The following is a 144,179-nucleotide window of genomic DNA, read 5'->3' on the forward strand; positions in this document are numbered from 1 at the left end:
AAGCCAAATAAACAAACAAACAAACCAACAAATAAATAAATAGTGAATGGATCTGAGTCCCGGATCTCTTCCCAACATAACTTTAAATTTTCCGTACAAATATTTGGATCTGTGCATAGCAAGTCAGATTTCATGAAGCAACTTGCTCTCTCAGTGACCCCTGAGCCCAAGAGTGGGCTGGAAACAAAAATGACTGGCCAAAGCCTGGATGGATTCAGCTGGGCTCAGTCCCTGAAGGCTTTGTTCTTCAATCTGTTTATACAGTTTCCCGTAGGAGTCTGTAATTTTAATCAGTAAATATCTCCCTTGATTTATCACCTTCTATTGACATAGTGGTAATTCAAGCAGTAGTACTAAAGCTGGGCCTGCTGTGTGTTTTTTCCCCTCATTGTGACTGGCCTCTGTTTGATTTTTCTCAGTCCTCTTAGGTAATTGGTCCTCCTCTGACACTCTGTCTATGATCAGCTGTGGTCAGGGGTCAGTGGGTTCCCCCTTCCGAAGAGCAGAACGTTCTAACCAATCACAATGCAACCCCATCTAGAGTTTGCTAAAACCAGAGCAGACAAACCACAGACTGATAGGACCCAGTGGATTTCATTTTAAAAGTAGAAATTCAAGATGCTTATAAAGAACATTGTTATTCTCTGTAGCCCCAGAGGCAGCTTGGAGACTTAATCTGCTGATTTAGTATCTCCGAGTTGAGTAGGGAGATCCTCCTTCCCTAACCTTCTGGAGCTGCCAATTTCCACATTAGCAGATTGATCCTTCTGTAAACACGGGGTTGGGTAAGACCTGATACTCAGTTGTATTTTTTATTAATGCATTTATTTATTTAGTATTTATACTGGTAAATTGGTAAAATGGTAAAATTCTTTGGGTACACAATATCCTGATGTCAGTATCACATTTGACTAAAAATGATCCCCTTGATGGTGAAGATAAAGAAATGAGGACTTGTGAGTACAAAGCTAAGTGGATGCAAAACCGGCTTGCTAGGCCCCTAGGTTCTGTGCTAAGCTACTTGTGGCTTGCAGATGGGAACTAAAAGGAAAGGCGTGATGTGGAGGAATGGGGTCTAGATTTCCAAAAGATCTCATTGAACTGAACTGATGGGCTGAAAATTAAAAGGATAAAGTCAATGTAAAGTTCTGAACTTTGATTCCAAAAATCAATAACCAGGCACCAAACAAGGGCAATCTGTTTAAACATGTTTTGTGAGGCTATGGTAGAAGTTCAGGGGTCCACAAGCTCGGTAGATGCTGTGTGACTCATGGCTGCCGCCTGTGTGACTCATGGCTGCCGAAAGGACTGATGAAATCTTAGGTTGTGTTGGTATGAGTATGGTTCCCTCCAATCAGCTCCCTAAACTTGACTTTCACTGAAGTTTTTAATCTTTTTATCCCCTACAGTAACTAAAACAGTGTCTCATTATCACAGCAGTTTATTTAAGTATCATTTGGAGGGAAGAAAAGAGGGAGGGAAGGAGGGAAAGATGAATGTGAATGATTGGATAAGAAGGGAAGAAACTGACACACTGGTCACTATTCAGTTTCCAATATCATGTCCAGGTTTAAGTACAGAATAAAGCAGAATGTGTCAAGAGAAGAATACCCAGATAGTGAAGGATTTGGGAATCACGCTATAGGGGAAAGAGTCTAAAGTAGGAGAATAGAAAGGAGTCACTGGGGGAAGGGGAACTGGGAAAGGGAAAAGAAATGTCATCCAGATTTAGAATTGTGAAGAGAGGTATATACAAAAGAGATTAAAATAATTTACGTTGCTTCAGAGGATGAAGCTAGAAGCCCTGGTGGAATCTACAAATAGATTTCACTCACAGCAAGGATGAAATCTCTACCAGTTAGAAGGTTCCCTGGTACCTTCAGGGAAGTGACCTGATTCTATCGATGGGTCTTTCTCTTTCTTGCTGGATAAGCAGCCCCTATCCAGAGCAGCTCCTCCCCTAGGATACCTCTGCAACTAATTGTCAATGTTCGTTTCTTAATGCTCTATTTAATGGTACTCACATTAAATTTAGTTTATATGTTTATAGTTATTTATTCCTTGAGTACAAGGCCTGTGCCTTCCGTGTTCTTTATACAGAGCAGGCAATCAACTTGGCTGCCTCTTTGATTCAAGACTCATACCAAGAAAATTCATTTGGTCTAGTCTGAGATTTGGGGAAACACAGAACCTCTGGAATGGCAATATAATGGTGTTGCCTTTCTAAGTTTCTATATTAGGGGGAAGATCTCATCTGCAAATCCACTCTACCCATCTTTAAAGTGAGGGTACCTGTATTCTTGAGGTTTGCAATACTGCATACATAATGTGTCACATTCTTTCACATAAAGGTAATACCTAAATTTAAGGTACCATTAAGATGATATCTATTGTATTAAAGAAATATTTCTCTCTGGCCTTTATTCTCAGCATTCTTTTTTGTGCTCAAAGTTGCCACTGTGAAATTTTACAAAATTCATTTTGATAGAACCCATTTATCTGCTATCCATCCAAACATGTATAAACCAGTGGAGTCTCTTTTGCATATAATGGAAGAGATCTTTATTTTCTTCTTAAAGGAATTAATAACTATTTGGGCTTTTCCTAATAAATCACTCAATAGTTTAGTCCAAGAGATATACAGATTTCACCTTCAGATCACATTAATAGAAGAAGGTGCCTCAAATGGGTTGAAAGACTTGCTTCTATGACTTGGTGACATTAATGGTGCCATCCAGGTGGGGCCAAGAATGAAATGATGAAGGCAGTTATCCTTGTGCTTATTCTGTTGGAAGAAAAGAATCGTCATGACGCAAGTCTCGTGAATACATCATTGCCTTCATGTTGCATGAGATTGTAGGGGGGGGGCTGGACCTGCTTCAATAAGAAGGACTTTCTGGAAGCCTGGGTCTTATCAAGCCTACATTCTCATACCACTGCATCCTTTCCCAAAGGTGGCAGCATTCTGGTGAAAGGTAAAGTAAAATGATTTCCAGAGAAGTAATTAGCAAAGTACACAGAGGCTTAAGGAATAAAAAAAAAGACTATCAGTCAATAAATGATAAAAAATTCAGTGAGGCAGTGTCCATCTTGGTGTTCTTGGCTATGAGGGAGAGAGAGAGAGACTCGTGAGGACAGGTCATGTTACCCTCCTGAGCTCATGTCACAGAGTTCCTGTATAATGCACTATACACACATAATGAATGGTGATAAGGACCAAAACGGGAACCATGTTTTCACCTCCACCTGGTTTCCTACTGTCACTTCAGGCTTTCAAGGGAAGCAGTGAGATACCTGACCTTGGATATTCATGAAGTAATTGCAGAGACATTGATCTCTTAAGGGTAGATGATGAGTTAATTCATTCCGAAACCCTCCTAACTTGGCAGATGTGAAGTTATTAGTCATCGGACTCACTCTGGGCATTATATGTTCTATTATTTATCATTTACACATAAAGGAAAGTGTGAGCCTCTCACAGGAGAAACTGGCCCACCAGCAAGAGAAGAGTGCAGTGGTGGGAGAGGGATGGGACAGTCTTTACATGATTCAGAGACTTTCCATGGCCAAGAGGAAGAAAGAAAAATAAACAAATCAACAAATAAACACATGATTTGGCCAGAATTCATGGTGGATTGGGGACGCTCTGGTATTAGAAGAGGAAAGGTAAGGAGTTAGATTCATTCATTTACACATTCATTCCACAGAGTTTCTTGTGCTAGATGAGGCTATACAAACCTAACCCTGCCCTCAGGTAAACAAATGACATGTAATTACAAGTTGGAAAAAGTTCTGTGAAGGAAAAAAATTGGGTGTTACACAAGAAAATAATGGATTGAGGGCTTAAAGGGATGGGGATCCATTTGAATAGACTGGTCAGAGAAGATCTCTAAGGGGTCAACAGTAAACTCAAACTTGTAGGGAAAAAAGAACCAGCCGCACAAAGAGAAAAAGGTGAGTGGCAGAGGCTTTTGTGAAGGCCTTGAAGGAGGGAAGGCGTTGACAAATTCAAAAAAGTAAACTGTGAATGGCTATTCCGTTTACTGAGCACCTATCATGGTCAGACCCTGGTCTCAGTGCTTTATGTGTGTTAAAGCCCTTACTCCTCCCCACCCTATGATTAGGTATTGCTGTTATCCCCACTCAAATGATGAGGAAAATGAGGCTACTGTGTCTGGAACATGAAGGACCAAGGAGCGACAGCTCAATGTCAAGTTGGAGAAGTAGGTAGGGACCAGAAGGGTTTCAGCAGGAAAATGAGATTAATCTGATCTGAGTTTTTAAATGATCCCTTAACCGCTCATTGGTGAGTGGACTGAAACAAGGCAAGAAAGGAAGTGGAGGGACCATTTAGCAGGCCTTTCAGGTTCCAGGCAAGAGGCGATGTGGCTGGGCCAGAAAGGTGGTAGAGGGGACGGCAGGAAATGGTGGAGTCAAGGCACATGTTGCCTGCATTGAGATTTGAAAGGCAGCCAGACAGTGAGGACACAGAAGGAAAACACAGGCACTAAACCTGTACCAGCTGCCTTCTGTGAAAGAGAGGGAAGGAGCGGGAACTGAGAAGCAGACATCTTGAAATCGGAAGATTTTCAGGCACCTCACCGGAATCCTGCCTTGCCGTCACTGTAAGGGTTAAATACCCATTGTCTGCATGTTGTGGGCGGGCTGCCCTAACTCATCTCCTGGTTTTTGTGTTTGTTTTTGTTGTTATTGTTATTGTTAAATGGACACATACACACACACACACCCCTATCCACCGAGCACTTAGAAACAGTCAACAAGTAGAGGCTTCCTTCTGGGAGAGGAGAAGTCACCACGCAAAGAAGAGAGACAGACCTGCTACCAGAAAGTGCAGTCACACAAAAAAGGAAGGAGACAAGTAAAATGTGAAGACGGCTCACCTGAGGGAGACATGTCCAGCTGACCTGAAGCCAATCATTAACTCTGCCCAAGGCCTTCAGGACTCACACACTCGGGAATTTTAGGAGCCCGGAAACTCAGAGCAAAGTTTATTTTCAGAACAAGGCCTGAAAAAGGAAGCAAAGGATAAACAGGGACCAAATGTTTTAATTATTTGAAATGGTTTCCACCCCGACACCATTCCCCACATCTTAAAAGAACGAAGGTCAGGGAGGACTTATGGGAAAACAGTTTCCTTCAGCTCTCTGCTGTCCAGGCTCGCCTCAGCCCGGCGCTCCCACTTCCACAACATTTCCTTAACGGGAGCAGCTGGGTCTCTCCGTGGCTGCTCTGTGACTTTGGCCAGGGCCAGGCGTCGGGCCTGGTGCATGTTCCGGGCGGCCGTCTGGAACTGTCCTCGGCTTCAGAACAGTAGCCACGGTTGGTTCTCCAGGGACTGCCTCTGAGTTTCATGTGATACAGCTCTTCATCTGGGTTTTATAGAGAACAGAGGGCTTGACCCTGGAATGGAAGAGAGCGCAGCCTTGTTAGCAAACTGTCCGGGGAAAACTTTAAGGAAAACGAATGTGGTGGAGGAGAGGGAAACTGGGAAGGGCTGAAGGAATACAGGCCCTTCATGGAGCGCGAGGCCCCAGCAGGCTCCCTGGGTGTGGCCTTCAGACAAGAAAATCAACTCCAGATATCTCAGGGAGATCGAGAGGAGGGGACAAATGTGTCAGGGAAAAAATAACTGCTAATATGATAAAATGTGAGTGGATACGACAAGCCGTGGCCCATCGAAGATCTCAGGAAACACAGCTCAGAGAAAGTACAAAAGTCCTTCAGTGTGAGGTAATGAGGCGCATCTAATTATATTCCAGAAAGAAACAGCAAGAAATGCGTTCACAGCCTTCCCCTCTTTCTACCCTCACAAACGAGTCCAAATCCCAAGCGGAGAGACGCCGTTATTTCAGAGAAAGTGAGGAATTTCCAAGAGCATCACGGGAAACCAGGTTGTGATTTTCCCAGAAATGATAAAAACTACCACACAAACCCTTCCCTGCCTGCTCTCTTCCCCTCCCCAAAAAACTCCCATCAGGAAACAGCAGGGGGAGGAATTTTTAAAAAAGCAAAAAACACACAGGCAGCCCCAGCATGAGAAATCAAGGCAGTAGAAATGACATTTGACACCGCCAGGTCACAGCTGAAGAACAAGGGAAAAGTTTTAGGGTGACTGTCACTGACCCATAGTCTCTCACTCCTAACCTTGCTCTCCAACATATGTTTCTCATTTCCTTGCTTATAGCTGGTCCAAGCTAATGATATGTGTTTTGGCCGGGATCCCGTGCTTGGCATACAGCCGGTCTTGTTCTCATTGTCCGGGCTACTTACAGAAACCTCTTTCTCTGTCTCTTTCTCTCTCTCAAAAAACCAGCTTTAAAGAACAGTAAATATGCAAAACAGCCCCCGTGCTCCATACAGCTACCATCTTGAACACGGCCCCCTCCACCCTAACACACCCCATCAATAAAGGCCTGAAGAGACTGCCCACGGGTGAGGGGTACGTTCGACACAAAAGCAGTGGAAATTCAAACAAATTGGCCCATTAGAGTCTCACACGGCTATAAATACAGCTCAGCTCAGGCTATTTTGAGGGACGGTGGCATGGGAAAGTTCGGCCTGGAATCTTGACTTTGTCAGAAGAGACAGATCTCTCCCAAGTCATGGGAAGAAGATGAAGCACTCGGCAGGCAGGAGGAAAGAGGGCACGGGTTCTGGTTAGTTCCCGGCGAGGTTAAAAGTGGATGGAGGGGACGCAGCCAGGCCTTGCCCCTGTTCTCCAGGCCCGCCGGCATGGATGTTAGAGGCACGGGCTCTGGTGTCACTCAGTGTGTCCATAACCTCTAAGAAAGCTGAACATGCCCTTTTGCTCCTCAGGGGTCAATGGACCGTTTCACCCGCTTCTTCCTGAAGGAGCAGACAGGCCAGTGGAGGAAGGGTGGGAACAAGAGTGCTTTAGCCAGTCTGGGCAGGTCCCCGGCTGCAACCAGCACCTCTGGCTGACCCAGAAGGGAATCCTGGGAGGCCATTTTTACCGGTCAGACCCCAAAATGTGACATTCAGTACATGCACATTATGAAATGAGGGTACAGTCACATGGATTTTAGGAAATCGGGGCGCATAGATGTGTTAGCAAACTCCGTCACGGAGAATGCGCATGTAGTGTTGGGAGCTGCTTCACGGTGCCCCTTGGGGTGTGTCCGCAGATAGCAATGAACTGCTAACAGTTGGGAAGGAGTGAACAGAATACACGTACCCTTCTGCTGTGGGCCCCTGCCCACTCAGGGGCTGTGTCACTCCTGGGTCTCTTCGGCCTCCCCTATCTTCATGGGCCCCACATCAATTTCTGTTCAGAAAGCACATCCAGGACAACTTTGGATTCACTCATTCACTTAGTAAGTTTGAGCGCCTACTGCATACCAAGCGCTGTGGGAGGCATGGGGTAACACACCACAGCCCGGACCTCCAAGTCCTCCTGCCCGGGAACGCATTTGGTGTGTCCCCGGACCCTACGGTTGTCCTGGCTGCGTATCCCAGTTTGCCTGGGACAGCCCCGTTTATATCTATTGTACTTGGGTAATTATTAATAGTGCTTCTTTTCACTCTCCAGAGTGTCCCAGTTTGGATGATAAATTATATGGTTACTCTATCCAGAGTCCCTTTTTAAAAAATGCTTTTTTGGGTATGAAATCTAATACACAGAGAAAAGGACAAAAATACAGCATCCTCTATTTTTGAGACTCTTTGGAACTTGCAAAAGTCAAGACAGGGTTCCCAAATTATCAAGAAAATGGCTTTTGCAGATTAAATTTTAATTAGTTCAAGAACAGGCTCCGCTGTACTCTGGGCTTGACTCCTTGCCACATGCTGTAGTCAGGTGTTGTCGCAGACATTGTCGGCTCCGGGTTCCCATGATGCATCTGAAACCTCACTGGGACGGCCCTCTTCCACCATGCATGGGGACAGCTGGGGCACATGAGGGCACTTGTCCCTGTGAGGGGAAGAGCCAATTCAAGTTACCATGACAACACTCTTTCCTGAAAATCTCTGACTGACACTTCCTGGGGAGACAGGAAGTAAGGACAGGAAGACACCGAGGTCACTCTCTTCCCATGTCGAGCTTTCCCCGCCTCCCAGACTTGTCTGCTATTTGAACTTTTCTAGCTCAGCCTTTTTTCCCCCTCCCATTTCCACCAGCAAAGCTGCCCTGCGGGTGAAAGCAACCAACTGCTTCTGTCCCCTTCTTTATAGCCAGCCAACGGAATCCCCAAAATCATTCAATAATGAGCTGTATAAAAGTAACTGGTGAGGTCAGGATGCTTCAAAAGTCATGCAGTTGATTCCAAAGTAAAAAATAAACAACTTACGACTGTCTATACTTTTATCATCAATATTATGACATTAACAATCATTCAACAAATGTTCATGAGCACCTACTATGTTCCAGGCACTGTGCTAGAGATTGGAGGAGGTAGAGTATGGAACAAAATGGACGTGGTCCCTGCCGTCATGGGGTTTACAGTGTCCTGAGGGACACAGACCGTAAAGCGATAATCCCGCAATAAATGCAGAAGTGCAGATTGTAGTAAGTGCTACAAAGAAAAGGAACAGAGTATAAGAGCAAATACAACAAGAGACCTAATGTGCATTTGGATAAGTCAGGGAAAGCCCCCTGATAAAGCAACTTAATCTAGGACCTGAATGATGAATAGGAAGTGGGCAAAGAAGTCCATTTATATCAAGAGTCCAAGAGTCCATAGAAATATGGTATGACTTTCAAACCTGCAAATTTATAACCAGCATCAAAAATAATGCAAGGGAGGACTAATACATCACTTCTAGGTTGTTAATTGTGCGTGAAGCAACCTAGTGCGATACACTGAATGCAGTAAGTGCTCAGAACATGGCATTCATCTCTCTGGAACTATTTTAATAAATGTAGGGTCTTTCATATCTAAATCCCCAGCACCTAACATGATTCAAAGCATTGCTACCATGTAGTAATTTTATGTATTAAGTGTTCAGTGCACGCTGAATGAATGAAGGAACCTATGGACAAATGAATTAACTGTTATAGGATATTTCCTATGGACCAGGCACTGTGCCAGGTACTTTCACAAATATCCTCTCATTTCATCACCAAAACATTATCGCACCTTTCTCAAGGCTGGGATTCTAATGGGCTGAGCTAAACAATAGCTCTGAAAATAATTTTAAAATAGAACCCTAGTGAAGTTTGGAGAAGCAGATAAGGGGAAAAAATGCATGTTCAGGAACATTTTGAAATAGCAAGGGAAGAGGCAAGCCTGTGAAAGGAAAAGATGCAAACGCTCCCAAGTAGAAATAGGATGAGAAAGAGGTGTAAGAGTGAGGTGAGGGGGATGGGCAGCATGGCTAAAACCTGGAGACAGTCAGAGCTCCTGAAGTAGTCCACAGAACGATGTGTCATCTCTGGGACAAGTGTTGGATCCACCCCCATAATTCTTGGGAGGGGTTCGGGTTTGGAGAGTATGGAGAGGAGAGAATTTGGACTCAGAGGAGCATTGAAGTGCAGGGAACCTTCAGAAGTGGTCATGTTATGAAGCTGGCACTTATGGGGCAGGTGGTAATAAGGCCACTTACAAAGGTAATGAAAAAAAGAGTGAACTCAGAAGTAGCTCTGAACCTCACTGTTTTAAGAAAGGACATTGGATAAGGAAGGAAACAGAGCAGAAGATTTTAAATTTGAAGAGGTCCCTCTAGTCTAAAAGATACAAATCTTATTGTGAACAACTTAGACAAGAGAAAATTCACACAGAGGTAGGAGTTTATTTCATCGAAGAAGCCTAGACTTGTGTTAGGGTCAGAAATCTCTACGTTTTAAAACTATATTAAACTGGGAATGAACGGTTCAAGGGGTAGGGAAACCCAAAGGCAAACTAATTGTCCCTTGTAGGGAGCTCTAACGTGCCACAGAATTTTCTGCGGGACCGGACGTGGGTTGGAACATGGTGCTCTTCAGTTGAATTCTAACAGTTCCTGGAGATGATGACAGCCCATCGTTGTCCTAGCTGTATTGTTTTTCCTCCACAAACCTATTTGTGAAAGTGCCATAAAATTGTCTTACCCAGGGCTCTCGGTTTCAGGAAATATGAGCCACAGCCAATGAGGAGACATTTTTTTCCCCTATTCTGCAGCACCTTGGCACACGTTCAGCACTGAAATGGTTAAAATATCAGCACATTTCACTGGTCTTGGGTTACTCATAAACATTCAGCAAAGCAATTTCACTCAATCGCACATATTAACTGCTTAAGTTCTTTTCTCTGAGGATGTGGACTGTTATTTTATGCCAAAAGTCCTGTAATTAAGTTTGACATAAGCGCATGGATTAAATATGTGGTTGGGGGTGGGGGGGACAAGGAATGGAAGGTTTTCTCCCCTTGCCTTCTTGCCATATGGAGACTGTAACCAAATAATGTGCAAAAATTTTTAAGGGAATTTCCAATCTTATTACTCAGTTTTGTTTATCAGGTAAGTCGTAAGGCCGGTACAGTTACAAAACCAGTTTTTCTTTGCCCCGATTTTGCACTAAGATCAACAACAGAACGTTACCCATACCACAGCCCTGGGCCCTCATAGTCTAGTCTTTATAAGGCGGAGAACACAGCAGCTACTAGAAACTCTTCCGATGGGCAAGTGACTGTGGCTACGCTTGGCAGTTGTGTCTCCCGCTGATCTAATTCAGGGACGTACTTACTGTAGCTGCGGAAGCCGCGATGTGGGTCCTGCGCATCGCACTGCTGCACAGTTACATTAATCAGGGGACGCAACAGTTGGAGGTACCTCGTTCTCCGGGGGCTCTTACTGTGTCCACATTTCCCCTAACTGAAGGGTCCTCAGGTGACTCTGAAAAGGCCTGAATCATTTAAACAGAGTAATAACAACTTTACTTTCAATTTCTGGCCATATTCATGAAGGTTTCTTGTGGTTTGGGAGAGGAATGCTCTTGTTCCTCCCTTCCTAAAAACAGCCGAAAATAGCTTTTTCAAATGTTTGAAAGGGAAAACATCCTCCTTGAGTTTCCCCCAAATTCCAAATTGGAGGGAGCACACAGGAGATTAACCCTAAGAAGAAAGGTAGGCAGCAAGCCACCTCCCGCCTTCTCTCCTGGTCAGTTTGCTCCCATGCTCCTCCCCAGTCCCAGACCTTTGTTGGTCTTCTCTTCATTGGTGTGACTGAGTTGACTGCCTTCTTGGTGGCTTTGTCCGGCCATACCTTCCTTAAAGCAACAAGAAACGTTATCCAAATCACTGCCAGACTTATGCTCTTTATACTTTACCATGATTCTGCGAAGTTTTATTGCAGTCAAGCCTGGCTCTTTTCTGATCAGTCCCTATTTCTCTGAACTTGACTCTGAAACTTTTCCTTTTGGAGAGCCACAGTCCAGGCTGTTCTTAGCATTAACATTGGAAGCCCCAAGTTGCACTGACTTCTACAGTTGGTGTCTGGCTGGTTTAGCATACTCATTTTTATGTTATCATAGGTGGCTTAAACTGAGCACAGTATTGAGATATGTCCTTGAAATTTGCTACACAGCAGTGAGAATAATTTATTTAGGCTCAGTACAAGCCTCTGTAGTCTCCGTAATTTGGAGGACTATCTGCCACATCTTTCAAAAGCCCATCCCAAGCCTGCCAGGAATAATCTTTTTTCTTAGTTTATCTTTCTAGTTGTGTAACTTATATTTCTGCTCATTAAATTATACAAGCCTGTTACTAGGCCCACAGCCTTAATGTATTCCAGGCATTCTGAACTGTACTGTACTCTTCTGTATTATCCCCAATTTGGTACAAAACATAATTACCTTCGACTCTGCTATCCATGTCATTGTTGGGAATTGCCTGGTCCTCTTAAATGTCTTTTGTTTTTTCTTGAATATCTTAGGTAGTTCTTTCTTACGCCCAAACCTTACTCCCTAGAGGGGCCAGTTTATAAGATTTGTCCAAAACAAGTAATGAAATGCATACCCCCTGCCCCAGAGCTGGACTCCTGATTTGGTCATGAGGGTGGGAAGAAAAGACTCTAATGGATTGTTACTCTTTGAGTCTAGTCCAGTGACTTGAAATTAATGGGGATAACTCAGTCCACTCTGAGAGAGGTTGGGTACATTCCTCTTTCCAACCGCACCTGGTTGCATTTTCCATGGACCCAAGTCTGCCATTTTATTCTGCCAATGTCTAAGTCCTCCATAACAACTCCAGAAAAGAGCAAAAATTCAGGCCAGGACAGATGTTGCCATAGAAAATGCACCATGTGGAGTGGAGCTGGGTTGCATGTAGCTGACGGAAGTGGGACCAAGTGTGGTATGTTAAGAACCCAGGGGCTCAGACATAGTTGTGCAGCCCTTCTTGGAGGCCTGTTGAAATCTTTCTGCACTTGAGCCTGTCCCACCTTTGGCCCCAGATGAGAACTTATCTCCGTTTTTCCTCTCAGATACTGTCATGTTTTGTCTCCAGACTGGGGTAATCCCAACAGGGACCATCATTCCCTAGTACTTCCTGTTTCCCTCTGAGATACCCGTAGGACTGAAAACCTGTTAGAAACTTTGGAAGTCTGTGCTCACCGCTTTCCAAATCTGACTATAGCCACATTGACGAGAATTGCCTTTTTCCATGCAGTTAATGCATAGCATTCTTTGGTTCCAATCTTCTTGAGCATGATTCAAGATTACACCCTCCCATGCTTATCAACGAGTGGCAATATGTCATAGTGCAGCGAATAAGAAAGCAACCTCTGAAGCCTGACCACCTGGGTTCAAATCCTGGCTCTGACATTTATTAGCCATCTGACATCAAGCCTGTTAACCCTCATGACCCATTTGCTTTACCTGTAAAATAAGGACTAATAGCACCTCCCTCTTGGGGTCATTGTGAGTATTAAACACATAAAGGGTTAATGAGAGCTCTTGGCCCGTGGCAAGCCTTCAATAAGGTTGGCTATATTCCAGGTTTCTTAAGGAGTCTCAGCTACATCGTTTTTGGTTTCAGATGAACTAGCCCTTCAAAGACCTAAGATGCTCAAGCTCTCAAGAGGTTGAGTGATGAGCACATCCATGTGTCCAGGTTGCACTTTAATTGGCAGCATTTAAATGCAGCCTTACATCAAAACTGTCATCCCATGACTCAGCCTCTCCCAGCCTAGTATTATTTAACAACATGGAGACTCAGGAAATGGAAACGTTGGCATAAAAATTAATAAAAGGATTTCACTTCAAAATTCTTACTGTTTCCTCTGCTGCACACATATATATATAAATTACAAAGTTATCAACTGAGCTCCCTGTAAAAGCCAGACTCCTGCTAGAGTTTCAGGCTGGGCTACCAGCTCTGAAACCTCCGGCAAGACTCTCACCAACCTCTTGACCCTCAGCCGGCAAACTGGGATGATTCACTGCATGCCTACCTCACGAGACTGTTGCAAGCAAGAAAGAGTAAACATGTTTTGAAATATGACCATTGTTATTATGAAACACATAGCTTCTATTAATTAATCTATCTTGAAATCAATAATAACACTTTTAAAATTCTATATATTTGCATTTATACAGAATATTGCTAAATACCTTTGGAGTGCTTCATTTCTCCCATCTCGTTGTCAAAGTTCAACCCTTTTCTAATGCCCAAATTAAGCCTCGCTTCCTCTAAAAAGCCATCCCCATACATACACACACAAACACAACATTAAACTTTCACTTTTTTGAGCTATTGTCCTCTTCACTTGCTTTGTTATTTAATCATCTATCCTAGGAGTTGGAAGACTTTTTCTATAAAGCTCCAGAGAGTAAATACTTTAGGCTTTGTGGGCCACACTGTCTCTGTCACAACTACTCCCTTCTGCTATGGTAGCACAGCAGTGCCATAGATAGTATGGAAATGCATGGGCATGGCTATGTTCCAATAAAACTTTATTTACAAAACAAGGAAGGCCCACAGACTATAGTTTGCAACTACTAATCAGTAGCCTGGCTTTGTTGTTGAGCACCTGCATCTGTGCCTTTTTTGTCTACCCTATTAGACTGACAGCCTCACGGACAAAAGTCTCTATTAGGTGTTTGCAACACCCGATTCCCCACTTCTCCTAAGCCAAGAACTTGGTTCAGTGCATACTTGTCAGATTAAACTAGCTCATGATAAAATTGTATGTTTGTTGTGAATAGATGAATTTAAGCAACCAATCCATGATGAATACCCTGAAGAGTTAAACTGGAGAAAAGAGGCAGGTTGTCTCCGTGGAATGAGAGATGGCCATCTGCATGTCAAATATATGAGTGTAGGAGAAACGTTGCCCACCAATCACTGTCAAGTCCTGGGGGAAAGCTATGGAAAACACCTGAAGACCACATGTTTCTGGAATCTGAGCTCTGTGTATGAATAATACCATACAAGACCAGGAACATGGGTAGCCTGACTCTTTTCTAAGGACATAGGTATAACTCTAAATTCACAGACAATTATCCTTCTTTAGAGGCAACTCTTTTATCATTATACTTAAATTTAGAATAATTTCACTACTGTTTAACATTTAGATTCACTTGCAAATAAATAATTTTTATTTGAGGAAATATAGTACTTAAGGGGCAGGAAGAATAGTGGTTAAGAGCAGGGGGTCTGGAGTTATACCTAATTCAAATCTATGAGCCTTTGAGTAAGTCGAACCTCTCTAAGCTTCAGTGTATCCTTCTGTGAAATGGGAAGTTTGTGAGGGTTAAATAAGACCGTGTACATGAAAAACTTAGTATAGGGCTCAGGACAGAGTAAATGCTCAATAAGCATCCAGTAAGAGCAGTAAGTTGCAGAAGTAAAATATATTTCTTTAAACATAGAACTACCATATGACTGACCAGAAATTCCACTCTTAGGTATATACCTAAGAGTAATGAAAACCTATATCCACACAGAAACTTGCACACAAATGTTCATTGCAGCATTATTCATTAGCCAAAGTGGGAAAAAAAAAACCCACAAATACCCATTAACCGTTAAATGGATAAACAAAATGTGTTTTTTCCGTACACTGGAGTATTATTTGGCCATAAGAAGCAACAAAGTACTGATGCATGCTACTACATGGATGAACCTTGAAAACATGCTAAATGAAAGAACTGAGTCACAAATGACCATATATTGTATGTGCCCATTTATATGAAGTGTCTAAAATAGGCAAATACGCAGAGACAGAAAATAGATCAGTGGTTGCCAGGAGCTGAGGGTGGGGTGCAGAGTAAGGAAGAATGAGGAGTGACAGTTAATAAGAATGGAGTTTTTTTGTGGGGGCGAGTGGTGAAAATGTTCCAAAAAGAGATAATAGTTATTATTGCACAACTCTGTGAAATACTAAAAGCACTTTTAAAGGGTAAGTTTTATGGTATGTAAATTGTACCTCAATAAAGTTGCTTATTAAGGCATTTCCTTTTTTAAAAGTAAATTAACTTAGCTATCCTCATCAAAATATAATCTGTAATATATGCCTTATTCCCTTGATATAAGCTAGAAGATCATAGTTTAAGAATTCTACACAAAAGAAATGAGTTATGTGCAGATATATTTTTAAAGCAGATAGTTACTAGTTAAGTTTATGCACCTATGGTGTTTAAATGTACTTACTAAGAGTATGTATAGTGTGTGTTGAGGGCCTACTATATGCTGCAAACTACCTTGGATGTGAGGGCACAGGAGAGAATAGGATCCTAAGGTCATGAGCTTATGGTTCATCTGTTCTTTGCACATCACACCAACCAACACAATTTGGTCATGCTCCACTTTTCTGTGGTTTATATTATAAGAACAATTGCATTTTTCCTAAATAATAATCATATTCTCATCTTAAATCTTCTTTTTCAAACGTTTCTTCCCAGGGGCACACAATTCCCATTCCCAGTTAAAAATCCAAGTTCTAGACTCTAGAAGTTTCAATAAGTTCAGGGTTCTTAAGTTTTACATAAAGAAGTAAGGGGTCCACCAAGCGATGTATGGATCACATATTTTCACTTGAGGACCTGCAGGAAAAAGGGGATTCTCAAATTTTTATGAATAGAAGAATCCTCTGGGAAGAGTGTTTGTCATGCAGGTTCCTGGGTCTTAGTAGCAGAAAGGCAGATTCAGCTGGTGGGAGAAGGAGCCCAGGGGACATAGTATTTAACAAGCACACGAGCGACTCTGATGCAAGAATGCATGAACCACACTTTAAGAAACCCTAACTCCCAAATGTTGGAAACCAATGCATTGCTAGGTGTTTATTGAGTGCCAATCTGAAACCGACCTTTCTAGGCACTTTGGGTGATCTAGGGCACATAGCCTCTCCTGCAAGGAGCACATAATCAAGCTGGAAGATGTGAAAGATGTCGCATAACTGACTACACGTGCTAGACATGATTAATAACAAACGAGTGATGAGACCCACAGGGCTGTGCGAATTTAGAAAAGCAAAACCTTTCCTTGGGCCCAGGTGGTTGGAGAACTTTATGGAGAAGATGCGTCATTTAGGCTTAACCTTAAAATGTAACTGTGATCGTAAAGATCATGAAAGAATCTGGAGCAGACAATGAGGGAGATTCTTCTCCAGGCAATTAGCTATAGTGTGTTTACATGAGGAATAAAAAGAGTGAGGCCAAATTTTATAAGGTCCTAAATGCCTAGCCAAGGGACTGGAGCTTTACCCACAGAGTGTGGAGACCCCCAGAGAGCTTTGGAACTGGAGAGTGGCAAGCTGAGGTCATTGTTCTAAAGGATTGATCCAATAAGAAGTCACTATGAGCATTTTTGGGAGGAAATGATGCATAGATAATGGAGCAATAGCATGATAGAAGTAGAATCCAGAATGGAGTGGAACAAGAGGAGTCTGGAGATAAGAAAACCATTTGGAGGATCTAGGAATAGTCCCCTACAACAGGCTTCCCCCTAGAAGAATAAGCATGCTGGCAGAATTCCTATTTTACTTGAAAGAGGAAAGTAATACTAATATCCTTTTTCTTTCTTATACTCTTGAAGAGTGAGATGCCAACTTGAAGGAGGCAATTAGGAGTGAGATTATGAGAGTGGTAATAAGGGACATGAAGATAGAAAAAAGGATTTAACCAGCTTCAGAAATTAGAAAAAAAATGGCTGTGGAGTGAAAAAAAGAAGAGGGTGGGAAATTACACCTGCCAAGCCCTGTTTGGAGTTCTCATCCTTAGGGCCTTGCTTGTGGCAGCTTGAATGAGAACCATTGATCACTTCTCCTGAAACTGGCCCACAAACACATGAGACACAAACCTTTGCAAATGACCACAATGATTATTATGGAAACCTTGATAAGACTTTTTCTTCTTAACCAGAAAGAGAGTTGTCTTTGTGTAATAGTTAATAATCATATACACAAACAATGCCTTCTATTTAAGGAACAATGTCCCTAGTAATAGAGCTTAAAAGAGAAAAATAACAAGTTCCATTACTGTTTGTTACACAGCTTTTATAACAAACCACCCCAAAACAAAAGAGCTTGAAACACTAAATCATTTCACACAATTCTGTGGGTAGGCCGGACAATGCACCTGGTCGGAGTTGGCTTGACTGAAGTGCATGAGCAAGAACGGCCTCACTCTGTTGGCTGGCTGCAGGCTCGATATCAGCTGAAGTGATTTTCTTACCCTTAATAGGTTAGCCTGGCCTTCTTCACATGGTGGCCTCAGGCTTTCCAAGGACAGCAAGAGGATCAGACTCAATGTATAAGCATTTTTTCAAGCCTCTGCTCATGTCACATTTGCTATAGTCCTGTTAGCCAAGGAAGTCACATGGCCAGACCACAGTCTTTGAAGGCATTGCTCAAGAGCATAGGTAAAAGGGGGAGGGTGTATGTGCAACCATTTTTACGACCACAGCAATGTATGTCTAATATATCATGCACTCTAAAGGAAGTGACAATTATCTACTTAATTCTGCTTAAAGACTCTGGAAGAATAAGGGTCAATGTTGGGCTGTACTTGTCTAAATGCAAATATTTGAACTATTGTGAAAGAAATTAATAAATATATATTACTGATAATGAAGTTGTTTAAAGGAGGAAAGGGGGGTAGGGAGAGAGAGGAAAAGGAAGGAAGGGAGGGAAGGAAGGAGGGAGGAAGGAAGGAAGGAAGAGGGGGAGGGAGAAGAAAGGAAAATATATCTTTCTTGGCATATCCAATTTCATTACTTCGTTTTGACAGAACACTACTAATCTTATAAAGATCCTCAACTTTTTGGTTGTCATTAGTTGTCTTATAAAACAGCCCTCTATTCCCTGAGCTCTTACATGGTCAGATTTCAGCCTGTGCAAACGGGCTTGGTGGTGTATATCCAGGACCCTTTCAGAGAACAGAAGCCCAAGTTTCTAGTCCACAAAGTGATCAATGCTTGGATTGCTGGCCCAGCCTTGGAAAGACCAAAGATGCAGACCAGCAACGCCCCATTCTTAGGACATAATTAATGTGCTGTTAATTTTTTTCATCGACAAAGGATTACCAAAAGGCCGCATGATTTCCTTCAAAAATGTGACCCTCCCTTTCCTGTCTCATTTTTCTTTTCCTGGATCTGAATGTGATTTCCATTGGCCTCATGAAAAATAGTTATTTCTGTTCACTTTCCTCAACTTGTCTCAGTTCCGTGATTTCAAGGAGTCCAGAAATGCTAAAGCAAACTATTAGTAGAAATGTAAGGGGCTGCTTCTCTCACTCAGAGCCATTTTCTAACATACTTCTCCCTGTGAGGCCAGTGGCTTCCTCTGTGTCCCACAGCAAACCTCATGGTGTTATAAAAAGCCAACTAACTAAATAATGCCATAGGAATCTTAATGACTAGGGTCATTTAGCCAACAACATTACACAGTTTTTTCCTCCCAGAATAAGCATTTAAAATTACAAATATTCCATCCAATTCACATTTAATTACCACTGTTCAAACTTAAAGAACTTGCTCAGTTTCAATTGTGTAAAATTGGAAATAATGAACTACTGCTAAGGGAAAACCAATTGACTCCTTTTTTTAAAGGGAGAGCAGGAAAGTAACATAATTGTTGTCTCTTCCTGATAAATTTGTATTATTGACCGGCCATTTCTTTACTAAACATCCCTAAATCGCCCAGGTCAGTTTCTCCACATTAACCATCAACCAAGAATAAAGTTAAGCTGTGATGGGCCCTGGTGTGTGATTTGACCATAGAGATTATAGTTTCCAGCACAAAAGCCCATGTCAAAAATTAAACTGGTGTAAGCTTTGATAATGGCAGAGGGCATTTGAAGTAAGAACTGTCTCGGAAAACCCAGGATTTAAGAGTCATCGTAGACTCAAACAGGCTGGGAACTACTCTGCCCCACCTGTTGGGTGAGGAAAGGGAGTTGAGGTTGTAGAGAAGGGGCAGCAATTTGGGGGGCTTCTAAATAATCCCAGTCATGACTTATCCCTCTTCCCATGAAAGGCTAGACTTTAGAATCAAACACATCTGACCATGCGTTAAAACGTGGCTGCTGAGAAGGCAGGGCTAGGAGCAAAGGCTTCCTTCGAGAGAAACCCTTGCCCTGGCCCACTGGTGTGGCTCACCTCATTGAGCATCGTTTCACAAACCAAAAGGTCACCAATTCAATTCCTGGTCAGGACACATGCCTGAGTTTTGGGTTTGGTCCCTTGGTCAGGACAAGTACCAAAGGCAACCGATCAATGTTTCTCTCTCTCTTTCTCCCTCCCTTCCCCTCTCTCTAAATAAAATTAAATAAAGTTTAAAAAAGAGAGAGAGAGCCTTACCTGTTTATGAGATATCTCCTTGAAATAATGGTGGATTTATGGTAGTGGTTGTCTGAAAATTCATTTCAGTTTGCTTTGCAATCTAGTCCATTGTCTCTAATGATCATCTTTTCAAAAGACCAAAAACCACACTTTTCTTTTAGTACCTAAAATCACATCTTGAAATGGGAACTACTCACCTACCTGTCAAGTAGTTCTTAAAACGAGCCTGACTTGTGCATTACAAAAAAAAAAGTTGTATAAATATGTACGTGTGGTGTGGTCTATACAGGGGTAGGCAAAGTAGCTTAATAATAATAAATAATACAATAATTTATAAATGATAATACAAGAATAAACTATTTCACATACAACTGTAAACCTCCTTTTGCCCCCATGTATACATGGTGCACATGTATATGCATACATATATATTATGTAATGACATGGATCTACAATATGTGTGTATATATACCATTGTATCATCAGCATCCATTTGAAACAGGCTGCATTTTATCACTGCCAGCAGTTCTATCATATTTACAAGGAAGGTTGAGGGATTGGGGTAAGGACTTTATTCTTATTCAGCTTTCTTTTGGGAAGTAAGTCCTTGTGTCTAGGCAATGCGCCCAGTTTCATGTAGGAACAGCATCCTTTCTATTGACAACTAAAACCTAAAGCCCTAAGGAATACTTACCCTTTACTGCATGCTGCGTTAGAGCAAGTGGAGCTGTTTGTAAGGGTGTATATGCCAACTGAAAAAATATTCTTCTTTATCCTTATGGTAGACCTCTAGTCATGCTTTCTCATCTCCACAGTCTGACCTTTTAGTTTTTTTAAGTAGCCTTCACTACACACAGCCCTGCCCCCACCCCTGTCTTCACCCATCTTTAGTATGACTAAGTTTTCTGAAGGTTGAGCATTTTGTACCTGACTTATGCTTTTTCCCAAAAACATATTTGTAGTTACCAGAATTTCAAGTTACCATGGTAACTATCAACAGTCCCTAAAATATTGCTTTTTCTGTACTTAACCTACGCAGAGTCACCAAAAATGGCCACAGAGGTTACATAAGAATTACATCCAAGGCTGAGAAAAGAACCACTGTCATTAATTTCTTTCCATTTTAGTCCATCTTGGGGGAGACTGAAAGCCAAACCTACAAGGCTAACAAAATTGTCAGGACAGACTGCTCTTGTGATCTCAGACGGGGAGAGCCTGTCCAGGGCCGCGTGCGTGTGCCCAGTCCGTGGTGGTGGGTAGAGAAGAGGAAGTGCTGAAAAACCGAACAGGAAACAGATGGGATATGTGATCTCTCAAAACTCCCCAAATTTTGAAAAACCTCAAAGCAGCCCAGTTGCTTGAAGATTAGGACAAAAGTGAGATCTGTGCCCTTCCCAAAGAGAGGCCAGCTAAAGCGGGTACAGCACGGAGCCATGTCACGCGGACACCCAGTCCCCCTGGCCACAGCTCCGAGGAACCAAGGGGAAGTGAGAAAAAGCTAGACCATTACCGAGTTAATCCGGGCCAGGAGCTGGGGAGAAGGCATCCGCTCTTGCAATGACAGCCTCAACTCTAGTTTCACATTGACAGCTAAAAATCTGTGCGATCATGTGATTTTTTTTTGCTTAAAAATACTTCTTTCTCTGCTAAGATTAAGTCTAGAAGAGTAGCCAGAGGGAAGGGACTCAGTTTTCCACATCTGCAGCCTCAGGGCTCACGTGAGGGGAAGGGAGCAGAGTCTGGAATAAATGAGTTGGGGTCATTTTCCATGACCCCAGTGCAGAAACATCAAAGAATCTAAATGGCTTCATTAAAATTCATCCCAAGGTGCAATTATTTGTCTAAAAATGATTCCTACACTTGTGCTCCAAGCTCTGGGAAAAATTGTCATGGTGCTTGTTATTCAGGGTTGGACCGAATATCTGGTTTTGAATTTTCTTTGCAGGTTTGGCAAGTGTCAGGGTGGGGGTCGGGGGCATGATTTCTCCCTAACAACCAGAAAGCTGATCTGGCTTCCCGAAGAGAAGCTAAAATCTGACAATCCAGCTGACCTCGTCCTAACAAAGCCCGAGAGCAGAGCCATCCAAAACTCCCGGACACCCCTCCCCCTCCCAGACAACTGCATTTCACTTGTGACCTTGCACAGCCTGTGGTCAGGAAAGCGCCTTTGAACACGTCTCCAGTGCTGCAGCGATTAGAAGGTCTTTGATTACTCAGCTCAGCTGGTCCTCCCTTCTCTGTATTTCTCTTCTCCCCTCCTCCCCACAGTCCCCTTCGCCTCACCCAGTAGCCCAGACACTTTTTTTTTTTTTAAAGCAACCACTTTTTTTTTTCCTCTCTCTTTTCATTTTCCTATAGCATCCTAAACCTCAAGATGCGGTTAACACTAATCCTGATTTATTTAGGGTTTATCTGCATTATTAATTCCAATCATTTAAAAAAAATTAAAAAAAAAAAGTGTTCCAGGCCTTAGTTTGTATACGAAGTTTGGGTGTTTGTGAAAGGGGCCAGCAATCACCGAGAGACATATTTTCTTTAGATAGCTTTTAAATCCAAACTACTTTCTTTTCTAGTCTGAAAATATTCCCAGAGATGGGTCCCGTCCTTAACAATTTCATTTATTATTATTTTTCCCCCAGTCGATATCCTTTGAAGCTGCTTCTTGCATTAATCTGGACTTAATATGGATTTAAACATTTACAATGGAAAATAATTTGGGTTAAAAAAAATAATCTCCCTGATAAAGCTAGAAAACCCCCACAACTGTCACCATCTCTGACAGCCAGGAATGGGATGAGATTCTTGAATATGCATATTGAAGAAAAGAAAAAGCAAGACTAACAGGGTGTGTGTTATATTTTATATTTGTCAGCTGTTATGACTGACTGGAGTTGAGTGATCTCCAGGGTCTTGACTTGTTGTTTGAATGAATTCATCATCACTCGGAACACATGAACAGTTATTTGGTGCCCAGGATATACTAAAAATATATCCCATTGGCGAGAGAGGCTTTGCCTCAGAGGTAGTAGCCTGCATCCGTCACTCCCAAAGGGGCTTCTCAGCAACCAACAGGTTCCAGCCCCCTTCCCACCCATCCTTTCCATCTTTACTTTCTTCAGTCTGTTAATTTGTATGGTGCTGAGAATAGAAAGTTTGCATTTCTTTGGCTAGGCCCCTGGCAAGGTCAGTGTTATCGAGGGAATTCTTCCTGGATTTGACTCAAGGAGCTCAAGGGGACTGGAATATTTTCATGGGAATTTAAAGGAATCTAAATTAGACCTCCAAGTCTACTTTGTCGGACCGCGACACTTGAGGCAGGCCTATACGCATTTTGATTTCTTGAGGACTTGTAGAATGAGGCTAGGCTGAATCCAAGAAGCTCCCCTTTTCCAGGGTCGGAAAATAACATGGCACCATCACTCCTGATGCCTCTGCCCGTGGCAGACATCACTCACCCACCACCACATCCTTCCACCCTGAGCCGGGAGGTAGCTTTTGTATCATTCTCAGCACAGTACCCTGTGAGCCACCTGCCATGGATTCGACTGGGGACATGCATGGAAAACTGTTTGCCAGTCCTGCTGGGCCCTGCACTGCTCCGGGAGACTTCACTGAGCTGGTTTTTACCACTTCCCTTCAGCCTGTCTGGTACGCTGCTGCTGGGTCCTTTTCTTGTTCTTGATAGTATGGGGTCATGGTGTTGAGAACAATTCCAGAAAGTCTACAAAGACCAAGGATACAGTCCCTTTGACTGCTGTGGCTTCCAAAATGAGCAGTACTAACCAAGCACATTGGACATCTTTGCTCAGAAAGAGCCACCCCATTCCTTTTCCTGAGCGCCAGAAAGTCTGTCTCCTGCAGATTTCCGTCCATCCTCCCTCAGTCACTTGGCCCAGGATGTAGTGGGGCAAGGATAATCTTCTAATGACTTTACCTCTCAGAACCAATTAAATCATACTCAGAGCCTTCTCACAGTTCTCCAAGGCCATCCTCTAACATGCCTCTGGCCATTTCACCAACTTCTTCCTCTTCACTCTCTTGTTACGTCTGCCAGTTGCCATGTGATATTTTTTTTCCCTTCCAGGAAGCCTGTCCAATAGCCACACACCCGCCTTTCCCCTCTAAGATGTCTGTCCGCCCCAATTAACTCACTCTCGCCTTCACTCTGTGTCCCTCACCACTTTTGGTCTCTGTTGTACATTTTATTTTAATAACACATAACTCCTTCCTAAGTAATATAAGTTAATTGTGGAAATTCTAGAAACTACAGATGTACAAAAGAGTAAAAAAGTAAAATGAATTGTAATCCCACTAGGATATTCATATTCATGTCTATGCTTCTAACTATTCTTATGAAATATTTCTGGGTTTTGATTTTTTAATTTTATTTATTTCTAGAGTGAGGGGAATGGAGGGAGAAAGAAAGGGACCTCCATGTGAGAGAGAAACATCGATCAGTTGCTTCTCTGATGCACCCTGACTGGACCGAACCCGCAACCCAGGCATGTGCCCTGACTGGGGATCGAACTAATGAACTTTGCTTTGTGGGATAACACCCAACTAACTGAGCCACACTGGTCAGGGCTCTGGGTTTTAATTTTTTAAAATATGCATACACTTGAAGTGAGTGAATTTGATAACTTCTTGTATATAAATTATACCTAAAGAGCTGATCACATATGTATATATTATCCATAGAAAACAGCATATATAGTGTGCATCTGAACTTTATATGCATTTCAAACAGAAATGTGGGTTTCATATTTTATGTCTGTAAACTTTGTTGTCTGTAAACTTTTAGACCTTAGAACATATAGTCAAACAATCTTAGAGCATTTACCTACGTTTCCTCTATTTCAAAGATATCTCAATATGCTTTCCAATTCTTTTTAAAAATTTCTTAACAGCTTTATTTAGATATAATTTACATACCAAACAATTCACCCAAAGTGTACACCTTAAGGATTTGGGGTATACTCACAAGCTCGTGCAGCCATCACCACATTCAATTTGAAAAATATTTTCATTGCCCCCAAAAGAAACCCATATGCACTGGCACTGCTCCCACTCCTGTTTCCTTCCAAACCCCTTCAGCCCTGCACAGCCGCAAATCCACTAATCCTTCCTGTCTCTATGGACTTTCACGTTGTGGACATGTCATACAAACGGAACCATCCCTGTGTTTTTGCATTCTTTCATTCCTTTTTATTGCTGAATAATATCCCATTCTATTGTATTTGTCTGTTCTTTCGAAGAGTTTCTGTTTTGTTTTTGTTCTGTGATATTAATGTCAATATTTTTGTGATGTTGATGTCTGTACTTTACTGAATTGAGGGGCTCTCACATCCCCCATCTGTGCACTCTTGAAATATTCCAGTGCTTACTTTTCATAGGATTCTACTGAATTTACAGAGAAATTTGGTTCAGTTCAGTTCAGAAGACACACTGAGTGTTGAAATGTGCAAGAGTCATTGCTAGGAAATGCTGGGGTTACAACATGTCATCCAGGAGTTTACAGCCTATGTACATTAAATTGGGAGAGCAAGTCATGTCCATGAGCCACGCTGATACCTTTAGTTTTTAAGGAATCTTTATTTCACATTATTTGGATGTAGATGTGTACATGTTTTTCAAGTTTATTTCACATGTTTATATCACGCTACTCTGTAAGCTACCCCAAAATAGAAACTATGGGTTCTGTTTCTTTTCTTTTTTTTTAAGTATATTTTATTGATTATATTGTTACAATAGTTCCAATTTTTTCCCCTTTGCTCCCCTTGTTTCTTTTCTAGTATAATGATATTAATGGTAATTATAGCAGTTACCATATACTGTATATTTATTTTACTTGATCTGTACAACAGTCCTGTGAGGCAGCTGTTGTTTTCTACCTTGGTTGTTGGGGACACTGAGGCTCAGGATAATAAGGCAAAACTTGCTGAAGGTCTCACGAGTCTGGTAAGGGTTGATCACTGAACCACACTAGCCCCCACCCATATGGAGGGCATTCTTAGCAGCAGGTGGTAGCATGGCCCACCTGCCGCTCTGGTGGACAGCGCCGCGTCTTGTTCTGGGCAACCTGAACGAGTTTCTGGGGGTGAAGGATAAAGTCACAAAGTCTCCAGTCTCGTTCGATGGCATTTGTGGTTGCGTCCACTCCACTGTTCTCTTGACAGTGATGGGAAACATAACTCCCCAGAGAGCTCCCTCTGCTTGCTACAAGAACTCACTGGACATCATTTTTGGAATTTGCCATTTGGGAATCAAACTTTAGAAGATGCATTAGAGATAACAAATTAGGAGCCTTCCAACCCCCCAAAGGAGCCATGTGGTAGAACAGCAAGACAAAGGGCGGGATCTGAGGACTCAGGCCTCCGTGTGGGGCTTCTAGAGCTGTTCGACTAATTCCCTAAGGCACACGTGACGGTACTGTGCTGTCATCTTCAACAATGAGGCAGGCAGGTTACCTCCGTGAGTCTACACATCACACTGAAGACACTCAGTAAATATTAAATAATAATTATTGTTTCTTTCCCATTCACTGACAGGGGAAACTCCCTATAAAGAGGCTTTAAGGTCTAATTACTTTGCAGGCATCTCAACCAAACTGCCAGCTGAAAAATTGCTTGTGGAGCCATCAGAGATGGAAGGGTAGGGAGGCGTCTGGAGCAGCTGTGTCACTCTGCGGCTCTGCATGAGCTGTAGAGCAGGGAACACCAGCAGGGGCTGCCGCAAGTGACCGAGGCAGAGGCAGCCAGCCAGCTGCGGGGCTGCCGTCCGGTGGGCTCGCGTTCACCTGCTGTTGCTCTGGCACACAGAACGCGGGTTGAGTGAGTGACTGACTGAATTAACTAACAAACAGAAAATGTCATTATGCAGATGATCACTGTAATGGGAATGAAGGTCCCAAATATTAATAATAACAATTATGACAGTAATTAACATTTACCAAGCACTGACTGTGAGCCAGGTCCTATTTCAAGTGCTTTAAATACTATTTTATTTAATCTTTTCAACCAATTGCAAGGCAAATATTAGCCTCATTTTTAAAATGAGAAAACGGAGGTGCAGAGAAGTTAAGTAACCATCTCAACAGCACAATTAGTAGTGGGGGAAAAAAAGTCCAGGATTTGCCAGGCATAGACATATTCACTATGCCATTTTCTAATTTCTTAAGAGATCACTGAAAGTTGCTTCAGACGTTCTACCAACAATAAAGTATTTGTGCTAAACAGGGGTAACTTCAGCTCCCTGGGAAAATATCTGCTGCTTTGCATATTGGATTTCCACACAATATTTTGGTTTTAAACAAAAGAAAGAGTGTTCCATTGGAGTGGGTTAGGCACCAACGAACATTTTCTCTTAAGAACCAGGTAGTAAATATTTTAGGCTTTGTGGGCTACACAATCTCTGTGACAACTCAACTCTGCTGTTGTAATGCAAAAACAGCCATGAAGAATATGTAAATGAGTGAGCATGGCTGGGTTCCAATAAAACTTTATTTATAAAAGTAGGTGGTGGGCTATATTTGCTAACCTCTAGTCTAGGTCATCCCTCTGTGGTCAAGTGGGTTTTGCCTAAACTTTGTATGTATGGTTTTCTTATTCGCTCACAAAGAGGAGGTGTATTGTCCAAGACCCCCATGCTTATTAACGTCCATTGTCAGAGAGCTCATGCCAAAGTTTAAGGGAAAGGAAACTAATGTGTATCGCATGTGGACTTTGTGTCAAGTATTCTACTAATAGTTCTACATTTGAATTAATCCTCATTGTGACTCTGTAAGGTGTATGGCGTGATCCTCTTTAACAAAGAAGGAGACTGAGGCTTAAAAAGGTGACACTAATAACGGGAATCAAGCCAAAATCTCACTTAAATGCCATCACACCATATTGACATGACTTAGAGACACATCACTTTCCTGTCATCTAATAAACTGGAAGGTCATTGATAAGTCACCCCCAGTTGATTCTTCCCTAGGAAAACCATTCAAGTTCACTTCAGAATCTCTCTCCAGGTGCTTCACCATGTCTATCAAGTTAGAGATGGAAAGGCTAGTAGAACCATTTATATATGAGTTTTCCCAAGGCATAACTCAGGAGGAGAATAACCTTGCTATTTCAATAAGCTGTTCTCCCATTTATGCCTTCCAGTTGTTTATTGTCTATCTTAGCAGGCTATTAGGGGTTTAGTTAGCTGGTGATCCACCATGATCCATATGGTCTTTTTTAAGATTTTATTTATTTCTTTTTAGCGAGAGGGGAAGGGAGGAAGAAAGGGAAAGAGACATCACTGTGTGGTTGCCTCTTGCACGCCCCCTACTGGGTACCTGGCCCACAACCCAGGCATGTGCCCTGACCAGGAATCGAATCAGCAACCCTTTGGTTTGCAGGCCGGCCCTCAACCCACTGGGCCACATCAGCCAGGGCCATATGTTTCTATAAAGATCATTTTTTATCTATGTACTTTGTCCTCTACCTCCTTTATTTGTCTCTCTTGGATTCATACTATACTGGGATATTTTGGAATTCTAAGTCTTCAGTGACCTCCTTTACTTCAAATGTTTAATGGCACTGCTAGTTTGGTTATATGCTACCAATAAATAAAGAAATCTAATTTCCTCCTCCTGCCTGGGATAGCTTGAAAATTTAAGGCTGAGCTAATGATGGGTAGAACACTAATCTCTCCTGGAATACACACTCATATTGCTTTCTTTCGTTTGCCAAAATGCCCTGGAACTGAAGGATCTCTTACATCTATTTTTGATTCATTTTGGATTGGTTTCCCTTCAAGATCCAGTCAGTCCCAGTAAACTGACAATAGGAAGTTGGTGTCATCCAAGAAGTCAGTGACAGCATTGCCTCTAGTGTCTCTTGGTTCCAGAAAAGCCCATGTCCGTGAGCCACCACAGCCCGCTTCCACAACTGAACAGTAACCCAGCTGTGTGTGAAACAGGAGAGAAATCCATCACATGTGGAAAACTCAGCCATCAATAAGCAGCCTTTGCAGGTCTTTCATTTGGGGACCGACCACAGAACTGGCTCTCCATCAGCAATCAAACAGTCTTTAGCTGTGATCAGCCACTTCCATCACCTCTGAGACTGGCAGGTTTCCAATAAAGCCAATAGCCCCCTCCCTCAGGGTAAGGTCATCAGCATGAGGCAGGCATTGTCGTTTAGCCCAGCAATTTGACAACAGTGTTAGCTTACACTCTATTAGCCAGCAGCTACACCCTGACCCATGACCCTGACATTGACCTCAGGCAGCCCTCTCCTGAGGTAGACTCTGATCATCTGAGGTGGCTCGCCCTGCTGGTTAGCATGAGAGAAGGCCCATCAAGACCAAGCAGGGCTCCCCGGTCACCCCTGCTCCCAACAGGGGGCTTAAGGCTTGAAGTACAGAAACAAGCCAGTGTTGAGCCCACGATGGCAAAGGTGAAAGTTCAGAGGCATATCTATCAGCAGCCTGTCACCAAAGGACATGTAAGAACTATGGAAGCTTTCAGCACAGGGATAGCCATTGTCTCCAGACAGTTCTGCTCCTTAATGGAAAAGACATATCAAAATATGGCTTACAAAATACAAAATAATGGACTGAGATGTACATTATATGAGGGTGTTAGATTGCAATGTACTTTACAGTGGGGGAATTAGATTGAAGTGTTATGCCAGGGTAGTTAGTTTGAAATATGGATTATCCTAGGAATGTTAGCTTGAGATGTGCTTTATAACACAGTTGTTAAATTAAGATGTGCTCTTCAGAGCCGGCATTAGCCTGAGATGTGCATTACAGCAAAATTGTCAGAGAAAAAGGTGGGTTCCACTTTGGGAGGAGGACAAGAGCGAGGAAAATACCTTGTGTTGAATACCATTCAAGGGTACAGACTGTCTTCTGCATTACGTGGATTTCAGGGGTTGGAATGAGAGGGGAATGAGAGCATGAAGTGTAGATAATGATCCGTCCCTCCTCCTCTCTCCCCAGCCAAACAATCTGCCACTTTCCCCACTTCTCCTGTTAGGGACTTACAGGCCTCCCCCGTCAATAAAAACATTAGCTCACTAAACAGCCTGATGGCTTTTCCTTCCCTAGCTTAACCCTTCGGGAGCTGGGGTTTCCTTTGGATTTGTAAAGATATTGATCCCAGATAATGTTTGCCTTTCTAACTCTCTCTCCCCTGGACTTGATGGATAGGTTCAGGGCTGCATCTCGGCAGCCAACTCACCACAGCTACCCAGGGAAAGGGGGATGGAGCAAGGCAAGCGCTCAGTAGTTAACACCATTGGCATGCTTTCCCTGGGATGGACAGGCAGACACGCTGTGGCTGGGGAGAAATGTGGGGGCTGCAGTCACTTTCAATCAGCACAGGATTTCACTTTCAATTTTCCTCACTCTTGTCCTGATCCCTCTACCAATATTTCTATAGTTCAACTTAGAATGTTGGATAATTTCTAATTAGTATCAGATGCTATCTTGAGGTTGGCTGCCCTGAGTTGGGTTTTTAAAGACTGCGTCTGCAGTTAAAGTGATTTTTTGTGGCATTATCAACAGGGATGGATACAGGTAGCTGTGCCATTTGCTTGTGATACTGGCCTAGGTGGGATCGACTTTAATGAACCCTAACCCTAGATACAAATCTCACCCAGGAGAAATTAGTGAAGAGAAATGGGAGCATCATCTCGCTCATTAACCAGTTGGCCTACAAAGGTTCACTGACCATCTTCCCAACCATGTTTTTGTTCTTTCTTCTCTTCCTTAGCTCGGATGATATAATTTACAGCCTCCAGAAGTCTAGCCGAGTGTAATTGGATGGTGTCCAGCTTTGCCGGAATCAGGGAGGTGAGTTCAGCCTTCTTGTTTCTCAATGAAAGAAAATGTTATACCGGTGAGTTGAGGCAGTCAAAGAGACTAACCTGCCAGACAAGGGCACCAAACAAAACCAAACAGTTCAAAGGAAATTGCAGTGTCACTAGACACCTGTGCATTGTGCCTTGAGGTGCCGGGACAGAGGCGAGCGGGCACTGCTGTGTGTGTTTTGTCAGGCTCCATTTCTCTAACTGGAAAAGTAGGTTGTCTTCAAGACAATGGCACTTACCTCCCCTTGGCTGAGCTTGCTGTGGGCAAAACACACGGAATGCGGTAGAAATATGCTCTCAAGGTTTGGAGGAAAAAAACAGCTCCACCCACCCTGGTATGTCTTTGCCAACGTCAGTCTCTCTGTTGGCGTTCCCCCTCTCCCCTCGCTGGGTGTTTCCTGGTTCAGCACTCTAGAAACGCCTTATTCTCCAGCCTGGCGTCCTTTTCTCTTCTTGGTGTCCATCCCTGCCTCATTTTCTGACATCACATTTTCCTTAAAAATAGGCTCCAAGAGCTATTTCTGTCCACTGTCAAGGGATCTGTCCAGCCAGACTCCCACGGGATGGAAGAATGAGTTTAAAACCAATCCTGAAGAAGTAAGAAAAAAACAGGGTTGGCTTAGTCCCAGATTCTACTTTTAAACAAATCTTCTCTTGGGTCGAGTGAGATATTTTGGGCCCCACCCTACAAGAGGAATTATAATATGGTTCTCTTGAAATACCACCTAAAATCCCGTTCCCAAAGAAGAGACCAAATAGTATCATAGCAGAAGCGTGGCGGCCTTGTGGTTTACAAGCGGCTTTGGAATCGGTCCCAGCCCCATCACTTAATTGCTTTGTGAATTTGGGCAAATCACTACACTTTTACAAACCTCAGTTTACCCACCCAGAAGATGGGTTTAATGGTAGTATTGACCTCAAGGGGTATCATGAAGATCAAACGGGCTAATGCATATAAAACGGTTAGTCTTATGCCTACCATAGGGTAATCACTCAACAAACAGTGACCATCAACTTTATCATTTTATTACCATACCAACAGCCAACAGGAGCCACATGCCAGTTACCATGGGCTCCCTTGGCACTGACTTATCCCAAACTACACCAACCCTCGTGGGCTCATTAACACATCTGGTCTTAGAAACACACTGTCTCTTAGCCCCATTCCCTTCCAAGACGACTGTTTGTGAGGATTTTCTCTGTACGGAAAGAAGGGCAGCCCTGCCAGTGAGGGGAGAGACAGATTAGAAGGGCCTCGGTGATGGAATACAATCCCTCCTCTGTACTCACTGGTAACTAGCTATGATTGTATTTCAAAGGTAACAGTTCACCTCCACTGCGGGGATTGGTGCACAGTCTACAAACAGGGCCTAATGTGATCCGACAGGCCTGATTTCTCTAGATATATATTAAAACAACATGCCCAGTACTGATGGCTCCAAGGTCCTGACCTTTAACAAGGACTTATGACGTAAGGCAACCCGCCCAGGAGAGCAAGCGGGGCAGAAGGCCAGGGGGACAAGGTCATTGGCTAATGAAGTGGTCAGCATTGAGTTTCTGTCACTCAGCTGGTTAAGAGGAAACTGAGAGGGAAGTAAAAGAAAATGAGAACATTTGAGAAACAAAGAGAAGGAGCACATTTGAGCTAACACTCCGAAGGTGAACTGATGTTGTCAGCAGGCTGGGTAATGAAACGCAGTCCGTCTGAGACTTCACTGTGGCCTTTGGTTTTACCTGCTGAACACGGGGCTGGTTGAGAGAGCATTTGGGAGAGTCTGGTGCTCTGTAAATCCCAAGTCAGAGTGAAAATCAGCAGGTCCGAAACCAGTCTGCTCTTTGGTTCAGACCCACTCCCGGCATACGGTAAGTAAAAGGGGCCAAGAGCACAGGCACAGAAGTGACTTCCAGACCAACGCTCTCTGGCTTCTGGGCAAACTACCTTCTGGGCTTCAGGGTCATTATCTGGAAAACTAATAACCATACCCACATCCAAGGGAGGCTGGTAGAATGTAGATGAGAAAGTTCGTGAGAGGGCTTAGCATGGTGCTTGGCACCAAGTAATCACTCAGATGTGAGCACTCACTCTTGTTATTCCACGTGCTCCAACAGCCTTAAAGAGGTGTAGGGGCTGGAAACTGGATAGTACGCTGTGTGTTGTAGGGTAAGAAGATGGTGTGTGTACAGTTCGTGATAGGCCAAAGACTTATTCAGTCTCCAGTCCTCCAAGGGGAAACCTTCTCAGCGACACCACAGTGACCCATGACCGGTGATGGCCAGCAAGGTCTAGAAACATTTCTCCCAGCCATTAGTATCCTCATGGCCAGATTATAGCCCAGCTCCTGAACATCGATGCACAAAGATGCAGAAGGTTTTAGTTCCGTTTCCTGAATTATTAAGAATATCTTTTCGACTTTTTTCCTCTCATGTTTAAAAGGGAAGCGCTATTATACATCAACTGTGATTGAAAAGAATTATTTTAAAATAATTAAAATAAAAAGGAAGTACTGAGGTTTAGGAGAGGACACACTGGTCTCAGCAGCTCATGGTGTCCCTCAAGTCCCACGGCCACTGATGTCTGAGGTCCCTGGATTAGTACACTGCACTTGTGTGCTGCCCATCTCTGCCTTACATAGATGAAGTGAGGATCCACTGGAAGCATTGACCTGAGGATGCACTTGGAGTATTTAGAGGGAAGCGTAAAGTTCTGATGGAAATGATTATCAAATTAGACTGTAGCAGCCTGGGAATAGAGTCGGAGCATCACCAGGACAACCAGCCCCTACTCCCAACATGACCCAGCCAAACCTGCTTCTTAAGATTCAGTTCCTTGTGGTTTTTCTGGGTTTGGAGACTCCAGCAGAGCAGCACAAATAATCATATGCCAACGGAGGCTGCTGTCTCTTTTTCTTTCAAAGATAGATGTAGCTTTAAGCTGTTTTTCTGCAGCACACTCATCCCCAATGCTCTGATGATCAGCCAGAAGATTCCATTTTCTCTTGAGTGGGTTTTTGTCCTGGTTGCTTTTCTCCATATGGGGCCCCAAGATCGATTAACCCCTTTGGGTAAGAGTTGGCACTAAGACCAGCCAAGCAGTGAGTTGAGTTGGGTGATTACATTGCAATGTTTTAATTTGCCTTTGGATAAATTCTCATAATCTTTCCCAAGAAAATCTCCCATCAGATGTAGTCATTTAATTTAGGAACAGTTGGGAGAGGAAGATGAGCTCAGATGACAGATGGAAGAATGCAGACGTGTATGTCGTAGGGGGACTCCACGCACTCTGAGGACTTGGCCTCCAGTGAGTCACAATGTCAGCTCCCACTGCCTGTGGCCCTGGGCTTGAGAAATTTTCACAAAATCATTAAAATACAGGGATTTTTCTCAGGTGATGAGCAGGTTTCATTTCATTTCTCTTGCCTGTAAAATCATAATAAGGTCAGCTAAAGAACTGGATAACCCTCATGCACATCCCACGTCCAGCAAGCACACACACACACAGACAAAAACAAACAAAAATTTAAGTAGCCCTGTAGGAAGGCAAAACAAAGCAAAAAATAATAACAAGGCTGCTCATAGAGAGAAGTTTCCTTTGGTCATGTTGTCACAAAGATAACTTTTTTAATTCCATGCTTACTCTGCTTTCCTTCAGATGGATTTGCTGAACATCCTAATTTGGTGTTTGTATAATTCAACGTCCATTATTGTTTTAGGACCACAGTTATTATTTTAATTATAATTTAAAGCTGCCTAATATGCCCAGAGGTCAGTGGGCACCTAAAAAAAATAAATAAAAACAACTTGCCATTTTTAAAAGCAGCATGTTTATTTGAAAGTCCCATGAGCTACTCAACTAAGACATCATAAAACCTTCAAATAAACTAAAACGGAAACAAAATAAAATGTCCGGACTTAATCTCCTTAGAAGGCAAGCAAGAGAAGGTCGCAGCTGGCTGAATGCTGGCGTGAGAACTCGCAGGATGATTTTATTACTAAGTTCGGGAGCCCCTGTGTGTGCCTTGATACCCATGCTCCAGACTGCAGTCTGCATAGTCCTGGTCCTGGGCTTGTACTCCTTGAGACTTTAGTGGAATTTTAGCTGAATGAGGGCTCAGTCTAGGAACAAATTTTTTACTAAAAAAACAAAAGAGGGCATGCTAGAGACTTGGAAATGCCTACCAATGGACTACTTCATCCAGGTGGCTTTGGGTGGCCTTCTCTAGTGTAGGTGTCAATAAAGCAGATTCCAGTCTCACTGGCTCTGATATTTTAAATGTAGAATTGCTGAAATATCGAAGTCTAGTGAACAGACATTTGGAAGGCTAAAGAAATTTTAAAACAGGTCTACAATGTTCCTACATGTGAGTTTCCATAACAGAAAACAGTAAAATCATTTTCAAACCATTTACTGCTAGTATTCTCCATGTAATCAGAGCTGTGATGGTTTGTTAAGCCACAGAATTATCTAGTGGGCAGGAGGTTTGTGCTGCTCCAAGACCTTTTGGCTATACCAGTATGCAAATCAGTAACTATTATAGAACCCATTGAACAAGCATGGTCAGGATTTGCAGAAGAAAGCATTTGCTCCCTCTACACCCCAGAATGGTTTTGGTTAGTTTAGGGTGACTCTTTCTGAGAACCAGGGAGCCAGACTACTAAATTTGGGTTGCTTGGAGTTCTGAGAAAAAAAAGCAGAGAGTGGCAAAGAACAGGCTCCTAGAAAGCTCCTGCTTTAATGTGAAAGAAATAAAAATAAAAATAAAAATAAAAGAAGTTGAACCCTAGAGTGACAAGCTCAAATGGCTGCATAGACTAAGCAAAGTCCATAAATAAGTGAAGTGGGCATAGTGTGTGCCAATAGGGAAAGGTAGGGACTGTGGAAAACATGCCCAGCTGCTGTTCAACTCCAGCTCATACTTTCCAGACCCACTATACCCACAGTTTCCAATTTTTCAAGAGAAGCTGGAAATAGAGATTTTTTATTTGAAATATCTCACATTTTCATTGTTGACAAGCAATTTAATACAAAAACCCACACAACCAAATAAAAGATTCTACATGCCACATTCAGCTCATTGGCAATAAGTTTGTAAATTGTATAAAACAGAAGTGAGCAGTTGGGGACTAACAATAGCAACAGGCTCTGAAGCATGGAGTGGACCATTTATGTTAAAGAGTTCTTTTATCCTTTCCCAGAGAAGGGAGAAGCTGGTCAAGTTTTGGTACTAATTCCTATCTATAAAGGAAAATATGTATACTTTTTCTGTCCCATTCTACCCAATGCCTTCAAATCTAAAATGACTTTTAATCTGCTTCATCCTTTCTTTCTGATTCTCTTTGTAAGCACTGGGCTGGTGAATAATGGACCCAGGTAACATTGAGCAGGCAAATGCTTACGTTCTCTTAGCTGTCTGAGGTGGGAATGGATCACTGCATAGAAATTATTTGTAGAAGGTGGAAAGCTGTTTTGAGCTTATTTCCAAGATTTCCTGGATAAATTATAGTATAGTTGTGTGTGTGTGTGTGTGTGTGTGTGTGTGTGTGTGTGTGTGTTTAGAGAGAAAAGGGAGAAGGGAGGGAAAAAGAGGAGAAAACATTGATCAGTTGCCTCTCATACCTGCTCTGACTGGGGACCAAACCTGCAACCTAGATGTGTGCCCTGATCAGGGAATCAAACTGGCAATCTTTCACTTTACAGGATGGCACCCAACCAACTGAGCCATACCAGTCAGGGCTATAATACAGTTTATTAGTTAGTTAAAAATATTTTCTTAATAGCCTTCCTTGCATTTCAGTTTTAAAATATTGATATTCAGAGGGCATATCAGTCGGTTTTTACTAAATAATGCTGCAGTAACAAACAAACCGCAAGTTTCGGTGACTTACAACCAAGATACATTTTTCGTGCACAAAATTGCAAGGTTGTATCTTTGCTCCATTTCTTCTTTATTCTGAGCCCTAGGCTGAAGGAGCAGTTCCTCCCTGGCCTCAAAACAATATCATGCCAGAAGGAAGAAGAGAAACCACATGATGGCTTGTATAGCTCCTACTCAGATGTAGCACAGATCACTTCCTCTCACATTTTTTTGATGCCCAAAATAAGGCACATGGCCAAGCCTGGTGTTGAAGAGGCAGGAGAAGTATTACCCTCCCACTGGGAAGGGCAATGTTTAGGAACAATACAATCATCACCCACAAAGGACACTGCCTCAGGGTCTTTGAGAAGGAAAATAATGGGGAAGCTCCCCAAAAGCTCTTATTGGAAAAACAAAACTAGCTCACAGGCTTCCTTCTGATCTTGGTAACAACCTTTGAGGTAATGTGAGTGATGAACATTTGAAAGCATGGTGTCTAGAGTCAGACTTCATGGGTTCAAATCCTGACTCTACCATTTTGTTTTGTAAGACTCAGTTTCTTCATGTAAGCATAACTATGTCATAGAGCTGTTGGGAGGATTTAGTGAACAAAGATATATACAGGGTGGAGCAAAAGTAGGTTTACAGTTGTGAGTATGCAAAACAGAATTTATTGTTGTGTTATTATTTCTAATTATTGTATTATTTTCCATACAAACTCCTGTAAGCCTACTTTTTCCCCACCTTGCATTTATACAGAGAGAGAAAGCAAGAAAACCTAATACAGTGTTTGACGTAGAATATGTATTGACTGTTACTACAGTGACAATGAATGGAAAGCCATCAGCTCAAAATGCATCTCAGTCACCTTCTCAGTAGGGCCAAAGCCCCTCTGTTCCAGCTAGATTACTCCAGGTCTTTTGGACTTTAAGAATCCCATATGAAAATGCATGTACTTCTGGGAGGGCTAAAACCTTAAGTCTTTACCAACTAATACCTTGTTGGGAATTACTTTGAGAGCAGGTTCCAACGGGATGGGATAAATAGAAGAGGATCCTAGAGACAGTGAGATAGAGAAAAGAGAGCTAGAGAACTAAGACCCCCTGAACTAAAGTTGCCACATGGTTTTACTAAGATCTTCTGGCTGGTTTGGCTCAGTGAATTGAGCGTTGGCCTGCGAGCTAAGTGTCGCTGGTTCGATCTTCCAGTCAGGGCACATCAGAGAAGGAAAACTCTGACTCCAAAAAACCTCCGCTGCCTTGCAGCATACCTCTTCAGGGGAAAGGCTAAGGGAGTAAACCCCGACAGAAAATCCGGAGCCGGAGTCCCTAAGGCGGTTTGACGTTGTAGTCAACACCGGCAACTCCTGCGGCGCACCTGAAGCCAAGCTGTATTGACTCCGTCTTTCCCTTGGACCCTTCAGCTGCGAAGAGAGGGGGGGTCTGCTGCATGGGCAACAGCAGACCCTCCATATCACCCTGCCCAGGCTCTGTAGCTTCAGCTTCACTGGAGAGGACACTCCAGCGTCATCGCAAGATGTCGATTCAACACGGGAGGAGACAGATACCGTGTCACTCCCGAGTCGGACTGCACAACCATTCTCGGCGGTGCAGATAGACTCTTAAGAAGCTACACCATCGTCTCTCGAGACGGACGGCTGCCGATGACGATGATGATGATTCTAACCAGATCAGTGATTCTCTTCCTTGGCTACACATTAGAGTCTCCTGGGGATGTCCAGATCGTGGCCTAGACTGATGGCATCAGAATCTCTGTGGGTGCGATGCAGGACTCTGAATATCTCAAAGCTCCCAAATGTTTGCTATGCAAAACTTTGCAGGCTGATCAGCATTGGAGGAGTCTGTCTTCACTGAGAGCACCTAAGGGTCTCCTTTTTAGTCCAAATTTTGCTCCGCCATGAATCTGCATTAATCCACGTTTCTCCAGCCCAGTCCAGATGAACTGACCAGGAGAAGAACTCTTGCTGACAAAGAAGAGCAAGAGATATGGCCAAAATCAAGCATTTGTCTTCCCTCTTTGCCTGATTGATCACTTTATACAATAATGAAACTTTTAAAAGGTTGAACCTGAACTGAGGCTGTGACTGTGACACAATTAATCAAACTCCTGAAGAATCATGTTACATTATGTGCTTCGAGCATTGATCCACTTTGCTAAAAGTTGGCCTGAAATACAACCTAAACACAAGATATTGGATCCATAAGAGATGGCCAGGATGCTGTCGATTGTTTTGCTTCTCCATGTAATATATGGACCTGCAGCTAACTGGACCCTAAATTGGGACAGACTCTAACACATCAAAGAGCACGTCACCAGTCCCCACCTTGCCCCAAAGAGCTGGGAATGGAAGTTCAAGAACAGAGTGCTGACTATAGTATGTTCCTCAGACCTGCTATCACTGTACCTAGATAATAACAGTAGCGTTCATCTACAAGGTTCCCAGGCTTCCTCCCTGTTCTTGAACTGATCATAGATAACATTCTCAACCCTGGCAACATCAAGTCTTCCTCATGGAGGTGTGTTTTGCAGGTCCTCTCTAAATCTAAGTTCCATAGCACCAAATGCATCCCCCTTTTAAACTCATAGGTACAGATCAAATTAATAACAGTATCAAGCAACTCTGTGCAGTGCTTACCAGTTAGTCAAACACTTAAAAGACCCAAGATTAATTTGAGCCTCACAACTGTCCCATTAAGGTAAGTAGGTGAGCCAGGATTTGTGATCCCCATTTTACAGAAGAGGCAACTTATTGTGGAAGTGATGCCAGCTGCCATGGTCATGGATCTCACGGAGGAACCAGAACAACTGGTTTTAGGGCTTGAATCCTGTGGTTTCCAGCAACTTCCAGATAGCATGGGAGACCACAAGGGAAATCAGATCTAGTGTTGGCCCCAGGCAAAATCACATCACAGGCAAAGCTCCTGGGATACCTTTCCTTGGTCCCTTTGACAGCCTTCCCGACTCTTCCAGGCATCCCTCCCACCCTGTGCCCTCACACGGCATCCGCCCACACTTCTACTAGCACCTCCAGGTCCAGAAGCCTCTCTCTGTGCTCCTCACCTCGAAACTGCCCTGCTCTTAGCAGGTCCAGTGGAAAGACAAATGTGCTCTCAAAAGACTCAGCTTGCCCTTGAGACCTAGCTGCATGACCTTGGATATTATATTATGCTTTCGAGATTCCTCCTCTGTAAAATGAATTACTACTAGAACCTACTTCTTGGGGCTCTAAGGGAGATTGTATGAGTCATGTACATAAAGCACTCCAGAGTATATCTGTCATTTATTAAGCACTCAAAAAGGGCAGTTGTTTTAAAAATCATTTATATTTAGTTATTAATTATAATAGGTGTGATAACTAGCATTTTTCAAGACCTACTCTGTAATGCTATGTATTGCATTGTTCTTGATGGATGTATTCTTCCATTGATTTCTCACGACAACCCTATGAAGCAGGAACTATTATTACCCCACCATATAGGTGACAAAACCGAGGTACAGGGAGGTTAAATATAGCCAACAGCGGTAGAACCTGAATCTGATCCATGTGGTAAAACTTTAGAACCAACACTCTTAGTTCAAGTACAAGCTCTAGTTGGAGGGGTTTGGGGTGGGTAACAAACATTTAACGTTGCTTCTTGTCATTTGCATTCTTAAATAAGAATACCTGTGAATGAGAGAAATAGGTTAAGCATGTGGTACATGTATGGAAAGAAGCAAATCTGTGATGGTGAAATATCAGCCATTACAGCAAAGAGGGCAGACAATGAGTAGGAATAAGGGCTGCTGAAATCATGCCATGAATATACTTTTTAAATGAAGAGAAGGCATCACAAGAAAATGTTAACAATGGTAATTTTTGTGGAGCAAGGACTAAGATCAAGTGAGGATAGCAGGGTTTTTAATTCTTTCATTTTTACTTTTCTGTGTTATTTGAATTTTCAAACATGGTTCCACAAGTTGGCTTTGTTTTATACCAACAGGATTTATCTAAACAAGAAAAGTATTGTCTTATTTTCTTCCTTAAGTACTTCATATTTTAAAACTAATGAATGTAATGTTTAAAAATTATAAAAACAACCACATGCTCAACTCTGATATCCCGCCCTCAAGCTGCTTATCATCTCAACACAGAGATAAGACAGAACAGATGGAAGAATCGGAGCGCCCAGAAAGACAGGTTATAATTAAGTGCCGAGAACACAGAGCCATCTCCTGAGACTGTAGGAGTACGGCTCTCTTCCCAAACATGGTATTTTCCCTAATGTTTTTTTCTCCACCAAAAATTTTCCACTTTAATTATGTGGGTTAGGTTAGAGGAGTTCACCTTCAGGACTTTAAATGCGCCAACAGCTAATCCCTTCCATAAGACACATTTCTGGGAAAGCCCAAAGATAAACGTTTACAGCCTGTGCTGGGAGAACAGGACCCAGTGAAATTCAAAATGATTTCAGCATTATATGCCCATGGCCGAAGGAACGATTCAGAGGGAGCTCCAGCCTCTCCAGGCTGAGATTCTGGCCTCCCTTCCCACTGAGGGGAGTGGAGTCACTGGCAAGGCTCACAGGTTACATTCTTTCCCCCCTGTTCTTGGTTTTGTCTTCAGCATGAGGAGGATGATAATTAAAACCATGCTTAAACTATTAAGTTCATACCTAAAGGAATGAAGTTTATTAAAGTTGCTAAGCATTAAGTACAGAAACTCAAAATAGCCTGAGCACATTCCCCTCAGCATGCAACTCCAAAATATTGGTTGAGAGGAGCCCAGGCGGAGGAATAGGGAGAGATACACACACACACACACTCACACATCAATATATTGATATATCAATAAATGGAATGCATTTCTCAAGTAACTAGCGTTTTTGACAAGCAGAGAGCAAAGATGACCCCCTAATTAAGGTACTTAGAAGAGCCAGTTACTCAGCAGAATTATGACATGATCTCATAAGGATGTGGAGAAAATAGGGACCGATACTAGATGCCACTTAACATCTCTGAGGCTTTTCCTCATCCATCACAGGGGTCACTGAGAGCCCCTGTGTGGGGAGGCAGGGAAGGTGTGAGGAGATGCCTAGCATGGAGTGTGGCACAAGTAAGGAGATGCTCGGTGTAAGGCCTCATTCCTAGTGGGCCCCATGGTGGTTGCACTGATGAGGGGTGGGCCCCCTCCTGCCTCCCTGTGGGGCTGGAATCTATCCATCCATCCAGGTAAATTCCAACTCCAGTCAAAGAGGATTCAGCCACCACCCTTTACTAACACACCTAAGGTTCTGTGGAAAGGGCAGCATGATCTCGTGGCTGAAAGCTCCGTCCCAGGTTCAAATACCAGCTTTGGACACAGGACAACTCACGTCACCATCCTGAGGGTTGACGTGAAGCAAACATGACCCAGAACGACAGGTGCTGAGCATGCATCAGGTCCCCTACTCCTCTGCACTTCTCTGCTCTCCGGGGGCTCCTCTCACACACATACAGCTGCCTGGATCCAATGCAGGCTAGATGTGAGGCGGAAGTCGCCCCTCCGCAGGACTAGACCCACCAAGAAAGCCCCCCAGCTCCATGAGAGCTGCTGCTGCTGCTCCCTCCATCCTACCCACTGGCTTGGCTCGGGGTCCCTTCTGCTCAGTGCTTCCAGGGATTCGACATTGTAGGCAGTTCAGGGGTATTTTGAAAAACAATGTGGACAAGATGTGATTCCCCTGTATGTTTGTTGTCGGAGTTCCTTGAATAATTCCTTTAGGCATACCCTACCTAGAACATGGTAGTTGCTCAGTAAGTGTTTATGAGTGAATCATAAGTGCTACCAGTTATCGAGTTACTGCTGGGTGCCAGGCTCTGTACTCCAAGAAAATCCTAACGGTGTTATTCCGTTTTCACTCCACAAATGGGAGAGCGGCACTAGAGTTTAATAGAAAATAAAACTGGCTTTGGAGTTGTGATTTGAACTAGCCCTCATCCTTCATTCTAGCTGGATGCCGTCTGAACAATTCTCTGAGCCGGACTCTTTACTCTGTCTTGCACTCTTCGGCCTGTCTCTGTAACAGACTGGCCATTGTTCAGCTTTTCCTTGCTGCAACCATTAGTTTCAACCCTCCTTCCTTAAGTTCGGAGGAAAGCATCAGTGCTTTGACTGAGCTAACTAATTAGCGACTGTTTCATAAATCCCCATCTAGCTCTTGTCCCTTTCTTGCCCGTCAGCAGCACTCCATGGTCAGTGGTCATCCTCCAGTGTCCCCAGTCAGCCCACCTGAGACCAAGGCCACCCATCCCTCCACCTGAGGGGCTCTCCTCTTCCCGCATCCATCAGTAGGGCTCACGATCTCGCCTGACAGCGCCAGCTCTCACTTGATGTCTCAGTTCCGGAGCAGAGATGCTGCAGCTGCTACCTGGGAAGGCTCTGGCCCCCAAAATATTTAGTTAGCAGCCATTCAGTTAAGTGGAATTGACTTTTTATCGGCTTTCCTCTATAAGGCTGCCACCAGCAAAGGCCGTTTCCTCCTTCCCTCTTCTCTGCCTGTCAGTTCACTCCACATTCCTATCGGCAGCCTTTAGCTCTGATCAATACTAACCGCTGTGTAACAGCTCACGCACGGCTGCTCGGGTTTGCATCGATCAGACCCTTCTTCCAACAGGTAGTCAGCTACTTCAGGCAATGACTTGAGATAAACACCTACTTTTTCTTCAGGCTAATTCATTTCAGGTGGGTTTCAAGGAGGCTCTGCACCCCCATCTCTGTTAGACAAGCTGAAATCATAGTCAAGATCAACTCCTTGTGCGCTCAAGATCCTGGGAGACCTTTCTTCCTCTCCGCTTTTCCCCCTTTCCCTTGTATGTTGTAAGTGCTACTTATAAACAAGATACCAAGACTTGGGCATTGGAAAGGCTGCTTCAGAAAACGTGTCAGCCAGCCGTCCCTCTTCCCTTTTCACGAGATGCATCCAGGACTGCAGGAAACCCAGCACTGCTGTGCAGGCAGCGTTGTCACGGGGCAACGAAGCATCCGTCCAGCTTCCCCAGAGCTAGTCTCACAATAACCCACAACATCCCACAACCCTAGTCCCCTAACCACCTCAGGGGGAAGCCCTTCAATCCACCCCCATCCTCCTCCCTGACGCACAGGTAAATTTGCCAGGAGCTGATATTACAAAACCAGTTGCTCTTTTGCAATTGATTGGGGGTTGGTACAACTTCATGGCATTTGTGTTATAACCAGAAACCACACAAGACCGGATGACAGGTACTTCTCTTTTCAACATGTACACTAAGTGTGACCGAATGGTACATCTGGTACCACATCGCCTGGCTCCCAAAACCCATGTCCTATTTCTTTCTTGCACCCACTGTGGCACACCTACCTCATCAGTCCCCAAACCCTGTTGATCCTTCCCTTGTTGCGTACGCCCTGGTCCCTGCCCTCCAGCTCAGTGGTTATCATCCTCACTCAAGCCTTCATCTCCTGGTGCTTGGACTACTGCAGTATCCTCCAGCTGCTTGCCTGGCTTTCAGGTATTCCCTTCTTTGTTAATTTCACCCTGCACACAGCTTCGTGTTCCTAGTGTTCTGCCGTGGTTGCCTTGCTCTTCGTGAAAACCCTCGGTGGCTTCCCATCACCTACCAGGATGGAAGCCAGATTTCTCAGTCTATTCCTTTGGCTTTCAGAAATCTGATCCTTAGCTGTCTCTCTCCATCCTATCTCTCCCTGTCCTCCCGCAGAAACCATACACTCTAGTCCATCTGAATGGCTCCCTACTTGCTCTACAAAAGCTTTCTAGCTCTGTGCCTAAAGAAAGAATGTCGTGCCACACACCAGCTTTGAAATTGGTTCAAATCCTGGCTTTCCTGCTTATGAGCTGTGGGATCTCAGTGGAGTTATCCAACCTCTCCACCTCGATTTCTCATTTGGGAAACAGGGGTAATAATACCTGCTCCATAAGATGGTTAAGGTGATTAGATAAATTAATGTATGTACAGCATCTGAATGACACCTACATATAGTAAATTCCATGTCAGTGTTTTTTCTTATGATTATCATTATTTTCTCCTCTCTTCCAAGCCACAGCCCAAAGCATACCTTCTCCATGAATATTCTCCAGGTCACCCTAGCAAAAAACACTCATTTCTTTTTCTTCCATCCATAGTTTTGGTTTATACAAGGTGGGACCCAGGTGACCGGGCCATGTAGTATCAGATGTACTATTCAGCCACACTCAATGTACATATTTATTATAAAATTGTGTTTTCATTCTTACATGTTTAAACTTTAGTCACCTTCAAAATACTCTCCATTTGATGCAATACACCTCTCGAAACATTTTTTCCACTGCTCAAAACAGTTTTTGAACTTGTCGATTTTGATGCATTTTAGTGCTTCTGCCATTTTATGTTTCACCTCTTCCACATCGGCAAAATGTTTTTGTTTGCTTGTTTGTTTTGTTTTGTTTTGATGACTGGCTTCATCTAGGGAAACAAACTAACAAAAAAAACCATTGCACAGAGCAAGATTGGGTGAATAGGTAGGGTAGGGCATGGAAGTCATGCTGCTTTTGGTCAAAAGCTGCTGTACACACAAGCACCACGTGGGCAGGTACACTCATAAACCACCCATCATGAAATGGGCAAACACATTGGAAGAGTCTTCAAAAAAAATTTTACTTAATCCAAATGCAGCCTCTCACAACAACGCCCGCTGGTACACTGATACAGATGGGTTCCTAGAACACTCACCTAGTAGGGGAAGCTTGTACTACAAGGGGCCCACCCTCCAGAAAATAATTCCGATTTCTTTGGGTCCACCCTCATGATGATAATATAATACTAATCAGTGGCTATTAGGTACAAACCCAGTGCATTTGGTGCATTATTGCTTTTAAATATTTGGGATGGATACCTTGCATTTTTCCAGATTCTTTCTCCTTCTCCACTTTGCTTTTTGGCAGAGGAGGCTGATCTGTACATGTATATCCAGTGGTTTCTAGCTGAATTTGGCCAACAAGGAACACTGGCAAGAAATAGGAAAGAGGAAGAAGAGTAGGTCAGAGTTTTTATTCACCCCGCTTCTTGCCAGCTGAGTCACTACAGAACAGCTTCATCCCTCAGCAGGAGATCATGGCTCCTGTCCGCTTGACCCAGTCTGCTCTATCTCCAGCCTCTTCTCCATGCCCTCTCCTTGCCTCTTCATACTAGGGGTGGAAACATGGCCCCAGGACATTGTACTGACCCTTGTGGTTCCCAGGACCTTGGCCATACCTTTCTGATACAATTATTCCTACAGGAACTCTACTCAAATTATCCTAATTCCCATGTGCCACTCTGGCTGACACAGTTCTCATTACAACCCTGCCAAGTAGATCCTGCCATTGTTAGCAAGGATGCCTGAGATCTCATTAGGCAAGTGATGGAGCCACATCTGCCTGGCTCCAAAGCCCATACTCTGAATCTCTCCTATTATAGTAAGATGTAAGGTGGCTATTTCTCTATGGATTTCTACACCTCTTAGTCAGAATATGTTAGTGTGCTTTTGCCACATACAAAAACACCTCAAACCTTATAGGCTTAAAACAGCGGTCACTCATTAGCTCACCATCCTGGGGGTCGGCAATTTGGGCTGGGCTCAGCTGGGAAGTTCTTCCGCTGAATGCACCCGATTTGCTTCTGTGGCTACAGTAAGATGAAGGGTTATTTTCTGAGGCCCAGTGGCTCAGCTGGTGTCACATTCATGTCTGTCAGCTGGTGGGGAGCCACAGGGGTCACACCAGGCCATGTGTCTCCAGTATCTAGCCAGCTAAGCTGGACTTCTTCAGGTGGTGGCTGGATTCCAAAAAGTACAAACGAAAACAAACCCCAGTGTACAAACTCTCTTCCTGCCTCAGCTTGCATTGGGTTGTCTAATGTCCCATGAGTATAACCCAGAGTCAAAGGCTAGCAAAATCCACTCCAACTCTTGGGGAGAGGAACTACAAAACACTGCAGCCAGTCTACTACGTGGGACACTCCTTTCTGGAAAGATCTATGCCCTGACAACTTTATATCCTGTATCCTTATAAGCCAAGTCAGAAAAGCAATGTGGGCAGGTCCCATGTTTAGGGGGTGGGGAGTACCCACTTTAATTGCTTGGTGAACATCTGACACCCTTCCTGCATGTTACCACCAGGCTGAAAATAATTCTGAAAGTGAAGTCTCTTAAAACTTAGCATGAGGGAGTGGAATTTTTTTTAATTAGGCTTCAGCAGAATTTTTAAAAGAATCATTCTTTTCTTCAGTGGCCTCTCCCTTGTTATAAATTTTAACTCCACCCAGTGGCATACCACAGCCAGCCTGGCTTCTCTGCCCCAGTCTTCCGCCACTGCTGGCTTGGCAGCTGTGTTCAGCTAACAGTGCCGCAGAGGCAGAGGGAGACGTCTTGCTTCCTGCTCTCCTCACTTCCTCATTTCTTTTCTCTACTCCTCCTGGAGCTCATCCTTGTCTGCTCACTGCTGTCCTGCACCCAGCTGGGGCCCTCCTCGGAGCAGAGCTGTAGAAAGAACTGCAAGGTTTACCTATCAGATTGCCCTGTACAGTCCCCCAGGGTGGGCCCTGCACAGGTGGCAGTGGCTTAGCCGTGGCCCAGAGACTTAGCTAGAAGACTGGACCTCTGCGAAGCCCTAAAACAGAATATTAATCCAAAAAAGTAGTTGTACATGAAATTATACTTAAAAATACCTGTGAGATTATGAACTTGATGGATCTAGCCATTCATTAGTTTACTTCACATGGAGTTATTGAGTACCTACTATGTGCCAGGCACTGTGCAGTCCCTGGAAATATAAAACATGGTTCCTGCCCTTGAGACACTTGTAGTCCGGGGCCAGGAGGGAGACAGACACATGAAGAGATAATGTGAATTAATGAGGTAAGCGCTATGTAAGAGGGTATCATAAGAAGACAGGAGGCCATTGTGCCTAGCCTGGGTGACTGAGGAAGGCTTTCTCAAAGAGGTGATATCTGATGAGGTCTTGTCCATTGCTGTCCAGTAGAAATATACTATGAGCCACATGTGTAACTTTAAATTTTCCAGTAGTCACATTAAAAAAAACAAACAGGATAAAATAATCCTAATGTATTTCATTCAGCCCAATATATCCAAGATACTACCATTTTACTACATAAAAAATATAAAAATTATTAGTAAGATTTTTATATTTTTTATTATACTAAGTCTTTGAAATCCAGTGTGTATTTTATACTTATAGAGCATCACAATTTGAACATCAAATTTTCAAGTTAAAGTAAAATGTAGTCCTATCAAAGCAATAAAGTTGTGTTTAATGGAAACACATTTTATATTGCTTCAGTTAAATTTTTAAAATTTAAATTAACTTAACTGAAATAAACCTAAAACTTCAATTCCTCACTTCCCCTCGCCACATGCCAAGTGCTCCATAACTATGTGTGACTAGTAGCTACCATATCAGAGTATGCAGGTCAAAGAGGATAAATAGATGTGAAGGGGGAAAAAAAGTAGAGAAATAGGTCATTCTTGTTTAAAAAAAAAAAAAGCAACTGTGAGCAAAGGCACATAAAATAGTATGGGGTTTGGAACTCAGTGCAGTTTAATATTACTGTGACATAATGGGCAAGACTAGTGGTGGGAAACGAGCCAACCGTGGAGGGATAGGCAAGAGACGGCCAGAATGAGCCTTGCATGATCCGAAAGAATTGAAAATCATATATTTCCTAAGCTCGTACTTAATATGGGGGAAATTGAGCACAGAGGGAAGTCTCTGGCTGGGGCCACTAAACCTTAATATGAAAAGCATCCACTCTCCTGGCGTCCTGGGACTGAGGCTCGGCAAGTCCACATCTGAGATGAAGATTGGCAAAGCGAAGTATAGAGCGGATGTAGTATGCATTTCCTGTGACATAACTAACAAATCAACTTGCATAGATATCATCAGTAAGTGGGCTTACTGGCTCATGGGAGCAGTGCAGAGGTAAGGCAGGCCATGTGTCTGGTTGGTTCAAGTGCTCAAGAATACAATGAAGGGCCCAGAGCAACTCCTTGCTCTCCATTTGTCATCCACACTGCTGACCTCATCCTAAGGCCTGCTCCTCTTCGGGTCATCGGGTAGCTGCCAACTGAGTTTAGAGTCCACGTTTCCTCATTTCTGTTCAGTGGTAGGGAGTGCTTCTGTACCATCATTCCAAGTAAGATACTGAAATTTACCTGATGGGACCATCTCAGGACAATGTGTCTGACCCTGAAAGGATGACTGTAATCAGGGAATAAAGTATGTTGACTGACTCAAGTTATTCCGGGCTCACAGCTGGAATAGCCCACCAAGTCCCCCAGCTGCATGGGAGTGGGGTTACCTGCAGGAGAGTGTGCATACTGCTGAGATGGTGGACAGGGGCGTGAATGCTGGTAGCAACCAACAATTGTCATTGACAGTCTACCCCTTTGGCCACTCAACACCCATTCATGCCCACCTTCCACAGAAACTTCCACAAATATGTAACCACGTAAACATGTGTGCAATTCAAATGGAAAGAACCCAAAGGCTAGTGTACAGTAATTATTATATTCTATGAAGTCCTTCTCCTTGAATGCAGAGGTAACTCCTTGTGGTCCAGTGACCTGTGGTGATATGATGAGTTATTTACCCCCAGTACAGTAGGTAAAGAACAGGACAGCGTGTATACAATTAAAACTGATAAAATGAAAAAAAGAACATATTGTACCCTGCAGAACAAAAATAGTTAAGACCCATGACAGTAGAAAGAACTCTTGGTATCTGGTATACACCAAGGAAGGTCATCTTGTCCCGTTGTCCATTGAGCACATCTGAGGAAGGCATTTTTTTTCTACCAAATTAAGCTTTGATAAGTACTCAATCTGCATCCCCAGGTACAAACACTGACAGTTTCACCCTCTGCATAACGAAGACCTCCAATTTCCCAGCCTGGGAACTGGCACCCTCATTGCCACTCCTGTCCTCCTTTACTTGCGATTCCATGAGTTTGGAAGTATTTCTTGCAATATTTTGTGATCCAAACTGTCATTACTCCTCTCGAAAGTTAAGCTCACGTCTCCAAACCCTCCTTGTCCTAAGGAAACAGCCTTAAAGTAACTTTCAGTAACTGTTAATGTGTTAGAATTTTCAGAGGAGCCTTCCCCCAACTCTGCTCCTCCCCCCACCGCCTCTGGAGTGTCTGGTTTTACATGGAAAGACTCTTGAACAGAGAAACAGTTTTCAACATCCAAAGAGCTACATCTAATGGTAGAATTTCGGGCATAGGGCTGAAGGCAGGAGGATGGAGTGGAGAGAGCAAGTCTTTAAGAGCCACATAACCCTGGATTTGCACATCAACTTCAACATAAACTATGTGAATGTGAACTAGTTACCTCTCTAAGGTTCTCTAAGCCTCATCTGTGAAATAACGAACAACAATTCCTCCTCTAGTTATGAAGGCGAAACAGAAGACATAAAGCACTAGCACTGTGATGGCTGGAGAACAGCTGCCAAAAGAATGTTGGTATCTCATTCTGGAAGTGCGGACATGTAGTGGGAGGCTCTGTAGGAAACCAAGTGTGGAGAACAGGCCCCAGGACCCTGTGACCTCAAGGTCAGGGTGGCCCTTGGATCCCTAGCATCAGACTCAATGGTGCCCTTCATGACACCAACTCCACAGTGTCTGCTAACGCTTGAAAATGAGAGTCCTGACCCTCCAGGTGTTAACTCCCACAAAGGAAAACCATGCTCAGAGCTGGTGGCCAATGAAGAGGCCCGGAGAGGAAAGCTGGAGACGGCTACATCTGTGACTCTTCTAGAACAGTTCAGCAGAGCCTGAATCCCAGGGTGACATCAAGGCCACCTTTTGCCTGTGAGCTGCCCCTGGAATCAAAGAGAGGCCACTTTGGGAGATGGTGAAGCTTAGATCCTTGAAGAAAGTGACCAAATGAGTCTGCCCAGTTTTTTATAACTGAAGGAGAATTAATAAAGAATATTAAAAATACAAATTCAGTTAACAAAATTCCACCTTACCTTCAACTAGTGTTAGACTATTCTCCAAACAGCCTCAGAAAAGGAGTGACATAGGCAAAATCCACCCCCTTAAAGTTTCTTTTTAAAAATGTCCCGGTTGGGGAGACAGCCACTCGACTGAAACCTTCTACCCTAGAACACAGAAGCTGACACCATTCTACCGTACCTGCTGGGATCAAGACCTCTCATCTGTGTTTGGTTGCACTTCCTGTTATCTCTTCTAGAACATTCCTTCTTGTGTATTTGTGGCACTCACCCCCTTGCCTCGCCCCAGCAGTTGACAGTGGGTGTATGTGATGATAGCCTGTGAGGGTTCTTGCTTAATTACAATTACTCACATTAAAACAATGCCTTGGATGAGGCTGCGTTCTCCAGACTAGTGTGGACATGGGTGTGGGCAGACAGGGGCCGTATGTCTCATGGCCTGGGATTTTTAATTTCTAGGAGGCAGCTTTATGGAAGTTTTTGTACTTCCTCGGGGCTTTTTCTAACCCTCAGCTCAAACTTGTTCTTTATTTCCCAGGCAGGTTTATTGACCTCCAGAATATGGTGAAAGGTCTAATACTGCTCCTTGCTAGGAATATAAAATGCCTGCCTTCTCCCCTTCTCTTTCCTCCTCTCCTTGTTTCTTACCTTCTCTCTGTTTTCTGTCATCTTTCCTCCTCCCTCCTGTTGTCCTTCCTTCTGTCCGTCTCTCTCCCCAGCTCTTGCTTTCTGTCTCTCTTCTCTCACTCTTCTCACACCCTTTTGTTTCTCTCCTGTCATCTCTCTCTCCTTCCCTTGCCCTCACTCTGGTGACCAATTTCGCTGGCTTGCTACTGCACTGTTGAATTTGTTTTATCATTTTCAACGTGGGCCTGGAGACCTCCAAGCAACGGGCAAACTGAAAATCCCTAAGAGAGTCGTATCCAAGGTGCAGGGCTCTGTGGGTGTCTGGGCCTGAAATGTGTAGAATGGTTTCAAGGCATGGACAGCTCGCGTGCCTGCAGATCCCTCTACCTGGTCAGCCAGGTCCCCGGGGCAGTGGCTGGGCCCTCTCCTGGCTTCCGTTGATGCAGAAGAAAAGCGATAGTGTCTGGGGTGCTTCTGTCCTCCCCCTCTGCGCCAGCCTCTCCTTCCCACCCTAATAGGAAAAGCATTTATTTTGTTAAATGTTCCTGTATGGCTTTGTTGGCATCCTTATAATTTATGAGTCCAAGACTCCCATAGTTCATTGTATCATAGGTCTCTCTGCTTCTCTCCTGCCCATTTTCTCTGTGTTTCTTCTTATCGACTTGTCTGCGCTGTCCTGCCTTTCTCTGGTCACCTCACCCTTCTCCGTGGACACTGTTTCTTATTTCACTTTCTCCCCTCTTTTTAGCTGGAGTACTGTGGGCAGACAGAAGCTGAGAGAAGTAGGGCACTGTGGAGGAAAGCTTAACAAATGTGCCCAGAGTGATATCCAAAGTTTTTCCTAGAGCATCCCTAAAAATGGGGAGGAAGGACAAGGAGGCACCCAGGCCCAGGAGTCCCAGATTGCACAGTGGCAAACCCACTCTCCAACGTCTCCTACGTGGTTCCTGAGGCAGGAGATCAGTGGCTTTGGGGTCAGAAAGGACCGAGTCTGAATCCAGCCCCAGCACCTGCTGCTTGCTGTGTGCGAGACTTTGCAGGAATGTGTTAAACCTTCCGAGCTTTGGTTTTCCCATCTGTCAAATGGAGTGATAGCAATACTTCTTGGAATTTCAAGCCCAGAATGAAATAGCAAATATGACGAGCATTTGGAATGTGTTAAGCACACAGTGAATATTAATTTTCTTCTTTCGTCCCAGAGACTATTGAGTCAATAAAATCAGAATAAATAATAAAGCTTGGCAGTTGAAGCTGGTAAGAGCACAGCATTTTGTGTATTGGGGTCGGTGTTGTTTTCTGGAGATGGTAAGAGGCTACAGGTCCATTTTTACTTTGGGTATGTTGTTGCAAAGGCATTCGATTCTTTAATGTTTAAAAAGTGCCTGCTTTCCCTTAGCTGGCACGATGGTTAGACCTCCCATTAGTGTGTTTGTTTATTTATTTTTAATTTCACTAGCAATGCATGAAAGCATTCTCATGGGCAAAAAGCAAAATCAAACTAGATTGGGTAAAATGCAAATGCCCTTGGCCATCCCCAGAAATCCTGACCCCATCCCAGAGGTAATAGCAGCTTGGCTTGTGTCTGTCCAGACCAAAAGGAAACACTCATTCACATGTGTTGTGTACATACAGAAATGCACAGATTTATTTTGCAATTTTAAACACAAAATGCATGCTCACTCTTATTATTTTTCAACTTGGCTGTTTATTTCTTTATGAGTTTAAAATGCTCTGAAGATCTTTCCTTGTCATTATGTTGAGCACCATCTCATTTTTATACCTGCTGCAGTTCATTCCGTGATCCTCCCACTAGAATGTAAGCGCAATAAAAAGATGTTGTTTTTTTCATTTCCTCATCCCATAAACCTCTAACATTACCCGTCACATAATAGGTGTTTTACTGCTGTGGTAACATTTACAAACATTCCTTAAATGATTCAGTGAATTAATATGGCTATACCATATTCCTTTTTAACCATGCCCCGGCTGATGGACACTCAAGTTATTTCTTTTTTCAAAATTCCTGTTACAAACAACGCTGCAGCAAACCTCCTTATGCTTGCCTTACTGTGTGCGTGTGCACATGTCCTAGGAAGTAGAATTGCTGGGGCAAAGAAGAGTTTGGTTTCCAAATGCTGATCAGTGCTGCCGAAACGTCTTCCAAAGACTGCAGCGTTAGTCTATAATCCTACTAATACTACCTTTTCTTATGTGTATGTTTCCAAAATAATGTTCCAAAATAATCATAGGTAGCCCTTTTCTGTTTTGATTTCAAGGAAGGAGAAGAAAAGATGATCATAGGAAAGAAATAAGGGGACGTAGAAATTCATGCATTCATTCTTTTTCCCAATCGTTGATTCCATTCTAGGTCTTGCACTAAGTGCTGAGCACCTAAAGATAAATGAGACCTGCTACAAACCCTGGACAATTTCATACTTAAATGCTTAATTCTTAAAATGCAATGGCAAAATGGTACAGGGTAACTAAATGAAATGTCTGATCCTGGATTTGAACATGGACCAGACAAAAAAACAGCCATAAAGAAAAATATGGAGACATCTGATGAAATTCAAATGTGGTCAGTGGGTTAGATAATTTCCTATTGATATTAAAATTCATGATTTAGATCATTGAACTGTGGTTGTGTAAGAGAAGGTTCTTGGTCTTAGGAAGTACACATTGAAGTGTTTAAGGGTAAATACACATGATTTCTCCAATTGACTCCTAAATGGTTCAAAAACTATGTATTCCTATAACTCAGAGCTTCCCAGTGGAACTTTCTGCAATAATGGAAATGTTCTATATCTGCTCTGGCAATATGGGAGCCAAAAGCTACATGTGATTTACCAAGCACTTGAAATATAGCTAATGCAACTGAGGAATTGAATTATTAATTGTATTTAATGCAAATTGAAATAGCCACATGCAGATAGTGGCTACCATATTGGACAGCACAAATATAAATATATAGAGAGGGAAAGAATAATAAAACAAACGAGACAAAATGTAAAGAATTGGTGAATCTGTACAAGGGTATACAGAAATCCTTTAGATTAGTCTTCTTTTTCTTTGGGTTTGAATTATATATTTTTAAATTACTTAATAAATGCAGTGTCATGACAGAGAAATTCAAATTAAAATATTACTGAGATATATTTTATTACAATTGAATTGTCACAAATAAATAAAATTATACTACCCAGGAGCCATAGAAAGGACAGGCTCAGACATTACCACTGGGCGCGCAAATAGGCACAAATTTTTGAATGTATTCTACAGAAATACTTGCCAAAGTACATGAGAAAATTTATAAGGATGTTTATTGCAGCTTTATTTGTAATAATAAGAAATTGGAGATGATCAAAAATGTTCAACAACAGGAGAATGGTTAAATACATTTTGCTTTGTTCTTATTCTGAATTACTATAATGCTCTTCACAGGATTAAAGTGAATCTTTATGCACTGACATAGGAAGTTGTCTAAGATAAATTGTTGGGTGTAAAAAAAGCAATTTGCTAAACAAAATGTTTAGTATGATTGCATTTTTGTAATAAAAATACTAACACTACACACATACACACATGCATACATGTGCGCACGCAATTCACTCACACCACACATAAGAAAAGTTTGGAGAAATACACATGAAACAGTTATCAGACTCTCCAGAAATTCCCCAAGTCCTGTGGAAAGACCACCCAGCTCCATCTCTCTATCCCTGGGCTGGCTGTGGAGGGTCTTCTCTGAGGTTCCTTGATCTGTAACAACAGAGGTTCCTCCTGGCCAAAAATCTCAAGCTGGTGCCCATCAGCTTGTTAGCTGCACCTCCAAATCTCCTGGAAATGCTGCCTCACATGGCCTGCAATTCCCAGGTCCACACAATGCCTCTCCCTACAGCCTGGGAGGCAGGCAGGGTCATTACTGAGTTCCAATGAAGAGAGTGTTTATTATTGTTGTCGGTTTGATGCTGATCCCAAAAGGACCTAATCAACAGGTAATAAGACCTCATGGGAGCGATTAGAAACCTCAACTTTAACCCTGTTATAACCACAGTAGAGAAAGCCAGAGTACTGCAGCACTGAGCCTCCCACTGTCCAAGGATGATGGAGAGGAAATGGAGGGGAAAGTAGGGGGAGAGGTACTGGTGCATATACTCAGGGATGAACTGAGAAGGGAATGGGGGGGGGGCAGACATCCAAAATTGAATCATTAACATCAGCATCAGCATCAGCAGCAACATCATCATCATCATGCTTAATTGAAGAGCTGTACAAGGTTTAGAAGTACAAAAATAAGCCAGTTCAAGCTCCCAAGCTGCTCACAGATGTGAGAATTAAGACTTGCAATACAATAGGAACTACACTACAGAATAGGTTTTGTTCAGGGCACAGGAGTGGAACAGAGAAGTGAATTATCAACTTGTTGGGTGAATCAGGGAAGACAAATGTACCAGTAAAGTGGTATCTTGCAGTATGTAGATGTGACAGCATCTCTTGCTTGGGCATAAAGGGCTTACATTTAGATACCAATTTCTTTTTTTTAAGTATATGTTATTGATTATGCTATTACCGTTGTCCCAACTTTTTTCCCCTTTGCCCCTCTCCACCTGGTACCTCCCTTCCCTCCAGCAACTCCCCCAACTTGGTTTATGTTCATAAGTCATGCATATATGTTCTTTGGCTTCTCCATTTACTTTACTATTCTTAACGCCCCCCTATCTATTTTGTACCTATCACTTGTGCTTCTTGATCCTTGTACCTTTTCCCCCATTCTCCCTCTCCTCCCTCCCTGCTGATAACCCTCCATATGATTTCCATATCTATTTTTCTGTTCCTGTTGTTTGCTTAGCTTGTTTTTGTTTTTTAGATGCAGTTGTTGATAGCTGTGAGTTTGTTGTCATTTTACTGTTCACAGTTTTGATCTTCTTTTTCTTAAATATGTCCCTTTAACATTAATGGCTTGGTGATGATGAACTCTAGCTTTACTTTATTTGGGAAACACTTTCTCTGCCCTTCCATTCTAAATGATAGCTTTCCTGGATAGAGTAATCTTGCCTGTAGGTCCTTGCTTTTCATCACTTCTAATACTTCTTGCCTGTTCCTTCTAGCCTGCAAAGTTTCTTTTGAGAAATCAGCTGACAGTCTTATGGGAACTCCTTTGTAGGTAACTCACTTCTTTTCTCTTGCTGCTTTTAAGATCTTCTCTTTATCTTTCACCTTTGGTATTTTAATTATGATGTGTCTTGGTGTGTCCTCTTTGAGTCCAACTTGTTTGAGACTCTCTGTACTTCCTGGACTTGTATGTCTATTTTCTTTGCCAAATTAGGGAAGTTTTCCTTCATTACTTTTTCAAATAAGTTTTCAATTTCTTGCTCTTCCTCTTCTTTTTCAGGCACTCCTATGATTTGGATGTTGGTACATTTAAAGTTGTTCCACAGGTTCCTAAGCCACTCCTCATTTTTTTTCAGTTCTTGTTTCTTCATTCTGTACTGGTTGACTGTTTATTTCTTCCTTATATTCTAATACATTGATTTGAACCCCAGCTTCCTTCCCTTCACTATTGGTTTTGTGTGGATTTTTCTTCACTTTACTTAGTATAGGCTTCACTTCTTTCCTTGTGTGTTCGCTGTACTCAGTCATTTCTCTGAGCATTGTTATCACCAGTGTTTTGAACTCTGCATCTACTAGATTGGCTATCTCCTCATTGCTTTTAGTTCTCCCTCTTGAGCCTTGAACTGTTCCTTCTCTTGGGTCATACTTCCCTGCCTCTTCAACTTGACAATGTCCTGTGTTTACTTCTGTATTAGGTAGACCTGTCTCATCTGTTACGTTGTAAGGGATGGATTTGTCAGTGCTGGGTGACCAGTTTCACCACCTTGTGGCATACATGGGGGAGGGGTCGGTCAGAGAGGTAACAATGCTGCTTGATTGGCACTTGTCTCTTTTCCAGTCACTTCACCTGCTTCCTGTATGGGACTGGTGCCCCTCTAGCTATTGTCCTGGTGATGGTTCCCAGAATGGGTGGGTTTGCAGATGTTCTATGACCATGGGTGCCCTCTTAAAAAACTCTCCTGAGAGACCAGCAGTTTCTTCCACCTCCCCAACCCCACTGGTTTTCACAGCCAGAAGCTATGAGGTTTTATTTTCCTGGCACTGGAACCATGAACTGCGTGGTATGGCCTGAGGCTGGGATCGCTCCACAGGTGTCCCTCCTGGCTTTTATAATGTGTGACTGTGTGTTCTGCCAGCTGGTGCCTTGTTGCTGCTGCCACCGCCGCTACCACTGCCTCTGCCACACCACATCCTCTCTGTCCCTGGCTCCCCATCTCTGCCCCTCTACCCATCTGGATGAGTATTACACTTTAAATCTTTGTTTGTTGGACTTCCATACAGTTCAATTTTCTGGTAGTTCTGGTTGTTTTGCTTTGAGGTAGATGCAATCCTTCTAATGGTTGTGCAAGGAGGCAAAGTGTGTCTAGCTATGCCTCCATTTTGGCCAGAATACTAGACAGCAATTTTTAACATGGTTCTCCTTTTGTCTTTGAAGCTGCCTTAAATCTTTTTTCTTTCTTAATAAGGTTGTATATAAAGAAATAAAACTAAATGGTAATTAATTTTAAATATATAGTTAAGCCCTGATTGGTGTGGCTCAGTTGGTTGTGCATTGTTCCGCAAAGCGAAAGGTTGCTGGTTCCATTCCTGGTCATGGCACATGCCTGTGTTGCAAGTCCAGTTCTTGGTCAGGGTGCATACAAGAGGCAACCAATCAATGTTTCTCTCCTGTTCTTTCTCTCCCCCGTCCCTCTCTCCAAAAATAAATAAAATTATATATGTGTGTGTGTGTGTGTGTGTGTGTGTATACACATATATTTAAATACTTGCATCTTGATGTTGCAAATTACTCACTGGCCAACCAGTCTGATGGAAAGTTAGTCCCATTCATTAGCAAAGCTTAATAATGCCTGATAAGATAACAGTGTCATGAACCATTTCTCATTACCCACATAGCAACCAAGTGCATTGTTACATAATTATCACGTGAAAACATCCTTGGAACTGGACCGACTAACTGCTCATGGGCACATTGTCATCATTGCCCATGGATAGTTGATAAATGTTTTGATTACTTAATATTTCCAAAACAGAGCCTCTGTGATGAATGAAGAAAAGAAAGTCACATATGCAAAGGCCAAAGTGCCCTCAGTTTTTTCCAACTTGCACAGAATTGCAACAGCTTCTCTTGTTGCACAAGATTTTGCATTTTGTGCAAAACTAACTGCAAACATCATATCAGCTTGGTGGATGGATTTGACCAGGCCCAAGAGCACAATAAAGATAGTGGCAGCAGCATGACAGTCATCTCACTGCTCAGTCTTTTATAACCTTTGAGGAGCGTCACCCTTAGAAGAGAGTTTGTACATCCGCAACTCAATCCTGGGTTCTCATTCTGCTCAAACAAAAGTCCCGCAAACCAAAAACTGACACCCTACTCAAAGAAGTGCATTTAATGTCTTCTCAGAGGTGTTACAGTACTTGAGCTTCATTATATAAAAAAGAAATATCAAATTACACAGATTCTTTATAAACATTCATTCAGCCACCTAGCACCTGGTACCAGATGTGGAAAAAAGAACAAGAGGAAATCCTTGCCTTTAGAGAGCTTGCACTCTACTTAAAGGAAACAGAAAAAAACAGCAGATCAGGGAACTAAGAGGAGAAACCCCTAATGTGGCTTGGAGGAAAGGGGTCTGGGAAGGCTTTAGAGGGAATTTGAACTGGGTTTTGGGTGGTGGAGAGGATTGCTCAGGTTCTGGGCCTGGCAGGGAGGGCTGTGTGTGCAAAAGCACAGAGGTAGAAGGTGGTCGGTGCACACACAGGAGAGTGGGAGAGATGCAGAGGCACAGGGAAGACTGGATCCAAAGAAGTCCCAATCATAAAGGTCTTGAAGGCCATGAGAAAAATATCTGACCTAGAAGACCATGGAAATGTTCTCTCTCTTTTTTTTATTTCTTAGCATTAACAAATAGAAATTGACTTAAAATAAAGTGTCCAAGGCCCTGGATGCTGTGGCTCAGTGGGTTGAACACTGGCCTGTGAACTGAAAGGTCACCAGTTCCATTCCCAGTCTGGGCACATGCCTGGGTGGTGGGCTGAGCCCCAAGTTGGGGGTGTGCAAGAGGCAACCAATCAATATTTCTCTCACTCATCAGTATTTCTTGCCCTCTCTTCCTCCCTTGCCCTCTCTCTAATAAATAAATAAAATCTTTTATTTAAAAAAAGTAGCCGAGAATATATTTATGTAAGCATTCATGTTATAAAAAAAACAATGAGTGGTCACTGGGTATAAGGACCTGATATCTTGTAGTCCCAGTCCGTCTGCAGGACACTTGCATCATCTCTTTGCTCTCAGAATGGTCCAGTGACAGACATATTCAACAGGGCCCTGCCTTCAGGGAGCTCATGGTCAGGTGAGGGACAGCCTCGGGTTTGACCACACAACAGCGTGAGGATGGAAGCACACATAAAATTATGTAGGATTGTGTGGAGGGGCAGACCGTGGGGTCAAGGGCTGCTGAGGAAGGTTTCCTGAAGTGACGCCTGAGCTTTGTGTTGAAATTTAACTAGGAGTTAGTCAAGTGAAGAGGATTCAGAATCATGTCTACACCTGAAGTCAACTGTGGCCCAGAGGTATTGTTCTCTAGAGAGCTTTGCTCCACTTATTTTTGCATAGGTTGGCCTGTGAATTATCAGCCAGCCTGCATTAATCGGTGAGACTCTTTCCAGCATCTCTCCAAAAGAAAACATCCTCCTCCCTTCACTGAGAGATTTGTCCAAATGGTCATATTTAAATCTGTGGGTAGCACCAAATTCCAGAGTACAGAGACTAAATATGTCATTTTACCCATTTATTGTGGCAATGGTCTCAGTGAATGTCCTTCTAGAGACCTCATAATGCTTTAGGTAGAGACAGGTCATTTCATGGCCTAGCCTATCAGTTACTTTGTCCCAAAGAGACTTGGCCAGTTCTTCTTCTGAGGCCAGCATCACCAAATGTTCTATGAGAAGCCATGTGCCATGAACAAGGGTTTGACAAAGGACAACAGGATATCCCCAATTATCTTGGGATTCAGGCCAGATTACCAAACTCCATGTCTTGGTTTCTACATCTTTCTCACAGTATCTTCCCGAACAACCCTAGTTTGATCTGAAGATCCAGGAAGATAATCCTATGTAAAATATCTCTGTAAAGAGGTCTACAGATAAAAGGCAGTTTTGTTTCATTAAACCCAGAAAACAGTCATTGAACTCTTAGAATATTCCAGGCACTGTGATCAGAACAGAAAGAGGCATGAAACATAATTCCCACCGAGGAGTCCATAGACTCATAGAAGAGTCCAGATACAAAAATAAATTAGCTGTAATTCAATACGAAAAGTGCTATAATAGAGGGAGGTTCAAAGACCGTAGAAACATGGATGAGGAACTAATTAATTCTCGGAAGTATCTGCGAATGGGTGTCCAAGGGGAGGAGAGACAAAGTGGAGGTAGCTGCTCTACAACAGGCCTGGAGGAATGAGGATGCACATCTTGCTGAAGGAAGAGGGGAGTCCAGTGTGAAGTGTTTGAGTGTGACCTACATGGGACAACGTCTGGATGTGGGAATAGAGATGCTCGTGGCCCAGGATTTTAAACTCTATCCAGTAGAACTTGGAGCAGTAGAGGCCTTTTCAGAGATGTAAATGGAGGAACACTGGGATCATGTATTGAGCACCTAATATGTGCTAGGAACCATGTTAAGGACTTATATGTGTTCTCTCTTTCAGCCTTTTTACAGAAGATGAAACTGAGGTTTAGAGAGGTTAGGAACTTGCTCAAGGTCCCCTAATAAGTGACAGAGCTAAGGTTCTGACTTCAAGCCTAGGTTATTATTTTTTATAATTTTCTTAACAAGTACAGATAAATCAAAAGACACAAATGCCAAGGTGAGAAAGGCTAGCTGTGATTGTGATTTTGAGAGTGCTTTGAAAGGATGAAAAATCTATACAAATATCACCACATGTCAGAGGTGGAGCTGTGATTAAGAAATTTACATGTTCAGTTCAATTCAACAAATATTTTTCAAATCGCCAGCATCACATGAGGTCCGGTGCTGTACAAAAGCTAAGATGACTTAAAGCAAAGAAGTTCACATCTGGCAGCTTCAGGGCCACTGGGGAAAGCAGATAAGCATGCAGAAATATATCCACCACCACCCCCAAAAATGGACAGAAAATAAATGCCAGAAGAGATGGGGAACATGTATCCTGGATTTAGTGGCTGGAAAAGGCAGCATTTGAGATGCATCTTGTGGCTAACTCACATACATAGTCCCAGTTCTTAATGCAGAGGCACAGACATGAGGATGGGAGAAACAATACTGAAGAGGTATACCTAATTCGTGAGGGGCATGTGGCTTGAGGTTTAAAGCTTGTAGCCTGCAGAGCAGTGGTGTCATTAACAAAAATAAAAAAATTCAGAAGAAACCAATCTCAAAATGAAATTGGATTTGGAAGAAATGCTAAACTTCTTTGTGGCACTGAGTTGGATTTCTCTTAGAGCATCGGCCCTCAACCAATGCGACTTTGCCCCTCTCTGGTGCCCCTCTCCGGGGACATTTGGGAGTGTCTGGAGACCTTTTTGGCTGTCACGGCTCAAGGAGGCATCTAGTGGGTTGGGCCCAGGGATGGCCGACAATGCACAGGAAGGCCCCAACAACAAATATTTTTCTGAATACCTATTATGGGTCAGGGATGTTCTAGAATATGAGCAGTATGGTAGGGTCATCCATTGGCTATGCACATTTTCATTCTTTCTCTGCTCATTAGCCCAAATCTCAGAAATTAGGGAAAGGAGAGAATATGAAACTCAACCAGTTTGTCTCCTTGCTAATGGTCTTAATGAATAGTTTGATGGTGGAGTCCTGGAAACTGTCCACAGAAAAACCTAAGGCTTATCTCCAGGAGCTCTTCCAAGAGGGGCTCTTCATCTGGATTCTCCTTGCCCCCCACCCTCATGTGTAAGGGGCTGAGGACTACGGTGAGATGGTGAACATGCAAGGAGCATCTCAAGTCCTCAAGATGATGTTCCCAGGAAGGGGACTTGCACTGAGAGGGCCTGAGAGAGCCACAGGCAGAAGTTCCACAGGGATAAGACCAAGCGTGGCAGGTGCTAATGGCAGATGAAGGGACCTAGATCAAGAAGAGCTTGGGATCTGTTCCTGCTCCCTCCCCAGCCCCTCTCCACATCTGTTTCTGCTCAGAACAGGACACACAATGCTTATCTCTTCATATTTCCAAATAATGCTATTTTTAAGAACCTGGCTGTCCAATGTATGACAAAAATTTTTAAATCCTGACACCAAAAATTACTATTCAAAGTAAACTATTATTTTAGGGTGACATTATTTTTTTAAACTCACATTTTTCATTTGTTACAACATGTAGCAGTTCTGTGAACACATAGATAAGAGGATACAATAGATATTTGACAGTGGAGTCCTCAGAATATTTGCATATCCAAGAGATTATTTCAGCAAATATACTTGGACTGACCCTATTAACCATTCACAATATTTTGTCTTGAATCCAATTCACACTCTATAGACATGTCCAATTCACATTTCAGCTCTTATGCTGTTTTCCCTCTAGACTTTGTATTAGGAAATAAATCCATAACATCAAATTTTATGGCATCTGCTGTGGCTGACATGATTGAAAGGGAATTTCACTCGTGCCAGGTTATTCTGTTTCCTAATTTGTTCTTTATCATACCTGAGAAGCAGCCTGTTTTATCAGGCCCGATACAGAGAATGGAAGCTGCCTGTGCAGAGTTCACAGCATGTGCCAGCCTTGACGATGTCAGAAGGTGACTGCAAGAAGTCCTGTGAGCTGGCAGTATTGACAGGATGGCCAGAAAGTAATTCCCAGGCGTGAACGGCTTTGCCCCTTGTGCCCAGGCCAGCACTGCCAAACTAGCAAGCAGAGAATCCAAGATAAAGTTAGATCAGTGTATAGAATGCGCAATGACCTTTTATGAAAAAAAATGGTGATCAAAAAATATTAGTCCCTTATATATCAGGAACTCAGATTCTCATACACCACTGTTCACAGCAGCATTATTCCCAACAGCCAGAAGGTATAAACAACCCAACTGTCCACCAAGAGATGAGTGGGTAAACAAATATGGTAAATCCACACAGCAGAATGTCATTCAGCTCTGGAAAGGAACGGGGTTCTGAGACCTGCCACGACATGTGTGAGCCTTGGAAGCATCGTGCTCCATGAAATAAGGCAGACACAAAAAGACAAATATTGTATGATTCTACTTACATAAAATATCCAGAATAGTCAAATCCATAGAGACTGAAATTAGATTAGAGATTTCCAGGGGCTGGGAGCAGAGGGAAGGTAATGCTTAATTGGTATAGAGTTTCTTTTTGGGGGGATGAAAAATTTTGGAAATGGGGTGAGAGTTCTGTAACATTGTAAATGTGATTAATGTCACTGCATTGTATAAGGAAAAATATTTTAATTTTATATATAATCATAATAACTTTATACACACATATGTGTGTGTATATGCATACCTACACTCATATATAATATATATCTTTGTGTGTATCCAAGTCAATCCTAAAACCAGACCATCAAGATAAAGAAAAGCATGAAAGCTATAAATGGGAACTTAAAAACTGAAGGTAGGAAAGACAGCAAATGACCTCTCAGAGAGCTATTTGGTTCAAACTGACCCCGGAATGTCATACGTCTATTATCGTCCCCTTGCCTGCCTGGGCTTCCCCTATGGATGTGGCTGCATACATACTTGCAGCTGCACTGGGAGACCTCATCGCCAAGTTTGGGGTGATGGCACCTGTCTTCTCTGGCTGAGTCCCCCCCCTGTCCCAGCACACCTGAAGTGAAAACAGGCTCCAGGAGCAAACTTGCTCCCCAGGACGCTGTTGCCTTGAAGAGGAGTTTTAGCACAATGTCACATTTCGTCACATATCGTCACATTTCCTCCCTTCTCCCAGCCGTGCGTCCTTGCTCCGTCAGAGTGCCAAACTAGGAGTGCCATGTTTTTACTGGACTGAGAAACGGGAAGGGGACTGTGAGAAGCTGTGGAGCATAGGGCAGTCTCCTGAGCTCACGGGCCATGAAAGACCTGCCCTCCTCCTGGCTTCCAGCTTCTGCTCACTGTCATAAGGAGAAAAAGCTACTTTCTGGAACCGTTATGGGAGCCCAAACCCGGCGCCGGCAGCAGGAGCAGGCAGGCTGGCAGTAAAGTTTCCAGAACCCCAGGGGATATAATCACATTCTCCAACCAGGTGCTGGATGTGAGACTTGTGGCTTCCAACCTTCTTGGCCCAAGGCCAGAGTTTCCAGGCCTCCCTCCACCCTTCGGCTCCTTCCCATCATCTTTCCAACCAGAAGCTTGTTAACTGTTTTCCTGTGCTTTTATTCAGATTTCAAGGCACCCTCTGTGTGTTAAACTTCAAAGAAAGTTTGCTGCACTGAGTGCAAAGCTGTAACAAGTGGAAGCTCCAAACAGCTCTGTTGAAAATGGTTTTGTTAAAATGAATGGGGTTGGGACTCCCTCCACCCCCCCGCCCTGCACCCCTTTCTTTCAAATGAAATTGCATTTGTGTCTGGATCAAGTTGCCCGGTATCAATCCTGAAATTTTTAAAGATGAAAAGCAGAACAGCCACACCATATTTAAAACATGAAATGATTACAAAATGGCACCAGGCCAGTGTTTATGAATCATTGAATATGATCATAAAATCATAAAAAATAATCACCAAAAGGTAAATAAATTACCCAGCTTACTGCTTATTTTCACGGAGGGTCTGACACAAAAGCTGCAGCCATGAATGATTTATACCTGTTTTAACAATAATACTCATTTTACTGAAAGATGGTCAGCACTTGGGCTGCTGTGGGCAACATGCCAGTTGTCGAAAGGTTAATGTTTCAGCAGCAATACATTAAATTATGAATAATACTGGTCCCAAAATGGAAGGTTATTAGCTCAGTATGCTTAATTAGCCCAGCTAGAACTTTGCCATCAAGTAGCAGCGCCCATTACTGCAGCCCTAGCGATGATGGGGGATGGCAGCCCAGGGATTCTGAAGCCAGAGCGGGGGCAGGTAGAGGCGGGAGGGGTGTGGGGTGTGTCCTTTCTTTTCTTTTCATACCATGTAACATCACCAGAGCATCTCAAAAGCTGGTTTTCTGCATTTTGAACTCTCCCATGGTTTATCCACGAGGACTTCCCAGAAGGACATAGCAGAACTTATTTGGGAGGGGCACGATACTAAGTGTTGTTGACCCACACTGATCTGCTTCCACATTTGCTTGTTGCTTCTTGGCTTGGGACCTACCAAAGCAACATCAGGTGCCATTCACATCCAGGCCAGGCCTTCAGCACTCATCCCACACAGCCATTTATTGAGCAGCTATTATGTACCAGGTACCTACAAAGCACAGTAGTGGACAAACACATTTTTAGATCTAAGGAAGGGGCCAGCCCTTGAACCACCAATGAGTGAATTCATTGCAGCCACATGGTTGCTGTGAAGAGATGGTTTAGAACCCCAGCACCAGGACTGGAGTCAGATCGGGGCTCTTGGAGACGGCTTCCTGAAGGATGTGTCATTTCTTCTGATCTCTGAAGGGTGAGGAGGAATTATCGAGGTGAAGCTCCAAGAAAAACTCTTCCAGGCAGGGAATATAGAAACCATGCCTGAGTCTCTAGAAAGAATGGTGTTAGAGAAAGTTGTCTCATGAGGTCATTGCCCACTGACAGGCTTCCTTTCATTGCTTCAAGTGAGGATTGGGAGACCATGTGCCTGCTGGGCCATGAGAGTGCCATGGAGCCCCTAGCTTGTGTGGGTATGTGTGCTTGTGCGTGTGTGCACACCTGGCCCCACAACCACCTCCTCCCTCCCCCATCCTGGGTGCTCCAGTTTAAAACTTGAATTTTATAGCCCGGAGCAGAGCGGGACTCACCCCGGCCATGCCGGCTGCATCCCGCTGTCTGCACCACAGCCCGGCTCTACTTAGTACTATTAGTAGCTTGTTTTTCTAAGCCCTAAAATTCATTTTCTTTTCCCGCCTTGCTTCCAGAAAAATAAATAAAAGTGAACACATCACTCATTTAAGACGAGGAATGGAATTTAGGTTGCGTTTTTCTTTCTATTTTTATGATTAGTTAGAATTTTCCTGGGAACGCCGCCAGGAGGGCATTATGGTGAGATAATGTCCTGTATTTAATCAGTGCTGCAATGGCGAACTGCGTTCTGTGGGGAGAAGCTGAGTTAACGCATCCTTGTCTGTCTTGTCTGTTTTCAGGGAGTGACCGCTTCGCCCAAGATGAAGACAAGGCTGAGAGGGGGCGGGGCTCCAGGCTTGAGTGATGGCTCGCAGGTGGACAGGATGCAGCCCTGACTCACTCTCTTCATGCAGGACCCATCAGCTTTGGGAGCCCTGCCACCCCCAAAGGAGCTGAGGGAAGAGGGCCCTAAAACTGACCAAAGCCACTGGCCCTCGTCCTGCATCCAGTGGACGACACTTCTAGCGTCTTCCTGTGCAGCTTTCAGACGTCTGTTGGCCTGGACGCACTTCCTGCTTTCAAATGTGCATCTCTCCCCTTTGCAACCCAAACACAATGTGTATGGGGGAAGCACAAGGCTTCTAAGTGAACCTGGAAGTCAGCAACAGGTAGGACCCGGATCAGCTCCTTACCCCTGCGTGTGCATGGTTGTCCAGAGACTCCCCGGAACCTCTGCTGGAGGTCACAGCTGGGGCTTTGCAGGTTTCAGAGTTGTTCTTGTTTTCTGAGATGGTTGATCCATCACTGAAGAATGAAAGAATCCCTGGCAGTGGTAAAATAGGGAAGGCTATCTGAGAGAGATGTCTGAGAGAGATGTCTGAAAGGAAGAAAATGAGGAGCTGGGGGAAAGGAGAATGGGTTTAACCTCACGGGAGGGAGCAGAGAATAGGTGCATGGATGCAGATTGACCTTTCTCTGCAATTAGCGCTGGTGGCCAGGAAAACAGGCACACGTGGGGCACATGCAGCCTTTCCCATTTACTGTTGTCCCTATTAAACGCAGGGTCTGTGGGAGCCGTCTGTTCAGGTGAGGGCAGTGGAGAGAACAGGATGCCCCAAGCAACCCATAAATAGCAGGGTGAAGACAAAGTGTTTATTACTTAGCCTCATGAAGCCCATATAAGTGCTCTCCCAGGGTGCAAGAGGGCAAGACCGTGTGCGAGCTGGCCCGCGTGCGTCCCCGGAGCAGGCATCCCAGACCCGCTGTTCGCGCTTGGCTTGATTCTATGAAGGCGGCTATTTGACGGAACGTACTGGAACAGTTCATAGCCAGCCCAGCAAACCTTGTGTGGAGACAGAGCTTTCTTTTTCTCTTTCCTTTTCCTGTTTGCACTGAGAATGAGGCCTTTCTCTTGTTGGCTCTTTGCTCTCCCCAAAGTTGTCTCACGAGGTCATTGCCAGCTGACAGGCTTCCCTTTCAGTGCAAGGTTTGGATGGAAACAATGTTCTGTGTTCTGGGGGGCTGGTAAGGCTCTGGGCCTGCTCCTGCCCTAGATTTAAATGGGTTATTGTTTTAGTAGGGCTGTCAGCTTCTGCAGACAATTCAGGCTGTGTGATGGAAGACTTTATCCTTTACGTGTGTATATGTGTGTGTCTCTGTATTACCATATATTTATACAGACCATCAATACTATGCAGCATGAAGGTGGTTTAAGGCCATCACATTTGGTGGCAGCCACATTCCACCACTCACTAGCTGTGTGTCCCTGGGCAAGTTACTCACCCTCTCCAGCTGGGCTCTTCAGTATCCTCAGACCAGTGAGTCTTTAAGATGCCTTCTAGTTCAAACATTCTTTAACTCTGTGATTACAAGATATTATGTTACCATGTTCAACAACGAGCTTAAAAGCCCTTTCTTTGAATAGCTTCTACATCTATAGAACTGATTCCTAACAGCAGTCGGGGATATGTGCTGAATGCTCTGTTGAATCTCCTGAATACTGAATTATTGGTTTGCGAAGTTATGTGGAAAGTAGACAAGATCTGTGTTGTCAAGTTCCATGGGCCTGAAAAATCCTGATGGATATACTCAGGGTTGTCAGCTACAATAATCTTTGTCAACAGCAGGTAATATTTTGAGAATTAAGAAGCACTTTCAAAAGCTATATATTGGGAATTTCTGAACGAGGAGGATCCAGCTCTGCACACTCTCTCATCTGATGAGGACAGCAAATAGATAAAAGCAATTCACCCAAAATGAGGTGGATGATTTTTGATCATTATTAATAATGACCAAATTTAATAATGCCACATTTCAGAGGCCTCAGAGGAAAGTGGTAGGATGGTGACAGGACGTAGCAAGGTCCAGCCTCTGGGATGCTCGGAGCCCTCTGGCAGAGCTGCTGGCCGGCTCTGCAGGAGTGTCGCCAGCACAGAGCTGTGTGCTGGCCTTCCAGGAAGGTAAGTCACCAGCGAGGCCAAGAAAGAGGGATTCCCTGGGGTTCTGCCAGTAAGTGCCGTGGGAATCACATCCCTGCAGCCACTGAAATGCTTTTGCTGGCTGCAGGGATGTGATTCCCCGAGGTGGTCTCTCCCAGGCTGTCTGCCTGGTTAGTGGTTCTTACTGCTTCTTTAACGTCCCTACCTACCTTCTTTCCTTTTTCTCCTCTACAAAACATTTATTTAACATATACTTTGTGGCAGGGCACACAGTACTCTTAAACTCAAGCAAATGGTTCCTGAGCCCAAAGTACCTTCTTCCCCATAGGAGAGATAATTAAATAGAAAAGTAATTACCAATATAATTAAAAAAGAATTATGTGCACTACACTTGGCAGGTAGAGAGTAAGGAGCAGGGGTCTCAAGGAGACATTTCAGGTAGCTATTGACGGAGAAGAGCAAGATATTCTCAGGATGGGAAACATGGCCTGTTTGCAAATCATGTGCAGAAATTTTGTGGATTGTGTGTAGGATTTGGGGAGGAATGGAGGCTGGAGAAGACGTTGGGTACCACCAGCCTCAAAACAACCATGGCTTAGGTTCAGGAGTATTTCTTTACCCTTAAATTTGGAGGGGATCTCCAAATCTTGCCAGTCATTAATAAAAGACTTGATTATCATTATTAAATTATCAGGTTCTTGCGGGTTAGTCTCTTGGGACCTGCTGTTGCTTCTCTCTGGCTATACCCCACCCCTGCACCTCCACTATGGAGATTACATGTTAAGACCTCCCTTTCAGAACCTATGGAGGTCCAAGACTCTCCACTGATTGGCCAGCACTGTAGAGATTAGACTATAGAGATTAGAAGATCAGTTTCCTTGTGATAAGACAAGCTCCCATTAGTAGTTCTGTCTTCTGAAACTGGTGTCTCAGTATTCTGATCTCCCGAGCCTATACATTTGACTGCCTTGACCTTGAAGACCTACTTGATAATTTTTTAAAATATATTTATTGATTATGCTATAACAGTTGTCCCAATTTTTCCCCTTTGCTCCTGTCCACCCAGAAACCCCATTCCTTCCAGCAATCCCTTGCCTTAGTTCATGTCTATGGGTCATGCATGTAAGTTCTTTGGCTACTCCATTACCTATACTGTTCTTAATATCCTCCTGTCTATTTTGTTCCTACCAATTATGCTTCTTAATCCCTGCACCTTTTCCCCCATTCTTCCCCATATTCCTCCCAGCTGATAGCTCTCCAAATGATCTCCATATTTATGATTCTGTTCCTGTTCCACTTGTTTGCTTAGTTTGTTATTTGAATTCAATTATTAATAGTTGTGAATTTATTGCCATTTTAATGTGCATCATTTTGATCTTCTTTTTCTTGTATAATTCCCTTCAGCATTTTATATAATAATGGCTTGGTAATGATGAAATCCTTTAGTTTTACCTTGTCTGGGAAGCAGTTTATCTGCCCTTCCATTCTAAATGTTAGCTTTGTTGGATAGAGTAATCTTGGTTGTAGGTCCTTGCTTTTCATCACCTAGAATACTTCTTGCCAGTCCCTTCTTGCCTGCAAAGTTTCTTTTGAGAAATCAGCTGATAGTCTTATGGAAACCTCTTTGTAAGTAACTCTCTTCTTTTCACTTGCTGTCTTTAAGATTATCTCTTTATCTTTAACCTTTAGCATTTTAATTATGATGTGTTTTGGTGCGGTCTTCTTTGGGTCCATTTTAGCGCTTCCTGGACTTGTATGTCTATTTTCTTCACCAAATTAGGGAAATTTTCTTTCATTACTTTTTCAAACCACCCCTGGCTGATTTGGCTCAGTGGATTGAGCGTCGGCCTGCGAGCTAAGTGTCGCTGGTTCGATCTTCCAGTCAGGGCACATCAGAGAAGGAAAACTCTGACTCCAAAAAACCTCCGCTGCCTTGCGGCATACCTCTTCAGGGGAAAGGCTAAGGGAGTAAACCCCGACAGAAAATCCGGAGCCGGAGTCCCTAAGGCGGTTTGACGTTGTAGTCAACACCGGCAACTCCTGTGGCACACCTGAAGCCAAGCTGTATTGACTCCGTCTTTCCCTTGGACCCTTCAGCTGCGAAGAGAGGGGGGGTCTGCTGCATGGGCAACAGCAGACCCTCCATATCACCCTGCCCAGGCTCTGTAGCTTCAGCTTCACTGGAGAGGACACTCCAGCGTCATCGCAAGATGTCGATTTAACACGGGAGGAGACAGATACCGTGTCACTCCCGAGTCGAACTGCACAGCCATTCTCGGCGGTGCAGATAGACTCTTAAGAAGCTACATCATCGTCTCTCGAGACGGACGGCTGCCGACGACGACGACGACTTTTTCAAATAAGTTTTCCATTTCTTGCCCTTCCTCTTTTCCTTCTAGCACCCCTATGATTTGGGTGTTGGTACATTTAAAGATGTCCCAGAGGTTTCTAAGCCTCTCCTGATTTTTTAAAATTATTTTTTCTTCCTGCTATTCTGACTGAATGCTTTTTTCCTTCCTTGTGTTCCAAATTGTTGAGTTGAATCTCTGCTTTATCCCCTTCATTGTTGGTTCCCTGTATATTCTTCTTTATTTCACTTAATGCAACCTTCATTTCTGCCTGGGTCTTTTTTATGGCATTGAAGTACTTGATGAGTTCCTGGAGCATCCTGATAGCCAGTGTTTTGCTTATTTGCTTTTCATTCAATTCTTTTTCTGGAGTTTTGTTCTTTTCTTTTATTTGGGCCATATTTCTTTGTCTCCTCATTTTGACAGCCTCCCTGTGTTTGTTTCTGTGTATTAGGTAGAGCTGCGTTGACTCTCTGCCTTAGCACACTTGTTAAGTTGTATGGGGCAGAGCCTTAGGTAACTGCCAGGGCAGGGCCACCCATGTCACCACTCTGTTACTCCTTGTGGGGGAAGGCTTGCAGAGGGAACAATGCCACTGCCTGGTCTCTGGAGTTTTGCCCAGGAGGAAAGAATTGTCTCCCCACTTGCACTTCACTTTTTCCCCGTATGCCACTGGTGCCCTTACAGCTGTTGGCCTGGTGCTGAGTCTCAGAGGGGGTGGGTCTGTGTGAGTCCTAAGTTTGTTGTGGGCCTTTTAAGAGGATGCAGTTTCTTCTGCTGCCCCAATGCCGACTGGTTTTTATAGCCAGAAGTTATGGGAACTTATCTTCCTGGTACTGGGACCCTGGACTGGGTGGTCTGAACTGGGGCTGGGATCCCTTGCTCTTGGGGCATCCCTCTAATTTTTTAGCCACCACACATGGATGTGGGACCACCCATTCTTATCTCTGCTCCTCTCTGTGCCACTCCACATCTCTGTGCCTCCTACCCATCTGAATGAATGTTGCTTCTTTAAACCCTTGGTTTTCTGACTTCCACACAGCTTGATTTTCTGACAATTCCGCGTGATATTTTCTTGTAGTGTAGCTGTATTTCTTGCTATAGTTGTGCACAGAGGTCAAGTATGATTACCTATGCCTCCATCTTGACCAGAAGTCTTCATAATGTTTTAAACCTCATTTGGTTACCTGGATTTGTGGTCCCTCTATCTACTTTGACTTGCTACACCAACCTGGTCCCTAAAGCCTTCTTTAAGTGTGGAGCCCTAATCCTCATTGGTCACATTTATTCCGCCCTGTTCTTCTCCATGCCTAATTTGACACTAAGACAATTTATTCAGGTGATTTCTCTTGTATTCTAGACTATATGTAATCATGGAGATGGTATATTCCAGGTATATGCAATAAAATAAAATGAAAGTCTGGCTTGGCTTATAAACTTTTCTGTCCCTTATAATTTTAAATATTTCCTAATCTTTGAACCACATTAAGTATCATAATGTATTAGAATTTGGCAACACTAAACTTTACTACTGAAAAGAGCCCAGACTGACATGAACAAAGTAAATCTTGTCTATTCAAGAAGATGTATGAATGTCACCTGCTTGGAGAGTCCCATGGGATTTTTCTCTGCCATCTTCCATTTTTAATTAGAGCTGTAATCATCTCTCAGGGGGCATCTGGAGGCTTCATTAAATCTACCAGCTTCCCTATGGTATCTAACACTGGTGATGTCTAAAACCTTGACTATATCAAAAATAATAGCAAGTTGGGAAAAATGTATCTGTCAGGTAATGTGAGTTCCCCTTTCATCCCTATAGGACCCAGACTTTCCTACAATCAGCATGAAAACAGCACCCTCTTTCCAGCTGAAACCTTTGCTTGGTGTCTACCTCGTATTCCTGAATCTTTACAGTCTCCTTTTATGACCATGAACATAGCTCATTAGATGATTCTTGCACAATTCTGTTGAGCCTGAGTTCCTCCATCTGCAGGGGAGGAGGTTGCCCTCTGACTGGAGGTGACCAAGGGCCTTTCCAGTAAGTTCCTCTAAGGTCACACCTATAGCTATCAGGAGTGTCCCAGAACCTCCCTACTTCCATCCAGACTGCAGTCCAAGCCAGTCTACTGGGTAGAGCGTGCAGCTTTAGTACCCTCACTTCACCACAGAACTGCTAAGTAGCTTGCAATGTTTGTCGCCTGTGAGTTACTTCACAGACCCACAACATGTACATGACCCTTTGAGATGGACCAGTCTTTCCAGGTTTGGGGCTGGAATCATAACCCTAGACCAAGGATTCCCAATAGTGGTGGTACTTTTTTAATTGAAAAAGTTTCGACTTCTGGCCAAGATGGAGTCCTAGACAGACACACTGCATCTCTCTCTACAACTAAGAAGGATTACAACTACCTCAAAACTAGAGACAACCAGAAGTTCCAAAAAAACTGAGCTGCACTGAAATCCAACAAACAAAGATATAAAAAAGAAATACTCATCCAGACAGGAGGGGAGGAGCAGAGGCGGAGAGGACTCAGTGTGGTGGCGGCAGCAGTGGTGGCAGCAGCAGGCTGCCAGAAAACGCAGTCACACATTTTAAGAAGTCAGAAGGGACACCCGGGGAGCACTCCCAGCACCAGACCAGACTGCGCAACTCACGGTCCCAGTGCCAGGGAAAATAAAACCTCATTGCTTCTGACTGTGAAAACCAGTGGGGGTTGGAGTGCAGGAGGAAACAGCTGGTCTCTCAGCAGAGTCCACTTCTTTAAAGGGCCCCCACAGTCCTAGAACATCCACAGGGCCACCCACTCTGGGAACGACAGCCAGGGCAACAACTAGAGAGGCACCAGTCCCATACAAAGTGGGAGAAGTACCTGAAAATGGTGTGAGTGCAGAGCAAGTGACATTGATCCCTCTCAGACCCCCTCCCCCACATACAGTGCCACAACGTGGTGAAACAGGTTGCCCTCTACTGATGAGAAAACCTAAGGCTCTGCCCCTTACAATGTAACAGGAGCGACAGTCCTACCTAAGACACAGAGGCAAGCAAACACTGGAGCCTGTCAAGATGAGGAGACAGAGAAATATGGCCCAAAAGAGGAAAACAATCAAGATTCCAATGGGAAAACTAAGCGACGAGGAGATAGCCAACCTAACAGATACAGAGTTCAAAGTACTGGTGATAAAGATGCTCACAGGCTTGAAAGATATGCTTAAGTATGGAAAATGCATAAGGGAAGAAGTGAAGGCTATGCTAAATGAAACGAAGAAAAATCCACACAAAACTAGTGGCGAAGGGAAGGAAACCGGGGTTCAAATCAATGATTTGGAACATAAGGAGGAAAACAACAGTCGACCAATACAGAATGAGGAAACAAGAATAGAAAAACATGAGGAGAGGCTTAGGAACCTCTGGGACAACTTTAAACCTGCCAACATCCAAACCACAGGGGTGCCAGAAGGAGAAGAGGAAGAGGAAGAAACTGAAAACTTATGTGAGAAAATAATGAAGGAAAACTCCCCATATTTGGTGAAGGAAATAGACATACAAGTCCAGGGAGCACAGAGAGTCCCAAGCAAGCTAGACCCCAAAAGGACCACACCAAGACACATCATCATTAAAATGCCAAAGGTTAAAGACAAAGAGAGAATCTTAAAAGTAGTAAGAGAAAAGCAGAGAGTTACCTACAAAGGGGTGCCTATAAGACTCTCAGCTGATTTCTCAAAATCAGGCAAGAAGGGACTGGCAAGAAATATTCAAGGTGATGAAAAGCAAGGACTTACAACCAAGATTACTCTATCCAGCAAAGCTATCATTTAGAATGGAAGGGCAGATGAAGTGCTTCCTGGACAAGGTAAAGCTAAAGGAACTCATCATCACCAAACTATTATTATATGAAATGTCAAAGGGAGTTACTTAAGAAAAAGATCAAAATTATGAACATTAAAATGATGACAAACTCAAAACTATCAACAACTGAATCTAAAAAATAAGAACAAAATCTAACTGAGCAAACCAGAATAGGAACAGAGTCATAGGTATGGGGATAATTTGCAGGGTTATCAGCTGGGAGGGGGAATAGGGAGAAATGGGGAAATGGTGCTGGGATTAAGAAACATAATTGGTACATACAAACTAGACAGGGAGAAGTTAAGAATATATAGGAAAGGGTGAAGCCAAAGAACATATATGCATGACCCATGGACATGAACTAAGGGGGGTGGGATTGCTGGGGAAAGGGGGGTACTGGGCAGAGGGGAGCAAAGGGAAAAATAATTGAAACTACTGTAACAACATAATCAATAAAATATACTTTAAAAAAAAGAAAAATTTTCATGGAGATAATTATTATTGTCATTTCGAGCCAGATAATTCTTTGCTGGTTGAGGGCAGCTGTCCTGTGTATTGTAAAATATTTAGAAGCATCCCTGGCCTCTACCTGCTAGATGCCAGTGGCACCTATGTGCCACCCAAAAAAATGTCCCAAGACATTGCCAAATGTTCCTGGGTGGGGTGGAGGCAAAGCCACCCCCCAGTTACGAACCACTGCCCTACACCTCATGCAGAACAGGTATGTGGAGCTGGGGCTATGTGGCTTTTCCAGTAGGGAACTGTTGTGGAGTATTTGTCGAACCCTCTCAAGCCTATGAGAAACAGGGAAGATAAGGTGTGACCACCATTCATTTATAGTTGTTTACCTTCACTATCTCATACATCAGAGAATTACTCTGATGCGTTAGCAGTTGTGATGTAGAAGGAAGCTAGATTTCCTTGTGCAGCCATCTCGTGACCTATTGATGTACTTTGTCTGTATCATCTCAATGGATCGCATTAGATTTAAGCCCATAATAATCTTATTTGCATGTTATGCTGACTTGGGTGACTCCAGTGGGCCATGGTTTTGGAGAAAGGCTCTTTCTTATGTCTCACTTGGCAACAGTGACAGATTCTAGTAAAGCTGTGATGTTTCAGAAACTGTGTCATCATTTCTCAGTGTTTTCATCTCACTTCATTTCAAAGATTGACTTAATTCTAGCAAGCTCTTATGAAGGAACAGTGACGAAGAGGGACAATTGGGCTACAGAGATCTGTTAAAGCATACCTTTTCTCATGCCTGAGAAGCATAGTCTCCCAATATCCACTACAGAGTCTGCTTTCATCTTGTACCAGAATGAAAGTAAATTAGTGGGAATAAAATACAAAATGCATTCACTGAAAAAAAAAGTCACTGCGGAGGACATTGTGCTAGTTACCATGAGATATTTAGAGACACATAAGACACAACTTCAGTGTTTAAGAGCTCTTTGTCTAGTAGTAGAGTCAAAATGTAGACAGGAACATTTATAATAAAAGTCAAGGGTCCTATAACCTAAGTTCCACAGGTTTTCAGAAAAAGGTCCCAGGAAAAGAAGGTGGATTCTACACACTCTGGTCAATTGCCTGGCCACGGATTCTACAATGCATATGTAAATGGCATGTGAGAATGCTTCATTTCTCTCTCTGACAGGATTGGTATAGACCAGTGGATCAGGGAAATAGGGAAAACAAAAAACATCCGGACTTTACCGAGGCATTTGGCAACATGACAAATGACAGTTTGTCCATTTACCTCATGGGAAAAAGGGTGAAGTATGAGTTGGCTAGTAATTGGTTGACTATAGTTATGAAGGGATGTTCCTTGTGCTGCGACATTAAGATTTTTGGTCTTAATCCATGTGTAGTTGTCATGAAGTCATATGTTGCAGAGTAAAGCACTCAACAGATTTTGATGGACTGAGGCAATGCACCAAACCCAACAAGATGAAATATAATGCAAGAAAATGGAAGGTCTTGTCTTGGATCCAAAAACCCATCTGCACAACCACAGCAGGAGGGGGCCAGGCTTGTCAACAGATGTTGAGAAAGCATTTTTTTCCCCCAGATTTTGCATGTATTAAGAATCATCTGGGCCCTGGCTGGGTAGCACAGTTGGTTAGCGCGTCATCCTGTACACCAAAGGGTTACAAATTCGATTCCTGATCGGGGCAGCTACAAGAATCAACCAATGAATGTGTAAATAAGTAGAACAACAAATCAAAGTTTCTTTCTCCCTTTGTCTAAAACTCAAAAAATTTTAAAAAATCATGTCATACTTGTTTAAAACGTAGATTCCCAGGTATCACCCCAGATTATCAGATTAAACACGTTTGAGGTGGGCCCCAAGAATCTGCATTTATTAAAGCTTCCTAGGTCATTTTGACATATTGATAGAAGCTCCATGAATCATACTTTGCAAACGACTATCTTAGAGGCTTAACTTAGCAGCAGGAGGATTCAATATTAGTTCTGAGCGAAGTGTAATGAAGAGAACAAAGGAAGTGAGAACCCTGCTGTATTGTGCCAGGCATGGCAGATGTATAAATTTACATTTAATCTTGGCCACAAACCTTTAAGAGATAAACTGTAAACAGGGAGGTAAAGCAACTCAGGACTAGGTCATATAAAGAACAGTTGAAGGAACTGGCAATTCCTAGCTCAGGAAGTTCAGAGAGAAGGAGATAGGACAGGAGAGAAGTTGTCTGCATCAGGTTATTAAACTTTCTTTGTATGATCTCAGAGGATGACACTAGAAACAGAGGGCAAGAACCGCCAAGGAATCAATTTTGGCTCAAAACAATGACATAATCAGAGCCATCCACAGACTTGGAGGTGTTTAGTCATAGACTGAAGAACCTGTTTAAATGATTTTTTAAGGAAGTTGGATAGTGAATGGAAGGGTGGCATGTTGAATAGGTGGTAGCATCCAGGGAAGCTTTGATTTTAATAGAAGAGAATAGAGTATGTGTAGGTTTCCAAAGAGAAATGGAATAATTAAAGAAAGTTATCAGAGTGTTGGGGGCAGGTGCACTGTGGGTACAGGAAGAGGGAGAGAGAACTAAGTGAAGGAGGAAGGGATTTGGAGGGACCTGGAAGGTTTGGGCTCCAAAGCTCAGGAAATATTTGCATTGAGAGAGAGAGACAGATAGAGAGACAGACATCAACTTGTTGTTCCACTTATTGATGCATTCATTGGTTGATTCTTGTACATGCCCTGACTGGGGATCGAAATGCAACTTCGGTGTACTGGAATGATGCTCTTACCAACTGAGCTACCCTCTGCATGATCTATTTTTAAATATTCCATAAATACTTATAGAAATACATTTTTTCAAAATAAAAAAGGTATATTTCTTGCAGGGTAAAAGTTTTTTATAAGAGCATTGTTATTTTTGGCTAAAATGGTTGGAGAGTAGCTTCATTTTTAAGAAGTTGTAAAGACTGGAAAGAACTAAGATTAATGCTTCTACTTTGAAGAAGCAAAAGGGAAGTTTGTAATGTCCTAATCTGGAACTTTACCTGGAAAAAATGATTGCCAAATCATTTCTAGAATAATCTATAGTGAATACAGTGTTGGGAACTTATATCACTTGTCAGAACAAGTCCTGTCAAACTGATTCATTTCCTTCCATGAAAGAGTAACAAGATTTTAGTAGATTGAGGGGAAATGATAAATGTAATCTATATTTCATTTAGCAAGATGCTTGAACCTGTTCCATCCAACATCTTGGTCGATAAATTCAGAAAATTTGGGGAGTGGCAGTAGATATCCAGGGAGAAATGGAGCTCCTTCCTATGGTCTGAATTTAATAGCACATCCTTTCTGAGAGACCCAGCTGCAAGAAAGGTTACCTGATCTGCTTTAAGGGGAAGAAATGATAAAAACTTACTCCAAAAGGATCCCCGAGTCCTGAAAAATTTATTCGATGTTTGCCATTCATGATTTTGATTACTTGGGTATGCTCAGAAGATTGGTTATGAATATATTTTTTTAATAAAATAAATGCTAGTTGCTCACAGTCGTTCATATACCCCAATTGTACATCCTTCTGAAAATTCCCCAAGAACTTCCTGACAGAATCAGTTCTCAGGCTTCTCTGTCACCAAAGAGGGGAAAAATAAGAGGAAACAATAACTTTGAAAGCAAGTGAGACGTGAGGAAATAAATCTGTCATACTCTAATTCCAAAAAGCAAAGATAAGTTCTGGAAATCCTATTCCAGCCTAGGAATGTCTACTGCTAGAAATGGTAAGGATGGTACGTTGATGATTATTGCTTGGACTTACATATCCCCTCTGCTGTAGGGAGCCCAAGCACCTTAATAATCTGTGTGTCATTTTTACCATTAATCTTCACAAGACTCCACCCACCTCACTCCCCTTGAGGAAGTCTGGTAGGCGCTTGTATTCCTCATATGTCAGTAACTTTGTGGCTGGAATTAGGTACATCAGATATCTGCATATGGAGAAAGTTTGTCCTTGATAATATATCTTTATCTCAATGCCCCATTTCCCTATATTAATAAATTTAACCCAGAGCCCAATAGTACCTAAAAAGAACATCTTAGATTTGTTTAAGGCTCTCTAGCTCATGCAGTACTTCCACAATTATTTGATCTTCACACTCTAGCCCAGAAGTGCAGACAGGTAACTAGTACCAGGATAATATTAATCATTCCTACCACGTATTGAACACCTGCCAGGTGCCAGGCATTGTGTTAGACACTTTAAATCTACCATTTCAGCCCTGCAGGGTGTGTACTGTTATCTCAAGTTTACAAGGAGAAAACACACTCCAAGGATTAATTGCCTTGCTGAGGCCATTTGGCTCTTAGTGGCAGAGCTGTGACTACAACCCAAGTCTTTGGTGACTTTTTTCACTCAGTCTTAAGAAAAGATCTTAATTCTTCCAAGTAGTTAAGGAGCTCTTTCTTATACTATTTTACTTTTCTATATGCTTTAATCTCTTTATTGGTATATATATCGTGCATCCCTGAGAGGTGCTTCCATCTCTGGCTGCAGACTTTCTTCATGCTTTGAGTAGGAGGCATGTTTGTACTCTCTGATGTCCTGCCCTGAGCAGATTAGGAAAGAGGTTCATGCTCTAGGTACCTGCAAAGGACTTTCTGTCCTGTGGCCATTTTCCTTGAGGGAGAGTATTAGATAACTGAATCATATTTTTAAATATACCAATGAAGAAAAGTGATTGTCAGTCTACCTTGTATTACTGTTATGCCATTTTAGCCCAGCCCACAAGCTTGTTGAGACTGTCTCCTTTTAAAAAGTAATTTTTTTAAGTAAAGAACCAGATCTCAGAAAAACACTCAGTGGAAGACCTAAACTTTATTCATTTAGTCAGTCAGCCTTTGTTAAGCACATCTCTGTGCCCAGAACTCTTTTCATCCTGAAATCATTATTAGCAATTCAGTGCCGTCATCATTGTCATCATCATCATCATCAACATTATCATTATCCTTCTGTTCACCATAGGCACATCACTGAGTACCAATTAGCACTGTGGGCATTTATGGAGATGCAGATGGTGTGTACTCCATATGGTGCAAGATGGGGAAGCAGGTGGGGTAACTCAGCATGAATATATATCTGTTCGTAAATGCATGTGCATTTCCATATCATCACAGGTATTGAGTAGTGAAGCAAAGGGATTCTACTGATATTATTTTGGTGTCTGGATAGTTATAAACTAGTCCAGGAATTCTGCCTGGAGAGCTGAATACGAGGAGCAGGGTGATGTCAACTCCAACACTGGCCTGGGACACATGAGGAGGTGAGCCTGAGCTCCACTCAAGGATGGGAGAACTTCCCGCATACTCTCTCCCAGACCCCTCCAAAGTTGAAAGGTACTGTGCTAAAAGACCTAGAACACAGATGTAGGTTTTGTGTGTGTGTGTGTGCGTGTGTGTGTGTGCACGCACATAATTCCCACCACCCTCTATCACCTCTCTCTAGCACTCTGGGATTTAATTTGATAAACATTGATAATAATTCGATAGTGTAGAATCCATGACAGAAGCATCTGTAACCCACAGCCAGGGTGTTTGGAACCTGTGTTGTACCTCATTCTTTTGTACTTTAATTCAGCCAGGGCCCCATAAATATTCATGGAGAAGATCAGAATAACACTGAAACTCTCAATACCACTTTATCTGGGTTCTAAAACCACAAAAATCATTTATTTGACCAGAAGAGCTATCTACCTAATTGACAACTCAAAACAGCAAGTCCTTGGCCTATAACATTTAGAAGTTTAAAATGAGAACTTGTACAGACTATTTCAAAAGCTTATAGAAGGTTCTGGATTCAGCACATCTGAAGAGGATTAAGATCCTGACATGCCTGAAGAGTCATATCTATAACGGGACCTCCTCAACCAGACCCTCCTGCCAGTTTTGTATACTGGTCTGTGAAAAGGCCTCTGGGAGGTAAAACTTCACATCTGAATTCTTCCTTACTAGCTCCCAGGGCCATTTTAATGGGCACAGTACTGGAAGTATTTCTCTAGATATAGGAAAACATCTGAACACTGAAGAGCAGTACTATTTTAACATTGAGGTTCTCATTTCTCATCTCTGGGTTTTTCTACGGTCTTCCAGCAGGCTGCTGTACTTCTGATTTTCACCATCACTCCGCGGTAAATATGCCCATGAAACTGCTTATGGCCTCCTGGTAGACCTCACCCGAACGCATGTTGTGGGTTCTGAGTTCACACGTGAGTCCTGGTCTCACTCTTGCATGACCTTTCCAGATGTCCTTCCACCTCATGGCCCCCACTCCAAGCCAAAAGGTGCGCGAGCCCAGGACATTACAGCCGAGGACGGGAGGCGGGGGAAAGGGTGATAGTCTGCCTCCTGCCCGAGTAAGCCGTTCGCTTTGATTACCCCCCCACCCCCCCACCCCCCGTCGTTGTACCCGCTGGCTTCACTACCCTGGGGTCTGCTTTTGAGGCAGTTTCCAGGGACATCACATTCCCACCTTTCTGTAAGAACAGATGGACAGTCTGAGGCTCCCATGCCATTAGTAAACCTTTCCTCTAAACTGCAGGCTCTGCCTTAGTGCCCACGTGCACCAAGAAAGCTTCCTGGGGGCAGCTGGACCCCAGAGCCCTGTCACACAGTTCCCCGTATAAAGAGCCCTCTGAACAAGCAGGAGGCACCTGCACTGACCCTGCCCATTGTCCCTTCTCTCTGCCTGGGGGTCTCCCCAGCACCCCGGTCTCAGGCTGGATGCGGAGAAGCCTCCTCGTCCCCTGACAGAATGAGGAGCAGTGGCAGCAGCTGCTACAGCAGCAGAGGAAAGCCCAGGAGCCAGTTGCATGTTTTCTCCCCGCAAGGCCAAGAGCTGCCCTGACCATGATCTGGTTGTGGAGAAGGGCGGGCGGCAGTGACGGGAAAGTGGGAGGGAAACTGGAAGGGAAAAGACTGAAAATAAATAAATAAAGAAGGCATGTTTGACCAAACCCCCAACACCTAAATCTCCAAGCCCACTGAAGCAGGAAATTGAGTGGCTGGACAGAGCAGCCTTGCAATGCCCTTCCCCCAGCCTTGGCCTGGAAGGTTTTCTAGGACTGCCAGACTTTTTTTTTTTTTTTTTTTTAATTTAGTAAGCTTGAATCTACAGAGAAAGAGGAAGTGTATTTTTAAAACAGAATGAAGACTCAATGGCCACTGGTCTGAAAGGGATTGAAAGAGGAAGAAAGGCTTGTTGAAAGAAAAGGAAAAGGGACCCAGAAGTGTGTGCGCGCGCGTGTGTCTGTGTGTGTCTGTGTGTGTCCGTCTGTCCAAGACCATCTATGAGGCAGCCCACAAGGAAAAAGAAAACAAAGGAAAGTGTGACAAGAGAGAGAGTCTAAGGGGGAGAAGGCGTGAGTGTTGGGGGAGGGGCCGGGTGCTGGAGAGGCAGAGGGGATGGATGCCGGAACGTGGGCAGAGCGGCTGGGAGGGCGGGAGGCCGCACATGTGTGAGAGAGAGACAATGATGTCAGCATTTCCTTCTGGGTCGGTCACGTGGCTCTTTCCAGGTAAACAGACTGGAAATAGACTCCATAAAGGCAGCGCCGGTGGGGGGAGGGCCGGAGGCGCTGGCGCTTCACCCTTTCCTCTCTGCTGCGTCCTAAACAATCCCGTTTTCATGTTTGCGACAAGGTGGTCTCTGAGTGGAACTGCGTTTTTACCAGCCTAGGAATATGACTCAGGGAGGGAAAGGGATTTGCCTTTATAATTAGCTCAAGGAGTTTAGAGACATTTTGATTTTTAAAAAGAATGGAGGTGGGGATGAATGTAAATCTAAGCTGGGATGCTGTGAGTGTCTGGCGCAGGGGATGACTTATCCTCATTGGTCTCCTTGGGAAGAGGGTCAGATGGGTCTAGATTAAGGATGGATTAGAAGGCTGCAGTTTAGAATGAAAGGATCAGATGCTGTGATTATCAACATTAGGAAAAAGAAAATGCTAACAGACTCAAGGAGAATATATTAAAGGAGTTTGATACAGCTCAGTATGTGACCATGATGCCACAGGGAGGAACTGAGACCTCATGAAAGAGATTAGGTGGGAAAAAAGACAAGTTACTATGACTTTCAAGCAGATTTTTAAAAAAATGATATGAAACAGTCCCCAACCAAAACATGGCAGGGGCTCACAGCATTTTAGAAAGGCAAAGAAAGGCATGTCTGGGAAGTTTTCAGCTAGAAGAGCGAAGTGGCTGGAACAGGTAGTTTTTCCACCTGAAAAGCTCTAGAATGAAAAATGGTGGGGGTTAGGGGAAAAGTATATGACTCTTTCTTCAAATTCCAGAAATAGGGCCTTCACATCTGTGATGCAATAGCTTATTTAGGTCATTCTTTGAATAATTTTCAATTAAAAGGATCTACTTTATTTTGGTCATAGTTTTCTATGTCCTTGTGGAAATTTGACCAACGCTTGTGGAGGGAAAATGACAGACTGTCTCAGTTTTTCAGGGTTGAAGGGGTTCCCGGGGGGCACTTTTAAATCACTCGTTGGTCATTGCAGTGGAGACCTAGTCTAGTCTAGACAGTAACAGCAAGACAGACTCACCTCCACCCTGCTCCATTAACAACACAAACAAACAAACAAAAACCCTTTCATTCTTTTCCTTCCTGTTCCTTCCTCTATCTCCCCTCATTTCTCTCCCTCAGCCTTCCTTGATCTGTGTATAGCACGGACCACTGCAAGACTGATTTGAGTACATGTGACTCTGCACATGGTCTTAGAGCTGGCAGAATACAGCTAAATTGAAGAGTGGGCTTTAGTTCACCTGGGGCAAAAAGGAGAGAAATATGTGCATCCTTGCTCATTCTCCCCTCATCCCCAACTTCCCCTGTTTGGTGGGGAGAGGGCCAGTCCATCAGGGCCACAAGCATACTTTCAGCCCTTGGGCTGAAAGATAGATATTTGATACCCCTATCCATTAACAAAATACGTCACTCTGACAAGACTCCCGGCCCAGAGTTATTTTTTGCAGCATTATGTAATTGGATTGCCTGGTCAGGAGTACTTCCTTAACAAGGCTTTCAGCAGCCCCTCACTCCCGCCCAGTTAGTTACTCACACTCTGCAGCCCCAGTCAACCCAGCTGAACAACGGAGAGACATCAGCCCCTGTCAATGACCAGACCTCCACATCCTCTCGCTGTTGCAGACCCCTTTCCCCTCCAAGGAGTGCTTCAGGGCCTGCACGCACATGTGGAGGCCAGAGTTGGTGGAAGACGCTCCCATAGCCAAACCTCAATATTGACAAAGTGGGCATTTTTCTTCTGAGGGTGCTGCAAGTGCTGCCATATGTACCCTTCCTGCCCCACGGCCAGGAGACCCCCCCGAACATTTGGATGTTGCTGCCCTCTCCCCAATTTTCTTGATTTCCTCATATTCGTTCATGAGTAACTGGTCATCTGATCACCTCTTCCTGTTAGCCCTGCTGACTCACAGAAGTTAGGAACTTGTATGAGCTTCAGACAGTAAGAAAATTTACAAAGAAAAAAACAACAAAAGGCCTGGCATGAACTTACCCTGGTGTAGCCAGTGCAGACCTGCAAATCCAAGGGTACACTGGGCAATTGTTGCAGGAGTGATAGTGTGTTGCTGTCATCCTGGGCCCTTGTTCATGTTGTATTTTATTGTCATTTCTATCTTTTGGCCTTTGGACAATGCCTGCTATGATTTTCAGAGACATGTCTCTTAGCCCTGAACCTAGCCCAGAGTCCATATCAAAACCAGAGCACCCTTCCCAGATTATTTTTCTTTCCTTCCCCTCAGCCCAACTGTGTTGCATCTCAGTCTCTTATTTTCCCTTGGGTCCTTGGCTCTCCTGACCTTGAGAGGCAGACAGTGTAATAGAAATAGCTTTAAAGCCAGATGGATCTGGGTTCGAATTCAATCAGAGCTACTTCATAGCCATGTGATCTTAATCTCTGAGTCTGACACGGGACTAATAATATTAGTTTCTCAAAGACATTGGGAGAAAAAAATGCAATTGCATGTAAATTACATGCAGGTTTCAGGGAACTAACACATAGTAGGTACTCAACAAGTATAGGGGCTTCAAGGAAGGAGGGAGGGGAGTAAAAGGTCAGTTTGATAGACTTCTAAGAGCTAACCACCATCTCCTTTATTACATCACCAATATCCTGCAGGAATGCCCCTTTTAAGGGTGTTGGATTGAATCTCACTATCATTGGTGGGCGGAGGAGAAAGTCGAGAGAGAGAGAAGAGGGGTTCTTGGTCCCAGGCTCCTAGCACAGGGTCCCTTAGATAGAGAACCCCTGTCTCTATGGCTGTTCCTTTTGGAGAACCTTCCCTGCCTGAAAACATGGCCCCACTTGCCCTGCAGACCCTCCATGCTGGACACTAAGTTCAACGTATTAGCTGGTTTTGCCTGTGCCAAGTTGCAGGGGTCACCAGGTACCCTGAGCAAAGGGACATGGGATTTCTTCCAAAGTGTCCACCTGTATGCACCTACGTCTCTGTCGCAAAGGAGGGTTCACTGCAACTCCACAGCAGGAACTAGCTGGAACCCACAGGTCAAGGAGCCCAAGGGAAAACAGGTACAAACAACCACATGCTGAATTATGGAGGAGACAAGGAAGGAGGTGGGGGCTGGAAAAAGCCAGCACCCCCAGGCCCCTCTGCCTGAAGTGCACCAATGTCAAAAGCCCATTAAGCTGGCTGTACCTGTAGGGGGTAGTGCGGGGTGGAGGAGAGCTTGTGGCAACCCGCACGGTGTTCCAGCTGGCAGGAAGCCCTTCCCCAAGACTGTAAGTTTAACCTTTAGCATTCGAGTGTCGGGGCTTAAGTGTCGCTATGAGCAGTTCTTCCTGCTGCGGCGTTCCCAGACTGCGGGAAGAGGGGTCGGTGCAAATCTGCCTGCTTTCCTTTTTCTTCCCAGACAAAATGGGAGGGAGGGCGATGTGCCGAACCAAACACAGACGTGGGCACTCTCGGAGTTGGCCCCTCTCTAAGCTTCAACATCCACTCCCACCTCCTTGGTGAGCCTGGCTCCGGCCGCCTCAGTAGTGAGCAGGGGCCCAGGGGGTTCTCCACTCCCAGCTCTGCAGGGGGCTGCTGGGTGCAGAACCGCCCTCTGGTCCCAGACTTCAGCCGGAGCAGCTGCCTGGGAACCCCACCCCAAATGCCCCCACCCGTCGACACTGCGTCCCCGCCTTGGTGCCCCACAGGACGGGGTTGGAGCACCTGTGACCAGAAAGAGGCTGGGAATGTAGTGAGGGTGGTGGAGAGCGAATCGAACCACGAGAGGCCGGGAAAAGTGAAGTGAGTGAGAGGCAGGCACTGGGCCTGGGCAGCTCCGGCTACTTATCCAAGTTGTGCCCACTGCATTGCCCACCTTCTCAGGTGACTTCTGGGGCCAGGCCCTATCCTGCTGGTTTTCCTGGGGGGCGCCCCACAGGGGCACAATGGATGATGAAATTGCTGTGCCAGGGGCCACTTTCCCACCAAGGCGAGGGACCGTGGGGCCATGCCATGCGCACACCTGCGAGGGGGCACCTGGGTCTCAGGGCAGCGGTCACATGCTGGGTATGTTCCCCAGCGGGCCTGGCCAGGGGCCTGAGCGCTCCGGCTTCCTGTTGGGAGCCCCGAGCTGGCAGGAGAGTAAAGATTTCCTGAAATGGACTGGTTGTGCCAGGCGTTAGGGACTCGCGCCCTGGCTCAGTGAACTCGGGAAACTGTCGGGATACCTGTGGTTCTGAATCTTGGGGAGGAGGTAACAGTGCCTGGTCTCTAAAACGCCCAGCCCAGAGGCAGGAGAACAGCCACAAAAGGGCACGCCCTATGCCTGGGCGAAGAATACTGGCATAGCAAGCGCAGTCTGGGTTCCCAGGACATCAGGCGGGGAGCCAGCTAACGGGAACCCCAGCCCGCACACCCCAGGCCTGTTGCGCACCGGGCTCCTTGGAGCCCACGGGCCGTGCCCTGCCCTCCGCCCTCCAGCCTTAACCAAGTGCTGCCCCCAAATTTCATGCCAGCTCTGTGCAGGAAGATCGGGTTTGCCTTTTTCTCACTCTCTAAGAATGGGGAACAAACGAATTAGAACCTTTTTGCTTTGGAAAAATATCTGTTCGATGTCGTTTGTTGCTTAAATTTTCCTTGGAATTTCTTTTTTTCAGCTTCATTTGAAAAAGAAAAAGAAAGTTGATGCACGCCCTGAACCTTGTTTCTCTTTAAACTGTCCCCTTAGACGTGCAGTCGGTTACCGCAGATGTTTTCTGGGGCAAAGAGAGCGAAATGGAGTGGAAGGGCGGATGGGGACTGGGAAGCTCTCATTTTAAATCCCATCACTGGCTTTGAGAACTGGCACAAAAAATCAGGAAAAGACAGTCCGTCCCCCACTGATTCCCTTCACTTCAAAGATTTCCCTTGCCCCTTAAATCAGAAATATTATGGCGCTAGATATTTTTCAAGGAAAAAAATGCACATGTTTCTTTAGAATATATATATGGTATAGGTCCCTTTTTACATTTCTCAGCAAGAAAAAGAAAGGGGGTGGGTAAGGCACTCAATTCCCTGGCTATTAAACAAGCCATGCCTGCAAGAATGCAGGCATCGGGGGACTGCTGAGCTGCGCACCCCTCCGTTAGCGCATGCCTGCGTGGCTGTGTGTCAACAGTGCACGTGCTACCGTGGGCACCTACCTACTCCCCATCCAGCGTCCCTAGCGGGCTGTGTGCAAATGGGCACTAGGTCTCAGTTGCTCCCAAGCCCACTGCCCGTGCCTCTCAGGGATCCCTTTTTCTGCCTCTGGCTGGCAAGTCGGAAGTCGATCCTTGTCCCCAAGTTCTGCCCCTGGAAATCCCTAAGCGAACGCTAACCAGACCCAGGGTCTCTTGCCCTCACGCTGTGCACTTTGTTGCCCTGAGATTAGTTAGTTCCCTCTGTTCTTCACCCGCCCCAGGCTTGAGATGTAGTGCAAACTTTTGGTATCAGATCGCCAAAAGGAAGCCAGCACTTGCCTGTGGTGCAGGCGGTGTAGAACCCACAAGAGCCACCAGCTCCAAGGCACCTCCAGCCCCAAGGATGGATTTCAGATTCCCATCGAGAAGGAGCAAAGGAAACTGGGAAGCTGACTCAACCCTTGGAACTGACTAATAATTGCTTTGCATTTTCACAATGCACCACATATTCCAAATGAAGGGCAGGCTTTATCATTTGGAATTCTTTCAAGGACCCAGGCGCTCCAAGTTGGGGACTAGTTCTTTAAAGGTTTTACTTCTGAGAAATAGTGGCGGGGAGGGAGGCAAGAATGAAAGAATGAGACATATCCACAATCCTTGTACTGGGATGGCACTCAAGAGTAGATTGTGGTCTCTTTTGAATTCGGAGTTCAAAAGGGAAAAATGAAAATTGTTCCCTCCCCCTTGCCCCAGGGATGAAACCTCTCTAGATTCGACTGGCCAATTTGGTTTGATTTCGCGGTTTGGAGGCTCTGGTGGGGTTAGGGGGTGGCAGGAATCAGAAGACAGACCTCAGCTGCCTTCTGAACCAGCTGGTCCGTTTTTGGCCCTGTAAGCAGAGGCTGAAATCGAGGTGATTCCCGCTTACTCTGGCAGCTGGAAGGAGCATCTGGGGAAACATCCTCCAGCCTCCCCGGGCTATGCCCTACATGCCTCATGTGCCAACCTCTTCCCTCCCTCCTCTCCCAGTCTACTCTCAGCACCCCCCACCTGCCTCCTGTCCCCCAGGGATCTAGTTCCCCTTTCTCTCTGTCATTTAGAGCTAGTTTTTTTCCCCCACCAAAAACTCCTTTTTCTTAGAGTAACTTTCCAAAAGAGCTGTCATTGTCCTCAAGTGCAACCTGGTAGGGTGAATTTGGGAAGCTCTTTCCCGATCAAAGACCCGTTGTGGACACCGTGTCTGGGCACCTACGGTCTCCAGCACGTCACCTGGGCACTGAGCCCCACAACCTGGTGCACCCGCTGCACAGCACCCAAACAAAAGGGGACTTCAGGCGCTCTGCTCTTTTCCAGTGAAACGCCTCAGAAACAAATCTGAATTTGGTTTTTGGTTATCTTTCAGGCATAAAAAATATTTTGACAAAAGTATTCTCCAGGCTGCCTGAGTTGGGGGTGGGGGGTGGGGAAGAATGAAGCTTTTGACGGAGAACATGGGCACAAAGCCAGAAGCTGCACGTAATGGACACCACTGTGTACATCTGTGCACAACTGAGGAGCATGACCAGAGTCTGAGGGGCTGGCACCAACGCCTAAATTCCCCCATCCTGCCGATGGCACCCCTGTCTTCCGCAAATTTTTATCCAGCCCCAGCTGCTCACCCTCTGGCGTATTAAGAGCAAACTTTCTGATTTGGTGGTTGAGGCTCTGGGCATAGTGGTTTAACCCTAGGACAGAGCTGCCGATGGAGCAATTCTGGATGTTCAGAATAACCTCACCCGCACCCCAAAGAGAAAGGGGAACTGTTCAATTTGTCTGGGCGTCAGGAGGTGGACTGGGGGTGGGGGGCAGGAACGGATGAATGGAGCCCCCAGTGCCGCGCCTGGCTGCCTCTCTCTCCTGTCTCTCCCTCCCTACCTCATCTTCTGTCATTTCCAGAGCCCGGAGAAAGGTGATCTAAGACTTGACCCCTAAATCACAGCTGCTGGTGACTGCACCTCACTCCAGGATGAGCGCGGCCCCTTCCCCAGGCTCGGGCAGCTTAACCCTTTCGTCCCCACGCGCGTGCTCAAGGGCTGGCAGCAGCGGAGCCTCTGACCCCCGGCACCGCGAGCAGCCGGCCTCCTCAGCCCTCAGCATAGCACCTTGGATCCCACGAGGAGACCACAAAAGGGCGAGGCTGCGGGGGCGCTGCGAGCCTGGGGCCGGGGCTGGGCAGCCGGGAGCGAACGCTGCCGGGGAGCCCAAGGAAGAGCCAGAGTTAGCGGAACGAAGAGGGATGTTTGGATCGTGTTAACTAGCCAGACAGATGCACTCGGCATGTCTGCATTTATGGAATCCATATGTTGTCATGGCAAATGGAAGGACAGTAACACGTACATACAATAGACTTAGAATAACCATACACACTTAAAAAGGGACCTGCACATTCTACAGCCCGCCACCCTTCTCTTGGATCCAGCTCTAGAGTTGTACCGAGAGGCGTCCTTTCAACCACCCCTGCCTCCACACAGGGTTTTCTTTTTTCTTCCTCCTCCTTTTTTTTTTTTTTTTTTTTTTTTGTCTCTCAACCGCCCCAGCAGAAGAAAAGCCAGGGTCCAGCAACTAGGCTCTTTGGAAGTAAGCTCTCCTAAGATGCTCTTCACCTCCCTTTCCCCTTAAGACTGGCCCATTGCACCTTGGACCAAATAACAGCTGCTCACATTGCAACCCCAGATTCTGAAAATCGCAGGGCAGCAGGTTCTTACTGAAATTCACCATCCACATCTTCATCATTAAACCAACATGTCTATGTTATATTTGCAAAAAAAAAAAAAAAAAAAAAAAAAAAGTAACTTCAAACAGATTTGGAAACAAAAAACCACCAGCGAGAGAGCACACACATAGCTCTGTATTGTACCTGCATTTATGCACACCTTGTATATTTGTGTGCACATATATATTCACACACAGATGCAAAGACATCTAAAGTCATTCAAATGTACATGTAACCACTTATGCATATATCTTTGTGTTTATATATGTATATATCCATTCCTTTGAGCAAGAGGCAGAGAAATATACACATCAATGCAATATTTAGCCTACATTCCACTTTCTCTCCCTACTGTAAATATCTTCAAAACAGATTGGTCTAAAATTTTCTGCCCCTTTACCAACTAAATGAAGGATTTAGATTCGGAATTTCTTGGTTCTTTTTTTCATTTTGTACATAAAATCATCTATATAGATGCTGGATTATTGCCTAAGCATAATTCAGTCATACAAGCTTGGTACCTCTCCTTCTTACAACGAATTCACTCAGTAAAATTAGCATAAGTATTTACCAGATTAAGCTGACATTTTCCTATATTGCAACATGAAATACCTTTATATCCAGAGTTTCCCCCAAATAGCCTATACCAATGGAAATACTGACTTCCTCTCTGCCGTTCTGTATAAGAAACAAGCTACAAGTTCGCTTTTAGTACTATTTAGATTTTTTAAAGAAATTAAATACATAGCATTCAAGTGAGATCTACAAGGAGAATTTTAATTCTGCTACATCTTAAAAAATAAATTAACAGATTTATGCAGATTCGTGAAGACATAAATAGGAGGTAAATATACTCCTGAGGGTCTGAACAGTTTTCCTTACCTGATGTGTTATGGAAAAAATTCAGAATTTACCAGTCTTCCTTCAGTCAGCTACATTTTACATTGACCTGCACTTTGGACTGAAAGGAAAAAAAAAAAAAAAGGTTAACTGTTGCCAATGAAAATTTTAAAATAATAATCAGAAACCGGACAAACTGAAGGTAAAAATATACAATGGCTACAATAAAGATAAATATTTATTTAATCAAAGTAGAAGTTGTGTTTGGACTGTAGGAATGTTTCATCCTTCCCTTAAAAAAAAAAAAAAAATCAAGAGAGAAAAAAACCAGGGTCTCTGCAGGATCCTGGAGAGTTCCCATTGTCCAGGGCTATCGAGAGCCCAGAATGGCATTAACCTCACAAAAGACACATTGTGCAGGGGACAAAAAAAAGCCCCTTCTTCTACAATAACTTTTAGCTTTTTTATTTTTAGAAAATGACAAAGGTTTTGCAAGCACTGACTGGTGAAACCTGTAGCAAGCCAGGCTGGACTTGGCTTTATTGATCAACTGTCCAGAATGGAAAAGCAGCCAGGAAAAGTTTGAATGGCAATCCAGATTTGGCTCATAGAGAGGAAACCCCCGATTTTTCTAAATGTATTTTCTTTTTTTCTAAATAAAACAGCATTATTCCCAGAGTGAATTTAGAAGGATTAGATGAGGTAACCCTGCAAAATCCTAAAGCGGTTTTCTCCCCCTAGTCTTGACTAAGAAGCTGCATGCTCTTAAAAGCATTGGAAAATCTTTCAAAATGAAGAATTCCTTTCTAATCAAACAGATTTCACAATTAATTCCCAAATTCCTTCTAAAATAAATAACCCAACTAGGCTGGGGCAGAACATTTTTTCTAAGAAAAATAAGTTTTAGTGCACGTATTCTCTCTACCTGATGTTACAAGGTGCACTAATAATGCCTTCAAAACCATAAATGTTTTCACATTTGTTTGCAGATCACTTGAAGTGCAAATTGCATTTTATTTTATTCCAGTCATTGTAATTTCAATGGTACTAGTTCATATTTAAAACTTACATAAATACATACTTGTCATTATAAAAAAATCTGTTGCAGTAGCACAGTGAAGCTAAAGCTAGGATTTGAAAGGGGGGGGGGGGATTGACTCTTGTTCTTCCTGCGTTTGTTTGCTTGCTTTTTGGAGGTACCGTACACCCGCCTAAGTGATGCCTTTGATGTACTGGGAATCGGTACAGTAGCAAGGTCCCTGGCTCCTGTCTTTGATTCCAGGGATCTCCTTTGGGCTCTGGTGGGATGTACTGCTCCTAGTCTTTATCTGAAATCCATCCTCTCATTTCAAGCCCTTTGGCTTCCAGACTCTGCTCCAAACTCTTGGAGGTAGCTGTAAGACTTTTTTTTTTTTTTTTTTTTTTTTTGGCATTAGGGAAGGGGTATGTAATTTCCCCCCTTTCTCCACTCTAGACCTTTCCTCGCTATTTAAATATATTGGCTTTCTTTCTTACGAATTTAGTCTGAAATTATTTTTCACTGCCTTTATTACATCCCTGCTTTTGATGGCAAAATAGCTTCCTGTGTTTTGAAAACATCTGCTTTCCAGGTTTTACACGAGAAAATTGATTTTACTTTTCTCTTAACTCCAGAAAGGTAAAAAGTTGGACTTGTTTCCAAGTGCAACTTTTCCTTTTCTTGTCTTTCCTTAAGTTATCCCCCTTTCAGTTCTGATTCACTTTCCCCCTTTTATTTCTTCTAATCATCACTTCCCTCTTCCCCTCTCCTTTAAAGAACTAGAGAAGATTGATTTCGTCTTATTTCAGAAGACAATATTAACATATATATATATATATTCATATTCTACTCTATGGTACGTGTTAAAGTTTTCTCCATATTTTCTTTATTTGTCCTCTGATTAGAGGGGAGGTAATTTTCCTCCTTAAAAAAGTCTCAGATTTGCAATTTAAAGTGGCCTCTATTCTAAGTCTCTGCTGCTTCTCTGCTCTTTCACTTAAATCTTTGCTTTAAGCTGCCCCACTCCGTGATTGCCCCCCCTTACTCTTCTTTGAAGATGCGCTCTTCCTATTTAATTTAAACATTGGTGCATTTGCCAAAAAAAGAAAAAAGAAAAAAAGAAAAAAGGAAAGAAAAGAAAAAGAGGAAAGAAAAGAAAGAAAAGAGAAAGAAAAAAAAAAAGAATCTTAAAAAAATCTTAGCCAGGTTCCTATTGTTGCTTCTCTGCATTTCACTTCTCGGGGTGTGTGGGTGTGTGTGTGCTCGCGCGTGTGTCTCGTGTATGTGTTTTTAATACATGCATAAACTTTTGGTGCCTCTCTCCCTCTTCCTGGGCTCTTCTCCCATCCTCTCTTCCTGCTCTCCTCGCCCTGCTCATCACTTTCCCCTGGTTTTTTTTTTTTTTCCTCCCTTCCTCCCCTCTGCCTCCCTCCACCTCCCCCTTTTCTTTTTTGCTGAATCTTATTGATCCAGAAGGTGGCTAATTAGCCCTTCCCGTCGTGCCTGGGTAATGAAGCACATGCGCACTGAATTAATCACAGCCATTTTTTGCAGGAAACTAATTAGCAGAATAAAGATCCAAAGACTTTTTTTTCTTTTCACTCATCAGCTCCCACTTCCAGCGCGTCCCCTCCGACCGCTGCAGCCGCCGCCGCCTCCTCCTCCTCCTCCCGGCCGCCGCCGCCGCCTGCTTTGCATCCCAATTACAGCCTAGAGCCGCTGCTGCCGCCGCCGCCGCTTCTCCTCCGCGGCCCCTGCCCGCTCCGGGGGCTGCAAACTCCCCGCCAACCATGCTGCTCGGCGGCAGCGGCGGCGGCGGCTCCGGCTCCCCGGCCGCGGCCGCCTCCCGCCCCGGGCTCCGCCGAGCGCGCTCCAGCTCCGCCGCCGCCGCCGCCGCCCGCAGCGCGTCCTCCGTCGCCGCCGACCCCCGCCAGCCGCCGCTGCTGCCTTGATGGGCTCCGCGGCCCGAGCGCCTCTTTTCGGGATTAAAAGCGCCGCCAGCTCTCGCCGCCGCCGCCGCCAGCAGCGCCGCTGCAGCCGCCGCCGCCGGAGAAGCAACCGCGTAAGTGGCAACTTTTCCCTCTTTTTTTTTTCCCGCCGCCGCCGCCGCCGCCGCCGTCGCCTGCTCCTCCTCCTCCCGCTGCCGCCGCCCGGACGCGGGGCTCCTCGGGGCGCCCGAGCTGCTTTGCATGGGGCTCGTCCTGCCCCCTCCCGGCTCCCGCGCCCGGCCGCCGCCGCCCGCGCTCCCCGCGCCCGCGCCCTGCTCGCTCGCGGCGTCCCGCTCTCCTTTCCCCTGCGCCAAACTTTCTCTTTCTCTTCTTCTTCCTCCTCCTCCCGCCGCCGCCGCCGCCGCCGCCGAGCCCGGGCGGCCCCCACCTTCTCGGCCCCCGCGCCGCAGCCGCCGGCAGCCCGCGACCCCCGGGAGGGTGGAGGCGCCCAGGGCGAGGCCCGCGCCGCGAGTTTGGAGGCGCCGCCGGGCAGGGCCGGCCAGGGCGCGGGCCGAGGGCGGGAGGACGGCCGGGGTCCGGGCGCCGAGACAAAGGCGGCAGCCGGTGGGGGGGTCCGCGGTGCCGGGCGCCCCCGCCCCCGCCGTTCCCGGCCCCCAACTTTGCCCCACCCGGAGAGGCGTCGGGGCCCCGGGCTGAGCCGCCGCACGGGGCGCGCACCCGGCCGGGAGCAGTCGCAGCGGCCGCCGCTGCTGCTGCGGCCGCCGCCGCCACCGCTGGCCGGCCCGGCGCCTTCCATGCCAGAGCTCGAGTTGCCGGGGACGCGGCCGCCGGGCCAGAGCCGCGGGGTCTGAGAGGGGGCGAGGCGACCGCCCGACCCTCTACCTGCGCGTTCTCCGTCCTGCCCCACTGGCAGCGCCGTGAGCGCCTAGAGGGGCTCTGCCCTGGACACTAGGGGCTCTCGGGGGCTTGGGGCTGTGCCGCCGGCCAGGACGAGACCTAGCCGGGCCGGCTTCTCTTTGGCCAGCTGAGTTGAGAGATGTAGGATTCCTTTTCTTTCTTTCTTTTTTTTTTTTTCTTTCTCCTTCTTTCTCCCTTTCTTTCTTCCTTCCTCCCTCCCTCCGTCCCTTCCTTCCTTCCTTCCTTCCTTCTTTCCTTCCTTCCTTCCTTCCTTCCTTCCTTCCTTCCTTCCTTCCTCCCTCCCCCTCTCTCTTTCACGAGAATCTGGGATTGTTTACGTTCTGTACCCCACTTTCAGCGTTCTTCCTGCTCCACTCCTCTTTTCCATGTATTTTTTTTTATTAGATGCAAAAACCATGTTCCTGAATTTTACATTATGCATTTTCATGTACATCTTTTTTGCATATCTTTTGGGGGAGTAGATCTGAGAGTGTATTTTCTGCAGCGTATATAACATGTGTATGGACTCAGTACTCTTAGGCCTTTTGTGGAGTTATTAAATTTTAAAAATACATTTTACTTTGCAAATTAATCTTTTGCTTAGAATCTGACTTTTGAAAATGTTGTGCAATTCCTTACACTGTGGCAAATTCTTTGATTACAACTCCTTTCAAATATCATCCACTCTTTAACTTTTACCCCTTGTTGCTTTGAAGTAGGGTAAATATGACAATTTTTATTGGTCTCAATTATTGAAACTTGATCTAAGAACTATATGGAAGAAGGAGGCTGACTGCCTTTTTCTGGCCTCCGGTTCTTGTGACTTTTAAAAGGGGTTTGTTAAGTACCTTTAAAGAATATGACATACGGTGATCGCTTGGCTGTAATGCAAATTACAGAACATAAATTCATTTTGGAATAAAAAAAAAGACTTGAGTCCTTTCAGTGGGGACACTTGAGGATTTATTGTTTTTTAAAAAACGACTTTTTCCCCCCTACTTTGGGAGAATGGCCAGTTACAGACCAACTTATTTGGAGGTCTTTGGAGAGAGGCTTGGGAACTGGGAGAGGGGAGAAGATTGATCACAATCTGCATAATCGATAGGGCAGCGTGCTGCAATCGTGTACCTACATTTACTGTAAATTTCTACAATATCTGCAGCGTGGGTACTCCAGTGCCTTGCTCGGCTTCTTTGAGCAGATTTAGAGGCATTACAAGCAGACATTGCTGCCCATCCCTCCAGAACAATATAGGGGAAGTCCTCTCTGAAAGTGGCCCATTAAAAAAACCCATTTCACTATACATTTTTTTTCTTTTTGCAAATCTGTTTACATGTGGAGGTTTCAGATATTGAACGCCCATAGTGTAAGTATCCTAGAGGTCGAAGGAAGTGGAAAGTATTGGGGATTTAGGGATGGGAATTCGCCTACCGGGGCTGTCTTCAGATCTTCTAATGTTAGATATCTTTAACTGGTGCAAGTAATTTAGAGATACAAATAAGAGAGTAATGCACCAGATGAAGAAGCAGGATCAAAAGTAAGGATTGCTGTGTGTATCTGTGTCAGAGAGAGAGAGAAAGAGAGCAAGAGAGAATGAGAATATATACAGACACTTATAGTCAGGCTTGTAAGCTTGGTGGTAGGTGAATCCATATTTGGAGATGATTTTGAAATACTCTAGCAAATGGTGCACGAACAGGATTTCGTAAAAAGTGTACACAAAGTCAGTTTTGAAAGGATTATGGTTTGGGGAGATGAGGTGTGGGCAGGAAAACACACTCTTAGGCCAGCAGCCTCCCTCTGTCTGTGTGTCTCCTCCCTTCCCCCTCCCTGAGTTTTAGTTTTTAATTACTTAATGCTGAAACGCACAGGGCTTATATAAATATTTGCAAATGCTCTTTCCTATTGATTTCTCTGAATAAACTGCCCTGCTCAGGTCCAGAGAGGAGGCAACGTAGATCTGTGGACTTTTTAAACACAAAAAGTCTCTGGAGGAGTGTTTGTGCATGCATGTGTTTATGGGTAGAGTTGTAGACATGAAGATTTTGGGGCCCCCCTGCAACGAGAGTTCAGGCTTCGGGTAGTGTGTGCTGAGAAAGCTGGGCTGGAGCTGTCCCCGTGGCCTGGCAGTCCTGACGTGTGTGTGTGTGTGTGTGTGTGTCTGTCTGAATGCATATGCACTTACATTCTCTCCCACAACCCCATTAAATACAGAGTTTTCCAAGGCTCAGTGACTGCCTTCTCTTCAGGGTCACATTGAGTTCGAATGTGACCCAAGGTGCAGGAATCCTGCGATGGGGAAATAAAAGAATATACAGAATTGGGGTCAGGTCAGCTGCTCAGAGGCCAAAACCCCTACGACTGCTTTTATTTTATTTTATTTGTGTGTGTGTGTGTGTGTGTGTGTATTTTAGGCTCCTCCTGCCATGTTACAAATTGTGCCTCCCCCTCTCAGGTGTTTGCTCTGTAGTTTAAAGGCACCAGAGCTTCTGCCTGCATAGATGTCTGCTCCCAGCAAGAACAGAAAACCCACAATACGGAATCCAAAACAAAACGAGGGAGGAGAGGGAGGAAAAAACCCCTATTGAGTTCAGGCAAATAAGGTTGGGTCTCCAGATCCAATTACAAAGCAGCTTTGAATATGCAAGACAGCACACAAGACCAGTTAGTCCAGTTACAACAAACTGAGAGAGAGAGAGAGAGTGAGAGAGAGAGTGAGAGAGAGAGAGAGAGAGAGAGAGAGAGAGAGAGAGAGAGAGAGAGAAGGAAAAGACATGTTTAGGTCATAATTTGTTAGTACAAGGAAAAGAATCCCACATAAAGCTGCCTCTTCCCCCCCCGCCCCCCCGCTCCCTTTACTAGCTTCACATGCAATTCACTCACCCTTTTCCAATTCATTGACTATATAGGTTCTTTTATTAAAATCTTTTGGGTTTAGGAAGATCGCTGCAAGCAACACATTTTCTGTATTTTTTCCCCTTTATCTTAGAGGAGAGTTGGCAGGGGTTCTGTGGTTTGCAGTTACACAATATGTTATCATGTTTTTAATCACTAAATCATTGCAGTGGTTATAGATTTACAGTCCTGGGGTATTACAGAGAAGAGCAATGGTGGCTATATATATGCTTTTAAATTACACCAACGTAAACTGAGTGCAGCAGCTTTGAATATGGTCGGCAGACTTCAATCCCCCTGCCCCCCAACATCTTAGCTTTTACCCTCTGCAATTTTTTTTTTTTTTTCAGATTGTTCGGTTTGCTTAAAATAAGCTCTTCCCCCTCTCCTGTATTCCTTGTCTCTTCGGTCCCTCCACCAAAGAAAATGTTCATTCCAGACCCCTAACCCCAGATAAGGTAGAATTCAAACTCTGAAAATATAACTTTGGATCAGAGAGTGTAATAATAAAGTGGGTTTCCTAGGAAATTCTCTTGGTTTCCACACTGACCTCCCCCCTGTACAGGGATGGAGGGCTGATTGCAAATCAGGAGCAGGGGGAGGCAGAAGGAAGGAAAGGTGCTTGCCTGCTTGGAGCCTCTGGTGTCCTGTCACTGCGAGCCCACTTTCAGCTTCTGTTTTTCATATTATTATGTAACAGAATCTTTGGCAGCATTAAAAATTCAGTATTACAAGCTGATTGTAATGCTGCCTCATTAGACAGCACTGTCTGGCCTTGTATTAAGTGAAACACAGAGCATGGCTTTTAGATTATAAACACCAATAAATATTAAGGATCAACAGAGGGGGGAATGGTCAGCTGGGTTTTGGCCCCTTCTCGTTGTATATCCCCTCCCATCTTCTCTCCATCCCCCTTCCTTCCCCCTCCCTGCCATGGTAACTGTTATCTGTTTTCTTGGGATGCTGCTGTGTTGACCCTGGTGACATTTTAGGAGGGCTTTTTATAGAGTTATCGTGTGTACACAAAAGGTTTGGAAGTTTGTTTTGTTTTGATCTGCAATAAACAGGTCCTTCACTTTGCTGATGTCATTTCCGTTCATATTTGAGTTGTTTATTGTGCTTCTTTGCAGGGCCCTGTCATCCCTACCCCCACCTTGCTTTCCAGCCAGAGCCCGTGGCTGTCTGAGGAAGGGGGGACACACTCCTCAGCTGCCAGGTCTGGGTTCAAAGGCTGAGAGTTGCGTGACACTGCCTCGTCCTGGGGTCTGCCCGCTGGGGGAGATGTTTCTAGCTTCCAGTCTGGCCAAATGCTGCGACCACTTGCCCTGGTATTTGTGTGGCACACAGTGATTCATCTCCGCTTCCTTTCTCTGAAGCACCCCCTGCCACTCACACCCCTTGTCTGTGCCTTTAATACATCATTATTTCCACTTCCCCATGCACCCCCCACCAAAAAAAATAAAAATAAAAAAACCCGAAAAACAAAAAAAACCAACCTTGCAATGATGACTTTGATTCAGTTGCATAGCTGAAGCTGACATTTAGCAACTTCATGCTGTGAAAAAAAAAAATATTTCCAGGCATTGCCCACAGCTCTCCACCATCACCTTCCATCCTTGTTCAGGATTTTTCCCCTGCTTTCTGCCTTTTTGTAGACATAAAGGCCGTTCTGGTGTTACTAAAAACGACCACAATGTCCAGTGTCTCTTATTTCCATGTAATCCTACATTGGGAATCCCTCCTCCTCCAAAAATAAAAAGAAGGGTGGGGAAGGAAGGAGGAAAAAATGAAGGCTTTCCTCTAATGGGATGATGGGTTTTAGGTTAAAAAAAAAATTATTGTTTTGTTCTTTCAGGTTTAGAAATAATAGAGAGAAAGGGAGAAGCAGTCATTAGGAAGTTCACTGAGCTGCTTTCCAACTAAGACGGGTGAAAAATGAACCTGCATTGACACTTGGCTCCATGTGAAAGCCCCAGTAACCTCTCCCCCCTTCTGTGGCCCTGGCCTTTTGTTCCTGGAGAATGGAGCTAAGGTGCTTTTTCTCCCAGACCAAAGGCAGCAGGCAAGGAGTCCCCTTGTGTGTGCATCGCCTTTAGATGGCCTTCTCATGGTTATTGTCAATGGGGACTCCCCCAAACAATTGCTCCAGGGAGACACAAAAGCAAAAACATTTGTCCTATTTTTTTAACCTCTTTGTTTTAGATTTTTTTTCATCCATTCTTTAAATTTCACAGTTTCTATTTGTCTGCAGAGAGACAAACGGAACAGCATGAAGCACATTTTACCGTAGGCCTCACTGGCGATTGGAACAGCCTCAATAGAAATCCAAATTCTAAAACACTGGCTGACTTGGAGGATATGTGAAATTTCAGCTTGCAGCTCTTAAGTCAGATTAGCACAGATTTTTGAACAAAAATGCAACAAAAATGAAAAGATAAGAAAGTGGGATTCCAGAGTCATTTGGGGGAAGTATGAAAAGGATCATCTTTTGTTTATTTCTTAGAATCCAGCCCCACGAAGTGGTCGCTGGATGGGAAAGAATTGCAAACCCAAATGAAATTCTTCATTAAAAAAAAAAAAATCTGATCCTGGTTATTGTGCTCCTGGTAGATCATTTAATTGATTGTTTTAATGCACATGTAGGAGAACTGTTGGCACATACTGTGGAATTGATGCTGCATTGAGACTGTTTTTAAAAAACAAGATTTATATAAAGAGACCATGTCCCCTCCCCTTTTTCTTTCCTCCCCTGTTTCCTTGTTCCTTTCTTCTGCCTCCAGCCTACTTCCCCTCCAAGAACTCAGTGGTGTCAGGCCAGTGCAAAGGGACGTGTCAGACAGTGGGGATGGAACCTACCTCTTTCTCCTGGTCCCAAACAAAGCATCCTTCTCCTGATTGCAACGCTGTCCTTAAGCATCTGTCTGCCTTTTCATTAAAATTCTCAATTTCAAGGTTTAGAAACACAAATGTAAGAATCCCCCTGGGTATAAAAGTCTTGCATGGCAAATTCTGTTTGCCCTTTCAGGAATAGTATTTTTGTTGAGCTCTTCACCTAATGTTTTAAAGCCCGTTTAAGGCAAGTTCTTGATTTTTGCTTTCTTAAAACTTGGGCTTTGTTACTTGTAATTGATTTGGAAAAGCTCTTCCCACTCACAGTTTTTAAAAAACAGTTACTCATTTGTGTCTTTCCTGTGTGTGTCATTGACAGATTTAGGGTCTGAGCTGGGAAGGGTGGGTAAGTAAGCTAGGTAATGTTCTACCTGCAATTTGGGGATAAAATTAATATATGGAATTAGCATTGTAGTGATAGTTGGAGGCCTTGAGGTTTGTATCAGAGAAATGTGAATCAAAACATCTGTGTGCAGGACTTGGCACAGCAGCCTACAGTGGTCATGAAGGTGAATGTGGGTTGTTCTGAGGAGAACCTGCAGTCAGTCCGGTCCCCAGGAGGGCCTGGCCGCCCCTAAATATAACTTGCTAGAATGATGGGGTGAATTCAGGGCATGGAGTACAGTTCAGCTCCAGATGTTTCCGTGTTCATTTCAGAGACTTATTTTATTTTATTTTTTTGCCCTCTCTGGCATTTTTTCTTTGTTAAAGCCTCAAGGTTATTTAAGCACTAGTTTCACAATCAATGCATATGTATAATTTAATAAAAATAGAAGGATCTGGAAGAATACTCAAATCCACCTTAACCCAGTTGTGCTGTGAAAATAGAGCCCGGGTTTAGCGAGAAGTCAGAATGCTGACATTCACTGTATCTTAGCTAGAGATCATATTTACCTTTGCTGAAGTGAAAGGATACAGCATTTGAGCTGAGTGTGTATGCGGAGAGAGAGAGGAGCCGGTTGGCTCAGTTGGGATCATTGTAATTTACCAGCCCGCTAAGTGTCAGGGGGGCTGGCCTCTGGCTTGGAGAGTGGGTAAGGGGAGGAGTAGGGAAGGGGTTAGCATTCCCTGATTTATTTTTAAATATTTATCCTTTCGGCTGTTGCCAGTTACGCTTTCCAGATGAGATGAGACTAGTTATGGAGAACTAGAAGAGAGGGATCGCCTTTTCTGAGAGTGGGTTTATTTGTCAACAGCGTTGGAGACAGGGCAGTGTGGGTGCCCAGCTGCCACAGCGGTGGTGTGATCTCCAGGCAGCTGCCCTCAGGAGAGCCAGGGGTCCCAGAGTCGGAGGACAGAATTTACAACATGTATTTCAGAGAAGCTGTTGATTCTATTTGTAAGTGCAAAACTAGCAGATATCCTCTGAAGAAGTACTGTTTTGTTAATGAGGAAAATGATTTTTTGTAGAGGTAACACCCCCAGCTTTTGTGCAATCCTTGATATTCATAATGCTACAGAGGCCATTGAGCCTGTGGAGTCCCTGTTACATTTTTGCCTGTAACAAAGGCAAGCTTGACCAGGCCTCACCATGTAGGTAGCTGTTGCCAGATTAAGATAAAGAAAAGGGCCCGTGGGTCGCTCTTAGTTCTATTTGTCAGGCCTCTGAGGTGAAGGAGGCGGGTTGCAGTGTCTGCTTCTTGGGACACTGGCAATATCAGGGCAGATCCCCTCGGGGCCTTCTTCCCAGCCCCTCCTCATCCTTGCAGAGTGTTTGATAGCTGGATCTTTGGGCTTTCTAGCTTTTATTTTATTGAAGATATTTATCTGTAGGCCCACAGATTTGATGATGTCACCAGATTATAAGGTTGTCCCCTGTTAATAAAAGTTAAAACAAAGCAGCAAAATTAGATTTTCTGGGGAGTATAAACATTTTCTGATTGTGTTTAATCTGATGGGCCATGGGTTGCTGCTTCCAGGTAAGGACTGGTGCCTGGAGCCTTCATTTTCCTGAGGAGATTTCTGGGGACATTTCTGTGTGGTGTGTGCCACATTGCTTGCATCATTGCTAGCATCATCTTTATGTATTATTCATAGTCACTTTTTCAATTAAATTATTAATTGGTTTTCTTTAAGGTGTTCTCAACTCATGTGGCTAATATAAATAATAGTGTGTTTTGAAAACGCCACCTGTTCTTGGGTCTGAGTGTGATCACAGCTCCACAGAGATCATACTCTGGTTTGGGAAATCACCCTCTACTTTCCTTTTGGACTCCTCACCACCCCCACCACCCCCCTTATTCTCTCATGTGTGACAGAATTTGGCTTGTGCTTTCCTTTGTCCCTAATCGGACATGATTCCCTAGGGCAGTCTTTCTCCCAGGGCCCTAGCTGAAAAAAAGTGTTGGGGGGGTGGTGGTGGTGGTGGTAGAATCTCTTTTTTGGACTAAAACGGAAAGAGGGGTTGCCTGTCTCTGAAAAGTTAGATATTTACATCAATTTGAACCCAAATTACATTGTGTAAAATGCCTTCTACATGATGACATGATAGTTTTCATCAGCCAGGCATCCCTTTTTCCTCCTGCATCAAAGTGTGCTTAATGCTAATACGATTCCATACACACAGCTCTTCGCCTCGTGAGCTTATTATATTTCTAACACTTGCATGGTTCATTATTGTGCATTCGGACAGGACTCTCAAGGCTGTGAGGCCAGCCTGGGTGGGTGGCTTTCAGAAAGGGTAAAAGCAGGTGCCTTTCTGTGCTGAGAGAATCTGGAGTAAATTCAGACAGAGCTCGGGATTCTGGCAGGGAGGACAAGGGACTTCCGGCGAGATTTCTGTGGTGCTCCCTTCGCATATCAGAATGGAAAAGGTGAACCCTGGGAGATATAAAAGTGTCCAGCCATTGCTTTGACCAGCTGGGGTGGCCTCATGAAATCTGACCTGGGGGGTTAGAATCTCCCTTTGAAGGGCATGATCTGTGCCTGACCTGAACCTCTATGGCTTTATAAGGCAAGTCTTGTTAAAGAGACTTAATTGCAAACTGAGACTGCTTTTCACTTTTCTTCCTCTCTTTTTCTTTTCTCTTTCTTCTCTCTCATTAAAAACTCTATCCTTAAACTCTCAATGGAGAGCAGGGGATGTTTTTGTAAGTTTCTGCAGCTGAAAAACAGAAGTGCTCTGTAAAGCAGTTAATAGGATGGGTGTGTGTTTCAAAGAAATTCCTGTCCACATTGGCTAATGTCCCCATGCTCGAGTGGCCCGGCCGTGACGTGGATGGGGCTCAGAGACCGCTGGCTCCGATTCGAAGACCCCAGGCTCCTTTTTGTGGCGCAGGGCGAGTCCCTTTCTTCTCACCCGCTTGTAGGCCGGCTCCTGACTTTTGATGAGTGAGGGGTCAGCCCCTGGGGAGGGCCGGGCTTTGTTCCCACCGGGCGGGTTCCGAGGGAGGTGCAGGCCGAGCTGCTCAGGGCTCCCGTCCCCAGGCGTGCGGCCCGGCCTTCCCGGAGGCCCGTGCCCGGAGCGCGGCCGAGCGCTGGGGCCTCGCGCGCCGGCGTGTGTCCCCTTGTCCCCGCGGGCGCGGCCACTGCCGCCGCTGAGCACCCGGCCTGTGCCCGGCACGACTGTAGATGTCAGGCTTTGCCCGGGGAGCCGAGCGGCGGCGCGGCTGTGAGTTTCAAATTAACCTTCTGCTTTGTTGCTGTGTAATGTGGATCCCTGAAGGCCCCCCGCCCCACCCGCCCCCCTTCCCGGGGTGGTGAGCGCTGCAAACTGCGAGTGGAGCTTCATTTACATAAAGCGATTCCGGGAGAACAGCCGAGCCGGCGGTGGGCAGGCCAGGGAAAGGGACGCGAGCGTCGCGCCCCTTGGGTGAATCTCCGCTGCGTGCCCGGGGACCCTCCCTCTCCGGGAGGGGCCACTGCCAGCCCCGGCCGCCACCATGAGCCCCCCTCCCATGCCTGCGGCCCCCCTGCACCTAAGCAGAGCTACTTCGGAGCCCCAGGGGCAGCGGGAGGTGGGGAGAATGCCGCCTGGGGTGGGTAAGTTTGGGGCTCGGGTGCCGCTGGAATTTCCCATTGTCGCGCATGCCCCGGCCCCTGGACCTGCAAGTACCTCCTCCCTCCGGAGGTGTGCGGAGCCTTTGTGTGCCAGGTGAGTGGAGCCTCCTCCCCCGCCGCCGGCTGCCCGCCCGGTTCGCGCAGCCCGCCTGGAGCTGCAGGCAGGTGCTGCGAGTCTTGGCTGAACTTCCCATTCTCTTGGGGCATGTGGGGGAAGGGCAGGCTGTATGCACTTGAACTGCTAGATCCAATTGGAACCTACCTGGGGTGAGAGCCTCTACAGGCTGCTGGGCGCAGAGTAAAGCCCTTCCTCCTTCCCTCCCTTCCATTTTTTCTCCCCTCCCTCCTTCCTTATTTTGCTTTTGGACTAGTTCATGCTTTCTGAATACTTGCGATGCTGGTGTCATTTCGAAGTTTGGATTCCTCCACCTAAAAATGCATCCTTTTCAGCCCAAGGGAAGTCACTGGTCAGTTCAAAACAATGTGAAAAATGTCCTTGTTGTGTGGATCAGTTGAAGGGAGAGTCAGAGTTTGGGAGCTGGGAAGCACCTTTGCAGATCCCTGCATCACCCTCTAATTTTAGTTTGTTCGCACTCTGGAAAAACCAGAGCAGCGTTCACGTCCACAGGGATGGGGGTGGGGGGGAGGGAGAGCTGAGATGTTTGTCCTGTTAAACGAGCAGAAGGAATGCCCAAGTTAGGTCAGTAGCAGGAAAAAAAAAATCATTTTAGGCTTAGAGGGAAAAGAATTTTCTGGGAAATGGTCCTGTCTACCTGAGCTATATGAATGGAAAAATGCCTGGAGGGCAAAGACCACAGCGTTTGCCTGGGGTAGTATGAGTGCATTGCCTGGCACAGGGCAATCTAGAAGCAGGTGAATCCAGAAGGGTCATCCCTCCTCCACCCTCTATTTGTGTCATTTAACTGGCCTTGAAGCCTCTAAAACCTCTGACAGATAACCTCAGGACACAGTTGGGCACGGGGAGAAGGCCTCTCCCACAGACTTCGTCTGCTGAGTGGAATGTATCAAGGCAAAGCAAGGAAAACAAACTTAAACCTTGAAGGTAGATAGTGAGAAAGTTACACGTCACCTTATTTCATCCCATGCTTTGAGATCTCTGGAGACAAATCACTAAATAAAGAGAGTATAATTTAAAGCTCACGCCAGCCTGGGAATTTCGTTTCTTTGCCATCAAGCAGCAGGTGCGAGTTTGTAGAGTTGGCCCCTTGAGTCCCCCTCATTCCTAAATTCAGGAGGTGTCAAACCTTCATGTTCTTTTAATGGCTGTGGTTTCTGGATAGTTTTCAAGGGGAAACCCTAAAAATCACGAGCTGGAGAGGGAAGCCTGAGTGCTGGGGCTGAGATTGCATTTGAGAGGAAAACATATACCTTCCAAAGTAACCCGATCTAGAAAGGCCAAGGCCAGGAACGTGGGTCTGTTCCTTGTTATCAGAACGGCCACTGGTGGCCTGAGTCTGAAATCCTTTTCGTTACCCAACCCAAACACGAAAAGCAATTAGAGAACAGAGGCGGGGTGTGAGGAAAGTCAGGAGACCGCGATTCTAAATAATTTAAGGGTTTCAAGAATGGGGTCATTGCAGAGAGGTGCATACCTGGATGTTTGCACACCTGTATTTGTGTTCATTCTACTTTGCAGAGACCCCCAAAGGCCCCCCTTTCAGAGGGTGTGTGGCTCTGAAGGCCAAAAGAAACTTTTCCCTCTGTCCCTCCCTCCATCCCTCCCTCCCTCACTCCCTCCCTTAAATTACAGGACTAAGGAGATTGTCTGCATTTCGTTTTCAGCATGTTTTCAGGGAGCATGTAAAGTGCCTCTCAGAATGGGCTAGGGTCACAGTTTGCTCTTTTATTCAATTACACAAGTGTTATTTAACAACATGGGCAGATGCAGAAGCAAGCACTTCTACATTTTAAAAACAGTCCTTTTGGAATCACAAGGAATTAAGTGGCTTGAAGACCTACTGTCTATGATACGGATCACCTCCCCTTCCCAACCCTCTTTTGAAATGGCTGTACTTTTCTGTGGGATAGAGCTGCTGTTTTCCAGGTCTCCTGAAAACAGTTTTGATTGACAGGGAACTATTGAGAAATCCTTGCTCACTCTTCAAAAAAAAAAATCTGGTCTGCTTCCCCAACCACCTGAAACTTTAATTTTGGTTTCTTCCCTTCCGTCTTTTATTTGCACAAATGAATACTCAGGCTGGGTGGAAAGGACCCAAATAAAACAGTGCTCTCAGCCGTTTGGCTCCTCCCAACAGGACTGTGAAGTGCCTTCCTTCTTGCTGCTTTGGGAACGGATTTAACTGCTGTATAAACTTGGTGCCAATTGGACTGCCCAGTGGCAAGGAGCTAAAATAAGCGAGATTTCAGTTTTCATTATTATGATTTTAAATGATGATTACTGGATACTTCCAGGACAGGCCTGGCTCACCTTGGGTGACCCAAAGGTTGTTAGTTCATTAGAATATGTACTAGCAAAATATTTTCTGGGGCTGGGGATGATGTAGCTAGGTTCCTTTAGGTCTGGTCACGGGTGGTGTCCAGGCTGCATGTCCTTATTGTCACTGTGTACTATTGCTCTTTTTGGACATTGGAGATTTGTTTTTCCTTCTGAAGTGTTAGTGTGAGACATGCTCAAGGCCCAAAGCAGACCCTTACCTAAGAAATTACTTTTTTGCAAAGTGGCAGTAGTTTTATGCTAAAAAGTAAATATTTAAATGATCAAGCAACATTTTGAAAAAGTGTAGGAAATTGGTGGAAATTACTTGAAGGGGAAGAAAGTGAGTTGTTTTGATACCCACTTTTAAGAGTAGCTAGCTTGGTTCTTAACTCGAAGGGCTTAGCTTCATCTTGTAGGGGAGGCAGCCGTGATGCTGCCTGAAGAGCCTTGCAGGCTCCATCTCACTCTTGCCAGTATTGCAGGGATAATGCACCTGACGTCCAGCATCAGTAACCTCAAGAAGTACAGTATGTGCTGTGGTTTATACTTTCACTCGTTATTACAATGGTTGCTCGCTCTCAGCCTGGCCTATTTCTGTAGTGCTGGGGCCTGTTGGCCTACTCTGGTCCCCAAGGCGGGTGTAATGAGCCAGGGTGGGGGTGTTACTGTAAAAACACAACAGGAAGGCAGATTCCATTTCAGTGAGCTTCATAAGGGCCTCCACATGTGCTGGTATGAGACTTGGATTGTAATGGTGATGGTTAGAAATCACAGCACAGACTCACATCCTCTGCATGGATTAGAAACTGTGGTCAGGCAGAACGGGGGACCCAGTTTTACTAGACTACAGAAAAGGGAATTCCTTTGCAGGTGCTAATCCCAATCAAATATTAAAAGGTGCCTGTTCTGTCCAAAGCACAGTGTCCCCACTCCTCAGGCTGCTCAGATTGAGAAACAAACACACGGAAGCTAAGATTGACTCCATCTGCCCCAAGGGAGAGACCGAAGCAGCAGTATTGGCTCATTGGCAAGCCAGTCTCCAAATCCAGATTGAGGAGAAAAACTACAAAATCAACAACTGTCAAAATTCTGTTCTATATGATTTAAAGTCAGCTGCCAGATTGTTCCCTTTGAACATGTGTGAAGTGGCAATCAGATGTTAGAGTGCTCCCCACCCCCCACCCCCGTTAATATGGTAAATGACTTCTGTGTGGATAGAAACTGGGGGAGTTGGCAGCAGCCTTGTGCCAAAGATTCAGAGGCATGGAGACAACTGGAATGTTTTCTTCTGGTTTTCATTCTTTGGGGCAGGGGATGAGATGGTGAGGACAGGGCTTTGAGTGGCCCAGCAGTAATGGGTGTATTTCTAGAAAGTTCTCTGTCCAAGGAAACTGTCTTGGCTTTTTATTTGTTACTTTTAAAAGTGATCCCCCCCACCCCCTTAGATGTTTCTCCCCTTCTTTCACCCTAATTCCCGGAGTTGCTTTTCCAGAGATAAAGGCATGAATAAAAATGGGGGTAAGAGACATAGAAAGTTTGCTAGGTGGTGAACTGGGCTCCATTTTAGAGGAAGACTTCTGTTTTGTTGGTCTTAAACCCAGACAGAGCCTCTTAGCGGAATGCCTGGGCTTACTCTGCCTTTGGGGGAGCCTTTCTCCCATCCCAGGGGAGGCTCACCATGTAGTCTTGTCAACAGGAGGATTAATGCCCGGGGGTTTTGGTGTGCACCCCTCCAGGGGGGCTTCAGCGGCCCTCTTATGTCCTGAGGAGTGGGGGAGGGAGGGCCCCAGGTGGTTCAGCTGCTCGCTCTTTGAATTTTGTGCCACCTCCAAGATTTCCCATCGTCCTCTCTGTCTGCTGTTGGTCTCGGGCTTCCATGGAAGGAGTGGGGTGGACCAAACCTGTGCTCCCCGCTGCCTTCCACCCCCACCCCCGTCTCCACTGGCTGCTGCTGCTGGTTCGGGACTGACCATGGAACCCCACTTGCAGCCAGCTCCTTGTGAAGGTGGGGAAGCACCTGATCCTTCTCCCCTTCTATTCTGCTAATCATATAATGGTCTTAAAGGCTTTCTTAAATGATTATCTTGTCTTTGATTTTAAGTGGGTCTTTTGGAGCAACAGTTGGGAGTCTATGGAATATCTTTAGTTATCTGTAGGGAGACTCTGAACTGGGAAAACTGGCTTCTTTGGACTCTGTGGGAAGATGATGGGATTTTCATCTGCTGCCGATTTCACGCACTGTCCTGAAAGTGATTTCAGTCACAGACCTTTGATCTGGGAGTGAGACTTTCCCCTGCTTGTGTGTTTCTGGAGACAGGAGTTGGTGGTGACTGCTCACCCCCACCCCACCCCCGCCCCATGTGCTGGGGGATGTTAGCTAAAGAGAGGGGTTAAGCATGATGGGGGCTTGTCGACTGGGTGGGGGCAGTGTGTAGATTTCTTCCTGGGTGAGAAGGGCCGATTTACTTGGGCGTCTTGGGGGTGGGTTGAAGGGCAGTTTCGTGCACCCGGGAATGTGACTGGAGAAAAATTCTTCTGAGTCCGTTGGTTGAGCTGGATTTTGAATGAGGACTCTGCCTGTGCACCTCTCTGTTGTAGGTTCTGCATTTCAGTATTAAAATCCCAGTTCCCAGGCGGCTGTCTGCCTTCTCACTTGAATCTCCGTAGTGGAGAGGCTGGAGTCAGATTAGCTGAGTGAAAAGACCAAGGGGCTTAATTCGATATTTGATTTCAGCGCTGCAGGGCCCCCTCCCCCCGCCCCAGCCATATAAGTGCCTGTTCAAATCTGGAAGTTTCCCTTCTGTGTATGAAAGGCGCTTTACAAAAGAGTTTAAACTCCTGTAAGTCTGTGAAAGTATGTATGTGTAGACATGAACTTATTTGCTTCTCACACTTCTGGTCTCTGAGTGGCCTATTTTGGACAACTTTCCTTTTTCTGACATCTTTGTACAGTGAAAATATCCTAAAGAACACATTTGTGCCTTTTTTCCTCCTTCTCAGCAACTTTTCCCTCAGCTTTTTAAAAAACAATTTCTCTGTACTGCTCAAGAAACAATGCAAGCCTCTCCCACCATTTCAGGCCCTGCTTTTCTACATGCCCTTCGGCTCAGGGCCTTGGCTCTGATGTCCATTTGGCTCGTAGGGGCGCGGGGGTCTGCTTTTCTTGTCACAGCTCCCTCCCTGCCTGTCTCTCCGCGGATCATCTGCGTCTTTGCTAAAGCGGCAAGTCAGTTTTTGGGACACTTCCAGGAGGAGGCCCTGGGGCTCCCTGTGGGTCAGGGGGCTGGTATCACCGCAGAAGCAACTGCTTATTTAAGGCCACCTCTGCTCTCTCAGGCTCTGGAATGGCCTCGCTTTCCTAGGTGGGCATTGAGCACTGTCGACCTGTGTACCTGACAATTTGAACACAAGCTACCTGGGCCCACCTGGCTTACTTTCAAATGCAGTTCAGGTAAAGCATGGCAGAAGTGACAATAATAGGGGTCCCCCTGCCCCAGTTTTTCAAAGAGAGGTTGAAGCAGATTTTCCTTCAATAGCTATGAAACTCAGACAGAGGAATCTTTGGGGAAAGCGGAGAATTTGTCCACCTTTTGGGAAAGGACCATTAATTTATTTTGCCCTCGCTGGGGGAATCTATAACAGTCGTCCAGACAGTGCATAAACTAGCTGATAGAGGACATCCTGGTGCAGGTTCCCAGGTGTCTAATTGGAGACAGGTACGGTCCTCCTCAGTGGTTGAAGGAGCGAGAAATTTACGAAATAAAACAGGGTAGGGTCCCGTTCAGGATCAGAGTGCCACTTACGAATCAGCCCTTGAAACGGGGGCCCTGTGGTTCCCGCACAGTTTCCTGGCAGAGGCGGGGAGGAATGAAGTGAGCCTGCTCTCTGGGAAGCCAGCTTCTGCTCTTCACTCTGCTTTAGCCTGAATCAGGCTGCTGGGGTCCTAGGCTCGAGGCCCAGTTCTACTCCAGTCTCGCCGTGTGACTGCAGACCTGTCGTGGGACCCGCCCCCCCAGCCTTACGTCCTTCATCTGTAAAATGGGCACAGCAGACGTCTAGCATTTATAGTGCGAGTTACGTGAAATGGGAAACAAGCCTTTATAGTGCTTACAGCATATAGAGGAGCTTCTCCACAGAGGGGGGTTCCGTCCCCGTGCCCTCCTCCTCAGGCTGCTTTTGTTGCCGCTGACGGGCTCTGCGAGCTTTTGTTTCCCCGCACCCTGGAGGAAAGAAACGAAAAGGTCCAGCGTTTCTTTGGCTCTTCCCTTACAGACCGGGAAGGAAGCCAATCCTTTTTGACATCCTGCAACTGAGTTCAGGAGTGAAAGGGTCTGAAATAGACAGTGTCGCTGTCCTCCGCAGTCCTTCCCTCACGTGCCCCCCACCTGCCCCCCACCCCCAGCTGGCAGGCGGCCCTCTAAGTGAGCAGCCCCCTCAATGACCCACCTAGAGAGGCCTTCCCAGGCTGGCTTGTATATGCTAATAGGCCTGACTTGTCCTGGCTTGTTTGTAGTGATTTGTGGAGGCATTTATATGCAAATACTATCAACTTGCTGAGTTAATTATCATGTGCCCTCCCGCCGCCCCCCCTCCTTCCTGCAGTGCCTCCCGGCCTGGCTCTGGGAAAGGGGCTGTTCCCATTCATCTCTGTGCTCTTCCTGTCTTCGCCTTCTCCGGCCGTTGCCCTGTTCCCTTCCTGCCCCTGCAGGCCCAATCACAGTGCCTCCGCCGCTGCTCTGTCACCCGTCACAGGAACCTGTGCGGTCAGGGGTGGGGAGCTGGGCCGGCCAGTGGCTGCCCAATTCGATCCTCGGTGAGAGGCGTCACTTTGTGTGCAGGGGGTTCTGGCTCATGGTGCTCTGAGCTTTAAACCTTTTTCTTTTTTCTTCCTGTTAGCTTGAAAAAAAACAGACCTGTCCAGACCTATCAACCCTTGACACTCAGTCCTCAGTCTGGGGGGAAACTGAATAGAGTTTTAACATGTTTGTTATTATTTTTATTTGCTCACATTGTTTATTTTATACATTAAAAACAGGATTATGTTTATTGTATTTTTTTCCATTACCATTTATCCCCCTTATACCATACTGTTTATCCCACTAAAACTTGTTACTGCTGAAACCTGCGAAGAAGCCATTTTGTAGAGATGCCCGTTCCAGCCCTCTGCCCCTGGAAATCTGAGTATTGAAAGTGTGCTTGCTTGGGCCTCAGATCCAGTCCCTTCCCGGTTATGTCTGGGCCCCGTTAGCGGAGGGGGTCGTCTTGTGCACCGTAAGATGTTTAGCAGCATCCTGTCCACTAGATCACCTGCACTGGATGCTAGTAACACCCTGACCCCTGTCATGACAGTCAGAAAAAAGTATCCAGGAATTGGCCATTTTCTGCTGGGGAGGCAGACTTGCCCCCAGAATCACGGGGATAGAGATTGCCTTTGTTTCTCTTGGCTAAAAGGACAGTCAGACATAACTTGGTGAGCACCCGCTGAGTCTGTGATTTGACCTAGCTGATATCAGATATTGCCATTTGCTCATTTGATGGCCTTATTAGCATTTAAAAATTAAGCATTTCCTTTTAGGGCACGGTAACGGGCTTGTGTTCGAGGCCTTAACGTTTTCATCCTCTGGAGCACCGCCCCATAGAAATAGAACTTGAGCCCCATATGTAATTGTATATTTTCCAGCGGTCCTATTAGCCAAATGTAAAAAGGAACAGGTGGAATGAAGTATTTCATGCAACCTGCATTGGCGCCATGACATTCTTGTTTTAACAGTTGGGACGAGCTACGTCCCCAGTGCTTGGGAACCAGGTGGGGCTAGTGGCTCCGTATTGGACATCTCAGCAGTACCTGGGCTGACTCTGGCCCTTTCAAACCACTTTCTACAGGTACTGAGTCTCGGAGAAAGTTTCTTCCTTCTCTCTTAAAAAAACAAAACAAGACCAAAACAAGGCTTTGTGTTTATTTTCTGAAAAGTAGGGCCTTGGGCACACAGCTGCAGTGCAGAGCAGTGCAGACTGAGGGAGCTGGGCCTCTAATCTCCGGGGAAGCTCCCCGGCCTCTGTGGGGGAGGCCCTCTGGGCAGCGCCCTGGGCCCGGCCTGGCAGGAGGGTAAATATTCTGAGGGCTCCGTGTGCTCTCTCACACCGCAGAGACTAATGATTCGGGTTAATTTTGTGTACAAGGTCCCTTTTGTTGGAGAAGGAGGTGAAAGTCCGCAGCTGTGACCGGAAACAGGGGAAGGGCCTACCGGGATGACCTTGTTTTGGAAAATCTAAATGGACCACTAATGGCGGAGATCTAAGACTGGTGATGTCTGCTTTGTTTGACTGGGCCCAAAGATAAGGTGAAGAGTATTTTAGAAGCTACTTTAGTGCCACCCCCCAGATAACTGTAGGCCTGGGGCCAGTTACAATTTATGGCAAGCTGGTAGGCCTGCGTGTTAGCCTCGTTTTATCTTTTGAATCCAGGCTCTGAAGCTTAACTGGTGGTGCTCTGTTTGTTTATTTTATCATTTTTGGTGGGGGAGGGGGGCAGTGAGGGCTGATCAGGTTTTGCAGTGAAGCGTCGTGGCGTTTTATACTACACAAAGAGCTGTTTATATTACTGCTCCTGGGTGCCTTGGGACATGTCACTCCTTGCTGTCCCTAATAGCAGTGTGCAGTGGGGTGTTGCATTGTAGAGTTTCCAGCAGCCTGGAGTGCGAGCCCAGACCTCATTCCGCGGCACAGGCCTGCCAGAGATGTGAGCCGGGGAGGAGGTGTGCAGGCCTTAATATAGCTGAGCCCCAGGTTTCTTTCATCTCTGAGGTCAGCCTTTTCCTGTTGCCTCTTGAGTTATTGAAACTGCATTCAGCACACCCAGCACACTTCCCTAGTGAACAGGGTAGTTTCGGGTGTCGAGGTCTTAGCTTTTTCTGGACAGCAGATGAGCAGTGGTATCTTCTGTCACCCAAGCGGGATCCTTTCATCCCTACTTTGAGTCATTGCTCATCTCATAATTTAAAGACACTCCAAAGTTTAGAGAGTCACCATGGATTTGATTGATGCATTTGAATAGTGACTGGGTGCTTCTCTTCCGACCCGAGTATTCCCGAGGAAGAGCCTCGCACTAAAAAATACTTGCAAGCTTTGTTCTTGGAAAAAGTTATGTTCTTGAGCTGCGGGGGAGAAGGAGGAGGGCTGGACTTTGCTTTTCATGATACATTTTATAATCTGGGTGTTGCTTAAGCCTCTTGCACTGTTTCTCATTTTCACTTTGACATGGTATAGTTTTGGGGACTCTTCAAGGGGAGAATAAAATAAAAGGCCTTAGTCTTAATAACTTCTTTATCAATAGATTATAGTAGATTTATGTATATCTTTTTTTTTTTTTGAGGGTTGAGGATGTGGTCTAAGGTTCCTTCAGACTTTTCACTTTACCTATCCTGTAAGCCACTGCCATCTGCTTTAAAAAAATTATTTCATTTTAAATCCTCAAAGACAAAGGGACCTGGAAGCTCAGACCTGTCCTGCCACATTCCTGAGTAATTTGGTTTTGATTAACCCAAGGAGAAAAGTTGGTTTCTCCTAGCGACCAAGGGGATCAAAGCACCAGGAGGGGCAGTTCCCCTAATTCATGAAGCTCCCCTCCCCCAACAGCGTTACTCGCCCCCATTCCCCCTCCCTGGCCTTTTTAGCCTCCCCCTCTTTAGAAAGCCCGAGCAGGAGTTATTTCCACTTTCTGACTCTCAGAGAAGTGGAAGTGTATCACAGAGCTTTGGATGGACAGACCAGGGAGAAATCCACCCCCCCCATCCCTTTCTTCCTTAACTCCCTTTCCCCCCACAAAGCTGCAGCACACATTCCTGTGCTAATCCGGCTGCCAGAGGAATGCAAATGGCTGTAATTGTGTACCCCAGGATGGGCCTTCCGCATCTGTGCAGCCTTTCTTCTGCGAGGAGGTGGCTAAAAAGTTCATTTACATGGAGAAATGAGGCTGGCCTGTGATCCCTAGCTTAGGTCTAATAGGAAAGGGGCCATTTCTGTGTTATCTGCCCCTTTCTCTGCCTTCCCTTCCCACCCACTGGACAGTGTGTGTAGGTGGGGGAGGGGGACCGGCTCCTGCTCGGGTATATGGTATGGGGAGGGCAGTTAAAAGAGAGAACTCTGCTTTGGAGAGGAAGAAGCCAAGCTGGACTATTTGACAAGTCTTGCAATAGGTAACTTTTGTATTAAACCACAATAAACAACTTATTGCTGTTATTATTTAAAGCAAACTATTGGTCTTAGAAGCAATAGATAACATTTTGGAAGAGGTGCACCACTTCACTGACCTTGTCTGAACTTCTACACTCATCTGACCTTCCACCTTTTTTTTTTCCTTAACATATACTTGCAATTTGGCAACAGGTTGGTTGGATACCAACGTTTTCCAGTATAATTAAAATTATCCCTTGGCAGTTGGTACATTAAGGGGATGGTCAAAATAGACAAGAAGGTTCTGTCTCAGTCATACTCAAGAACGCTTTACTCCTGGCTGAATCTGAAGTTTAGAGACCATGGTTTTAGAACAGTGCCGTCCAATGGAAATACAGTGTGAACCGTGTGTAATTCACAATGCTCTAGTAGCCACATTGAAAAATTAACAAGAAACTGGCGAAATTAATTTTGAGAAAATGTTTTATTTAGCTCAGTACTGTAGTCCCTCTCTATATCACAGTTCACTGATCGTGGCCTCACTATCGCGGGATTTTTAAAAATATTATATTTAATTATTTATCGTGGATTTTTCACTATATCTCGGGATTATGTGGTCCTGTATACGTATGTTGTTAAAGTTGCGTAGGTTTAAGAGTGTAGGATATGTTTAAGAACATAGTGTTTATAAAAGTGTGGAAAAGCTTGATAAGGGAGTGGGAAAGGTTAATAAGGGACTGGGAACGTTTATAAGTGTGTGGGAAGGGTTTATAAAGCCTTAAAATATATATAAATACTAAAATAAATGTAAGATTCCTACTTCGCGGATTTTCACCTATTGCGGGGGAGGGGGGTGCGTCTAGAACATAATACCCGCGATAAGTGAGGGAATATTGTATATCCAAAATGGTTTTTTAACATCAATGTAAAGAAAACTATTAATGGGACGTTTTTACGTTGTTTAAAAATATATCCTGTGTGCGTTTTGTACTTGCAGCACCCCTCCGTTTGGACTAGCCACATTTCATAGGCTCCGCAGCCCCCGGGGCTGGTGGCTTCCTACTGGACAGGGCAGGGCTGCCCTGGGCTCTGGGACATTAGGTGGATGGAGCTGAGTCGCCCTTGTCCCTTGTGACCAGTTGCCTGCGTTTACTGGGGCTCAGGGTATGGCTGCGTCTGCCCAGTTCTTCTGTAAAAACTGCACGGCTCCTCAGACGTCCTCATGGGATTGTTAGGAGGCAAGACTGTGACGCTGCTGTGCAGACGCTGTGTCAGCTGCGTCACAGCCTGCAGGGGGGAGGTGGCGGTGTCCACCTGGCTTTGGGGCCTTTCCCACGAAGAACAGCAGCAGTGGTGGCAGGGTGGGCCACACCCCGGGGTGAGGGCAGGGCAGCTCTCATTTGCGTGAGTGGGGTGTGTTCACTGCAACAGTTCTATAGCTCTCCGTGTAACCCCTTCTTCACTCATGACATCACAGACTGGCAGGGCTGCGGGAAGCTTCTAGAAACACTTCCACTTCTTTCATCCTGTGCGTGGTGGCTTACTAGTTTGTGGTTGGATGGGGGTGCCATGAGTGTGGGACCTTGGACACACGGAGAAGCTGTGCACTATCCCCTCTGGCGTCATGCAGGCCTCCTGTTGGTCGGCCTAGTTCATGTGGCTGTTGCTGGGAGGGGCCTCTCTTTTGGAGGCTCCCGCCCGCCCCAGTGTGAAGTGCAGGGCCTGCGGACCCCATCCCCGGTCCCAACCAGAAATCACTTCTCTTCCCTTGGTGTTTATTAGGATTTCTGATTTCCCACATTCTCTTAGTGGCACACAGAGGAATCCTTCCCGCCTAGCCTGGAGCCATGGGCAGCTTTGGTTGGAGGAGGAGGAAAAGGAAGGGACAGAGAGTGGTGAGGGGGACGCTGAAGCCGCTCTGCAGGTGCGGATAAGGGATGTGATAGAGGCGAGGAGTTCCAGCCTAGGCTTTTACTTTTTTAAAGGCTATTCATATTTTTCTCTTGGTCACTCCTGAAGTGCTTCTCAAAGCTGGATGAGGGTGAGTCCCACCAACCTGAGAGCTTTTATGAGTACCCACCAAGGGAGGCTGGCCATGGGCCAGGAGGATGCGCCTCCTCTCAGAGCCGTGGTTAAGTACCGACGTTTCTCACCATTGACCTTAGCATTCCTTAGTCAGTGCACGTGATGAGAGCAGTTTTCCTTAGACATTGCCGCGTCCAGAGCACCCTCCCAGCCTCTGGCCCTGTGGGGGCCTCCTTGGGATGACAGTGGGGTGTGTGCCCCTGGTAAGCTGAGAGGGCGGCGTGGGTTTGGGGGCTTAGGGAGGTATCTAATTCCTTCTGCAGGCGGCCTCCTGTGCAGGCAGGAAAAAACTGTGAAAGTGTGAGCTTCAGAGTGGCCCCGGCGCCGGCCTCTGCTGGGGACCTTAGCAGTGCAGCTGTCTGACCCCGGGTGAAAAGTTCAAATCTGCATTTAAAATGAGCGCCAGGAACACCCCCCACCCCCTTCCCAGTCAAGTTGAAACCGTTCACGGTTTAGAGGATATGATCAGGCCTTTGGATGGGACACCAGGCGCTCTCAGTTCACTTCAGCCATGGCCCAGTGATGCTGGGGGCTTAATGGAAGCCAGGAGGGGGCTGGCGCTCTAGGGATACTCAGTTCTCCAGGGACAAGAGTAGTTTAGGACAAACTCCCCCTTTCATTCGCCTGGAAGGAGAGAGAAGGTTCTTTCTCTGTCAGCTTCCCTATCTTCCTCTAGAAGCTTCCGTGGCCTCTGAGGGCCCAATGAAGATGAGCTGTGTTGCCCTGGCTAGGTCGCTCGGTTGGTTAGAGCATCGTTCCCATACGCCAAGGTTGTGGGTTAAATCCCTGAGGTTAGGGCACATACACGAATAAACAAAGCAGAACAACAAACCCCCGCCCCCCTCTCTCTCTCTTTTTCCCCCTCCCCCTCTTCCTCCCCTTTCTCCCCCCCCCCCAATAAAACTCAGTAAATAAAGAAGATGGGCTGAGTGGGCTCCCTAAGGGCCCAGGCTTGGAGAGAGAAGCAGCGCAGGACAGGACAGGGAGGCCGCCTCTGTCTGTCCTCAGTGCTGAGAGGGACCGGCCTTCTCCCTCATTTCCCATCCTGCTCCCCTGCGCCGAGGGGGGTCTGGCCACTGCCCAGCCGGGAACCCCTCCACTCAGGCTCTGATTTGTTTACTTGAGCATTAGGTGAATGTAAACAGTTCAACCTCTCTGATTTTATATCCCTGAAGGGTCTGAGCGTGAATACAAATGGGTATTAGGCCCCTGCGGTTTCAATGACTGCCCCCCACCCCGTCGCTAACTAGCCGCTAGCAGGTCTTTAACCTGCCCGGGGGAAGTTCCTGTCCTCGGCAATCTTACAGGACTTGGCTGCTTCCCGTTCTTTTTGGTTTTGAGTGCTGAGATTTAAAAAGTGATGTTGGGAGGCCCCCATCTGTAGGACCGAAAGTTGAACAGAATGGAGAGCAAAGCTCCTATTATGAGAAGTCTCGTTATTTTGATCTCTTGTTTGGGGAGGAAGAGACGTTTCCTGTGTCCCTGTTACTTTGTCAGATGCGCTTGCAAATCTTGACTTTGTGTTTAAACTACTATTTTAACACTGATCACGTGGCACAGTGCACCTCTGAGGCATCTTCTGGAATCTTTTTCTCCTTGTGTAAAGGGTAACTGGGAACTTATGCTTTTGGACCCTTGTCCCTGTAAGAAGTGTGGTCCCTAGGGAAGGATATACTTGGTCAGTTTAGTACATCTCCCCAACTAGAGTAGGACACAGACTTTTTTATTTTCCTTTTGGGAAACATGGGAACTCCAAGTGTTGAGAGCCACGCCAGGTCACTTTACCCACAAGGTTCTAGAATGTACCTTCTGTCTAGGGGCCTGGCATTCCTTGTGAAATCTCAATGCCCTCACTCCCCACTCTCCTCCTGCTCCACTGTACCCCCACCAAAGTCTCAGTGAGGGGATCCCCACTTTGTAACCAGAGGGCCATTATGGTGGCCGTTCTGTCCTGCAGAAGGAAGGACTGCAGCGCCCTCCCTGCCTTCCGTTCGTGTCCTGGTTCGTGCGTTCAAGGCCCAGGCGGTTAGTTCTGTGCCCTGTGGTGGCTCCGGTCCAGGCACGCCATCACATGGGTATTTTAATTAGCAGTGCCGTAGTCATTAGTGAGTTATTGTTTTTGTCTGGAAACACTTAAGTACTGTTTACTTGATGTCTCAACGAAATACACAACAGCAATTAAGCAGAAATTTGTTATATGAGGCAGGAACCAAAATGGATTGTCAAAAGGGGTCGCGGTTCCTTTAAAGCAAGTAAAGCTGCTCTTCCCCTGGCCTCCTGATCACTGGAGTGCTCCAGCCCCTCTGTTTCTTCCTGACCTGCCCCCTAGAGTTATCTGATAGAAATCCTAGGGAACTTATGGCTTCCTGTGTCCTTCCTTCATTTTCAGGTTTGATGAAGTGTTAATGTTTACTTTTTCCCCCCCTGGCTATTTTGTTACCTACCTGGGCTGTTTCAAAAACTTCCAAATGAAGATTAATTATTTGTGGAAACTCTTCCATGTCCTTGTGTGATGATTGATGGAACTGGGTATATTTTCTTTATGCTTCTTGAGACCAGGTGCTTTTGTGACTCTTGAGGGTGTTGGATGCTGGGATAGATATGCCTTTTACTTAAAAAATCTCTTTATGGATTGGTGGAAAAGGTGCAAAGACTAAGAATTCTGGCAGAGGTGGAGCTGAAGAGGCACTAGAATGCAAAAGACGAGAAAAAGGGGGGTTGCACGAGAACTTCCTGCAACTTCAAGAAGAATTACTGAACCCAAAGGAAGGAGTTGCTCCTTGTGAAACAGACAAATAAATAAACAGCTCCTGCTTTGGTAGGATCCCCAGGATCCAAGATTTATGGAGAGTGGAATCGCATGAGAAGGCTGAGGGGCCTTCTGGGGGGGGGGAGCAAATGAACTCTGAATTATATCTCATTGGCCCCCTTTCCAGGAGTTCCCTTGGTATAAAACTCTGCACCAGGTTTGTCATCGGGACCCCCATTTCTAACTGCGCAGGTTCGCGCTCCCAGCCTCTTCTTCCTTTCCTCTCTTTTTCCCTTCAAACAATATCTTCTGACTTCCAGATTTCTGATAAATTGATAAGAGGCATTGCGTGAGTCAATAGAGCTGTAGACACTTTGCCAATATAACCCTAGCTCTATTGATCCGCCAGTAAATTAAAGTCTTACTTAGAGCCTGCTGATATTTCTAATCTCCTGCCTCACCAATTACGTCCTCCCAGCTACCTGGAAGGGGGACTTGAGAGCCTTTGAACCGTTTTTCTGTTGTTGCGAGCCGGCTGCTGTCCTTCCACGAGGTTGGGGGGCAGTTGCCTTGCTTCTCTGTTAGGAAAAAGGGCGAGTGTGGAGGAAAATGAACCAGCTCAACTCCGTGCGTAGGTGTTTTCATGCTGCAGGGTTCGTGAGTAGAAATTTCGGGAAAACATTTCCTCATGGTGGCCACGTGCATTTGAGAGCCGGTGTGCAGGCCACTCCGACCAGCGGTTGGATTTGCTTCAAGTTTGGAGGTGGAGAAAGTTGAGAGTCGCTGCTCTTGGAGGTTACCCTGGCTCTGTCTCACTTTTAAAAATTGTTGACAGCCTGGGAGAGAACGGAAGTTTGGATTAAAAGCTGGGTTATTAGCGTTTATTGCTTTAAAAAAAAAATGCCCAAGAGTTGGTAGAACAGAACCAGAGGAAGGGTGCCCAATGCAGAAGTGCGTATGTGCTCACTGCTTTTTGGGGTTTGTTTCGTTGTTGTTCTGAGGTCTCATTGGAGAGAGGCATGGGGGGGGGGGAGGGAATTCATTCACTTCTTTGTCCATTGTAACTTTTGCCCACGGCACCCTCCCTGTCGCTCACTTGTTTGAACTTGAGGAACAGTAACAACTGCCTAAGGATGTCCACCAGGAGCAGTGGGGCTCACCACGCTGCCTACTGGGATCAGGATGGCTGTTGGAGCAGATCGTTCGTCTGATAAGCTCCTTTCAAGTCCCGTTTATGTGGTTGGCTTTGGGGAAGAAATCTCCAGGTAAATGTTGTGTTCTCTCTAATACTCCAGAGCGAAAAATCAATGGCAGGGATAATTCCTTTCCTTGTCCAACACACACTTCTCATGTGTTTCTTAGCTTGAACTGCACTCAAAAAAAATTTTTTTTTTTTTTAATGAAAATCCAGTCCTGGAGTCCCATTTCTTTTGAGGAAAGACGCATTAGGAGGTGCCTGTGCTCCCTTTAGGACAGCTCAGACCCTGTGGCCTGGGCGTATTTCTTGTCTTCCTCACTCTCCCTTTGCCTCCTCCTGCCTCTCCTTACCTTTCAGTCTGGAGAGGTTGATTGATGGTGAGCTGGGGTGGTCAGGTCGTGTGGGAGGCTTGCCAGGGAGGTTCATTGGCCGACTGAGTCAGGGGATGGCAGGACCGGGTGTGAGCTGTGGAACGGTCTCCCCTTGTGGGCCCAGGCTTCGCAGAGCCTCCCATGGAGCCGCCTGAGGTGGTGAAGGGGGACTTGGAGTTGGTTAGGTCTCCTCCGGCCCGGCCTGGAGACAGCTTGGCTCCCTCGGGCGGAGTGAGCGAAGAAGATGTAAGACAAGGAGAAACCCCAGGAGGTTGGGATTGACTTTCCCTTTGTTTGGATGGCATTGTATTGTAGGAGGTGTTTAAATCTTGTTCACACCTGTCGAGGCTGAAGCCTGGCTTTGAGAGCAGTTTGTAACAAGACTTCTGTTGTTGTGTTTCTAGCTCACAACAGAGGAACTTTATTGTAGCAACTTGTTAATGTTCAATTAGGCAAATTCTGGGTGCCCCGGGGCAGTGGAAGGGCGTGCGCCTTTCCCTGGCTGCCCCGGCCCCTTGAGTGCTGGGATGGGGCAGGAGAAGCCAGGCCTTGCCCTCAGGCTCCTCCAGGGGCAACAGGTGGGGTCCCTTCTAGGTGTTTGAGGTCGGTGAGGGGGAAGGGAGAGGCCCGGTGCCAGCTCTGCGTCCTCTGTTGTAACAGTTTCCCCTGTGAGTTGGCAATGGCCAACTCTCCCACCCTCGGGCGTGGCAGCCCGCGCAGTTTGTCTGTGGGTTAGGAGAAGAAACAGGACAGACACCAGGCCAGTGTGTGGCGGCTTCAGCATCATGCCGCCCCAGGCCGTGGAACCCTGCTATCTTGTGGTATCGGAGTCTGACTGGGCGCACCTGGGAATGTGTGCCATCTGGCTTCTTCCCGGCATAATTCTTCTAGGATGACTGTTAGGTGCCTTGATGGGCAGTGTTTTCCACCTCCTGGTGGACAGAGGTCTGGATTCGGTGGGAAGGGAAAACAGGAAACTCATTTCTCTAATCGGAGGGCTGACTTGGAGGTGCTTACATTCTGCCGCGGGGACGTGGTTGGCAGACGGTTGCCTTCATGGTACAGTAGTAAGAAAAGAACTTGGGGGGACTGGAGCTGAGCTTTAAGAAAAAGGAAAAGCTCAGAGGGGCCAAGCCCCATCCTGTCTCCCTGGCCTGCCGTTGGGGTGTGTCTGGGACCTGGCAGTCAGGAAAGAGGCAGGAGGTGGGTGTCTCCTCCCCACCCTCTCAGGGAGTCTTCGGTGCTGGCGAGGCCTGGCTATAAAATACGGGCCCCGTGGCAGCCTCGCTCCGCAGTGTTGAGCGATGAGGCGCGCAGGGCACCCAGCAGTGTATTAAACACTAGTTGAGCACAGGAGGGGCAGTATATCACAGGAGAGAGATAAGCAAAGTTCTCTGATAGTGGATCAATAAAGGTTAGTGACATCATATCTCAAAGTGAGGGAACCTGCTTTCTGCACAGCCATTTATCAGATCTCAGCCCTGGAAGGGCATTAACCTCTTTCTGGCCAGATTTCTTTTTACTGAACCCAGACCAGAACTCCTCCTTGCTTGGGGGACGGTGGCAGGGGGCAGAGCTGCTTCCCCAGTGCTGCATGTAGGACTCTTCATGGGCTGGGTTTGGAAATGCCTTCTGCAGGTAGCAGTTCAAGCCAGTGGTGGCTTGGGTATGTACCATGTGTTTATGGAAAGTTTCTTCATTTTGAAATTTGTGCAGAAAGTCCCATTAAAAGGCAGTGTTTCTACTAAAGACGTAAGACTATGCCAGTGTGCAGCGGGTTGCTGTATTACTGTCGCACGCCTGGGGGCTGGCTTCATACTCCGCATTTGAGGCTCCAGCAGTTTGACTGGACTAGATGATTAAAATGAATGAGCCATGATTTTTCTTTTTTGGCATTGTGGTGGTCTTAGACAATCACTAGTCTCCCGGTGGTCCGGGGTTGGCGGACCGCAGCCTGTGGGCCAGATCTGACCCAACGCCTGTGTCTGTATAGACTGCGAGCTAAGAATGGTTTTTCCGTTTTCAAATGGTGGTGGGGAATCGAACGAAGGATGATATTTCGTGACACATGAGGTGATGTGAAATTCGCATTTGTGTCCATGCATTAGGCCTCACTGGGAAACAGCCTGGCTTGCCCACGTGCATAGGTCCGTGACTCCTTTCAAGCTACAGTGGCAGAGCTGAGCAGTGGCAACAGAGACGGGGTGGCGGACAGAGCTGAAGGCTTACCCGGCTCCTTGTGGAGGAGGCTTTCCAACCCCTGGTGTAGTTTCTGATCTCAAATCCATGGCTAAGTAGCTATGTGACCTTGGCTAAGTCACTTCACTTCTCTCTCCTACTGGTTTCTGAAACAAAATTGTGTCTCTTGCCTACTCTAGGGCGTTCTGAAAGTAAGATGAAAATGGGTTTGAAAAATAGCTTGTAACGATCCTTAGTAAACTAGCAGGCCCTCCAGCGTGTAAATCCATTTACAGCTGCTAGGACTGGAGGCTTTTCCTCACGGACATGGAGCTCCTGGCGCAGTAGTTGGAGTTTGGCAGAGATTGTGTGTCTTCTCTTATCCTGTGTTGCGTTGGGTGAAGTTGGAGTTTCTTTGTCTCTCTTAAAGCTTGAAGGTGTGCGCCTTCCCAGAGCGAACATCTTCTGCTTTGCAAGGGAACATCAATTTTCCTCAGCGACTGCTGAGATTTTTATCCTTAAAGAGTTGGATCACTTTTCTTTCCTTTCCAGTGGTGATTTATAGGTGGAGAGAGCAGGCCTTTTCCTGTCGGCCCCTGACTGTTTATCTTTTTGGTTAGGCCCTGACAATACGCTGGCTGGGACGTTCACACTGGGCGTTGGGGAGTGAGATGCCACTTCCAGGGCCCTGGGGGTGGGGGTGGGGCCGGGGCCAGGGGGGAGGAGGGAGGCTGGAGAGTCCAGCCCAAAGCTAATGGGCTGATGTCCAAGTGGAAAGTGTATTTTCATTGAGGAAGTGTAGGTATTAGTGGAGCCTGGATTACTGTGTGATTGTGCTGTCAATACTGCCGTATTGAGTCCGCGAGAGCCCACACAATACGGGGAAACACTTAGCTCACTACTGCTGCTTATTGAGAAGCCAATAGCAATTTACTTGCTGACACTTGACATCAAATCCATTCGCAGAGGTGGAGCTCCTGCAAGCTACCATGGAGCGCCCGCCCCTTCCCAGGGCCCTCTCCTGCCTTGGGTGGCTGCCTCCCGGTTGGGGGAGGAAGCAGGGTGGGGTAGTAATGTGGGAGATGTTCCTGTTTAACTTTCACAGCTGACAAGACATTCGTAATCGCTCTTGTACTCGTCTTCTTTCAACAAGTGCTAAATGGCCCTCCCTCCATTCCTCCCAGGGGTGTGGGCTTTCTGCATGTGGGAACTTTCTCCTCCTCTCCATGAAAATGTTCCTTCCTTAAAATGGATACATGAGGAAATCACATGTGGGAGAGAGCTGAGGACATGGGCGGGCGTCTGCATATGCTGTGAGGGAGCAGAGCCTCCCCCGCCCCCGGGGGACCCAGGGTAGTGCTGTGGGCCACCCTGTACCCATGTTCTGGGGGGAGGGGACGTGTGATGCCAGGGCTGCAGGGATGGGGCTCCGCTGAACACTGTTCCTTCTGTAACTGCTCATGTGGAGTCTGTCTGCAAAGTGTCTGGTGGCTTGATTTACAGTGTTTTCACATGGCCAGGCCATTCAGATGCCTTCAGATCCCAGATTCTTCTCCAGATAATCACCTTGCAAATCAGAGTAACTCACTGTGAGAGGCGGAGCCTAATGATGGTGATTTGGGGGTGCCCAGCCCTCGGCTTCCGGGGCTCCTCTAGCCCCACTGGACGCCGGTGCGCTTTGAGTTTTATCTCTGCATCCTGTGCCTTGGGACCCAGGCCAAATGTTCTTAGCGTGGCTTACCTGGCTTTCTTTGCAGCCACTGCTTGGAGGTTGGTGAAAGGTGCATTAGGCTGGTGTTGTGAAGGTTAGATGGTCTCAGACTCCCTGTCACCGTGGATGGTACCTGTTGCCCGTGGTGGGGAAGACAAGCAGGGGGCGGATTTCCTGAAGCTCTGTGCAAACTGGCCATTAGTTCTGTGGAGTCGCTGCCTCCAGTCCAGAAGTTTCTCCCCAATGGGGAGATTGTCCTGCCTCACTCCTTCCTTGTCCCTCCCTTCTCCCACCATCCCGCCTCACCCAGCCTCCTCCTTCCTCTTCCAAAGACTCTGTGATCATTCATGTCAAGTGAAGCAGAGCTGCTTGGAAGTGAGATTAGGGGGCTCTGACGGTTTTACCTTTTCTCCAGCAACCTTGATGGGTCCCAGCATAGGACGCAGAGGAGTGGCCAGCAGCCCGAGCCTCTGCTGCTGTTGGTGGAGCGCCACGCAGGGGCTGATGCTGTTGAGTTACGATCACGCACCTGCGTTGGAGGACAGTGTCCTCTGGGAAGACGACAGCGCCCACAGGAAGTTTGTTCTACCCAGCTCACAGGTGGGCAGCAGAAGCTGGCATCCCCCTAGCAAGTGTGTCCAGAAGTGGAGGGGTCACTGAGAGCTTCATTGGTTTCTGTCCTGCTCCAACAGAGGTGGCCGCGTTGCCTTTGGACAGACGCTGGTGTGTGTTGTCGGAGCGTCCTGCTCCTGGGGCTGATCGGTGTGGGTGGTCGCGGGTGACACCAAGTGTGCCTGGTGGAGGTTGTGACGTGAGCTCTGATCCCAGCAGGCTTGGAAATGCTCACCTTACCCGTGGTTTTCCTCAACAGCAAGGCACTGTCCTGAAGGATGCCTGAGGGGCCTGAGTTGGCATAAACAGTGCTGCTGTCCGGGGCATCACGGGAGCGACTGCCGGGGCCGCTGGGCCTGTTCGGGGCAGCAGGACGTGCTCTCCGTCAGCACAGCGACATTGCCCTGATGCCTCACGGTGGACTGAATGCTAGCCAGGCTGGTTCCTGACGGTGTAAAGATCGGAGGCTTTGGCTCTGTCCCAGCTGGTTCCAGGCTCAGGGTCACGTAGGTGCAGGCTAACCCACCTTCTAGAATTAAGGATGGGACGTGCCGCATTTATTTTGATCATGAGACTCCAAAGCTTGTGGCTGTTATTTTGAACTTGTGGCCTACAGGCATGTGTTAGTCATATTTGGGGACCTTTCCTGGAGTGCTTACATTATTTTACCTTAAGTTTTTGAAGTGCGGCCCTTTTTTAATACTCTCTCTCAGGCCTAGTCCAGACCCCTGCCCCTTGTGGCTGGATTATAAGTTCCCAATGGATCTCCTGTCTACCTGTCTCTTTCCACTTCCAAATAACCTCTATGCCAGAGATTATAAACTTGTGGTTTGTAGGCAGAACCTGGCCTGCGCGTGTTTTGTTCAGCACCTACCATATTTTTAAAAATTGGCATATTTCAACGTGAAGATCTAAATTGGACACTTCTCTTGAAAACAAAACAAACAAACAAACAAAAACAAACGGGGATTTGTTACTTCTGGGTCTCTGGGGCAAAAGCCGGCTGAACCAGGAGAGTTGCCGCCTCTCTCAGAAGGGGCATGAATTTTTTAGGTCACCAGAGTAGGTCCCTGTCACTCCCTGCTACCTCACAGCTGGTCAGCTCGCTCACTTGTATTGCCTGCCTGGCCCCCTGGCCGTGTGCTTCCTGTGGCCACTCGTGTGCACTGTGCCTGGATTAAAGCTCCGTTTCATTGCTTCTCAGTGGGGAGTGACAGTGTCTTCCCCTCGTGCCAGGGGACGTTTGGCACTGTCTGTAGATGATGGTGGTTGTCACAACTAGGGGCTGGTGGATGCTACTGACTTCTGGTGGGTGGAGGCCCAGGATGCTGCTAAACCTCCTGCAGTGCCCAGGACAGCCCCCACCCAAAGGTCCCAGTGCTGAAGTCAAGAGGCCCTGCTGTGCTTTGATCCTCTTGTTCTCCTGAGCAGGGATGGACAGCGGCTCCCTGATGCCCGGCCTTTCCCACCTGGCTGACAGGACTCGTGAGCCCTGCCGCCACGTGGGCTCCTACTCGCCTGCATCCAGCCACGGCTCCCAGGATCTGTGCTCTCCGCGGGCTGCATTCCCTGCTGCCACTTCCACTGGGCCTCAGGCTCCTTCCTGACCTTCGCCCTTTGTCCACTCCTTTGTCAAGTGTTGGAGAACTTCTGAACTTGTGTGCCACGCACTGTTCTAGGGGCTGGTGGTACAGCAGCGGTGGGGGTTGGGGGGGGCATCTTTATCTTCACGGACCTTATGCTTCCATCTTGCCTTCAGTATCCATAATTAGTCCGTAAAAAGGAAGTATTTGAAAAAATGTGAAATGCTATGGAGAGAAGGCAAGGGAGGGATTGCGGGCGCTGCAGAGGGCGGTGGTTTGCAGGCTAAGTGGGGGTGACGAAGGCCTCATGAGGGAGCAGGTTGGAGCAAAGACTGGGGCAAGAGATGTTGAGCCTCCTGGGTGGAGGGAAGACTCCTTCAGAAATCCTCCATGGGGCACGCGGTGTGTCTGCGGAGCAGCAGCAGGCCGCGTGGCTGGAGCAGCGCTGTGAAGGGAAGGCGCGCATCTGGAGGGCCTCTGCGCGCATCTGGAGGGCCTCCGAGCCCCCGTGAGGATTTCCCCTCTGCTCTGAGGAGACGTGGGGGAGGGGGGCATTCTTCCCGAGGAGTGACTGACCTGACTTGGGTGGGTGGGACAGGCAGCCGTGCTGGGGTGGAGAAGCAAGGGGACCGGGGCAGATGGTTGCAGCCGGCCAGTGAAAGGTGGCTCCAGCCGGGGCCTCACGGTGCCGTGGCTGCTGTGACAAAATATTACATAACTGAGTGGCTTAAAATAACAGAAATTCAATCTCTCACTGTTCTGGAGGCTGAAAGTCTGAGATCAAGGTACTGGCAGGACTGTGCTCCCTCTGCAGCCTCTCCAGGAGAGGGTCCTTCCCAGCCTCCTGCAGCTGCCGGAGATCCTGGGCATTTCTAGGTTTATAACCGAGTCCCTCCAGTCTCTGTCTGCGTCTTCGTATGGGAGCATGTGCGCTCTCTCCTCTGCTCTGGGCACCGGGTCATTGGATCCAGTGTGACTTTACCCTAAGTTAATTATACTCGCGAAGACCCAATTTCCAAATAAGGTCACATCTTGAGCTTCTGAGGGGGCATGACATTTTGAGGGACACTCTTCAGCCTGCTACAAGTGGCCACCCTCTGGATATATTTTGAAGGTGGGGTATGGAGTTGGGGAGGGGAAGAGTTCAGGGTGCCCTGAGGTATTGCAAGGATGGGGCCCCTATGCATTCGGCCAGGTGGCCTCTGTGACAGCCCCTTCTTCCCAGAGCTGCAAGCCCATCTCTTCGGTTGTCTGTCCTCACTGCTCTGCGCCCCATTGACCTTTCCTTTCATTGAGCATGTCTACTCAGGATCACCGTTTAGGCCTCTGAGTTCGACACTCAAATATTTAACTAGTTAATTCTAAGTAGCAGGGAGAGGTGCCATATCTGTCTGAGGAAAACTGGAAAGGAATTTAAGAGTCTTCATTTTCAAAGCCTCGGAGACTGTGCCCTTTCAACTAATCCTCACAGTTGTTCTACAAGGTATGCAGGATGGGGACACGTCATTTTCTTCAGATGAGAAAATCTCAGAGGCATCTTAAGAAGCGTCTTAAGGGGATCACCTAGCAGTTGGTTCAAATCTGAATTTGAGCCCCAGTGGGTGGGCTGGGCACTGATATGGAAGAGCCTTGTGGGGTGGGAGGGGGCAGTTAGCAGACCTGCTTGACTCACCACCCCTATGGACTCACCACCCAGGATGGCTCAGAGTGCAGACAGACGGAGGCCTGAGAACCACCTGCATGCGGGTTGGGAACTCAGCTTTTGACATCTTGTACAAAGGAGGGAATGGGCGATGCTCCTCCTCCTGGGACCAGGCTTTTCCATAATAGTCTCAAGAGCGTGTAGAGTAGGACAAATCCAGATGAGCTCCGCAGCAGGAACTATTTCACGTATGTGCCAGATGGTCTGCCGTTGATGCTCATGACTGATTTGTGGGCTGGTGTACGGACTACTTACTAGCTTGTGCTCGCGAAGGCCCTGGGGTTAGAAAAACCAGGGACTGGATTCGTGTGGTGATGCTTCCCAGCTGTATGATCTTGAGAAAGTTACTTGGGCTCCCTGGGCTTCAGGTTCCTTGCGGGCAAAATGGACTCAGTGCTAGTACCCACCTCATAGGTTTTCAGGAGGATGAAACAAAGAGCGCAGGTAGAATGTTTATTGTAGTTCCTGGCACATAATCAAGCCATTGTTAATTGTGCAGTTACTAATGCTCTGTAACGTTTTCCCCACTTCATCTAGGTTTGCATAGAGTAAGAAAAAATGGTTGTGGCCGTAATTTTTGGGTCTTACCCTTAAATGAGTAAATATGTGAATGGAAAAATGTCAGGAATACATGGGGCATTGAAGAGTCATTGGCCTCTAAACTGATCAGTTCCACCTGATTTCAGTTTCTATAACTTGATTGCAGTCTCGTGGTTGACAAGACTGCCAAAGTCAATACGGTGGGTCTGGCAGGGGCCGCTGGTTTCAGTGTTCGTCCCATGTGCCCGAGTTTCTCTTTTTCCGTGCATTTCAGAAGCTCTCCTCTATGGTGAAGCCCTTCTTGGCCATTACAGGCTGTGTGGGTGATGTTTCTCTTTCAGACTTTAAGGCGAAGAACTTTTGTTTTGATATTTTTAATATAAGAAACCGGAACTATATTTTTTGATGGAACGATACTAATGCTAGCCCTCTTTATATTTCCCTGGGCAACTTCCCTTTAATCTGATCTGAGATTTGGTCTTGATTGCTAAAGAAGTGTTCTTCCAATATAAAGTTTTGTCTGTGGTTCATTAAATTTGTTTTTAAAACTTTTAAATGATGTATCTCTTGTTGGTGCATCCTGTGCTGTGACAGTGGCCTTTCCCACGTTCCTGCTGTGTCCTCTCTGTCTCTCACATGCTTAACCCTCAGACAAAGAATGTAAAGGGTCCATGTGAGACGTTGCAGGGTAGAGTGGATTTTATCTTTCAGCAATGATAAGGAGTAGTGATAGTCAATGCCCGTGGAATGTCCGCAGCTCTTTCGACAGGTCAAAGGGCTCAGTGTAGGACTCGAGTGTAGTTGGAACACACGTTTCTTTAAACAGTGTTTCTGCCCTGCCAGGAATGGCAGACAGCTCTCTCATTTTTCTTTCCAGTGGGATAAACAAATAAACAGTCCCAGCTGTGGGTAGATGGGAGAAGAGATCTCGAAAAGGCTTTAGAGAAAGGGGCTGGGTTTGGGAAAGCCCCAGCGTGATATAAGAGACAAAGGAAGAGAGACCAGAGGAACCTCTCTAGGAACTGGCTCACGTTTTGGATGGAGAAGTTGCTTCCTGCAAGTAATGATGAGTCACAGTCTCCAGGTTCATGCCCTTTAGAACAGCAAGGTCTAAGCAAGGAAAAATGCTAATCGGAGGGTGCAAATGCAGGCGGTGTGGAGCAGTTGCGCAGGGTCCGCTCAGGTTTGGACAGGAAAGTGCTGTTCCCTGGAACCTGCGGGGGGATGGGGAGGGGCAGGGGCGGGGCCTCTGGTAGGCACCCAGGTGAGGATAAGTGGATTGTGTTCAGACACAGAGGGAGGGTCGCGGTGGCCTATGAACCCATCATACACACACACACACACACACACACACACACACACACAGGCACCTCTGGGTGTTTTCCTGGGCATGTACAGATAAAGCCAGAGTGAGGCAGACATTGCCTGGATGTTGGCAACTTCAGCAGCATTGGTCTACTTCCTGAAATGAATTGGCACAGGGTCCTTGCCTTGTAGGAATAACTTTGTAAAGTCATAAGTGGTTTTAATCCAGACGCTTTGACTGGAGGCAGAATGAGAAGGTACCAAGTGTATTGATGCTTTGCTTCCACAACCACTGACAGCGTGCAGGGCTCGTGCACGAGGCATCCAAGGATGTGTGATGAGAGTGACGGAATGGAGGGCTAGGTGTTCGAAAGCTACGACCAGGTCTTTGCTGTGCCGGGAACTTTGGCAGCAGCACAAGGGCACAGGCAGAGCTGGAGAGCAGGCTCGCTCTGGGCTGGCTTGAGGAAGATAACCGTTGCGTGAGAAGAGCTGTAGCTTGGGATAAAATTATGGTGAATGAGCACTGGGGAGATGGTTTGACAACTGAAGTCATCATTCAGTGTGTATAGTGATTGACTTTAGTCTTTAAGGGAAAGAGATACTTGCAGCCCCCACATGAACAGAATATGGCAACGTACTCAAAGCATGGGTCAGTTTATTAGAGGCCCCCTCCCCAAAAAGTCAATCAAAATTCTAGCCATTTATTACCTAAAGTTAATTTTTTCCTAAGAGCAAAACCCATGAAAACACGTCTTCCCTTTCCCCACTCCTTAAACAGCCCAGAACTTTCCAGCAAAAATAAGGAAATCCTTCCCCCAAAGGAAGGGAGTCAAGTACGGACAAGAGGAGGATGTGAAGAACTGGCGGTGGGCAGACCCTGCGGTTTGAGAGCCTGCAGGCGTGAGCTCTGTGCGGGTAGCAGGAGGCAGCTGTCTGTTTGACTCACTGTTCATTCCTGTCCCCAGACCATACGGCAACCCTGGGCCTACCTCAGCCACTCAGATATTTGAATGCATGGATGGGCAATTCCCCAGTAAGCTGGAAATGCCCTTTGTGTAGAACCATGTTTCCTTGCACCCTGGAGTTGGAGAAGTCAGCGGAGAGGTTATGCTGCAGATCAGAAAGGCTCAGATCAGCCCTGGAGAAGAGAAGGCAGCATTTAGGCATGAAGGCAGCCGAGGCCCGGGAAGCGGGCCCACAGGAGTGCCGTAGAGAACAGTATTGGTAAGACGTTGATGGCTTGGTGAGGGGGGAACCACTGGGATGAAGGCTAGAAAAAACTTGGAGCACATTCAGGTATTCCTTTTAAGTATTCTTCCTCCTATCACTGATGGAGTTTATTTTCTGGGACACTTTCCCATACCTACCTCCCTGAATAAAAATAAAAACAAGACCCCCATTCCTCTTCATCCCAGCGTATTTAAAAAAGCCTAAATTATGTCTTGAGATCTTGTGCTAATTGCTGAGCCAGTCACTGGTATTCTTTTGTCATTTCTCAAGGCATAAGGAATATTCAGCTCTCTAGGGATATACAGCCAAACTTGAGTAGGGTTCCCTGTGAACTTACACTGGAGAGCCGCCCTGCTCTCACCAGGGCGCGATCCCCTATTTGGGGGAGACGCGGAGAACATTCTTGGTTCACGTAGAGGTTACAGAGTGGCCGTAAATGGACATTCATATAGAAGAAGAGGAAATGACTGGAGTTAGAGCTCTGGTGCAAGAGCTTTAAAAGAAAAGCCATAAATTAATCATAAGAGCTAAGGAAGATGGGATTCTATTTCTAGGGCTGGTTTATTTTGAGGGGCATCGGAAGAAGCAGGAGGTAGAGAGAAACGGGGTCAGGTAACATAAAGATTTTGGATCTTGGGCGCACTAAATGCCAGTTTGTTAGAATTCACCTCCTCTTGGACTTTGATTATCCAAAGTGATATCTTTGTTAAGCAGGAGTCTGAATGAGAATGCTTGGTAGAGGTGGTTAATTTTCTTTTTAATGACTTCATCCTGTTTGAAGCAGCACTTGTACATGTGCACTGAAATTTCATGTTTATAGTTTTTAAATTTTTTATTTATTGATTTGAGAGAGTGAGAGAAACCTTGACCTGCTGTTTCACCTGTCTATGGATTCACTGGTTGACCCCTGTATGTGCCCTAACCAGGGATTGAACCCACAACCCTGGACGATGCTCCAACCAACTGAACTACCCGGCCAGGGCTGAAATTGCATGTTTTAATCCTATAGCGTAATCATACCCTAGACATCATAGCATGTTCATTGCTAACATAAAGAAAATGGGCTAGACTGGGGGAGTGTCAAGAGACTGATAGGATTGGTGGAAAGGGGAGAATTAAGTGGATGGATGGTCTGGTTTATGATGGGAAGAAAGCTGGGGTCGGCTGGAGTAGGAAGGAGGAAGTCCCTGGTGGCATCTTTCTTCTCAGTAACTAAGAAGACTATTTTTTGCATAAAGGCAGATGTGAAGCAGAAAGTCACCTGATTGCTCCCTTATCGGCATGTTCTCCTCTCTCCCCCTGGCCCATGCCTCAGTCTGCTCAACAGCAGCCTGTCCCTGTGAGCTGTGTAAAACCCAGCCCTGGAAAGCTGGCTCCCAGGGAGGTGTTGGGCAATTGGGGCCGGCCGGCAGCCAGCTTCTGATGTGGTTGGCTGCCTGGCTTGCACCTCTCAGGTGCTGGCGAGATGGCGAGATCTATTGGCCCCAGGCTACCACCGAGGTGGGCAGGATGCCACCTTCCAGGGCCCTCCTCCTCCCTTTGTCTTCCAGAGCCTGATATGGGCATGGGCCCTGGGTTTCCAGTTCTTCAGGCTGGCTGCTGGCTTCGCAGGGAGGGGTTGCTTTCCACCTGTGGGATCCCTTGGGTGAAGTTGGCTTGGCTTCCTTGATAAAAGGAACTGTGGATCTAGGATTTTGCCGTGTAGATTTCTGTTAGCCCAGTATCTCGTATTAGATAAAATCAAAATGTCGTACACCTATATTCTTTTAACTGTTCTTTTTCTGTTGTTTCTGTGATTTACTTGGGATAATTATGAGACTCAAATGTAGTAGGCTAGCATGGGAGGTTTTTTCCTATCTTATGCTAAAATGTCCCACTAAATACTCCCTGTTAAAACATAACCCTTGATTATGGCATCAGGGGCCTTTGGCTCTATAATAATTTTTGGTTTTGGAGAAAGAGAGGACTCAGCTGGCTCTTCAAGTCTAGAGAGGAGGAGGTTGTGTGAACCCAGTGAGGACGACTCATCCTGAAGTTCAAGGACATTCCTGCTTCTGGGTATTCATTGTGGCAATCCCCCTTTTTTTCCAGAAGGGTCGTTTTCATTTCCTGTTGTTGCTGTAACAAGTAATTTTCTGGTTGAAGCAACATACATTAATGGTCATAACAGTTCTGGAGCCCAGAAGTCCACCGTCACTAGGCTCGAGTCCAGGGGCTGGCAGGGCTGGTTCCTCCAGGAGGTGCTGAGGGAGAGCTGGTGTTCCTTGGCTCATGACCCTTTCCTCACATCAGACCACCTCTTTCTTCCACGGCACATCTACTTTGACTTTTCTGCTCCTTTTCAGAGGGACCCCTGTAATAACTATACATCAGCTCCACTGGAATAATCTTGCCTCAAAATCCTTCACTTGATCCCATCTGCAAAATCTCATTTGCTGTATGAGTGCACACATTCACAGGTTCTGGATATTAGGATGCGGATGTGTTGGGGGGCTGTTGTGCAGCACAGCACAGGGGTCCTGTGGAGGGGTTGGCAGCCTCGGCAAGGGAGGAGAGCCCCGTGTGGACCTGGAGTTGGGTGGCTTGGCGTCCCGAAAGCTGAGGCAGCTCCGCTGGTCTGGCAAAGGGGCTTCCTTGGGAATGAGGGGGGCTTCAAGATGGAACTTGGTAGCGTCTCTCTGCCCAAAATGATGTGCTTGAGTTCCTGGTCAGAAATGGCTTCAAAGTGTAGTTGAGAAGCCTGCTTCTTCAGGTGCCTGCAGTTTGAAGTGGCTGTGACGTGTGGTTGGAGTACCTTAGCTCTCCATGGGCTGATAGATGCCTCCCTCTCGCGGGAGTGCTTCGGTGGTGGCGGGAGAGGCACCCTCCTCGGGCCCGGATGGCAGCAGTCGGCTTCTAGTCCTTGATAGAGCCTTACCTGGTGCCCCCAGATTTGTGGGAAACATCTTGGTAACACTATAAATTGAGTTGAAGGGACCTTAATTTTCCTTGTATTATCACAGCATTACTGCGGGGGTAGGGATGGGTGATTAGCTTCAAACTTAAAATATTTTGGGGGCACTTGTGACATTAAAAGTTCCGTGTTAACCAGAGAGTGGGACTTGATTTGAATGCCTCTCTATTTTGAGTTGAGTCCCTGTGCCGGATGGCCTGGCCACACGCAGCGTGGTCTCTGAAGGTGGACATGGAGACGAGGAGTGACTGCCGGCTGCCAGCTCCGTTCTTTTATGAGGTGTCTAGAGTCAGCTCCCCTGACAGCAGGAGGCTGAGATGAGGTAACCTGGTTCTGCAGGGCAGCGGGGGAGGCCGTGCCTTGGGGCGATGTGCCCAGTGCTCTGATAATGCAGCATTTTTGCTTTAGTGCATCTTAAATGTGGATTATACTATTAATTACTGCTGGACAAAAAAGGGACCAGTGCAGCTGGCCTGCTTTCCCTTCTGCACTTTTCCACTTCCCCTTTGCTAGGGAATGGCCAAAGGGCAGTAGGTTTTCCTGTCATCTGTCTTTTGTTTTAGCAGCAGTGGCTGCTAACCCTCCTGTGCACATCAGGACAGAGGGGAATGAATGGGGCCGGGTGCAGAGTCTTGAACTCTGTGTGGCACGTGGGTGTTGGATGCAGGTGGGGTTGTTTCCTTCCCCAGAGTTGGGCGTTCTTCAGCAGGCTCTGACGGTGTCTGTTTGGATGGCTCTTCCAAGCATGAAAAGTTACCCTGTGGCCTCTCAGCTCTTGAGGGGTCTTGGGAAAGTGCTCCTGTCCCATGGGGCTGCACCTCTGGGGGAGCTGACAGTGGAACTTTGAAGGTGCTGTCTCCCTGTTTGAGTTTCTTAAATGGATGGCTCTGGTTTCCGCTGCTAACCTTCTTTAGCCTCAGTGCCAGGATGGGGAGTTTAGTAGCCAGCGGTGAGCTAATACCTTGTAATTTGAGACATTTTGAATCCCTAAGCTTTGGTACTACCACCTTATCCTTGCATAAAATGGTATAGATTTTAAGCGATATGTGATTACATTTTTTATTTTTCCCATATTTAGGCTGGTATGCTGATCTTTCATCCATATGGGATGCATTTTTTAAAAAAATAGGTGAAGCATTAAATAACATCTCATGAATGCTCCCAGGAACATATAACTGGGTAGCGTTTGCAGGTACACGTAGTGTGATCTGTTGTGTGCGCAGCTCTCTGTTTACTGGCATTCTCCCTTACACGGTAACAATATACGGAACTTCCCAGCTGCAGAAATTAGAAAGGAGGAAACAGTTTTTCAACAGACGAGGCAGGGCAAAAGTAGGTTTACAGTTGTTTGTATGGAAAGTAATACAGTAATCAATAAGTAATAATACAAGAATGAACTCGTGTACTCATGACTGTAAACTTACTTTAGCTCCACCGTGTACGTTGGAAAATCAGTTTATAGAGTTGGTGTTTTCTTTTTTACCTTGATAGTGCAAAAAGTTTGTGGGAAAGATGGGCATTGACAGTGGCATTAACACTTAAAAATCACAAGTTAATTGAAGTGATTTGGGATTGAAATTTATTTTAAGGAATAATGAAGAACTCTGCAGCAACCAAGATGCACGTGACGGAACGTCCTAAAATGGGGAGGGCTGGGTGAGAAGGTGGGGAAATGGAATGCTCCCATCTTCCCAGTTGTGCATCCATGCATTTGAGGTTTCAAAATGGTAGCCTGGTTGAAACCAGACAATACTTCTTTTTCCTTGAAGCTTTAAATTCTTTTTGAACTTGGAGGTTATGGAATTAGAGCTTATGTTTTTCTCCTCCCTTCTCTAGCCACAGATGTTTACCATTTTGGAGCCAAGTCTTGCTTAATGAAACCAACCTCAAAGAAAGTATGGAAATCTACTTGATTGTATACTTAGACCGTATATCTGGGATGGTTTTATTCCACTTATTGGTAGATGGCTTTGCTTTTTGAATCAATTTTTAAAGAAGCAATACATGCCCATAATAAAATTTTCAGAAGGTACAGAAGAGACTTCCTTTTCACTCTCTCCCTGGACTGCAGGCCCCTCAGCCACTCAGAGCCCCAGAGTCACCTGCTGTTGTAGCACTTCCATAAGGCATGTACTCAGATAGTGCTGTCACAGCATTATATAAGCAGCTATATTTTACTACTTGAACATTAAGTAGTGCTGTCTGCTTAAACTTTCTCCCTTTGCCAGAGTTGATCATTTTTCTGAGATGCTTTTATCCTCTGTAGAATACTTAATATTAAAAATATTAATGAAGTCCACTTCCTTAGAAATTTTAAAATATCCTCCTGAATCAGTTGGGTCAAAGAGGAAATGAAATTACCATTATAGAATCATTAGGAAATATTGAAGACTCTGAATCTAAATGTATGGGTTATTGCCAAAGTTATATTCAGGGGCACATTCATAGCTTTAAATCCTTTTATTATTAAATAAGAAAAAAATGAAAATAAATTAAGTATTCAACTCAAAGTTAGAAAGAATGAAACAAGCCTAATAAAATACAAATGATATTAATGAATTAGAAAACAGACAACAAATATTGAACTGATAAGACTAAGAACTGTTTATTTAGGGAAAAAAATCATAGAAATAGATCAGACCATTATTTGGGAAAGAGAAAATCCAAATGCACAAAATTAAAATTGAGTTTATGTGATTGGGGAAAAAAACAATTAACAAAATTTTTTCTTGAAATACAGTGTTTTGTTTCATCTTATTTTATTTTATTGTTCACGCTATTAAAGATGACCCCCGTTCTCCCCATCTACCAAGGCCCCCATCCTTCAGCACATTGTCGTCTGTGTCCATGGGCTTTGTATATATGCATATATGTTCTTTAGCTAATCTCTTCCAGTCCCCCCACACACTCCCCTCTGAAATCTACATTTGAAATAATTATTTTATAATATAAAAATATAGTAACTTTAAACACCAGTTTTGAAAATCTTAGTGGACAAAGCTGTTCTAGGGAAGTAACTCAGAAGTCTGAAATTTTAAACCAGAAAAGAAACAGAACATTAAGAAGAAAAAAAAAACCAAACTTTGAAAAAGGGATCTGGATACAAGCCGTTTAATGGATGAGTTCTTTTAACCTTTGAGGGATAGAATAACTGCCTGCTAAATAAACGGCTTCGGGGCATAGAAAAAAGCATAAAGGAGCTCAGTTGATTTTACAAAGCTAGTACAACACTGGGAACCAACATCATTACAAAGATTACACAAAAATAAGGCTGAAGATTGAACTCAGACATGAGTATAGATGCAAAAATGCCAAGTAAAACAGTTGTAGATTGAATTCAGCAGTATTTTTAAAGAATCATGACTACGTAGGGTTTATTTCAGAAATGTTAAGAAAGGCCTAACATTAGAATGTCTGTTCTTCAAATACTTCACATAAGTAGAACAAAGAAGCAAAACATAATACATATTAAACGAGGGCATTTGGTAACTTTCTACTCTTATTTCTGGTTTGCTTAGAATTTTTAAAAACCAAGCTACAAAGTGATCGCATTAATCTGACAAAGAAACTAGCAGCCGCAGCAGCTGGGGACTTAATGGGGAACCATGAGAGGCAGCATAATGAAATTGGGAACAAAACAGAGATTGCCTGTGTACTCATTTCGTTTTCCTGTCTTATTGAATTGTCCAGAATGTATAAACCAAAGTCAAATAATGGTTAAAAAGAAACAACAATAATGATTTGCAGATGTTATTGTCTCCCTAGAATACCCAAGGCACATTTAAATTGAATTAAGTACAAAGTTCAGTTACAAAGTAAAATTTCAAAAATCATTAGCTTTCTCATATACCAGGAAAACTTGGTTAGAAAATATTATAAAGGCCACTCAGTGGAATGGAACCAAATAGAAATGTGGTGAAGGTTGTCCGGTGAAGGTAGCATTTCGAATAAGTGAGAGGAATTAAAGTAATAACAGTTTACGTTTTTTAGTACCAGGCATTATGCTAAACACTTAGATGTGAACTTATTTAACCCACACAAGAACTGTGTGAGGTGGGCACTATGAATAATTCCATTTACTGATGTTCAGAGAGTTTAAGTACAAGAACTTGCTCAAAGTCACTCAGACTTTTGAACACTGACCCAATTGACAGCAAATTCAATGGTCTCTGTCTTTGTGCCTCCTGCTTGTAATATTATACAATATTGTATATTATGCCCTCATACAGTAAATGATTGTAGGATAGTTAGATAACCACGTAGGGAAAAATTAAGTTAGAACCATTCCTCATATTATGTATGTCCGTAAATCACAGATGATTTAGAGAGGTAAAAGTAAAACTGCAATCACAAAGGAGCTAGAACAAAGGACAGGTCAACATTTATGTGAATCTGGGGCAGAAAGGGACCTAATTCTTCTAGCGAGGAAATCATAACAGAAAAGACTGACTTAATTACATTTAAAAAATTCAGTATGCTGGGCACTAATAGCAACATTTAAAGGCATATGACAAACTGGGAAAAGATGTTGACAACACATGTAATTGAGCGATTGTCCTAAATCTCCTTAATGTATAAAGAGCTCTCAAAATCACTGATAAACAAGCATGGTAGAAAAACGAGTGAAGAATGCCAACAGGCAGCTCACGCGCAGAACACATCCAGACTGCCTGTTTGAGAGCTCTCAGTTTTAACTCGATTACTAGTGAGGCTGAACTGTTTTGTTCTTAACCAAGATATTTTTTATAAGGTGAATATGCTGCTACGCTGAGGGAGCAGAAAAATTGGCGCATCCTTTCTGGAGAGTAGTTGTCGGTGTGTGTCAAGAAGTTTTAAAATAAGGTTTATTTAAGTTTGTGGCTTGTCCCACCATGAATTTCTGATTATCCTTACTCTCTTCTGCCTTTTCCTGTTTACTATAGCCTAGGCTGCCTAGTAAGGCACTAATTATTATCTCTGATTCGTCTCTTCTGCTAGAATATAAGCTTTGCAAGGGCAGGAATCTTTGTCTGCTTTTTCATTAATTTATCCCTAATGTCTACAACAGAATTGGTGATGGATCGGTCACTCAGCATCTTCATTTATAATAAAGAAATGATCGATTGTGCATAAGACATTTATAAATAAATATTTTCATTACAGACATTTGTAATAGTGAAAAATAGCAACAATCTAAATATCTCACAGGGGATTGATTTAAACTGTGGTGCATCCATATGGCAGATTCTTATGGGGCTTTTCAAAACTCCCATCACATGATTATGGATGTGGGAAAACAGGGATGTTAAACTGAATGAGAGAAGGTCATGTGTAGTAAAGGACTTCAGTTTATTTTTGAAAATACATGTAAAGCAAGAGGCTAAAGGGTTCCTATAACACAATATTAACTCAGCGGTTATTTCCAGGTGGGAGAAGTGCGGGCTACTTTCAATGCTTGGTTTTCCAAACTCTGAGTAGTAAATATCTATTCTTTTTATAACATAAAGTACATATGTCTAACAGTGAGAATGGAGAATCACTTGAATAGCACTTCTCTGTGGCTGTGTGTGGCAGACTTTTGGAGATTGTTCAGTCTTGTGAATTAGTGAGAGCCTAATCTAAAAACAACAACAAAAAAAACCAGCTAGAACGCCTCACAAAATGTCCTTAGGCTACTTAGTCTTAATGATTTATGATCTTCACTGTAAGTGTCCAGAGTATATGTTTGTAAAAAGAATGGAAGTCTCAGTCAGTGATGTGCATGCTTGTGGAATCCTCCAGAAGGCACAAGTTCACCTCTGCCCAGTTTATCTTTCTTGATGGCAACGTTGTATCGTCTTCCTGAGGTCTTAGAACGTCCAAGTCCACTTAGATTGTACCTCAGCCTACGCTGAGAAGGAGGGGTTTCAACTCTCACGTTAACCATGTGGCAGACTCTATTGGGGGTGACCCATCACTGTGTGGATGGACTTCGGGGGACAGGTGTAGGAGAAGTTGCCAACTTAGAGGTGAAATGTGAGGGCTGGGGCGGGATAGGGGGTGGGGCGCAGCCACAGAACATTCACAAGGGAGCAGCAGATCAGAGCCACTGATGGGAGTTTTCCTGGCCAGCAAATCAGAGGTAAGTTCAGCATGTTTGGACTGAAATTTCCTGGATCCCTAAGGAGTCCTGTGTCACCTTGGTTAGCATTTGAGCTCCCTCTCTGCTACTTCATGACTGTGGGTTTCAGTTTCTTTTCCTGTAGAAGGAGAAGGTTAAACTAGCCCATCATCTCCTATACTCTTATTTCAGCTCTGAGATTCTGAAGGAATCCAGTGTCTTTTAATTTTAAGACATGTATTTTAGGTATCTGTGCATCTGTGGTGATGGAGAGGCCTGTGCGCATTGTCACTTCATAGATTTAGGGACCAAGAAGTGAGCTGGGCAGCTAAAGTCACAAGGTGAGGGGAAGCAGCTGTGAAGGACCATCCTGACCCCAGAATCCCAGCTCTGCCACTTCACGGCCCACATCTTCTCCTTTTCATATGAAAGCTAGAGGGATGTATTAGTTATCTATTGCTGCATAACAAATTACCCCCCAACTTAGTGGCTGAAAACAACAGACCTTTTCGCACAGTTTCTGGGGTCAGGAACCTGGGTGTGGCTTGTCTGGGTCTTCCTCTGCAAGGTCTCTTGCAAGGCTGCACTGACTGGGTTGGCTTAGGCTGCGGTCCCCTCTGAAGGTTCCATGCACAGGGACATGCGCCTGAGTTCATTCCTGTGGTTGCTGGCAGGATTCAGTTCCTCGAGCGCTGTCGGGTCAAAGACCTCTGCTTCTCGTTGGCTGGAGGCTGTCCTCAGTTTCTTGCCACAGGGACCTCTCCTTCGAGCAGCGCACAACACGGGCACTTGGCTTCCACTAAGCAGAGCGAGGACTGTGTAGGACACTCAACTACAGTCTCTTCGTAACCAGTGACCTGTTCTCTGGTGACCGTTGGCTAGAAGTGAGTCATGGTGCATAACCCACTCTGAGGGGGGGATTGCAGAAGGATGTGAGTGCCAGGAGGTGGGATGAAGGGGGAGCGCCCACTGGGGCTGTAAGGACTGAGAGACCTGGTGGTTCATTCAAGTGTTGGGAATGTCATTGATGCTCAATGGTAGCTCCTCCCCCCGTCCCTACTCTTGGTTTAGAAACTGCTTTTCTTAGCAATAATCTGTGCGTTTGAGCAGAGACTCTACAAGAGCGGGTTGGAATGTAGGAGGGAGGTAGGGTCTCCTTGCACGATGTAAGTCCATCCACTGTTTTCTTACACTTAAGCCTTGAAGTGTCTGTTGGCCAGTCTGCTAGACCCACAACTCCTTGCCCTGAGTCTGCTGGGTGTGGCACATCTAGCGTAATTTGAGAGGGAAATGGGTTTTGGGCTGAAGAAAAACGTCCAGTGAGTGTTTCCATGGGTTAGGCAGCTATTCAGGGCAACGCCCGGGAGCTCTCTGGGATCCTGTGGGCTGAAACAGAACAGCCCCTGAAGTTGCCCCTTTTTGTATCTGAATGCCACCACCTATGGAGTTGAAGAGGCCTGCCTGGTGGCCTGGCACAGTCTCTGGTTGGGGACACTCCATTGGGTTGCGCTGGGTGCCAGACATTGCCACAGCCCTCGGAAATGAGCAAGAAAAAATGTAAAGCAGAGACCTCCCCATAGAACAAGCTGAGCTTTGTGCAGAACAGGCTCCAAATATGAAAAGGCCATTGTTCCCGGATGGCTTTTTAATTAATGCTCACCACTCACGCCCATCAGCTCGCCAAGAAGAGCCGCCTCCTTCCTTCCTCTCCCCAGTGCTCATCAGCCCGCTCCTCTCCCCATTGCTGTGGGGACAAGTCAAGGACCCTCAGGGATGGGAGGATGTGGGGAAGAGCGCTGACAGAGAGTGGCCCCTCCTTTCCCCTGCCTGGCACACTTAGTGGGGAGCCCTCCATCTGTTGGAGAGCCGCCCTCTGCATTTCCAGGTTGAGGAGCTGGGCCTGTCCCCTGGGGGCTCCTGGAACAAATCCCGGCCTCAGCAGGTTTCAGTCCTTCCCCGCAAGCCTTCTGCGCACCTCCTCTTGCCTGAAACAGTAACAGTGAGCCAGGTTCCCCGGGTCGTACTGCTCTTTAG

The sequence above is a fragment of the Furipterus horrens genome, unplaced genomic scaffold, assembly GCF_987537825.1.
Source record: "Furipterus horrens unplaced genomic scaffold, mFurHor1.1.pri manual_scaffold_13, whole genome shotgun sequence".
Lineage (NCBI taxonomy): Eukaryota > Metazoa > Chordata > Mammalia > Chiroptera > Furipteridae > Furipterus > Furipterus horrens.